The 128925-nt window shown below is 33.4% G+C and overlaps 1 long non-coding RNA gene across 1 annotated transcript; it reads left to right on the top strand.

Annotated features, from left to right (window-relative positions):
* Nucleotides 1-31188: 31188 nt before the first annotated feature.
* Nucleotides 31189-112904, top strand: LOC129218569 (uncharacterized). Its single transcript, XR_008580339.1, has 4 exons — nt 31189-31328; nt 93761-93829; nt 103549-103657; nt 112621-112904. It is a non-coding gene; the product is annotated as an uncharacterized LOC129218569 (long non-coding RNA).
* The last annotated feature ends 16021 nt before the right edge of the window (nt 112905-128925 follow it).

The raw sequence follows: 128925 nt of genomic DNA, 5'->3' as shown, positions 1-128925 counted from the left end.
GAAAATTCATTCTAATTATATAAAAACAGCAGGTCTCTGCTTAATGTGATCAAGGTTAATGTTATCTGTCACTTATTGTTATATCAAAATCATTCTGTCCAGATTTTCCAAATTAATTTGCTTGTTAAATTTAATGCTTTATGTGATCATTACACTGCTTATTGTTATCAGCATTCGAATGAAGAATTTTTGATGGAGATTATAAGCAATATGTAGTTAGTTATATACTAGCTACGTATTGCTTATAAACTTTTAAAATTTGAAATACGCTATTAGAAAACATTGTTCAGCTGCGTTCAAAATTAGGGTTATACACAGAGCTGCTAACTTTAGAAAATCTAAGTGCGTAGAATAGTTTTGCACGGAGGGAGGAAGGGGGACGACAACACTTTTAAATAACAAATTTAATAGATACAATGAATAAGTTATGTTTGTGAAATCCCGAAAGTCCCCCTATTTTCAAGACCAAACTGATCAATTGAAAGGAGGGGGGGGAGTCAATCAAGATTTTTGGAACATTGTTGTTATGTAATTTCTAAGTTTTGCGACAATTTTTAAACAAGTGTTTTTCTAAATGTCTTCAAGTCGGAGATTGCACATTTGCACTAGCACCTAGACAAGGTAGAAGGAATAAATCCCTGAAACTGGCAAATTGCTTTTTTTTTCTTTTTTAAATGTATGACATTGTTTTTTTAGAAAAGGGAACCTGCTCATTGAGGGGAAACGCTAAAATTCTAAAAACATTCATTCTGATAAGCAGAGCTGAAAATGTTTGGTTTAAGGAGTAGCAAATGAAGAAATTAGAAAAAAATACGAAGACATCTTACTTTTTGTTAAAAGGGGAACAGGGAGGCATATAATCAATAGAAGTGTTACTTTCTGGATTTCTATTGGGGCAACTAACAGTTTATGTTGAAAAAATGTTTATTTTCTTATTATTTTATCACTTTAGCATGAAAAATTCATTTTTAAAAAATTTTTAAACAAAAAATTGGAACATTAAGTCACAAATGCATTATTATCTAAATGATTAATAACATGGACAATATCTGTAGTGATTGAAATACTTTTAGGGTTACAAAAAAAGAAGAAAATGATAATTTTTGGACTCCTTTTCGTAGCGTCTTAGTTTAAAGCTGTAGTTTGTAGAAACTACGTTTTTTTTTTTTTGTAGCAGTTGGCAGCTCTGGTTATAGAGCACAGAACTCAACAAAGAACTAAAGAAGGAATGGATGAAGAAATTTTCTGCCCACACTCCCAACAGAATATTTTATTTCTGCATTTTGGCTGTTTTAGTTTTGCTACAATGAAAGCATCTCTTCCTCTATTTGCAGCTTCCATGCTATTTTAGTAGTATTTCTTTCAAATTCACAGCTGGCGTAGGACTTCTAAAGCAGCCTAGATTCTAAAATTGTTTCAGATACTATGTTTATTTCAGTTTTTTTTTTTTTTAGTGATTCCAGGCTTGCTGATAGTGGACAAGAACCAAATCGAACAGATTGCAGTATTCCGCAAATTTTGGAACTTTAAAGTCTCAAATTTATTGATCTTCTTTCAGTAATGGCATATTTTTTGAAGTATTATTCATAACAATGTTTGGATATCTTGGTTTTTGTCAGTTGCCATTGCTGTGGTTGTGTTGTTTTGAATTCGCAGAATGGCCATATTATTTACTGGTCTCAATCCCTTTGTATACCTTGGTCGCTTCTTTAGGCTAATCATACAGGCAAATGTTAAATCAATTCCTATTACGAACAGTGCTCGCCATTGTAAGATTTCTTTAGGTTTCAAGGTACTAAGGTGCAAGCAAAGAGTTTTGTAGGCAACTGTGAGCCATCTGGACTAAGTAATAGGCTCTGGTTGGCTGTTTTGGAATTCTGAAAAGCACAGTCCTGTTAAAACAGTTGTACAACTATGACATCAAGTATGAGTTTTTTTTGTCTATTCTCACTTTTTCTGTACCCCTCCCCCCCCCCCCCCCAAGAGCAAGAGAGTACCCCTTTGCCAAATCCTCAAAGGTTCCCAAAACAGAAAAATACCTTTCAAAACACCCTTCCTAAAAATTCTAATGGTGCAGTCTGTGCTATGACACCCCTGATACAGCTGTGCCTTTGTTTGACTCGACTTGGCGATAGCACTGGCATGCCTCCAGATAAAATTGGAGGTCTGATATAAATACAAGCAAACAAATATTCACACTTAAATAAAATATTATGGATTTGGTGCATTGTGAGTATAATAAATTAAAAATATCAATAAAAAATGAAATGCTTCATGCAGATTAAAAAAATTAAATTCAGTAGAAGGACCATTATAAAGCATACCTTGAGACCAGAGCTTTTGCATTGCATAGATCATTTCCCAAATTTTGAAACTATTATTCAGAATCTATTTATATATTTGCACCTCAGAATAAGTTTTAACTGCAGTTAGTATAAAAGCATTAATTATACAATATTGTCATTCACAAATAAATGTTACAGTATTAAAAAAGAGGGACTTAATTATCCTGCAGTTCTGCTAACTTCATGGGGTGCATAACATCTGCATCTTCTTTTTTTTTTTTTTTTTTTTAATATTTTTTTACTGTGAATACTAATTTTTCTTTAAAAGCTTTGAATTAAGATGAAAAGCTGTTTCAAAATTTAACTTGCTCCACAATTTTTATCTTTGCAAAGCAGAATAGAAGGCTTTTTTTTTTAACTTAAAAATTTGTCATTTCATTCTGAAGAGTTGTGCAGTTTGTAAAGAATTGGGTTACATAGGTCTCCATTATGAAGGTATTCTACTGTAAAACAAAAATTATGTAAGTTTTATAAATCCAGGAAAATCTTCAAAGCAATATAAAACAAGAAAATATTAGTGAAGAATATTACAAAAACAGGTGAAATTTTTGCTAAAAGGAAAACATCTGTTTGGTTTTTTCAGTTACTTTAGCTTTCAAAGGACTATAAACATAAGGAAATTTTTCCAGTTATTCACATCAGGCTTGAATATCAGAATAAGTTTATATCAGAAGTAAAAAATATCCTGTTTTATAATTAAAAATATTATTTTATCTATAAATATCAGCTGAAAAAGTCACTCAAATACTGATCAAATGTTCACCACTAATGTTATCATCAAATGCTGGTTGGGAAAAACATGCTTTGTCCGATTGAATTGTTTTTCTCAATAGCTTCTTGTTTTAAGGCCTTGAATGTCTCAAGACTAGCAAAATTTCCTGGAAAAAGGTTTATACCAATAAAAGCTGAATTTTGTTTTTCTTTGTGCAAATAAAAGCTCAACAAACATCTAATCAAAATTATTGGATTGTATCTCAATCACAAGTTTTAAAAAATTAGAAAATAGCGTCCCCTGTTATAGTTCTTTTTTATTTCCCAGTTACAAGTTAAGGAAAGATAAATTTAGTGCAGTGTTTTTATTTTTACATTATGTCTCCCCCCACTTATTAAATTTTTAACATGACTGTACCTTCGCTTTTTATTTTATTAACTTATTCCTGTTTCCATAAGTGCTCCCCTCCCCTCATTCAATATTTTGTACCAGGATTAACTCACTGCTTGAGTGCCATTCGTTTAAATTCTTCAAGATTCAACTGAGAAACAGTGAAAAGCTTTGACAGACAGGACACATATAGGACTAAAGTCATGGCCTGATTACTGAATAGGCCGGCCAAGCCCCCCCCCCCCCCTCAATGGCTGAAATTATTTTAGTCTATGGCTAAAATTGTTTCAGTCAATGTCTAAAGCTGTAAAATTTGAATACATAGGGCCCCTAAAAAAGTATTTGGCCTAGAACCCCTTGATATCTTAATCAGGCCCTGACTAAAGTGACAATCGAGACAAATTTTGAGAATCAAAATTATTTTGAACCAACTTCTTCAAAAGATCTGACCAGAAACTGCTGCCAACTACATTAGCTGAATCAGAAAACTGGATGAACAAGAAATGTTTGAGAAATGCTATCGAAAAAAAAAAAAACAGAATAAATGCTGTATTCAAGATATTTTATTGTTAATGAAATATCAAAATCATTTCCTGCACATTATGACCATTTTATAAAAATACAATATCAACAGAGCGATCTTGAAAGCGAAACATGAAATTTATTTATTCAAACAATTTTTGTTACGTTTGATGCAGTAATGTATAAGTTTATATAGTATCTTTAGCAATACTTTTTCCGTGATTCCAAAATCTAACACACAAGTAATCAGACTTGGTAGTTGCTTTGAAAAAAAAAAACAAGGACACTTTCCATATTTTTTATTGGGTAAAAATAAACTATTTACATAAATATTGGATTTCCTATAAACTCCATGTATCATCACAGTGAAAGGTACATCATTTGATGTTGCAATCAAGTTTAGGGGTTTTTCTTTTTCAGGGATGAGAGTGGTCAGAGAGCAAAAAGGAAGAAATCTAAAAAAAATCGTAAAAGGGATGATATCCAAAAAAAATTTCGTGAAAGGGACGATATCCAAAACTGCATCAAAATAGAATCTGGAAGCCATGATATTCAAAAATTCAACAAAAAATGGCTAATTTACCAGTTTTAAAGGTAATACGTATTTAATTAAGTATAAGTAATAATTTTATACAATTTGCTGCATTGCACCATTTTTTGCAAGAGTATTTAATACTAAATAAATCTAAATTTTGTAAAAGAGGCAACAATTTCCAACCCCTGAGTCCTTGAACAAAGGGTTGGGGGAGTTGGAGATCAATCTTGGCTGCATCACACAATAGTGTCAACTTTTTATATTTAAAAAAATAAAATTTCATTAAAAACATATGAGTTTATAGTTTTAAACGGGTGAGAACACAGATTTTAAAATTACATCTGTTATTAAAGTAAAAATTTACAACAGAGAGAAAAATCTAAAATTTCTTTATGTGGTAGAAGTAAGAATTGAAAATAAATAAGTATATATGTATATAAACAACTGGTTATCTTTTTCCTTGCATTGGAACCCAAAATTTGTTTTTAAAACTACCTAATACGATTTCGGAATCAAAAGAACAACTTGCAGCTCCCTCATGAAATCACAACACTTTTAACAGAATGTAAAGCCTAAACCGTTTGAGATTCACAATAAATATTTTTTACACTTTCTTAAATACACAAAAAAAGTAACCATGCCAAGTTTCAATAAAATTCGAGGCTGTGGATGTTAAGCCACATTTTTTGATTAACTTTTGCATTTTTCTAAAATAAATTAAAGTAATAAAAACATTATTAAAAATGATGAATAAAATAAGCAGATAAAAGGTATCATATAGCAAAAAACCACTCAACATTAAAAATAATTGAAATACTTGCAGGATGCAAAAAGATTGAAATCTCAAACGAGGCATGCAACTTTCGGCGCAGTACGTGTCTGACGTTGTTGGCATGATTCCAAAACATACGTTTTTGGCAGATATCGCAGAGAATGAAGATTCGAGGGGAAAAAACAGAAATATTAAGAAATCGGGGACCGAAAATGTTTTTAAAAAACATATTTTTTTCCAATTTTTGAGAAAAATAAGGCTTGAAAGAAGCAAAAAAAGGGGGGAAAGATTTAAAACGCCAACAGAAAAAGCCGGAAAAATCTCATCCCTGCTTTTTTTTTACTGGAAGCTTTGACATAAAAAAGACCAGTTGCAAAGTGATCCATTACTGCTGATCATCAGTAGATTTTAGGGGAGCCCCCCAAAGGGCCAGCCCCTCCCCCCACCTAAAGGATAAAGGTTGTTTACTATTTCATTAATCTTCTCTATAACATTGAGAAACTTGCTTAGTTTTCTTTTGAAAACAAGGCATATTTGAATAAAAGCCTTTTTGTTTGTTTAAGAAGGTTTTGAATTCAAGAGAACGTAATATCTCAATTCTTCCATTAATTCTTCTTTGGTAAAATCAATAATTAACATATTTTAAAAAATGTGTATCTAGAACAGGCATTTTGATCCAGGAAGAAATTTGAAATAATAGATTTCTTTTTCAACTTGTGAAAAATTCAAAATGAAAGAAATCATTTAGTAGTTTCTTGGCAAAATCATAATATTAATCAAAACTGCATATAGTATCAAAATACTATCGCAACCAGTGGCGCACACAGGAATTTTGTAAGGGGAAGGTCCAAGATCGAAAGCATCATTCTCATATCATACCCCAATACGACGTCAAACATATTGACTTGATTTTATCCATTTTCGAGAACGAAAAACAGTAAAAAACAAACTATTGAATAAATAATTAGCATTTAAATAAATTACCAGAAAGCAAAATAATATATGCATTAACTGTCCTCATACTTAAAAAATAGATTCAGCAAAGCAAATTCATCGTTGCAGAAGCATCATATGATCATAGATGTTCATAGAATGTCATTTAATGCAATCTGTAATTACAAAAGTAAAAACATGGTTATTACAGTGTATTCATTTATAATCACCATTCTGCTTGTTATTGGTGATTTGTTATAGGAAAAGTGCTCAATTTTTTTTAAAATCTTTTAACACGAGGATTTTATTTTTTCACTTATTAGAACTGATATTGTTTCCTTTTGTTAGAGATTATTTTATGTACAAAATACACATAGAATCTTAATTAATCGGGGGGAAAAGCAAGACCAATGGGAGGGGTGCGGCCCCCTGAACGCTCCCTTGTGTGCACCACTGATCTCAACTGTATTATGGTTTTAAGAACAAATCAGCAACTGCTTTGTAATGCACAAAGGAATAGTTTCTGCATTCTGCAAACAAACATACGTTATGAAGCTATGACTGTCTTTTAAAAGATAAATTAATTAATAAAAACTCAATAGAGGTATGGGTTTATTAAAAACTTTGTCCTTGTGTTAAAAAAATATGACAATGTTTTATAATATGATAAAATTTTTAAATTCGGCGAAAATAATTCCAATTTGGCAAACAGAAAATTCTCCGAAATTCATAGAAGAGAAATATTTCCCTTATCCTCAAAAGATTATCAAAAATTAAGTTATACTTCATGATTAAATTTTTCTCTCTGATTAAATAACTTCTCTGATTAAATATTTCTAACTAACTTCTCTGATTAAATATTTCTACAGACAAAAATACATTAAAATCAGTTAGTCTGGCTAAGACTTTTGAAATTAGGCTAACATTTTTAAAACTTGGCTAATTTACTGGCTAACAATTCGAAACCCTTAGCGCGGCCCCTGATATTAGTGCATAATACTTATGCACTTAAAAGTAGATAATTAGCTTTCAGGGATCCCCCCAAAAAAATTAATCATGAAAGCTTCTTTATGAAACATTGTATGGGGGGGGGATGCTTTTTAATACCCGGGCCCCTTGCTGCCGATTAATCAGTGCATCTTTGATTTTAATCTTTTCGAGGTCCTTTTTTCCCCAGGGACAAACTGTTGAAAGTCCTGAAATTGATTTTTTTTTTCTTTTAATTTAGGAACATCAGGATAAAAAGTCAAAAATCGGGGGAAGATGTTTTTTATCAGGAATATCAGGACAACTACAAAGTCTGCATAACATACTAAACTAAAACATACATGCTTGATCTTTCCAATGTTACTATCTATAGGTACATGAAGATGTGTTTGAGCAAGTGTTTCCCAAAGAGTATTTTCAAATTTGAATCCAAGAACTGTCTGCTTCTACTTCGTCTTTGTGTGGTGCATTTGTCCGATTGGGTACGCCAATTGCTGAGCTTCAGAAAAATCAAACAGAAGGACATCATGAAAAGGTTGCAGAAGAAATTGATTTTCCGATTTAAGATAAGAAATGAAGATATTAGAAGAGAATTAAAGGCTTGTAGAAAACTGTGGTTGGACCAAGAAGCCAGGACAGGCTTCTTGGCCCTAGTTCATAATGATGATCAAAACAGAGAAATTGAGCATTATTTTTTGTTCTACTACAATGGTAGTACACAGTCTTCTCTGTACAATTTCGGTGGGGAGAAGCTTACAATGAATTTGAAAGCTACCAATGCCATTACCGTGATTCTAATATCTAGCACATTTTTAAAAATATAGTTCTAACAGAAGGCACTTCATTGTTGACTAGTATTCACAATGATGTAGGAAGTGAAATGGGGTTTCAATCTGAGCATGAAGCTGGTGATGTAAGACTTCGTTAAATATAAATGTATAAAAATATTTCAAGTTTTTCTCATTTAACATTTTTCTTCTGTCAATGGATATAAACTGAAATTTTTGCAGTCATTCCACCAGCAGGTGGTACGTAATTCGCGAACCAGTTCATATTTAAAAGACATTTCAGGTGACCACTGGCAAGTCTGGATATTGTAGTTAGCGGGGCGCACGTACCGCCACTACCATCTGGGGTTTCTGCTTATTTAATATAGCAAGCATCACATATTCACAGCCAGACACACAAGCACCACGATCAGTTATTCTTGACATTTTAAATGAGAATTTCCCAAACGCGCGAACACAAAACCAACGGGTTGCACCTTGCACGGTTGGTGGGCCGAGACTCCGCTGCCTGCTGGAACGGCTGGATGCGGTCACTTCTTCTTCTTTCGACGCCTAGGCGCAATACTTAGATGATAGCCTGGATGCCAGAGTCCCTACTCTCCAATACGTATATTTGGTCCAGATATTGTGAGACGTATGTCACACTTTGCATATTAAAAAGGTTATCTTGTTGGATGGACAAATTCAATGGAAACACATATAACATAAGAAAATAAAAAGGAAAGAAAAGACATCACACGAAGAAGAACGAAACTCAGGCAGAAAACAAGTGAAACGAAAAGAAATCAAAACGAAACAAGAGTGGCAAACGCCACGAGCCGCCGCCCATAATGAGGGTTTTGAAGTAAAACATTGTTGCAATACTCGTGTATTGGATTTGCGCAGATATTTAGGAAAGGGGTAATGGAATCTCGTTGCAATTTGTGCTTAGGGCAGTTGAAAAGGAGGTGAACAAAGTTTTCTTCGGTGTTACATAGGTCACAGTTTGGATTATCCGCTCTCTTCATTTTGTACAGCTTATCTTTCGTCATCAGCGAATTGGAGATAATCCGATTTATTGTTGTTTCGGAATGTCTATTAGGCAGCCAAGGTATTTGTTTATCAATGGGAAGAATTCTGAATTTAAATTTGTTGTGGTGGAGTTCTGCCATATTATATTTTGTTCCTTTTCAATTTCCGATTTTAAATAATTCCTTATGTCTTTAAAAGAACATATAGGAATAATGGGAGTTGACGTGCTATTCTCAGCACTTTTAGCTAGTGCGTCTGCCATCTCATTGTCGTGTATTCCTACATGAGCAGGAACCCAGTGTAACTCAATGCTGTTGATCTTTCCGAAATGTTGTAAATGAAGACGAGTTGAGGTAATTAAGGGATTTTGTTTGTGTTTAGGATTGTTCAATGCCGTGAGTGCGCTAAGACTATCTGATAAAAGTATTGCTGGTTGACTTTTGTTTGGTAAAAATTTTGCTGTATACCAAATTGCCGTCATTTCAGCGGTGAACACAGAGCTAATTGGGAGAACTTTGAGTTTTCTTTCCGCTTTAGAGGAACTATTGTATAGTCCAATTGCAACGTTTTTTCTCTTCGACCCATCCGTTGCCCAGATTTGGAAATTTTTCTTGCTGTCTTTAAAAATTTGAAAATATGATATAAAGGCAGTATTTACTTTGGAAACTTGGAACCCTTCTTTTTCAGCTATAATTTTAAACTTTTTGCTGTTGAAACTCACAGATAGATTTTCTTTCAGAATTGGATTGTCTTTTAGTCGGCTCATTTCTACTATTTGCTCATAACGGGTTCGGATAGATTTTTCGATTTCATTTTCTTTATCCAGTTTCTGATGGTACATCTGTAGTTCTTATTTTTCTTGAAGAGTTGTTTGCATGGAAATTGAATTGATTTCCAATGAATTCTGCGTTGAGTCGTATCTATTTTTGTTTGGAATCTGATGAAATCATTAGGAGCGAAGCTATTGATGCCTAATGCTGTTCGGATTGCCATGTTTAAAATCGTATCTGCTTTTTTGAAATTCTGTTTAGTGTCTCTCGTCCGGATAATATTCCTAAAATCAAGTTGGGGGACCAAGACTTGTTTGATTATTTTGATTAAGCATTTATTATTTAATCCCGTTTTCCGATTACTAAAGCCACTTCAAAGCGTTTAATGTTTTTCCTGTTTTATATTCTAGATATTCACTATGTTTTTTCCACTTTAGGTTGTTTTGCCATATAATTCCCAGTATTTTGTGATTTGCACTCCAAGAAATTATTTCGTTGTTGATGAAGAAATTTTTACTATTTTTCTCTTTTTTTGGTGAGAAATCTATTAGACATGATTTTTGATTAGATATTGTCATATCATTGTCTTCAGTCCATGCTTGTAGCTGTCCTAGGCACTTGTTCAACGAGTTTTCCGCTGCTTCCTTGTCGTCGTTACAGATAAAAAAGATGACGTCATCCGCATAAGTGAAGATTTTAGCATTTGTGACACATTTCCCTAAGTCAGAAAGATATAGGTTAAACAATAAAGGTGACAATATGGAGCCTTGTGGTAGTCCACTGTTAACCTTCATAGCTTTTGAAATCACACCTCTCCACTGAACTTTGATTTCTCTCCAAGTTAAAAACTCCTTGATCCAATTCGCTAGTTTTCTGTCCAATTTTAGTTTGATTAATTTATTTATTAGTGTTGTAATATTAACATGGTCATAAGCACCTTTTAAATCAATACTAACTGCATAGATAAAGTTCTTTTTCCTTCTACATATTTCAATTTATTTAATTAAGTCATATAAATAATCATTGGTTCCTCTTTCCGGGGTGAAACCGTAGATGTACTGAGGTAAAATATTATATTTTAAAAGCCATGGGTTAATTCGATTAAGAATAATTTTTTCCATAACCTTAGCTATGGCTTGGGTAAGAGCTATGGGCCTATAATTCTCTACTAGTTTTGCGTTTTTAGAGCCTTTTTTTATTGGGATAAGCTTAGCTGATTTCCACGTGTCAGGGATATCTCCAGATTCTAAACTTCTGTTAAAAATTCCTCTTAAAAGTTGTTTGCCATTGTCTGGTAGAAATTTTATTGCTTTAACTGTAATCCCGTCCGAACCAGGGCTTTTGTTTTTCATGCAATTTATTGCTTTATTGAGTTCATCTAGGGAGATTTCAGATGATAAATTGTCTCCAGTATCTATAACTTGAAAAGTGGGGGGAGGGTTGTCCTTGCTTTTATCGGCAAAGTATTCAACAAGGCAGAGCATTTTTTAAGGAATTTTTACTAGGCGACACAAGTTCATCATAAGAGTAAAAATTATTGAGAAGGTTACAGCCTTTTTCTCAACAAATGTATGCATAATCGTCGCCTCAAAGTGGAATTTCTGTAAGTACTGTTTGTTCTGTGGCGGCTGTATAGATCTTCTGATTTAAAAGGAAGCCGATATGAACCAAACCTTAAGAATAGTATTAACTCCGAAGTAAAGGGGGTCCGGGGGTTTCTCCCCTGGAAATTTTTCGAAATTTTTAGTCTTGAAAACGCATTTTAGACGATCTTTGGTAATGTTAGGATTGAAGAGGTTCGGTGTCACTCACCTGTCAATTTTTCGAACTTCTAGCTCTAAGAATGCAGTTTTAGACGATCTTTTTGATGATGTTAGAGTGAGGGGAGATTTGAGGGCCCATATCAAAGGAAAATTTTCTTTATTTGTAATTCTAACTGACTTTCGTAATATCATGCGCTCCGGTGCGACTCCCTCCCCACGCCCGTTTTTTTTGAAATTGAAACGTTCAAAACGCAAACATTATGTCCAATAATGTTCAGAAGAGGGTGGTTCGCAGGCGCGGATACACGGGAGGGGAACTGGGGGAACGTTCCCCCTCCAAAATCCCAAGTGTACCTAAAAATTTTCAAAAGAGAGTACAGGAAAATAATTCCGTTTTTCAAAATTTGAACTATAAGAAAGGCGCCAGAAAAAGTAAGGAGAGAATTTCAAAAGCGGATCTAAAAAGAGGAACTGCTGGAATGTCCCCCCCCCCACACACACTTTAGAACGTGAACTAAGGCACCAGGAAAAGCAATTAGGACACAACAGAAACGGACCCATGGAGGGAACTGGGGGAACCTTCTCCTCCCCTCAAAACCCCCATATATACCTAAAAATTTTCACAATAGAGTGTAGAAAAAAAATTCTGTTTTATAGAACTTAAACTCGAGGAAAAGCTCCAGAAAATTCGATCAAACAATAGCAGAGGCGGATCCCTGGAAGGGAACTGGGGGAACGTTCCCCTTCCTCTAAATTCTCATGTGTACTTAAAAATTTTCACAACGTATTACAGCGAAGTTCTCCAGTTATATAGAACTTTAGCTCGAAGAAAGGCGCAAGAAAAAGATAGGAATGAATTGCAAAAGCGGATCTAAAGAGGAGAACTGGGCAATGTTCCCCTCTTCCCTGCATAAAAATAAATAAATAAATAAAGACAAACCTGTTTAAACTGTTTTTTGCATTTATTTGGTGAAGGATTGATCATTATATTTAAAGCTACTGCAATTCAGTGGCGCTATTAGAGGTGGAGGCTGGAGGGGGGGGGGGACACAGGGCGACAGGATCCGTGATCCCCCAGAAGGCCGAGTAGAATGTTTTTGTAGAACATTTCCTATAATTAAAGAGAACAATAGAACGTACCTTGGAAACAGTCGCCTTTTTTAGTCGGTCTAAAAATAAGCAAGTCTTCATAATGTCGGAAGTCCGCTTCCTCTGCCAATACCTTTAAAGCGCGTCTCAAATCTTGTTTTCAGGACTTCAATTTTGAAAATTTTAAAGGGGAGAACTACCTAACACCTCGCATTCTAATAACATCGAGAATCGTTTAAAATTGCTTTTTTGGAGCTTCAATTTTGAAAAATTGCCAAACCCCTGACGTTACCAAATATGGTCTACAGTCATTTTTTTAAGATGTCGATAACGAAAAATTTCCGGACAATTGTCCGAATGCTCCTGTAGAAAATCTGAACATTAAAAAATTAAGATTTTGAAAAATTTAATGAGGAAAGCATTTAAATCCTTTATCACCGAATATCGCTCAAAAACTTTGTTTTCTATGACTTCAATTTCGAAACATTTTTTGGGAAAAGCCCCAGAACCGTACTGTTCGAAGTATTGTCAAAGTTAGTCTGTAACTGCGTTTTTGGAAATTCAATTTCAGAAAATTTAGCGGAGGGATTTTCGATTTAAATCTATTTTACAAAAAAACGGAGGCAGCCCCCCCCCCCCCAAAAAAAAATCCCATCTCTGACCCTACCGTTAATAAATATCGCCTATAGTTGCGTTTTTAAAACTTTAATTTCCGCAGGCGGCCCCCAAACCTTTCTTTTTCGTAACATCACCAGAGGCCGTCTAAAACTGCGTCCTTAAGACTAAAATTTCAACATTTTTTTTCAACAACCGCCCTATCAGATGGTGAAAATTTTAAAAGTGCACCCTCTATAAAACTTTTGTGGTTGAACCACTGGTGCAAATATTATTTCCTTTAAGCACATACAAATAGAAAAATGAACAAACTTTTTAAACTAATTATTTAAGAATTGTACTTTTAGAATTTGTAATGAATACATTTTTTTCATAAGAGGCATTAAGAAGCAGTAGTAAAACTCAATATTTATGGTTATTTTTTAATGAGTAATTTCATATAACTCCCCCACCCCATAAACATACTTGCTAGAAAAGTTCCCCTCCCAAATCCATAGTCTGGATCCGCCCCTGGTGGTTCGGGGTTGTCAGGCGGATTTCTTTCTGCAATTGTAGTGCTAAAAACGGAGTTCAATACGTTCTTTTTGTGATATGACGTGGAGGAGTAATTCAAGGGCCCGCCACAAGAAATTTTTCTAATTTGCATTCTTAAAGATGCATTCTACTTGTCTTTGATAATGGTAGGGGTGAAGAGGTTTGGAGCACTCCCTCGGAAATTGTAGCTCTAAAAAATAAAAGATGAAAAAACTAGAGTCCCTATATGAAAACGTAGTTTTCAGAGTTGCGACAACGCGGTATCATTTTCCTATTGGTCGAAGACCGCCTGAGGCAAGGTTTCTTCTTCTCCCGTAGGATTAACATGGAGCGTTTGACAGTGCTGTGGAAAAACCCAGAATCTGAAAAATTAAAGGTGAGTCCAGGATTTTGATGCTCATATTACTGTTCTACAATGTTCAAATTATACGTGTGTAGCTTTACTTGAGTGAGTCCATTCCGATTTCTTTAACTATCGCGTAATTATATCAAGAACATGTGTTCCGGTGTGCTAAAATTTCATCCTGACACTTTATTTGGGCCTTTTATAGTTATTTTTTCTGTTAAATCTATGATTCCAATCACAACGTTATTGAAAAATAACACTTTAAGACAAGGCAAATGTTTAAATTGTGTAAATTAAATTTTTTTTAACGATAGATCTCTGTATTCGGTTTGGCGCGATCAATTTCGTGCTTGGCGACGAGTGGAAGTAAACAAAACATACACTTGTGATGTGAAGAGATCTTAACTTGTGATTTGTATTATAAATGCTTTATGCTGCGGAAATTTTTATTTTAAATGAATGTGACTTGATATTAAAACCCATTTTCACTTATTTTTTAAAGTTAAGGTTTTTATTTTTCCTGATCATTTCTTAGACAAAAATTGACTAATTTATCGTTTTTCATGTTCCTTCAAGTAATCTTCACTTTATGCAACGTAAGTATTTACAGTGTCAAATTTTTGTTTTTTGAAAGGAGATGCATAGGAAATAAAATGCTTATAAATTATAGGACTTTCAGTGCTTGCTGGCAGTATCTTTTTAATAACATTTTGATTTATGGAAACGTTTTGTTATGATATTCTGCTAAATCTTTATTAGTTAAAATTTGTTAAAAAAAATGTCAATTCGATTATGAAATTAATGTCACCACATGAATTTGCCAAAGCGTTTGAGGTGAATATGAAGTAGAACACTTTCTTGACACACGGCAGTTTTTATCGATTCTTTAGGTTGAGCGAGCCAATTTAAAATGTACTATTTTATTAAAATTTTAATGAATTGTAGGCAGTTTTGGTTATTTTGGTAATTTACTCTTTTTTATTCAACAAGCATGTCACTCGCTGTGTGTTCCATCATAAACAGAAAACTGAGATGTTCTAAGTTCGTTTCAAGTAGTGTGTTGGTACTTTTTATTATGTTCTAATTAGGGTTTACTAATTTTTAGGTTGCCTAGTTATTTCCTTTTCATGCTACTCTTTCTTTATCACCTGAAGAATAAAGTGCATGCTATCACCCCGCTTCAGGTTAGTAAAAATTTCGTATTTTTATTGAGAAAATGATTTTTAAAAAATTATGGCCATGATTGATACAAAATTAAGTTTTAACAAGTGTTGAATTACCTTTGAGATCAGGACCGTTATCATGGGTTTTTGAGATTGTAAAAGTCCTCCCAGCCACAGCTCTTGTTTGTCAGAAATTAGGTACATTTAAAGTTTTGCGGGTTGAAATATCAATACTTTTATGATAAAATGCTGAATCAAAGATTTTTTAAGTGAAACTTTTTATGCAAGGGCTGTTAGAGTTATGATCCAACCTTTTTGTGTGATGAAAAGTGGTGGGGATAAGCAATGTCGGTTAGAAGGAAAGCAGTGGCTTGCATGCCTTCAGGTATTGGAGAAAAGTGAGACATTACACTCTTCTTGCTTCCTTTCTCATTTTGTATGGTTGCATGTACTGCGTTCAGGCAGCGCGGAGATCAATATGTACATTTGTAATTACTTACTTTAGTTATCGTAAACAGATCCAATCTCTTCTTAAGAAGGAAGAAGATGACCATTATCAATGGACACATGTATATCATTTTATGTAAAAATATGAATAAGAAACACAATCTGTTCAAAAGTGTTTGATGAATAGTTAAAATGTTTCATGTCTATCGTGTGTCATTATGATGCAACCTGTTTCTTGGAATCAAACTTTAGAAGAATTCTACTCTTCTAGATCAGCAGAAAAATAAAGTACATGAAGCTCTCACCCCACATCAAGTTTGTAAAAATTTCGATATTTGGTGGAAAAATGATTTTTAAATAATCCTATCTCGATTAATGTGGAGTTAAATTTTAACTAGTGTGGAATTGCATTTTAAAATAAAGGCTGTCATCGTGGGGTTTTGAGATTATCTGTAAAGATCAGGGTTCGAAAATATCCAATATTTTGATATACAATCGAGTCCCGACTTACGCAAGGGATGCGTTCCAAGACCCCTCGCGTATGTCGAAATTTCACGTTGTGGAAAAAGGTATGTGTAAAAACTTTTATAAACATAACCAATCATTTTAGACATGTGTAAACACAACCTTAAACAGTTAAAAATCTTTTCTTAACCATACATTACTGTTTCTTACATAAAGAATTGAATTTTCATTTGTATTTAAAAAAAAGCCATTTTATTCAACATAAAATACTGCTATGATGCACAAAAACAATGATCAATGGGAAAGAAAGACATAAACCAGTACTGTACGTACGGCATGTAGTAAGGAGAACAAATGCCCTATAGTTGTACTGTACAGTTGATTCAGTAATGATATTTGTAACTTAAAAAAAGTGAAAATAATGATTTATGCTGCTGTTATTCTAATATATTTTTAAATACAGTTGCTTCATTGGTTCTTTTATAAAGTTTCCATCTATGGCATTAACCCTCTTCCTGGTTTCTTTAATTTACAATAAAAAACAGCTTCCATTTTCATAATTTTTGCATTTTGCGTGGATACTATTACTGGGTGAACTTTTATGGGTTTCCGTTTCTTGACTTTTAATTGTACATATGGAAGATTCACTCATACCGTCATACCTAATTGTTGTGCTACCCTTCGAAGCATTTTTTGGTTCAGCTTAAGCTTTTAAAGAAGCTTTACCTTTTCTTTAATTGTCAGAAACGTTCTCTTTTTCTTTCTATCTTCACCAACTTTAGATAAAGCAGCGCTCCTAGGTGTCGTTATATTTTGTTAACGTTCGCATTTAGAATGAAAAAAAATAATGGAAAATGAGAAGTAGTTGTTTATATAAGCGATAAAAGACTAGTACAGTGTGGGTACTTCTGCTCTCAGTGATTCTAAAGGGATGATGGTCCGTTCATGAAAACAACTTACTCGCCGTGGTTCCTTTCTGAAAATTTTCATTTTGCGGGCGAGGAATTCATGCTAGCTCAAAAATTCTTTACTGTTGAAAAAATCGTGTTATAGCCATTGCGCGTAAGTCGGATCGCTTTGTAGCGGGAGTCGACTGTATATTGGATATTTTGATATTTATCCGATGTTTTCAACCAATGCAAAATAAAGTGTTTAGTAACTGCTTCCTTAAATCAGAGTTATTTATTTTCTTATATTATTATTATAATGCATCAACTTTAAAAGTAATTTTTCTTTCATTATTTATATTCATTTATTACATGTTCGTGATTTTGCCTCACCCACTCAAAAAGTAATTCAATTGCATCCGAGTTCATTTCAACCACTCATAAAAATAAATACATAAATAAATAAATATTCAATTTATCAGAGCTTATCTTAATTTGTTGAAGTCTTTAGAAAATCAATACTTTTGTCAGGAAATAGAACATTGAAATAAAGGGGAATTCAAATGCTCTAAAACAGTGGTGCCCAACATACGGCTTTCAAAACTGATTCATGTGGCCAGCTGAAATGTCAGGTATAGATAAATGAATTTACTAAAAAATGTGGCTTTATTTTAAAGAATTTAAATTCAACCATCAGTATATTGCAGTCTCTATATTTTTACTTCACTTAAATTTATGTATTAAAAACAAACAAAAACAATTTATAATTAATTTCTTTAGTATGCACTCACATTTTTTCAATCACAATCACAAGTAAGTGCTTTGATGAGGTAGTAGCATTTACGTAAAAGTTTAAGACAGGAGTTCAATTTTTTTCCCACAATCTTGACTAAAACCATTAAAAAAATTAATTCATAGTTTTCTGAAAAGTACTCAGGACTGCTGAAATAACACTTTCTGGAATAAAATTTGTTCAATATAACTGTACCATGTGATTTCATTATAGGATTTGTAGGACCATAGGAGTTATTTGTTGGTCAAAAAATAAAATAAAAAATATTAATATTATTCAAATAATTGGAACCCGTACAACATCCCCCACTGTCCAACGTGCTCCACCTCCCCCTACAACTTTGTTGTGGATATTCCTAAGTGAGGTGCAGAAATAACAAGCAAGTTTTCTCACGGTTCCTAAAAAATTTAGAATCACGAACGTTCATTACTTATTTTAGTCATCATAAACTGATGATTTCTCTTCTTAAGAGCAAAGATGATGCACAGTAACAAATATGTACATAATTAAATGAAAAACAATCTATGCTAGTCAAAAGAGATTGATAAATTAGGTAAAATATTCCCCTGTAATATGTGTTTTACTTTTTCAAGTGTTTTTAAAACACACCCTATTATTTGAAATTAAATTTTACAACACACTTAATGCAAAGTAGTTGAAATACAGCTCTATTTCGATTAAAGTGTGTTTATTTATTTTCCATTTATAATTTTATGAACTAGTTTAAAAAAACATTCCTGCCAATTGTGTTCAGCTGTATTGATGATTTAGCACATTTGAAGAGTTTTACTTCTGCTTTTAAATTTATTTGCCCTTAATGTTTTTTAAGTTTCTTCCAGATATTCTGCAACTTGAAGAAAGCTCAACTACTAGCTGAATTTATAGCCCTGATGCAGATGTTCTAGAAAACTCATGATAGTATTGTACTGTTCGCTTAAAGAATTGTATAATAGAATGATCTCCAATATTTAGTTTACAAGGATGTCCAGAAATCATTTTCCAAGTTTTCTTAGCTTGACAGCTTTATCAAAACTAATGAAGTTGTTTAAAAAAATAATAGACTTCCATACATAATATGCCATTCATGTTTCTTATGCTTCTTATTATGCTGATGACTTCAGGAAATTTGTTGCCGAAATGGTCTTTGGACTTTCAACAATGACATACAAACCAACAAAAATTCTGTGTTTAAATGCTAAATAGTGTAATTAAATGAAATTTTGATCTTTTTCATACAAACAGTGCTGTATTTCTGATTTGTCACGCTTAGTATCATATTTATTATCATTCATTTGTATAATAATATTGAAATGTAAAGAGGTAAAACAAACAATAATTTTGCAACAGAAATTGAGAAATAGCTGGAATTCTGTTTTGATTCTCTAAATTTAGAGTTTTGAATTTGTTTTGTAAAACAAATGCTTGTAAGGTTTATGCTTGTTTGTCATGTAAAAATATTGTTTTCAATTTAGATTTTTAATAAATTTTTCGGTATTCAATGCAAGGCTAAATAATTTAGGTATACATAAAATTATGAAAGATATATTTAGGTTTGTTTATTTCAGCATTAAATGAACAGTTCATTGATGCTTATTCTCTTTGTGTAGTTATCCAGAAATCCCCCCCCCCCCTTTCAAGAAGAGATTTTTCTCCCCACTTAAACTACAGGATTTGAATAACTGCAAATAACTCCAATTTTGGAAGGGATAGGTAGCAACTGTTATCTTAGTCCACTTCCGACTGTCAATGCACCTTCTCTGTTTCTGACTAAATTCTGGAAGCATTTTTCAGGATGTTGGAATATAGGTCATGTTCATCCATCCATGATACAGGGTAATGAATGGAATTGCAATCTATATGAAAATATCTGAACAAAAAATTCAATTTATTGCAATCAAGGTTTTTTTTTTTTTTTCACAAACATTCACTTCACAAATAGTATAAAAGAAAATAAATTACAAGCATCAGTATATTTTGCCCTGTCTAATCGAAACTCCCTAATTGTGTAGATGGGAGCAAAGCCTATAACAAAATTTATTTTCTTTATGCTTATTAGTGACTGAAATTTTTGATTAAACTTGTGTTTTGTCCATAGTTATTATTTTTAGGAAATGATACTTTGGAGTAAAGAATTTTTAAAAATTTGATAATAATAACCACATTTTGAACATGTGAATATTTTAAAGTTACGTTGCATTTCAGAAAACACAAAGATTAATCTTTACTTATTTTGTTACTTAAGCAGTTATTGACAATAATAGTTTGCCCCAAAATCTATAAAAACAACAAATTCTGTTTTGGTACCCTGAATTTGATTTTAATTGCCTCATTGAGAAAAATGTCTTTGTTTTCTCTCTCTCTTTTTTTTTTTTTTTTTTTTTGTGTGTAAAAATGTTAGAAATTCTATATTTGAAATAAAGTTTACAGATGTAACAACACCAAAAAATAAATTGAACATTAGAGACTTTTGTTGTAATCTTTATGTGGTAATGACCTGAACTGTTAGTATGGAATGAATAAGTTTTCTTCATGCTAAGTTGTATTTAAAATCTCTGTCAAAATTAAATGTAAACATTGTTTTTCCACGAACATTGAAAATAAGTACAAGTCCACTACTGGTGCTGGGAATGATTTTTTTCTTTGTTTCATTAAGAAAGTGTCTACTTTCTTTTCTTTATAATATTGTTTTGATTTGAAAATATTGTTCAAAATGTAAGTAATAGATGCATGATGTGATGCAGAGAAATAAATAAATAACAATAGATACATTTGTTTCTTATTCAAATGAGTTGAAAATAAGTAATGTTTCAAATTACACCCCCTCAACTCCTCAATTTATTCCTGTATATTTCTATCTACATCAAATTAAAGTAATAATTTTCAACTTTATTCAAATTAATATTTTAACCAAGAGTCCCTACTGAACCACTAAAATATTTAGAGGTTCTTGGTATTCTTTCTTTCTTTTTTTTTGGGGGGGGGGGGCGCGTTATTTCGTTTTGACCATCTACCTATTTCTAGTATTGAACTTTCAAATTTTCCTTTGCATATTTATCTTTCAAATTTTTAATTTAATCTTTAACTTAATCACATTTAAATCAGAAAATTGTACAGGGTAAACTTAAACATGCAATTTTAATTAGCATTTTTTTTAAATAGAAAACCATTTTAATTAGTGATATTGCTTTTTAGATGGTTACAGGAAATATTTTTAGATTTAAAACTCTTTACAACGTTTGTCTTTCCGTTCATTTATTTATTTTCTTACCTTTTTTTAATCTCTTTCTTTATTTTGAATCAATTAAATTCTAACACATGGAGGTGAGAATTCACATGCTGCGAACCAAAAAAAAGAGAAAAATTTATTACAAAAAAAAAAAAAACTGTCGGCAGATTTAAATGGATATATTTTTGCTGAAATTAAAAAATAATAAATTATTCCTTAGTTTTAACTGTAAAAGGCATGTGACAGCAAAGTTGCACTTTTTGAAGATTAGCCCATTAGTGACTGAAGTTTTTAATTAAACCAATGTTTTCTTTTTCGGATAAAAATGCTTAAAATTTTGTGTTTTAAATAAAGTTTATAGATACAATAACACCAAAAAGTAAATTGAACAACAGAGATATATGTTGTTTACAACAACAACAAGATTACAACAATAAGATCATGCTATTGATCTGAAAACTTAGCATGAAATAAATGAGTTTTCCTCATGCTAAATTGTTTTCAATTTTTAGTTTTTGCTTTGTCATAAAAATTCAAAATAAGTACAAGTCCTTTTTTGGTGCTCTGAATTGTTTTAATTTCGTTTCATTAAAAAAATGTCTACCATCTAACTACCTTTCATTCTAGCATTGTTTTGGTATAAAAATGTTGAAAATTTTAAATAATAGATAGTGTACTTTCAAGAAATAAATGTAAAATAATAGAGACATCTGTTTCTTATGCATATAAGAATGTTGAAAAAATATAATGTGTCAAAATACACCCCCCCCCCTCCTTAACTTCCCAATTTATTTCTGAATATTTCTATCTGCATCTAGTTTCAAATAAAAATGACCTCTGATTAATATAATTTCAGTTTTCAACTTTATACAAATTAATCTATTAACTAGGTGTACCCGCTAAACCATTAAAATATTCAGAGGTTCTTAATCTTTTTTTTTTTTTGGAGTGGGTTGGGGCGAGATAGGATACTCGCAGTGCGGGGTACCCCACGTCTTAAGGGGTTCAATGGCCTCTGAAATTAAAAAAAAATTTTGAAAAAACCTAGCACTAAGACTTATTTAACGTTACAAATATACACTGATGGCCTCTGGGGAGGAGCTATACAGATTTTGTTGCAGGAGGCCTAAAATGTATAGATCCTGGCCTGGATAGGATACCTTGTTTTAAGCTTCTACATATTTCTAGTATTACTCTTTCAAACTTTCCTTTGCATATACATGGGTGCCACACCCCTAACCGCACCCTCCCCCCCCCCGTATTTTAGGCTTCTACATATTTCTAGTATTACTCTTTCAAACTTTCTTTGCATATACATGGGTGCCACACCCCCCCCCCCCGTATTTTAAGCTTCTACATATTTCTAGTATTACTCTTTCAAACTCTCCTTTGCATATACATGGGTGCCACCCCCCCCCCCCCCCCGTATGTGGGCATCCCAGGCATATATTTCCTTTGGGAATTTTTACGCTAATGCTAAACATTGTTCCATTTAAATCAGAAAATTGTATATTTTTCCTTTAATAGAAAAAAAATAAGTAATGCTTTTGATATCAATCAAAGAAATATTTCTATGTTCAAAAATCTTTATAAAACTTAATTTAATGTAGCAAAAACAAGCAATTTTTTATGTTCGTTATTTGTTGCTTATTTATTTATTTTAATTTTCTTAATCAGTCTTTATTCTTTCATTCATTTTGAATCAATTAAAATTATTATATAATTTTCGTTGTCTCGGAATCTTTTGATTACTTTAAAATTGATCGTATTAAAGAGAATAAGATTTAAGAAAAGAAAATCTGCTCTTAATTCTGCTAACACAGGGCCATTTTGTCTTTTTTTAATGTTTGAATCAAAATCGAGCGTTTCACTTATTGAACAGCATGCATTTTCGAATCCGCGTGCTTACATCCTTCAGAACCCGTTTCAGCCACTCTTTCCGCTCCCGTTTGCGACTATTTTTTTTAATTAAACGCGAAAGCGAACAAGGAGCCAATCTTGCAGCTCGGCGGCAACCCTATTTTCCCCTTGTAACCGGTAGCGCTTCCCGAGCGTAGCTGTTGTCGCAACTCTGAAAACTACGTTTTCATATAGGGACTCTAGAAAAAACTAAAACCCGAATACGGCAAAAAAAAAAAAAAAAAAAACCCTAAAAGATAAGAAACAAGGTAGGTGCTGTTTAATATCATCGTCCTATTGAGTAAAACCAGTAATTTGATAGGTTAGATACTCCTGTTTATTTAGTTCTATTGAAATCCTCTGTCACTTTCGCATTAATAACATTATAATTCAATTCAAATGCCGTTGTCGTGCGTTCTCAACTACAGTTCTACTATACCGCACGACTACGGTATTTGAATTGAATTATGTTATTAATGCGAAAGTGGCAGAGGATTTCAATAGAACTAAATAAACAGGAATATCTAACCTATCAAATTACTGGTTTTACTCAATAGGACGATGGTATTAAACAGCACCTACCTTGTTTCTTATCTTTTAGGGTTTTTTTTTTTTTTTTGAGCAATCACGATTGCTTATTGTTCTTACTTGACTGTTTTTGACGTTCCTTTGATTTTTCCCCCCCCCCCCCGCCACCCTCCGCACCATCACCGTCGACGGGCTCCTCACGATGCTGCTCCTATAGCGAAAGCCGTCTCCAGGTTGCATCCATGTCCTACACACACGCGCATACATACACATCTACACACACACACGCACACACACACACACCTACACACACATACACAAACACATACACAAACGCATGCATACAGACACCCACACATATACACACAAAAACATACACACACATACACACAACTACCCACACATTCATGCCTGCACACAGACACAAACACATATGCCTACATACACATACACATATCCCCTCCCACACACACACATTCATACACACAACTACCCACACACTTATGCCAGCACACAGACACAAACACACATGCCTACACACACATACACATAACCCGTACACACAAACACATACCCCCACACACAAACACACACGCACATACACACACTCGTGATTGCGAAAAACATAATTTGAATTCAAGATGTCAAAATTCAAATTAGTTTTTTTTATTTATTTATTTATTTATTTATTTTTGCCGTAGTCGGTTTTCAGTTTTTATTCTTTTATTTTATTTAAATATTTTCCGTTTTAATCTAAGATGGACAAAAAATAATAGCGTGAGTAATTTACGGTAAGCATTTTAGTTTGATATACAAGAATATCATTAACTTAAAACTTAAAAGGTAAACTTAATTTATTGCTATTACATGAAGCTGATAGAAAATTTAAACAATAAAAGATTGATTTAACTTAATAAGACTATAATAGTAATCAACACCAAACTTGTTTCTTACCCTTTGTTCCCTTAGTCGGGTTATTAATAAATTTATTTAAAACCCACTCTAAAAAAATCATTTAAATTCGAGTTTTGCAAGGTAAAATCAACTCCTCCTATTGTTGAAGTCGATTGATAGCGTACGTTACTTGAGCCATAATAACGAATCAATTGACACTTATTCATGAAAGTCGGATAAATCGTTTAGGTGCTACAATGGAACATACGCAAATACAAAGACTGCTATTTTTTTTAAAAAAGCAAATTATTAATGATTTTTTTTTTTTTTGCTCTATATTTGTCTTTTCCCCTGAGACATAAAGTTATGCTCTTTTCTTTCTTCCTTTCTTTTCTTTTTTTTTTTTTTGTGCGTGTGTTTTTTCAATGTGTATTTCTCTGCCTTTTTGGATTTCCCTTAAGAAGGGGAATAGCATTGAGAGAATGATGCAGGGATCCCAATTTAGGGGTCCCGGGGGTTCCCCCAGAGGGAATTATGAAAAAAAATCTAGTAAAATTCTGCAGTTTGAAGCCATATAAAGGAAGATTGGAATCGAAAATATTCGGGGAAAAATAGGCAAACAAAACTTTTTTTTAAATTATGTACTCTTGCAAGTTGAGATAGTACACAGTAACATTTTTTTAGGGGTCGACACATCAATGAGGCAGTCGACAGAGAGATAGAGCGAGGGAGAAGAAAGTATAATGCATTGTTACTTGCTCTCATGGACTTTCGATACAGTTAGTTTTTAATCACCTCTGCAACCCATCTACAAAGTGCTTTAAAAGAAATAGGGTACACACTTAGAAAATAGGTAGCAAGAGAGTAACATAGTGCCCATTTGAACAATTCATAATTTATACGCTTAGTAAGAAATAAAATTGAAGTATACTTCTTTTTATGAATATACTTTAATCCAATGTTAAAGCAACCCCCCCCCCCTCGCGCGCGCACACACACACACAAGGGAATAGAGTTTGATGGAATAATGAACGATGCTAAGAATAAGAGTATAATTTCCATGAAACCTATTGTTCAGTGGCAAATCATGTAATTAATTGAGAAGTTCAAGAAATAAACTGCTAAAACTGGAGGTTATGTCCTAGCTGGGTCCAAAAATGTGAAAGTTCTGTCTTTGGACCTATTGTCCGTCGGACATTGTGTCCGTTGGACGTTATGTCCGCTGGACGTTATGTCCGTCGGACGTTCTGTCCCACGGATGTTTTGGAACTGGACGTTATGTCCATGGACGTTTTGGATCTGGACCTTATGTGATGTCCGGCATTCCATTGAAGCACACACTGAATTTAACATATTTTGGCACTCCTCCTTATCAACTCCAATTTGTTAGAAATTTTAAAATTCAAGGCTTGTAGCCAAATTTTTGTAAAATTTCAAGCATTTGAAAATGAAATTGATTTTTTTTTTCAAGTATTTTCATTTTTTTAGGAACGACAACTCACACAACTTTTCGTGATAAGCAATAGGTAAGCATAACTAAATATTAAGCGTGATAAGCATAACTAAAATGTAAATCCGGGCCCTGGAAATGATAGTATAAATAACAAATGTCTCAAAAACATTTTTACAAATTAAAAGCGGTAATGGATAATTAAAGTAAAAGTTTTTGAAATAAGTAAATTTTCTTACGAACCAAACTTACATTTAAAAATCCTTTGTTTGAATCATCAAAATGAGTTTCAATTTCATTATGACTTTAAAAGGATTTTTAATTACAGCTAAAACGTGTTACAAATGACTCCATCATTCTTCAGTCCTGTTGCCTCGAAAGTTTAGAAAAAATAGATTGCCAGTGCCTACAAGTTTCAACGCGCGTATCCCTTTTATTCAAAAAGCCATAAAAAAGGAAGTGGTAGGTGTGGTATAATCCTCTGTTACCCTAAAGCAAAAATTACTGAAAAGAATTCCAGGAAGCAACCCCGACCCTTCAGCCTTCGGCTTTTCTTTCGAAAAAATACCTCTCTCTTTGCATCTTTGAATGAAAAACAGCTGTTTTCGTTCCGCAAACTGCTTTTATTGCCGTCCCGTCCCACCAAGTAGTGTCCCTGCAAGGTCCTGTCCTGTACCCTGTACACAGATAGACGTGAAATGGTTATCGGCTATCATCAATGAAAGAGCTAATGAGATGGGGTGCTAATCGATTGCTTAATCTGGCGCCGAGTGCGTGGTGGGCCGGTCCCCAAGGGTAGAAAAAGAAGGCTTTCGTCATGTACGAGTCGACGGTTTTTTTTTTTTTTTTTTGAAAGAAGGCAAGGGTCTTCCTAAGATTTTTACAAAGATTTGAAATCCGTTTACAAAAATGAGTGTACCAATTTTAGATTTTCCAGTGACGCCCAGTGGTTTGATTTCGCATCTTCTAGGCGACAGATTTTTTTCACTAGGCGACATTGGTGTCGCGCAGTTCGTATGTTAAAAAATGCTCTGCAACAAGGAGGTTTGCTTGTTTCTCCTTCTCAGTTACGTAACTCCCATTTTTTTCTAAAACTAGATTGCAATCATCCTCCTCATTTAACAGTACTTGCTTTATTTTTTTTGAGTGAGCTAAAGACTTCTTTTGAATTTTTAATATTAAAATTCTGTTTCTCCCAAAAGGATTTTTTTGCCCTTTTAACAGCCAGTTTGAAAATCGCTGTTGCTTTTTTTAGTTTAATCCACTCTTCTGTATTAGGATGTTTTTTTTAATTTTTCAACGATTCATTCCTTATTGCTTTCTTTTTGGCACATTCTCTATTGAACCACCTTAAGCCTGGGTTTTTGTCGCGGTATTTGATTGTTGTTGATTCAGCTAGTTCGGTTGCTTTCATTGTATCGATTAATTCATTCGTTTGTTGATTAATATCTGTATTAGGTACTTCTTTGAATTTTTGTTGTAGTGTTTTAGAGGTTTTTTCCCAATCGGTGTAAGTTTTAGATATTATTTTTGTTCTAACTGGGGAGTTCTTTCTGATAATACTTGGGAAATGGTCACTCTGTCCTCTTTCATCAAGTCTTACCCAATTGAATCCCATTACCAAATCCTTACTCACGGCGGTTAGATCTAAAATACCATCTTCCTTCCCTCTGTTCATTCTGGTTGGTGTCTTATCATTTATAACTATCAGGTTCGATTCTTTTATCCAATTTGCGACTTTAGTTCCGCAAGGTGTAGTGGTTCTGTCCCCAAATACTTTACAACGAGCATTAAAATCACCAGTAAAGATAACCTTATTTGCTTCAAGGTTTTTAAGAGCATTAATAATAGTGTCGTTAATGGGTTCTGGTGCTCTATAGCAGTTAATGATTGTATAAGTAACTTTCTTATAAGTAACAGAAACAGCTAATAATTCAAGTCCCGTGGAAGATAACTTATGCGTAATATGAGAAGAAATATCCTTACGGACGTAGGTACATAATCCACCTCCCTTGTGTGGAAATGATTTCTCAATCCCGTAACAAACAAAATTAGGTAAAGTAGGTAGCTTACCTGTAGGGAGCCACGTCTCTTGTACGCATATAACCAGAGGGGTAGTCCACGCAATAAAAAAATTTCAGATAGTCTAAGTTTGCCCGAAGGCCACGTATATTCCAGGAGAGTAAAAAAACCACACCGGGAAAAACAGGAGAAGGAAGGTTAGTATTCATCGTCAATGACAATATCAGGAGGAGGCTCCGTATTGGAAAAGTCAGGATTTTCAACAACAATAGGCAACGGGCTAATAGGGAAACCATACGAGTTGCCCTCTATGATGGCTACCTTAGTCTTTATTTGGCTTAGTTCGACTTCAACGTTCTTAAACCAGTTGCTGTTGAACTGTTCTTTTAGCAAATTCAGTTCCCCTAGCACCTTTTTCAGTGTTTCGGTCAGCTGCTCAATTTCTTTCCCAGTAAGCAAAATATCTTGCCTCAGTATTGCATAAAGGTTGACATGCAAGAAAAATCATCTTGCATTAATGCTGCCTCAATGTTGTTATGTTACTCCATTTATGCTGTCAGCAGGCTGCCACAATATTGACTGACAAGGTGTATGCAGCATAATATCAGGAAAATATCAAGGTAGGCTGCTTTTGTAATATTGCATACGTATTGATATGACAGGATAATATCAAGATGTTGTCATGACAGCATGAAATCAAGGTCTAGGCAAGATGATCTTGCTTTTGTAATCTTGCATACGTATTGATATGACAGGATAATATCAAGATGTTGTCATGACAGCATGAAATCAAGCTCTAGGCAAGATGATCTTGCTTTTGTAATATTGCATACGTATTGATATGACAGGAAAATGTCAGGATACATTGACATGACAGTATGAAATCAGCACGTTTGCAAGGTGTTTTATCTATTTATTTATTTGTATTATTTTCACTTTAAACTCGAGAATTAAATTTCATTCTTTAATTATTTCTGTTATTCTTCAAGATAGTTTTTTAGCCTAAGAATATTTTCTTAAAGCTGACATCTGATCGGAAATTCATATAAAGGTATTAATAGTACTCGCAATTCAATTTAAAAAATGAAAGTTTCTTCGTTTTGCGTAACACTTGACTTATTTTTTAAATTCATGCTTCTAATTGTATTATAAAGACATAAAATGCCTAGTTAGGAATAATTGCGGAAGTTTTTATAACACATTTAGGAGTAAAGAAAGAAAAATAATAAATAAGTAAATAAATACAATAAAGTACATTTCCAAATGGATGTCAGCATTGAAAATATCCCATTGACAAAACACATAAATTTATCTTAAAGAATAACATAAATAACCATTGAATAAAATTAATCTTACTCATGAGATTGAAGTGATAATACGAAATTCTGGGCTTCATGTCCTTTGTTTCTAAGTCTAGGGACGAAAAACGTTATTTTCGGCCATTTCTAACATTGATCGCACATCGTCTGCGATATGACTTGTTTAGTACTATATTAATAAACAAATGCAGTTATCAGTCATTCATAAGTTATTCCTAAAACAATACTATTCCACACTAATAACTAAGCAACCAACTTAACGAAGCCTAAAGAACGCAACGCCAACGCCACGTGCAGCTCCTCTAAACCGACTGAATCGTAGGTCGAAAGAGGAAAATGTGCCAGCAATGCGGAGGGACGCTGGGTAGAAAGAACTGTGCGCATGCGCAAGTATCAACGAAGGTCCACCTGTTCTATTGTGTACTAATTACCTTGACGGCGACAGCATGAAATCAATATCATCTTGACGGCGTCAACATGTATGCAATGTTGTTATTGTAAGGTAATATCAGTATTGATATTTTAAGATGAATGCAGTGTTGCATACGTGTTGTTATTGTAATATTGCTTTTTAATCTTTATGCAAGCTTTATGAAGCATGAAACACGTCAATATTGACGCCGTCAGTATAATATCAAGATCTGTCAAGGTTGATGCAAGAAATTTTGCTAGTAGGGTTCTGGCTAAATCTTGATAGTGAGGACAGCTTTTGCTAGAGCTAATGTGTTCCCCTCCACAATGAATGCATTTAGGCACGGTTTCACAATCTTCATGGTTTTTCCCACATTTGGGGCAACGGTTTTCACTTTTACAATATCTTTTGATGTGTCCGTAACGCTGGCAATTATAGCAGATTTTTGGCTGCTCCTTTGTACACTTCTAGTCTATATCTGATGCGTCCAAAATATATATATTCTCTATCTGATTTTCCTAATTCTTTCAAGAGAACGGTCGTAGTCGGTTCTGCTGATCCGCGTTTTGTGAAACGAATTAGTTGAATAACTTTCATTTCTTCCTCTAATTTTTTGGCTAAATATTCCAGCGGAATATCTACACTCACTCCTTTTATGATGTATTTTGAAGTGATAGGTTCTTCAATTATACGTGCACTTACCTCTGTACCATTGAATTTTTTAAGTTGGATAAGCTTGTTTGCTGTCTTTAGACTTTTTGTTCCAATAACTAAATTTTGGCTTCTGGTAACCTGTACAGAGTCTTCTTTTTCGGTTAACTTTTCAATTTCCTCGTGGAATTTTCTTGTTCTTATCGAGGCAATCTGACTATCTACTCCAGAGATAACAATTTTGATTTCTTTGGCTCCATTTTGGAATGCTTGGTCAAGTTTGTCTTTAATTGAGATACTACTTTCCCAAACATTTTCATTTTTCTTTGGGTTTTTATCTTTTACATTGCTTAAAGTCTCCTCATTTTTCCGTTTGCTAGGCCCCATCCAGAAAAGTTGAAGAACTTCATCTGGAGGTTAAACGGGATAAAGAAATAGAATATGTACAACTTGTACAGACTGAAAAAAACAAGTGAAAAAAAGACCTGAACAGTTACAATAAAGACTAACAATAACCCTTTGATTACACCTCACGTCTACACACCACGCGTCCCCACAAAAACCATGCGGTCACTTCGGCACGCTTGTGGTGGAGATGGGGAGAGGCTTCTTCGAACAACAGCATTCAAATTGCTAATATAATTTCAACTTATATTTTAAAATTCTAAACACTACTCTTTGAGCTTTCCGTAATTTTAAAGTGTCTACGTATAACAGTGTTTGAATTAAAAGTTAACAAATATTAAACTATGGGTACCTTTGAATAGAGACCGGTTAACCGGTATTAATAAGATGACGTCAATTGAACACCTATTACTCTTGGAATGCATGCATCAGTTAAGGCCGGTTAACCGGTTGTTAACCCAGTAAACCAAATATTATGTATTAACTTCCACTTCAACTGAGTAAGCGGGAAAAGTTCTTGTTCTGATTCTGGTTTGTTGCAGTTCGGAGAATTGACGTTTAAAGCGGAGATTTTGTCTCGTAAAAGTTAATATTAGAATTCAGTTTTGTGCAATTTTATCATGGTTTCGAACAAAAGCAGATGCCTACACTAAAGGTAACGCATATTTGATTTATTTTAAATGATTTGTGTGCCATTATTATTGACTGACTGCTGTGAATATAAAAGCCTATCCGAAATAGATTTGGTGTATATTTAGATGATTATGTCTAAGGGTATTTTGGGGCAGCCATACGACAATCAACTGTTCCATTGCATTATTACTGATGTAATTGAAGATCATTACAGAAAACAATGCTTGAAGGAAACAAAAGTAAAAGGACCAGAAATTTGAAGCAGTTGACCAGTGTATTTGGGTACGAAAAGAGCAAAGTTATTGCTAATTCTGAAACTTCAAATTTAATGAACCCCCAGATTTTCCAGTTTTGTATACTTTATTTTCTACAATCCTATTCTTTTTTTCTTATGTCAACTAATAAATGTTAAAGGCCCTCAAGCAGAATACTTTGTGATGTTCTGCAACTTAAAATCATTTGATTAAAATTGTTCTGCAAGTACTTCAAGCATTGTACACATAGAAACATGACCTTTTCCAAGAACCGATCCCAAATCAAAACCAAATCAGGAGTATGATAGGGACACTTTATTTGTTCAGTACTCAGTTTTACTGTGGGAAAAAAGCATGTAATTAACATTTCAGGCACGCATTCTTGACAGAAAATGCAAAACCCTGCACTATGTCTCCATTCTCGGCACCTAAGAATGCTGCCTCGGTTCCTCCAAGCATCGAACAGTTCTGTGTGCTTTGACACCTGTTCCAAATATCTCATTATTTTCACTAGCAATAGTAATCCCCCCCAGAATAGCCAATAGCACTACCAAGAGATGGCTATGTTACACAAAGATGTTGAATAGAATATTTTACCTTATATAGCCAATGGTTTACGGATTGGTCTTCCAGGTACAGATGATGAAAGTCTAATGATTCATCGCAAAGCCCTGCAGAAAGATGATAAAATGCATCGAAAAAGCTTCCAGAAAGGATGATACTCAAAAAAGTGTCTGATTTACCAATTTTAAGGATGCAATGAAAACTTTCTTATGCTCATTCTCTTCAAATGTTTTGGAAGAACTTAAGATTGCATATATTAGGCTTGTTCACAACACACTTTTCTACCCTGTAAATCCCCGATCTGGCTCCGCAAAAAAACGATTGAAAAATTCCCGATTATATGTAATAAGAGGTTTCCCATTGTACCAGAGAAAGCAGTTTTTACTCAGCATCCTTAGCGACTATACCTAGCAAGTAGACGAACTTGTTTCACGTAATGCATTGTGGGTAAAAACTCCGCTTTCACTCCAGAAGGAAGAAGGAGGAGAAAAAGTCCACATATGCCCCCCAAATAAACCATATGTCCATGGAAATGACCCTAATGTTTGTTCTCAAAACATAGTACAGGGTTCCCAAGGTCCTTAAAAGTCCTTAGAAACTCCTTATTTTTCATTTTTAGAAATAAGGGCGCTTAAGAGTACTTATTTTTTGTTCGGGGTCCTTAAAATTTTTTCTAATTCCTTATTTTTCACTACTGCTTGATCTTGTCTTTGGTGATGTAAACACAGGGCCAGTATTCTTTCTAGAAAAAAATCCAAAACTAAAGCGATAAAAACGTTAATTCAAGCCATCTTATGGTGAATTTAGTGGAAGGAGTTTGGAGGGGCTCTCTCTCAAAAATGTTTTGAAGCTGTATTATTAAGAATTCTGCTGCGATGGAATGGGGTCCCGCTTGGCGATTCAGAACTCGCTTCAGTTTCATGAATTGTTTAAAGATGCCAAAGATTGGCATGCAGCCAATTGTGGTAATCGCGCAAGTATTAGAATAGGGTACGTAATCAGGGTCGGTATCCAAATTAAATGCAGCCTTGTTTATTTATGTTTAATGTTATTGGGGTTCGTGTATAAGATGTGATCGTGAGGGTATAGATACAGATCGAGAGTGATGTTAGGGGGGTCGCGTTGTTGCTCAGTTGCTCCTCCTCCCCTCCCCCCATTCGGACGCTTTTTGGGGGCCGTTTATGCATTCAAATTAAAATAAATTTTTTAAATTTATTTAAAGCCTTTAAAATAGAGGCAGTGGTGTATCCACGGAAGCGTATATCCCCCAAACTGTTTTTCTGCCTCCGCCACTGGGGGGTTTATGGGGGGGGGGAGATGGACGTGTGTAATTTTGTGCTTTTCTTCAATTATATTTAATGCATTGTTGGAAGATTGTATCGTTGCAACATTTTAACTGTTTTTCTGCCGCCGCCACTGGGGGGGGGGGGAGGGATTAATGCGTTTAAAGTCATGTTATGGGTTTCTTTGTTTTGTTTTTTTTTAAATATATTTGATGTATTTTTGGGGGACTGTTTTGTGGTAATATTTCATAATTGAGGGTAGGGTGTTTCAAAGAAAGGGGGGTACTCACCCCCCCCCCCCTTTAAACCTTATTATCTTCTACCTTAAACGTTAGAAAGGGATTAAAACTAACCATATCCCTCTCCCTAGAAAAATTAAAACACTTCTTCTCCACAATTTGTTTTTCTGGCACCATCATAGATTGTGTGTGGGGGGGGGGGGGGGGCGTGTACATGTTAAAACTTTGGGCAGGGGTTGTATCTTTAAATTTTAATGGGCCCTTTCAGTCATTATATATCACGGAAGATTGTTTCGCGGAACATTGCATAATTGAGGTTGGGGGGGAGGGGGGAAGACGTGTAGAAATTTAAATTTTGGGCGGTGAGGATTGTATTTTTTAATTTTAATGCATTTGAGTCATCATTCCACGGAAGATTGTTTCGTGGTGACATTTCATAGTTAAGGTTGTGTAGCGGGAGACGTATATATATTACAACTTGGGGGTGGTGGGGGGTTGTATTTTTAAATTTTAATGCATTTGAGTCGTTATTCCACAGGAGATTGTTTCATGGTAACATTTCATAGTTGGGGGCAGGGGTATAACCAGAAGAAAGGTAAGTAAGCCATTCATTAGTTGTGTAAGGGTCCCGAGGAGGAGGGAAGGTTTAGAAAAATCTCCATATTTCCTTAGTTTTCTTTTTTTTTTTTGGGGGGGGGGGCACATTTTTACTTGATATTTTCCAAGTCCATGTATTTTGTATTGGAAATCAAGTGGTTTGGCAGGGAATAGAATGAATAGTTTATAAGAAAAAGAATCGCATTGTGTATGGCAAGTAGTGATGTGGATCGGGTAAATACCCAGTGGGTAGGTAAATATTTTTTGGGTATTTACCCAAGGCCATGGTAAATACCCAAAAACTGGGTATTTTACAAGAAAAAAAAATACAAAAAGGGAGTTGGAATTTTTTTAAAAAAATCTAAATATGAAATAATTGGTAAAACTGATACATACATATGTATTATACAGTTTATAACATTTTTTATTGGAAGACTTGATGAAATTATGAAAGAAACATATCATGAACCAAAGAGTCTTTCTTTTCAATGTCATAATTGGACAAGTATAAGCAATTCAATGATAGACTTCAGGATTTCAAAATCATAATCTAGGTTAGTCATATCCAAAATGAAAAAAAAAAAAAGGTAAGCATGAGGGATGCTTGGAAGAATTTACTGAGAAGTTATTAAGACTATGATGTTATTCATTTATTTATATTATTGCTGTTTAAGTGATAACGTGGCAAATACAGAAACAGTTTTCACATTAATAAGCAAAAATCAAAATCAAAATATTGTTTTCTGTTGCCTTGCTCATTTGCATTTGCTCCCCGGTACTTCATGATGAAAATTTATTCGAACTATTTTTAATACACCCAATTAGTGATGTAGGGTGGGAAGGCAAATATTTTTTTGGGTATTTCCCCTCAATAATTGCGCATTTTGCCAAAAAAAAAATTAAGTGGTATCAAAAGGTGATAATTTTCTTTTTAAAACAGTAAAAACTGTTAAAACTCTCTTTTTAAAACTTAAAACTGTTTTTACAACTGTAAAATGAAAGATTAAAAATATAAAAATTTATATATTATAATTTTTTTTAATTAAAGGTGTAATGAAATCTTATCAAAAAAACTGTCAGAATTTAGAATGAACTATTCTAAAACTTAAATAGGATGGCAGGATAATGCAATTTTTTAAGGGGTAAAAGCAAAGGGATTTAAGTTTACATAGATGGCGCTAGCGCAATTTATCATCTTTGATTTTTCATAATATCATGCTACTAGTTAGTTTTGGCTTTGATTTGTGATAAGTTTGTCCAAAGCCTCCTAAATACTAAATGCCTATCACATTTGCTTTAAAAGTGATCATCCGCCGGTACACAAACAACGCTACCTGACAGCAATACATGGATGGTGTTGGTATGACGAAGGATCCAAACAATTCAAATCTAATCGATAATAATTGGTTAATTTTAAAATTTAGATTTAGAAGTTACCGAATTATTTTCTCCGCTTTTAATTTTTAATTCTTTCGACCTTCGATAGTTGGCAGTAGCCAGAAGACCGAAATTATGCTTACTGGGATCATTTTGCTCTGTGTTAGAAGGGAGAACGCGATAGGTATTTAGTATTTAGGAGGTGTTAGTTTGTCACTCACTTTGTATTTGTACGGGTAAAACTTTAAATTTTGCTTTGAAAAGTGAAAAACAAAAAAAGAAAGATGGGGACATTGATTAAGCATATCCAACACATTTAATGTGAATATCATATTAGATTGCTAAGTTGTTTCACACAATAATTCTTTAAATATGTGATCAAAATACAATTTTTGGGCAAAGGTTTATTGTTTTGTATGGTTGGTTACATATATACATAGTGGAATACAGACAGAAAAGTATTTTAGTTGAATATAAATTTTTGAAATAAATACCCGGGTAAATACCCATTTTGGGTATTTACCCGGGTATATACCCTGGGTATTTACCCCTAAAAATAAATACCCAGGTATTTTACATCACTAATGGCAAGTTTTATTTTTAATTAGTCATCAGAAACAAAAGAGAAAAAAATGTAGAAAACACATTTAGTCTAGGTTCTAACTTTTTCGTAAATATTTCTGTACACAAAAAGGTTTTTAAAAATAATTTTAAAACCTTAATTTAGTAACGATTCCAGTGATGTAAGATTTGCAGACGTATTTAAAGAACTGTATTGAGATGTTTGTTTATGTTGCGCGCAGTTAAAGCTCAAAACTCCCAGTCGCCAAATGCGACCAATTTTCAAATTTTGGCGACCATTATATTCACTTCAGTCGCCAATGTGGCTACCATTCGCCAATGCAACCTTCCCTGACCTATAGTCTTGACTTATGACCTTTCCCCTAATTCTTTTGTCCACTAAAAGTTCGGCTATCGGATCGCCGGGGATGAAGGGGGGGGGGTTTCCAAAATAAAAAGAATTGTAAAGAAATAATCTTGTACATTTGGTTTACATATGAATAAACAAAAATGGCGCCTTTGAGTCAAAATGCACCGAGACAAGGTTAAAACGATATCGCAAAAAAAAAAATTTTTTTTGCAAGATTTTTGATTTTTTGTTTTAATCATATTGTTTGTTTTTCCTTTTTTTTTCTTTTTAAAATATATAACCTACTGGAGGAGAGGACATATCCGTTTATTTACTTTATTTCCCCTTAAAAAAGTTGTTATTTTTAAGTTTCGCGGTAAATTTTCAAAATGGCGTCCCGCGTTTTCAAAATGGCGCCGCGTTGTTGATTGTCCATTTTCACCAGTTAGAAGAGGAAAATGTGTGTTCCAAAATAAATAAAGAGAAGTACAATCGTATTAATAAAACACATAAATAAAAAAAAAATGGCACCCTTGCGTCTAGAGAAGGTGGAAAGAATACGGCTGAAACCCTTTTTTTCTTCTGCTGGATCTTTTTTTGTTTGTTTTTTTCGTTTTGTTTTATATTGTTTACCTTTCTTTTATTTATTCATTTTTATAAAATTTTGCATGCATTTGTAAAAACAAAAAAATATTTTGTAGAATCGCAAAATATTTTTATTTATATCGGTTGAAAGCTGTGATGTTTCTAGAAGTTTTGAAAGCTGAAAAAAATTAATAATAATAACAATCTTTTTTATTTATTTATTTTTTTATTGTGATGTGTTTTGCTTAAAGATAAATTAATGTAGATTATAGTTTGCAAAAGATGTGTTAAGTAATATCTGGGTAATGGTGCCCGTTCCCCCCAAGTTCAATTCCCCCAAAATTTTTCCTCAACCCTCTTTTCCTTTTTAGCTCGCTTTTTATTTTATTTATTTTTTTTTAATATTTTTTATTTATTTATTTATTTTTAATTATTATTTTATAAGAAACGTTCTTTGCTACGCCAATGACATATACACACATACTAAATAAATAAACGGAATAAAATAAATTAAATAATTTAAATTAAAATAAAGTTTGGCTATCATTTTTTGAGATTTGGCTACCATTTTGTGAGTATCTGGTAGCCATTGGCTACCAATTCAAAATTTGAGTTTTGAGGTATACGCGCAGTGTATTTAAATACGCCGCGTGTAACAGTACTTGAATAACGCGAACGACGTCGTCAGTGGCATCTTTCAAATGAATTAAGAAACTAGTCGATCATTATTTTAAAAGTCTTATTTGTTCGCAGATTGTTTACAGTCTTCAGTAAAACAGTTAAGTTACCGGATCGAGTTCAGCCTTCTCACAATAAAGCCTTTCTCTGCATGTTAACCATTACCAAAACCAATTATCAAATTATCATTCCGTTGAGCGAGTTTGATTGTTGAAACACGCGCGTTACTTGATCATCGGCTATTATTTATATGAGGATATTGTTAATTGAAAGCAGTAAAATAATATAAGTGATGTGTAAAAAAGAAATTTTTGATTAAACGTCTAACTGGGAGTTTTAGTGGAATTCATCCTTATGTAACATTTTATTATTTTGAACAAATAAATGAAATCTTATGTTTGAATAGGGGGAGGATTTGAAAAATATTACATAATACGTGAAGTTTTTTTTTTTAATTTTTGCAACGTAGAAATTTTTTTGGACGTGATATCATGCGATAAAAGAAAAAAAAAATCAGCACAGTAAAATATCATTTCTTTATTAAACCTATAGAAGAACTAGAAAAAAAATAGGTAAATTAAAAAAAAAAGTACCGCAATAACGTGTCTATATAATTAGATCAATATATTAAAAAGCAGTAATCAGAATGCGTTTTACTTTTTAGTTTAATAAACCGCATATAAATTGACACAAAAAAATAATTGGGGAAAAAAACGGTAAGGGAAAATAATACGCTGGAATTTCTTGCTCACGTTCCAGTTTTCTAGACAGTCTAAACCTTAAAAGGCAGGAAATCCAGGATCAAAAAATATTAAGTTTGTGCGAAGCGAGCATTGGGTGGAGCCTCCTAGTCTATGTATTAGAAAGTGGTGTTTTTCAGTGTTTTTTGCGCAGCACATATGTTACATAATCAGATTCACAGAGACCATGAATATAATAGCCAATATCTATCCAGTATCATCAATGGTAATTTTGATAAAATTAAATTATCTCATTTTGCCAATTATTGTAAACTAGAAAGTCACCCATCATGGTATGACGGGTGAAAATTTGCTTCTATGTACATTTGAACCCAGCGATTGCCTGTTTGGTGATATTTTGGTAGTGTAAATTAAATTTGACAGTTTAGTCCTTACTCCAGTGGATTAAACATTAACTCCAATAGATAGCGGTCATTGTTGACCATTTTTACGTTTCTTTATTCTCATAAACTGGCAGTCTTACCAAAAAAAAAACAGTTAAGTCACTGCATCGTGTTCAGCCTTGTCACGATAAAGCATTTCCTAAACATTACCAAAACATATTATCAAAAGTTCATTTGTTGAAACACGCGGGTTACTTTATCATCGGCTATTATTTATATGAGGATATCATTCATAAAAAAAAGCATTTCGAGGGCATAAATATGTACATTAAATGCATTATACTTATATGTAAAGAATGAAAGAGCAGGGTTTCCAAGTTTTTGTCAGTTGGTTGTTTTATCCCCGGTTTTAACCGCAATTTTTACAAGCATGTAAAAACCCCCTCCTATTCCGCAAATTACTAATTTTTTAACTGAGTGATTGTTTCTTGTGACTGCTGAAATATTTTAATTCATTTGTTCAAATGTTTTGTTTTTAACATGATGTTCCAGGTTGTCTGCTTTGTAACTGCTTGAAATTTTTTACGAATTCATTTTTGCCTCATTAATTACAACTTTTATTTCATTTGTGTTAATGTTCCTCATTATAGATTTTCTTCTGTGGTGAACCAACTCACAGGATTTTCGTTCATCTGAATTGGTCAAAACATTTTTTCGGAAATGAACTTTAATACATGATAATAACATGAACTTTATCCTTTTATCATACCGAAAATCATTTCTGATTTGCAACAAATATCACAGCTAGGCGTGGGCGAAGCGGGCGACAGCCCACGGCCTTGCAATGAAACTTAGATTTACGTCATAAAATACCCAAAGATCTGAAGTTATCTAATCCTACTAAAAATTATAATATTCTGTAAAAAATGCAATATGATCCATTTTTGTAGCAAATGTGCTAACTATGAGAGATTACCAGTGTTAACATTATCCAATCAATTATTTGAACTCATCACCTCTTAATTTTTAACCCCCCACACACAAAGGAAGGAGGTTATAAGTTTCACGTGTCTGTGTATCTGTGTGTCTGTCTGTGGCATTCTAGCGCCTAAACGGATGGACCGATTTTGAAAAAAAAAAAGAATTTGTTCGAAAGGAGAGTTGATCGAGAGTGTTCTTAGCTAGGGGTTTCATCTGTGGATGACATTAATTAACCAAGATATTATTTAAAAACCTCTAAAAGGTTTTTTAGCAATTTTAGCAGTGAAAACATAGTTGAAAATCTTAAAATTTAATACCAAAATAAAGAGAATTTGTTTCCGCGTCTGATAGAATGTGTTTGGAACTTCCATGTTTCATATAATTCGAATTATAACATTTTTAAAGCAGATTTTAAATACGGCTAAGCCTTTATTCACGCGAGTGGTAACTGAATTCATTGTTGGCCGACAAGGAAATTAAACGCAATGATTTAAAATATTTATCTGTTGCCAGTTTCTATTTTAAAGCAAATAAAGTACTTGACTTAGATTTTTAATAATATAAGGCTTTAAAAGAATTTTCAAATTTCCCTCTCGATCTTACAGTTGCGACTCTATCGGGTGTTTTTTTTAATTTTTAATTTAATCGTTGCTTGTCTTCTGTAATATTCTTTTTCCCTTCCTTTTTAAAATTTACTCTCCTTTTAACTCATTAGTCCTTTTATTATTGTTTCATTACTAATATATAATATATCTTATGTTGTGTTTTTAATCTCCTTTTGACATATGCGGTAGGATGCAACGCACCATTCTTAAGTTGTAGTTTGTGAGAAAATCCTTAATTTTAAGCACGAGAAGACAATTTGTAAAACTATTATGTTGTGGTTGAACTCAGGGTTGTCGAGAGCCAAGGCGGATTACTAGTTAGTTTGGTCGCCAGGCCCCCTCCCTATATAAAACTTATAAAAATTAAACACAACTCTGATTCCGACCCGGGCCCTTGCAAGGGTCGGGCTCCTAGCTTCGGACTAGGCTGACATGCCCTCTCAATTGTCCCTGGCTGAATTATTATGTGATAAGTGGAGTACTATGTGGTATGGGGCCCCTTTTTTCTATTCATATTGACTAGACAAGATTATTGCGCGAAATTATTTAAACTTAAATGAAACCCTCCCGCATGCGGAGACGTTGAAATATATATGATATGAGTTTTACATCTATAGATCAAATAAAAAACGAAGCATGGAATTTCTATTCCCATTGTATTATAGAAATAAATCAGAGCTTAATTACCAATCAGACCAAGCTGTTTGGCCATGGGTCCCCGATTTTTAAGGGTCCCAAAGCGACTAAAATTGTAGTAGTCTACTATTTAAGAAAATTCAGGTACTCTTTATTTATTTACCTTTTTTTAGGAGAACAAGTGTGGGATGCTCTAACTTCCAACAACAAGTATTTTGCATGAATGGTTTAACACCTCAACAATCCTGAAACCATCACCCCCTAGTTTCCATTAATGCTTACGTTTGACTACTGCAGAGGACCCCCGGAAAATGTTTGTTTAGGGATTGTCACCCACTATGTTAATCGGGACCTGAAAATATTATACAGAAAGATCCAACTAGGAACACACCACGCGTAGTGCATATATCCAAAGCAAAAGATCACAGGTTGACCTTAATTCGTTCAAGTGTTGTTACGTAACCTGTCTGATATGCAGTGAATTTTACTGAACGTGAATTTTAAGTATTTGGACTGCAGACTGACAATAAGATAATTATGCTGAAAGCAATCCTTGTTTCAGAAGCCTATAATTGCTTTAGAAATGTTCAAAATGGAGTTAAAACTGCATATTTTGGGTATAACAGCAGCACTTATCTAAAAAAGTAGAGCTGCTAGCGAAGAACTAGTTTCCTATTTCGATTCAGAGCCCCCCAAACATATATAAAATTCCTTCTCAAACTCTGGGCACCAAAGAAAAAACCTTTTTTAAACCTGTGTTTTAGTTTCTTCTCTCCCACAACTAAGCATCTTTCCAAGGCAAATAATCAACAAATAAAATAACTTTTGAGCTCAGACGTCCAAGATTTTAATAATGTTTGGCTCGCAGTTAAATGTGAAAAGCGAAAATGTTTCTTTTTTTTTTTGTCCAGTTTTTCAGGCATTAGTATTTTTTTACATTATTTTATGAATGGCCATGATAAACCAAAATTCAAAATTTGTTCACTACCCCCCCCCCCTTCCACACCAACATCATCTTTTATAACTTTGTTAAAACTTGCATTAAAAATTTTACTTAGGTCTCATTTAGAGGAATGTACGTTCAACATGATGTTGAAAACCAATTGCTCCTAATAAAATATTTATGTAAAAACCTTATTTTAAAAAAACGCCATCTTCGACATTTTTCGAAAAATTATTTTTTTAGCTATCGAGTACAGCAGAGTCAAGATTGTAGAATGAATATTAAGAAATTAATGTTTGCGACAGAGCTTTTTTGAGAAACAGAGAGATGTCAATTATGGGTCAACATTTAAACCTTAAGTTCCTTTCAACTACTTACAAGCTTAAGAATTCAGCTACTAAAATATAAAAAAGGAATAAAAATATTGAAATATGTTTTTGAAGTCTCCCCCCCCCCCCTTTGGCTGATTGATTGACTTAATATGGATTTCCTGCAGCCTGCACCAGTAAATGCGATGTTAGTTTAAATTGCGTTAAATGTAATTTTTAGTTATAATCAAGGACCTCGCGAAATTCAGTTGCCCGCCCTCAGTTTTGATGTAGCTACGCCATTTTGAGAGCATCATTTTTTTTAAATTGCCTGTATTATCATATGCTTTAATCTTTGGCGAAATTTTTTTCCTGCCTGAAATAGAATCACATGTGCTACTATGTTGCTAAAATATTGCCTGATAGGTGGCACTAAAAGTAGAGTAAATATTTCACACTTTGCCCCACATTCCCCTACTTTGAATGTGATAGTATTAGTATGAAACTATTTGAATTTATTTTGTGTTCTGGATAAAACTCATTTATTGTATAAAATTAGTGCTTGTTTACCAATTGCCAAATAATAAAATTTGTCCACTATTCGGTTGTTGAATAGGCAGTATATACTGTGTAGCATCTGACTACTCATTGCATCTCTACGACTGACTGACCCATCTAAAATTAATTATGCCTCATTCAGAGAAAAGAAGAATTCACATCGCCAAAACTGCACATGAAGGAACTAATTGTTCAAAACACAAGACAAAATATAGAAATCACCAAAGGAAAAGCATGAAAACACGCAGAATACACAAAACGAGTTAGAAAAAAAAAAAGCATAGGATTTGTGCATCAAAAATTCTTTAGTTTGATATGAGTTTAAAAATAGCCAGTGTCATACACTCAATGAATATAAATCCGCCCCCACTCTCCTCTTTCCTGCCTGCACAGCTGGGAAAGTAAACAGTGTAATGCGTCAGTGGGTGGGGCAGATCAATTTGCACGACAAGGAGACAAGGGAAAGGGATTGACGTGTGTGGGCTTCATTGAAGGCTTCCCGTGAGGCGAAAGGGCATTATAAAAGGAAAACAGGGAAACGGTCGTAAAACTTCTTTCTTGTGATTAACGGCAACTACTACTGATAAAAAATTCTTTAAGTGGGCAGGGATATGAAAGAAAGACTTTATTAGTATCATATATTTTTACTGTCAAAAGCACTTCGGATTACCTCCTCCTCTCTATTTCTTGCTTTTACAAATAAATTAAGTAACAAAAGTGGGCAATTCCACGGGTAACTAACATTCACGAAGCAAAACAATAAGAATGTTGAAACATACAAACCCAAAATTCACTTTTTCTTAGAGATAGTTTCTCCTTGTTTTGTTGTCTTTTAATGCTAAATTTAATGGTGAAATTGAATTTTGAAATTAAATATTCGATTATTTTACATAAGTATAGTTAAAAACACGCAACTGTCTAATCCTATTACAATTGGATTGGAAGCAAATCATATATATATATATATATATATACACACACAGTAAAACCTGTGTAAGTTGACCACACCTGAGTAAGTTGCGGTGCAGTACTTTGGTGATCAACTTATAAAGGGGTAATGTTTTTTTTTTGTCATTTCTTGCACCACGTTTTTCATTTTTTGACTAATTGGCACTTACTCTTTCTGTTCAACTCACTTTCTTTGTTTAACATTACTTTGAAACAAAAATGTAAAATGTTATTCAAATATTTTTCGAGATAATTTTCCCAGAATGACGTATAATGTGTCATGCAATTTTAAAATTTCAGTAAATTGATCAAAAAAAAAAAAAATCTTATATCTTATTGTTTATGAAAAGTTACTTGTTAGGTATTAATAGTTCCTAAAAATTCATAGCTATTCAAAAATAATAAATTTTTCGCTTTATTTTTTTCTCATATATATTTATAACCATGATGATCTATTGTTCAACAAAATAATTCCTTATTGAAGTTTGGCGCATTTATTAGTCACTAGTTTTAGAATTTCCATATGTGGCAGCTAATTTTCTTTGGATTTCTCCCATTTCAATTAATTTTAATATTTCATACTTTTTATCAATCTCAAGTTCAACTAACTTTCTTTTTGAAGGCATTTTAAGTAAAACTTATAACACAAAGAACAACAAGATGAACTTTCATAGTTCAAAAAGGCAGTTGAAAATGAAAATGTCCTATCTCTTAATCCCTTGCACCAGAAATACTGCAATGCAAGAAACTTTACTCTTTAGCACAATTCCAGTGTTGCCATAAAATATTGCAACTGAAAAAAAAAAAAAAAAACTTTGTACTTTTCTACTGGCACACGTTTTCATTGAGCAGAGTACAAAAGGCAATCTCAAATAGAAGAAAAGAAAAACAAGTTTGGAGAATAAAAGTGTTCTTAGTAGTTTTCTCATGTTGTTAAACTCACAAGGAGGTTTAGTTATGCTGCTGTTTTATTTAGTTGGTAAAATGCTGCTCTGGCATCGAAAATATTCTTGGAAAGCTATAAAATAAATAATAATATAAAATAAAATAATTTGCTACTTTAAGTTTTAAAAAATAAACTATGTGGTCAACTTGCCAAAGAGATTTTTACAATACTCCAAACCAAATTTGGTGTACATCAGTGATCAAGATAGACAGGTGGTCAAGATAGAAAGGTGGTCAAGTTACAGAGGTTTTCCCTCATTATATGAGATAGGATAAATTCCGTTCCTGACAAAAGCGGTCAACATACAGGGTGGCGACAGATCAGGGAGATCAGGGAAAAGTCAGGGACTTTATCACTCAGGGAAATATCAGGGAATTTTGAAAAAATAACAAAAAATCAGGGAAAATTGATCAAATGAAGAAAAAAATTTTTTTTTTCCTTGCAAAATGAAATACTTTGGTTCCCTACGAATTTTTCGCCAATTATTTGTTTTAAGAAAGTAAAATTAATGAGGTACGATTATACATTGCTGAATATTTGTGCATCTTTTTTCCTCAAGGTCAAAGTATTCAATCTTAGGATGAGCTTTTTAAGATTGATTCTGTGTCTGTAAAGTTGTTTATTTTACTTAGCTTGAATTTTCCTTCACGCATTCCATGCTATGTAAAATAAACAACCCAACAGGCAAAGAGAAAGCCGTCATTAATGACTTTGCTCCCTTGCTTTTACTTATTATTGTCTTGAAGTAATTATCATACTAATATATCACGATTTCAAGAAAGGATTTTTATTTTTTAAATTAATGCTGAAAAAATCTTTAAAGTTATCACTTGGCATTTTTAATTTAATTGCTAAAATTAATTTTGACTTTTTTTTTTTTTGCCATGTTATTATTCCCTGTTACTTCAGATAATCAAATATCTTGAAAACTAATTTCTGCAGATACTGCCGTTTACCTGCACACAGTGCAGTATTTTTTACGTTAGTAAAACTACATTACTTCTATACATTAACTATCACTTGCTACTCTTGCAGTAACAATTATACTACTTGAAAGTTCAGTTCAAGATTATTTCCATTTAAATTTTTTAGTTTTATCATGATTAGATATGTCTTTAAGAGTGGTTTTAATAAGTTCTCTTAGAATTCTTATGTTAACTGGTTCCTGGAAGTGAAGTATTTGTTTTAGATTTCCTATAATATTTCTCGGTCGATAATTTAATAACTATTTTTACCAAAAAAAGGAGCATCTTTTCAAAAAATTATTTTAATTAACAGCTTAAACCGTTTTAAACGCTGCATTTTATTTAATATGCAATGCCTTTCAGTAGGGCAAAGAAAGGAAACCATTATCATTGGTATCGTAAATCAGGGAAATTTGGTGAACTTAATCAGGGAAATCAGGGAAAAGTCAGGGAACTTTTTTTTTCTGTTCCTGTCGCCACCCTGACATAGACAAGTGGTCAACTTACAAAGGTGGTCACCTTTACAGGTTTTACTGTATATATATTTGACCACGCACGACAACGGCGGGCGTTTGAATTGAATCATTATGTTATTAATGTGAAAGTGATAGAGGACTTCAATAGAACTTAATTAACAGGAATATCAAGCATATCAAATGGCAGGTTTTACTCAATAAAACGATGATATCAAACAGCGTTTATCTTGTTTCTTTACCTTCTAGTAGGTTTTTTTCCGTAGTCGAGTTTCAGTTTTTTAAACCTTTTTTTAAAAAAATATTTTCCGTTTTAACCTATGATGGACAACAAAATAATAGCGTGAGTAATATATATTTAACAAGTAAGCATTTTAGTTTGATAAGCAAGAATGATAAAATTAATTTACTGCTATTACCAGTGGTCGTAGTGGTGATTTCAAAAATTTTAGGACACAATTTTGATAAAATTTTACGATATTTTTAGGGCAACAAAAATAAAGTTGTTTTTTTAACTTAAATGTAATCCATAAGCCTGATTTTCGTAGTGAATGATAAAAAGTTTCAAATTCAATCTTGAACACTACAATCAAATGTATCTTTTGGAAGGACCCGGGAAATTGAATAGCCCCCCCCCCCCTAGGGTGGTCCAAAAATACATGTAAAAAAAAGTTTCTCCTAGTTACCGGGACACCCCTCTAAATTTTTAGACTTGTGGATAGCAATATACTGGGAAAATTTTAGCTTCCTATTTCAGCTGAAAGAGGGTGCTCAACCCCCTTCCCCTAAGCTTCTATAGTATGGGGAGGGGGGTTAAAAATACTTCGAACTGAAAAAAAAAAGCTACGTATTATAATATACACTAGAAATATGCATATACATTGCATTAAAAAAATATTAAAAAAAAAAAAAAGAAAAAAAGCAGGTGGGGAAATTAAATATTTCTCAATTTGTGACATTTTCTATGTGATACGGCAATGTTTAATAAAGGGGCATAGAGCACCGTCTTAAAAATTGAGTAAGAACAAGCTAAAACTTATACAGCATAATACTATTAGTAAATGTAAAAAAAATATTGGTGTCCTGGACTCTAGCTAAAAAAAAAGTTATTTTGAACCCCCCCCCCCCCCCCACCGGACAATGTTTCCATGAGTTTTATTTTTCATGTGTTTTTTTTTTTTTTTTTTTAGGATCCTTTCAGGCCAACAAATCTACTTTTAAGTACATAAATATGTGCACAAATGTACTTTGAAAGTGGACATAAAATATTTTAACGTTTCAAGCCAATTAAATACTAAACCCAATATGATACAGCGTTCTCACTCTTCCAGCAGTTAAAAAATAGGGCCTTTGTGTGACTTTTTCCGGCACATTTTTACCGATTCACACCAATGGTGCAACAAGGAATTTTTCATGATGGAAAGAGTTTCGCTTATAAATATACGTAAACAACATTATATAGGTCGGACCTCGTTATCAGTCACTCTTCGCGACTTAGCGAAAGTAAGCTAAAAGCGGGGTGTCCTTAAAACCAATTCATATGCATTTGTTAATAAATAAGCATATATATGAATAGAAAATTCTTTGTCAAATCTAATATGTTCCAAATTATCAGTTTATTAGGTTGTAGCTTTTTAGCAAATGTCTTTGCCAGTTTATTATAAGTCGAAGGGTTCGTAAAATCCTAAAAAATAGAACCTTTTTTTTCATGTTTAGGGCTTTTGACTACTAAATATCGATATTACGGGAGACCCTACACAGGGCCGTGCCAAGCCTGATCGGCGCCGTCGTGCAAATGTCTTTTGAGCGCCTTTATGCTCTGGCGTTCGAGGAAAATATAGTTAACACCTGCTGGGAGGTTTTATAGACAAATATAAAACGGAAAAAAAAAATAAGTTTGGAATTTAGTTTGTACAAAAAAAAAAAATGCGTGAATATTTATTTTTTCAATGTGGTGTACTTTTTTACTTCATATCTCGAAATTATTTTGAGTTCAGCAGCTCCTCCGATATGCTAATGCGTTTTGGAAGAAGAAAATATATTAATATCTAAGTTAAAGCCGCTTTGAATATCTATCTAATTTCTAAGTGATGAATAATTAATAAAACTTTTATGCCTGTCAAAACATGATAACAGGAGCAGTGACGCAACCAAACAAATAGGTTTAAGGGGCAAAAATTGAAAGAAAAACTCTTTTAATAAGAGGGGTCCGGGGATTCTCCCCGGAAAATTTTTGAAATATGTAGTTTAAAGACTGTCTAAAATTGCGTTTTTCAGTTGTGTTATGAGGAAAATAGGTACAAGGCGATCTGCGGAAATTTATAGAAGTTGAAGCTTTAAAACATGATTGTATAGTTCATATCTATAGACGTTAGAATAAGGAATGGAACTCTGAGATTCTACTCGATCGTTTTTTTCTTTGAAAAATAGATAGAAATCAATTCCCCTTTTCTCCCCACCAATTTTCCAAAATTGAACAAAACCACAATTAAAGACACTTTGAACATTTTTACAAGAAGGGAATTCTGGAGCTCCCCCCCCCCCCCGATTTTTTTTTTTTTTTCAAAATTAAAGTCCTAAAAACTTAAGCAGTATTCTATGATAATAGAGAAGTGGTTCAGAAGCTATTATTCTAACTTAGGTTTTTCAAAAGACTTATGAAAAGACTTTATGATATTTAAGAACGGAGGCCTTTGCTCGAACATTTTCTGAAAATGAAGTCTTGAAAACGTGATTGTAAGACCATATTTGGTGACATTACGGCCGGTTTTCTTTCGAAATTGAAGCTCTAAAAACGCAATTTAAGTGATTTCGAACGGAGTTTCAGGCGATGTTGTTTCGGATTCGCTCGAAATTTTGTGAGCTTTCTCGAAATTTTGTGAAATTGAAAATCTGGAAACGAAATTTGAGATGCTCCTTAATGCTTTTAGCGGGGGGGGGGGGGGGAGAGCGATTCGGCAGAGTAGCAATTTGAAAACTTTTTTATTTTCAGGTGAACTAGAAAAAAAAAAGAAATAGGACCGGATGGGAGTAGCTGACCAATTTATGGATATTTGTTGGATATATTTAGATGTTATAGAGTTAATAGCCTACAGCTAAGCTGAAAATTAGGCAACTCATTTCCAACTGAATTTTGAGGGAGTGGTCTGCCCGAAGAAAATAAAACATGAATCACTTTTTAACATTGAAAACATTTATTTAACATGTATTATAAAAAAAGTTACATTACAATAGTTTAGTCCTCCAAAAAATATTAAATTATGCTAAGTCAAAGGATCTTACAGTAAGTCCATGCAGATGTCAAAAGTTCTGTCGGCTTTCCACAGGGTCATTCCATGTCAGTTCAACCACACCCCAACACCCACCATCTCAGATTCCAATGAAACTTTGTATACTTCTACTTTTCATAGTCCTAAGTAACCTCCTAAAGTATTTCTTCTCTATTAAAAATAGTTTTTATTTTTTGGCCCTTCAAAGTTTTGCGATTTTGCGTTAGTTGTCATTTACAGTTCTCTAAAAATGAACAGCAGCTGTTTGCAAAAAAAATTATTTCTCAATAACTAAAGATAAAAAAATTTGGAAAATTTTTATATTATATATTAAGATTTCAAGTATTTCAGAAAAAAATGTGTCAAAAATCTAAATTTATATTGAGCAATTAAAAAAAATTAGCAAACTGAAAAATTTTAAATTTTTTCAGTAAAAAAGTGATAGTCAAAATTTTAAAATTTTGGCATGAGGGTCTAAATTAAAATAATTTATATATTTTTTTTAATGATCATTAACATGTGTGCTAACATATAAAATGAAAATCTTTAGGGGACTTTGAGGAATTCTACCCCCCTGCCCTGCCCCCTATTTTGATAAATGAAAAAAAGTTGATCACAATATTACAAACTAAGTTAATAATTGCATTAAAGAAAATTTAAATATTGAAATACATTGGTGTTTGAACTTGCATACTAAAAATTATTGTTAAACTTAGGGCAACATAGAAATTAAAACTTCTCATCTAATTCAAATTTATGCAAAGTATTAAAAATCCTATAAATACCAGCTCAGAGCTTTAAATTGATTCATTAATCTAATGCAATATGAAACTGAAACTTAGATTTGGTTTAACACAGCAATTTTGGGTATGAGTTTAAAATGGTTACCATTACCCAAAATGTTTATAATTAAGGCTTTGCAACAATCTCATTTGACCCTAAAAGTGTGTTTTGTTATCTTGAGTGTTTCTATGATCATAAATGGATTCTAATAACCTGGCATTTGTACAAATGACAGGTATTTTTATTTTACACTTCACTAGTAATTATTTTAGATGTTTTGTTTTCTTTTTAATATATTTGCCTGTCACCTCCCCAACTTTATGGTTGCTTTACTAGCTCCCAAAAAGGAACAGCTTGTATTAGATGACAGCTGATCAGCAAGCTGTATGGCTTACATTTATAGTTAGTTGTTTATATTATGACTGTGAGATTGGTAACTACTTTTTATTTAAAATACACTTTTTTTTTCAACTGCTGCATTAGTTTTATCAAAGGCAGTATGTTCTTTTAAGCCACTTTTCATTTTCTACAAATGATTTATAAACATTATATATATTCCAGTTTAAATACAGTGAAAATTCAGTAACTGGACACACTGATAATTCTGGTGACTGGACATTTATTTTTCTTAGTGTCTGCCCAATGCTAACTTCAATGCCCGAAAACCTTTCTAACTTGACACACATTTTGCTAGAGCCCATATAAGTCAACATCCAATTGCTATTCTAGTTCAATTCATTCTTTCATATTGACCTTTTCTCAAAATTTTAGAAAAGTTCTTTCAGAGAATTCTATCTTTTATCCAGGGGAGAGTAAGCAACCACTCTGTGCTGTTAGTGCAATTCTGATAGGGTAGGATAAAATGTACCCCGTGTAGAGAAAGAAGGCACCATTATTTGTTTTCTAAAAAAGTGTGAGCAGGACTTGTTTTTTTAACAGATCTGACGAACAAGAAGCTTTTATCTCTTTTCAAAAATTATATATTTATTCGTCACAAGATATTCAAATCTATTATTGATTTAATTATGTTTTTTCAAAGAAAGAAAACAAAAATAGAAAATTCATTTACTGGAATTAATTTTCATAATGTGAATGTTAAGCATTAAGTGATACAGACAGAAAATTTTTAGGAATTAAAATTTTGGATCCCCAGTAAGTTGAGGAAAAGTTGCGAGTTATGTCATTAAGCTGGGGGGGGGGGGGGGGGAATCTGGACAAAAAAAATTTCATGAAAATAATTTGTTTTCCAATTGTCATTAAAAAATATAAAAATCCATTGAATATGAAAGGTGCATAAATACTAATTCATTTCTTCATTTGCTATGAGGGGAGGGGGAAAGGTAATTTACTTTATTTAGAACATATTATTACTAAAGAATGAGGCCATTAATTTTTAAGGGGTGTTAAATGTCATTTCAAGAAATTAAAAGGATGAATTTATTGTTGTACAGTTGTAAAACTTAATGTAATGGAAAAACAGCTCCACGATAGCAATTTTTCTCAAACGTAATGGGGGGGGGGGGCGGATCCTGAAAGGTACTAGTAACTGCATGATTATGAATTGGTGTTAAGACTTTACTTTTGTTTTAACTTGTCTGGACTAAAATGCAGTAATCCGTATGCAGATAGTGTTGTCTGCAACTTTTGAATTTCATGATATCTTATTTTCAGAATGTCTATATTTTAAACAATTTTTAACTATTTCAAATAAAAAAAATATCTTTAATATTAAATTTGTATGTTTGAGTTCAATATTTAACACACTATATATTTAAATTTTTTAAATAACTGCTGGGAACTCTTGTTTCAAAGACATGGAAGAACTTTTCTCTATGATGCTTTCGTTGTTTCTAGGGGGGAGGGGACAGAATCCCTAAAAGACCCACAACTTTTTTCATAGGAAAAGTTAGGGCACATACGCATCATTTTTTCTTTAAATCATGATTTTTAAAACTGACCCTGATGTTAAAAATTTATATTTTCAACAATGGTTTTTTTGACCAAAAAAAAAAAAAATGTTTAACTTTGATTTTAAAAAAATTCTTTGTATAAACTAAGATTATTATAATATTTTTTATAAAAATATTCAAAGTCAACATTTTTTATGAAAATTTTCAAAAAGGTAATTATTAGTTGCTGAGAAACATTTTTTGCCCATTAACAACAGCTCATTTAGTGTCTTTCAAAATGTTAAAAAAATTCAAAATCAAAAAATTTCAGAAGTCTATAAAATTAAAATACATTGAGATTGAAACAAAAGAAACTAAGGGGTTGCTTTTAACCACAAAATAAGGGAGTATACCAAATTTCATCAAAATCTAGAAGGTAGGTGTTAAAATCCCATTTTTGTGGTTGATTTGACAAATTTTAAACTATTTCAAATAAAATAGAAGCTTAAATATTATTTTCTTTCTTTATATTGGGTTGTTCGGAAAGTAATTTCGTTTTTTCCCGTCAGAGGACTTGATTACGTTTTTTCGAAACCAACTTCACACTTAAGCCGCATAACCATTATGTGTCTTGAGAGCTGATATTGCGAGGCTTGTGTGTGAAAAAGTTCCATTAATTCTACGCAGTAGTTCTTGGTTGGTGCCCTTTTTAAATATGGAGAGCAATAAGCAGCATTTTCGTCATATTTTACTTTTTTACTTCAGAAAAGGTAAAAATGCTGTCCAAGCGAGAAAAAAATTGACGGATGTGTATGGAGAAGGCGTGTTAACAGTGCCAGAACTGGTTTGCAAAATTTCGATCCGGCAATTTTGATGTCGATTCGCTCCTCAAACGTCAAGAAAATGATCCATTTTTGAAGCGGATTATTACTGGGGACGAAAAATGGGTTGTATACAACAATGTTAAACGCAAGAGGTCATGGAGCAGAAAAGATGAACCGGCTCAAAGCGTGTCAAAAGCCAACGTTCACCAAAAAAAGGTGATGCTCTCCGTTTGGTGGGATGTCAAAGGAATCGTTTTTTTTTGAGCTTTTGCCGGACAATGCAACGATTAATTCAGAAGTCTATTGGACAAATTGAATGATTCACTTAAAGAGAAGAGGCCCGAATTAATCAACAGGAAGGGTGTAGTGTTCCACCAGGATAATGCGAGAGCTCACACAAGTTTGGTCACTCGCCAAAAACTTTTACAGCTTGAATGGGACGTACTGCAACATCCACCATATTCTCCAGATCTGGCGCCTTCCGACTACTATTTGTTCCGGTCCCTGCAAAATTTTTTGGATGGCAAAACCATTATCTCAAATGAAGATGTCAAAAACCACCTGAACCAGTTTTTTGCCAGCAAGGACCAAAACTTTTATGAGAGGGGAATTATGTTACTGCCAGAAAGATGGCAAAAGGTGTTGGACCAGAATAGCCAATATATAATTTAATAAAATATTTATTCATTATACGAAAACTGTCTTTCATGTTCCCAAAAAAAAAAAAACGAAATGACTTTCCGAACAACCCAATATTTGAGTGCCATATTCAACACACTGTATATTTGAATTTTTGCCATAATTGTTGACAATTCTGTTTTTAAGAATATGGAAGAGATTGTATGATGTTTTACACTTTTTTTCCAGAATGTGGGGAGGGGGGAAGGGGGCAGAATCCATTAAAGTCCCCTAATGTTTTTCATTGGATAAGTTAGAGTACATATTCATGTTCATTTTTTAAAAAAATCATGATTTTTAAAGCTGACCCTTTTGTTGAAATTCAGATTTTTGCCAACACCTTTTTTTGAAAAAAAAATTCAAAATTTTCAATTTTCTAATTTCTTAAAAAATTTTTGTGCAAACTAAGATTATTAAAATAATTTTTATCAATATGTTCAAAGTCTTTCTATTTTGTGTAAAAATTTTCAAAAAGATTATAGCATTAGTTACCAAGAGATAATTTTTTTCATAAACAACAATATCTCAGTTTGAATGTCTCGAAAATGACAAAAAATGTAAAATCGCCAAATTTCGAAAGGCTATAAAATCAAAACGCATTGATATTGAAAGAAAAAAATTTAGGGGGTTGCTTGTAACCATAAAGGGATGAAGTATACCAACTATGATCAAATTCCGAGATGTTGGGTGTTAAAATCCCATTTTTGTGGTTGATTTGACATGGAATGACCCCACAGTGAATTCCACACAGGCAGAAGGACGGCATCGCAATTTCCCCATAATTGCACGCAGGTCAGTTCATACCTCAGGCGTCAAATTCACCATATCCAGGAAAATATTGAAGATGGACTCGCTCCTTTTCTTTAGCATTGAAGACCAAACAACCCACTTAAGTCGGACTATAACTTTTCATTTTTATGAACATCATAACAGCACGCTCTTCCAAAAACTGGGGGCATCAATGACGAATCATTCAAAAAAAAATCCAACCTCCCCTGAGAGGCCAGTAGCAAAAACTTTATGAGGACATGGACGAACACATACACAAACAACACAAAACGAAAAGACCAGTGAGAGAGAGATCGAGCTACGGCCGGTCCGAGTATTTATCCGACCGTGCTCGTAACAATGTGACGTTACCTCATTTGCATCTTGCAAGAACAGCTCAACCCCGGAAAAACACAGCTTGCAGGTTGCACAATTCTTATCTAATTCGACATTCAGCACCCAACACCTCAACAGATTATCTTATGTGCTTTGTCGGAAGTTTACCGACTTCTGCCGGATGGCGGCAACCAATCATAGCGTGCCACAAATTTTCCGAATACTTCCGATTCAAACTGAAACATTTGAGTGTCAGTGGCAGGTGGATGGATTTCCCGTGCAAGGTTTTTCCCGGAATGGCAAAAGGTAAGTTACAATTTTTTTTTTTTAAACAATATTGGTGAAATCCTTCAAGAAACAAAAATAAAGGCATTTAGCCCAACAAGTTCCCCCCTCTTGAAGGAATTTCATCAAAAACCACATTATATACATTAAAAAACACTTAACTACATTCATATTATATTTACAAAAGATACATTTGAAAAATAGTTCAAAAATTTGATACGCCCCCCTCTTTTAAGTTAATCCCAATTAAATATAATTTTACAAAGCTTATTTAAACAATTCTTAGATAGGGGTTTAGTGAAAATGTCCGCGATGTTTACATTCGTCCTCACATATTTAATCAAAAAAAATCTTTTGCTCAATTAAATTTCTTAAAAAATGGTACCTTACATCAATGTGTTTTGTACGGGAATTCTCAATGGGAGACTTAGAAAAATCAATTGTTGCAGTGTTATCACAATAAATGACTGTATCCCTAAGCTGGAGGTTTTCAATATTTAATTCACTTATTTCTGCAATTATCCTCTTCAGAGCCAGACCATTTCTTTTGCAGTTTCACCAAGTGAAATATATTCTGCTTCCATTGTGGATAACGCAACACATTTATGTTTAAATGTCCTCCAATTAATTGGGACCCGATCAATACACAAAATTGATCCCCCCATTGAGACTCTATCTTCTCAATTAGCGGCGTAATCGGAGTCGGAAAATCCCCGTAGAACTACACTACTGATTGAGCTTAAATTTAGTTTGTATAATATTGTATACTTTAAATATCCTAGCAATCTTAATAGAAAAACCCAATGCTTCCTTCCGGGATTCGCTTGAAATTGGGAAAAAATGTTCACCGCATAAGAGATGTCAGGCCGGGTCTTTCCCGCTATGTATGCCATACAACCCAACAAATTTCTGTATGGGAGCTTTTCTGCTTCCCTTTTTTCTTCCTCAGTTTTCGGGCAGTCGTCTTTCGACAAAACTGTACCCTTTGAGATTGGGAGGGTTGAATTTGGCACATAGTAATCTGAGAATAACCCCAAGACCTTCGAAATGTAAGAGCTTTGGTGAATAAAAAGATTATTTTTATCTTCCACAAATTCAATCCCCAGTAGCTTTCTGGTTTTCCCCCATTTCTTTAATATCATACATACTTTTACTTTCATTAATTACCTTTTTAATTAAATTTTCATTTTTTGCTAGAATTATTATATCATCTACATAAATAAGAAGAAAAGTGTCTTTGTCTCTGTGATATACACAATTACATCTTTTTAATTTTTGAAAACCAAAACCACAAAGAACACTGTCTATTTCTAAAAACCAGTTTCTTCCGGACTGGTGTAGTCCATAGAGAGACTTCTTCAATTTACAGACAAAATTAGGGTGACTTTTACTGACAAAACCCTCTGGTTGTCTCATGTAGATTTGTTCCTCTAAGTCAGCATATAGGTAAGCATTTTTTACATCAATTTGTGAGTGACACCATTTTAAAAGACATATAAAAATAGAAAAGAAAACTCTCACAAGCAAAAACTCAATTACTGGGCTAAAAACTTCAGAATATGATTCAATTGACTGACGGTCCCCCCCTCACAACCAATCTGGCCTTGTATCTTACAATTTCACCCCTGTCATTTACCTTGAGGTCGTAGACCCACCTATTTCCCAAAATTGGTTTCCCCTCTGGTGGAGGTACAAGGTCCCACACCTCTCTTTGCTTAATGACATCTAATTCAGACTCCATGGCCAGTTTCCAGTTGTCCACCTCGGGGGTAGCGATACATTGCCTATACGAATTCGGTATAGAAATTTCCACTAAACTTGCTTCTTCACCTTCTCCCGAACTTTCACTCTCGTCACAGATTTCCCCTACTGTTGGATTTTTAGTTGAAAAGTCAAAAAGTTTTGGTTTATATTCTATTTTATTTTCACTACAATATTTTAAAACCTGTTTTAGTGAATTTAATCTTACTTTATTTTTACCGGCAATTGTATAATAAATATCAGTCCTATCCCCGGTCTTTCTCTTTTTGGCTTCTCTAACCCATTTAATTTTTTCACAGGGAGTCTCCTCAATGCTCTCCTGGATTTCCTGTTCAAGTTGAACTTCACTCATAGGCCTGATAAAGTTAAATTTTCTCTCATTTTTATTTTGGACTTTTAATTCCCCCATTTTTCATTTTCATTGAACTTTACGTTAATAGTCTCTGTGACTGTTCTGGTTTCAGGATCCCAGATTCTGTACCCTTTGGTACGTAAGGCGTATCCGACCATGATCCCCTTGGTAGCCCTCATATCTAACTTTTTCAGTTTAGACTTAGGCTGACCTACATAGGCAGTACACCCAAAAATACGTAGGTGTCTCACTGAAGGTTTACGTCCAGAAAACAGTTCAAAAGGGGTTTTGTCCATATTTCGTATTACTGTCCGATTCCTTACATAATTAAAACAAAGAGCGGCTTCAGCCCAAAACTCATCCCCCAATCCAGAATCATTGAGCATAGACCTCACACCATTCATGATGGTTAAATTGTATCTTTCTACAACCCCGTTCATTTGTGGGGTGTAGGAGTTGGTCCGCTCTATCTTTATTCCCTGATTGGTGAGATAGTTCTCAAAATCTTTGTTAACAAATTCTGTTCCGTTATCGGAACGGATAGCCAAAATTTTTGAGTTCAGGAATCTTTCAGTCCTTTTTTGAAAATTGACAAAAACATTAAATGCCTCACTTTTTGCTCTTAAAAAGAAAACATATGACTTTCTTGAGAAATCATCTATAATTATAAAAATATATTTCTTTCCCCCCAAGGACTCGGTCTGAAGGGGTCCCATCAGGTCCATGTAGAGCAATTGAAGTGCAGAGTTAGTACATCTTTCTGGCATAGATTTAAACGAGCACTTCCTCATTTTTCCCAATTGACAAGGGTCACAATTGGGTTTTTGCCCCTTCTTAATCTCTAGTCCCTGGACTGCACCAAGTTTACTCGTTTTGGTGATACTCTCCATATTTATATGGCAAAACCTCCTATGCCATTTTTCCATATCAACACTGACCATATTGGCCCCTTCGGACGGGTCCTTGGTCTTAAAAACTTTTGTATAATTAACATTTTCACAATCAATATAAAAATTTGGTTTAACATGATAAAGTTTATTTATTAAATTTGCTGTAAATAGTTTAACATTTTCTTGATTAAAAACACAGATCTTTCCGGGCAACCATTTAAGCTTATAGCCCTGTCTGTCTATACAAGAACCAGAAATTAGGTTGTGTCGCAGTGTTGGAGCATAGAAAACATTATTGAGGATGATGGTAACTTAATTTTCCATCTGATTCAATTTTAAAAATTACTTTCCCAATGCCCTCTACTTGGCTCTTCACGTTTCCTACGGCTACCTCCATTTGTGTGTTTTGTGCAGGCTCTAGTTCGGCAAACAATGACTTATCTCGACAAAAATGAGATGTACTGCCGCTATCCAATAGCCCTGTATCCTCACATTTTGTGTAGGTAGTGTTTGCAGAAATTTCGTTTTCATCTACGGAACAAAACATTCCTGCCTGAGGGTCTTCTTTGGTTTTGAATTTAAAATTCTTATCCTGTTTTACTTTGTTTCGGCTCCAACACCTCGACGCAATATGCCCTTTTTACAAATGTAACAAACTTTATTTTTAACAAGAAATTTACTCCTACCATTTGCCATTCCGGAGTTTCCGGGTTTTGAAAACATTGCCGAATTTTCTACATTAGGCTCTTCGGCCAAATACCTAATCCTGCCTTCCTCAGCCAGTAGTTCGTCTTTTACTTTAGAGAAAGTAAATCTCTCTTCTTCCCATCTGTAGATGGCTTGAACAATACTGCTGAAACTTGAAGGTAAATGCCATATCAATTGAAAAGTTCTGATTTTTTCTTCCATAATATATCCATTTTTGACTAATTGGTTAAAGATTCCCCCCAACCTTGCAGCGAATAATCCCACCATTTCACCTTCTTGCATTTTGCAAGAGAAGTAGGATTCCCACAGTACGGCTACTCTGGCCAAAGATGGGGGTTCAAAATTTGTCTTAAGGGCTTTCCAAGCTTCACTAGGATCTTCAAAATTATCAATTAACCTTTTTATGTCTTTTTCTAAGTTTAAATAGATGATGGCTAAAGCTTGGCCACATCTTTTTCTGTCAGCACTAGTTAATTCCCCTTCTTGTTTCTTTTGGGTAACCTCCCATAAATCCCTTTCTATGAGCACCATTTTTATGTCTTTGGACCAGGTAGCCCAATTATGGGAGCCCAACTTCTCGACATTTCTATAATCTTTCTCCATAATAAAAAATGATTCAATTTTCTCCGGGCAGGTCAACCACGCGACTCTGCTACCACCTGTTGGATATATTTAGATGTTATAGAGTTAATAGCCTACAGCTAAGCTGAAAATTAGGCAACTCATTTCCAACTGAATTTTGAGGGAGTGGTCTGCCCGAAGAAAATAAAACATGAATCACTTTTTAACATTGAAAACATTTATTTAACATGTATTATAAAATAGTTACATTACAATAGTTTAGTCTTCCAAAAAATATTAAATCATGCTTAGTCAAAGGATCTTACAGTAAGTCCATGCAGATGTCAAAAGTTCTGTCGGCTTTCCACAGTGAATTCCACACAGGCAGAAGGACGGCATCGCAATTTCCCCATAATTGCACGCAGGTCAGTTCATACCTCAGGCATCAAATTCACCATATCCAGGAAAATATTGAAGATGGACTCGCTCCTTTTCTTTAGCATTGAAGACCAAACAACCCACTTAAGTCGGACTATAACTTTTCATTTTTATGAACATCATAACAGCACGCGCTTCCAAAAACTGGGGGCATCAATAACGAATCATTCAAAAAAAATCCGACCTCCCCTGAGAGGCCAGTAGCAAAAACTTTATGAGGACATGGACGAACACATACACAAACAACACAAAACGAAAAGACCAGTGAGAGAGAGATCGCGCTACGACCGGTCCGAGTATTTATTGCCAGATCCGACCGTGCTCGTAACAATGTGACGTTACCTCATTTGCATCTTGCAAGAACAGCTCAACCCCGGAAAAACACAGCTTGCAGGTTGCACAATTCTTATCTAATTCGACATTCAGCACCCAACACCTCAACAGATTATCTTAATTGATTGACATGTGCTTTGTGGGAAGTTTACCGACTTCTGCCGAATGGCGGCAACCAATCATAGCGTGCCACAAATTTTCCGAATACTTCCGATTCAAACTCAAACATTTGAGTGTCAGTGGCAGGTGGATGGGATTTCCCGTGCAAGGTTTTTCCCGGAATGGCAAAAGGTAAGTTACAATTTTTTTTTAAACAATATTGGTGAAATCCTTCAAGAAACAAAAATAAAGGCATTTAGCCCAACAATATTAAAGTTTTAACCCAACACATCATTATTTTTTCCTTATGAAAATGACTTTGTTGGACGCGTTCACCTTCCCGTTCAGAAGTAAATATTTTTGAAAAACATTCAACTAAGCATTCTGGAGGGGAGGGGGGCACGGGGCTGTGCAACCAAAGGGGTGTCCTCTGGACAATCTGGTTGCGCCACGAAACAGGAGGTGACTGATTATAATTCTGAATTAAAGGATAATATTGCAGAGGATATTCCGTTTTAAAATCTGAAACTGAAACTTGTCTCTAAAAAGAATACTTCAAACTTACGAAGTCGTTGAAAAGGCATTGAATTTAATGTCTAAAACAAACACATTGTCCGAAGCTCTTTCTTTAATTTAATACACAAATAGTTGAAGAAAAAGGGGATGAAGGAATTGAATAATCATGGTTAAGTCGTTACTTTTCTGAACTAAAAGTTAATCTAAATTATTGTCTACAAAAAATGCATATTACGCACAAGTAAATAATATACTAACGTACTTACCGTATTTTTTAATGTATGATAATATGATGCAGTGGAATTACCAAAGACAGTAGTTAAAAATCACAAAAAGACATTTTGCACAAATTATAACATATTCACCACAAGAACAAAAATGGGGAATATTAAATTTCTTGCGCTACTTCGTATGCTCAACCTTGTGAAATTATAGACATACCGAAATAACATTCATGGCTCCACATATGAAGAAAAATGTCGATGTATGCATTAATTAGCATCACGTGTTTTCAGTGTAAAAGGTTGCGCTTCTGAATTGCATATTCAGACACAACAAGGCATTTTTCACCCTTATAGATAGGCAGCAATGAGGATTGTTTGTTTTAATGAGCAGTATAATTTCACAGGTACTTTAATAGAAAAATGAAACGTTCTATTTTATTTATTTATTTATTTATTATTATTATTTTTTTTTTTTTGCAGATTTTTTTCTCTCATTTGGAGCATTGATTCGTAGAGCTCGGCGCCTTTTTGGCTCTGGCACCGTCGTGCGCCGCACGACCTTGCACATAGGGGCGGCGCGCCCTTGCCCCTACAAACAATACTTGAAAATAGAGCCTATATTACTTTTAAGGGTCCGTGAGAACCCTGTAATATTACCGAGATGCTGTACAATGCGCAGTTTTAATTAGGAGCATTGTCATAATGATTATAACAAAAGGGCAAGGTTATTAAATGAACCCATACCTCATTTGAGTTAGTATAAATTAATTTATATTTTAACTGTAAAATATTAAATGATTCAGAAAATCATACCTTCACAACAATAAGTTTTATTGAAGAATTCAGAAACTATTTCTGCGTGAATTTCAAAGCAGTTGCCGATTTGTTCGTAAAGCCATGGTACAGTTAAGATAACATTTTGAAACCTTATGGCAAATGGATTAGTATCATGGTTTTGCCAAGAAACTACCGTATGATTTCTTTCGTTTTGCATTTTTCATAAACTGAAAAGGAATTGATTATCTCGCAAATAGCTTCTTGGATCAAAATGACTCTTTTAAGCACGCCTACTTATTTAAAAAAAAGTTAATTATTGGTTCTATCAAAGAAGAATTAATGGACGAATTGCGGTATTACGTTCCTTTGAATTCGAAACCAGTGCGTTAAATGTATTCTGCAGCTCTGGCCTCTGGCTCCAGTATTACTTCTGTAGCAAACAAAAATGCATTTTTTCAAAATATGCTGCTAATAAATATGCTAAACTTTTCAGAACAATTAATACTGGACTCTGAAAGGATTTGAATCAATAGTTAATCGCTAAGAAATTGTTAACTTTGGAAAAGAATTGTGCAAGAACTTCCGTTTCAAACTTCGCAAAAATAAATAAATTAATTAAAAAAAAAAAAAACACCAACAACAACATTATAATGCACTAAATCCGAATTAAATTGCAGACACATGTTTCGGAGCTATTAAGAGCTCCTTTTTCAATGTAAAAGAGTCAGTTTATGAATGAAAATTCATCCGTCTGAGGATGATCTTTATATTGGTAAGAGGTTCCTGGTTTGCCCAGCCCATCATTTAGACAAAAAATGGGGAGGGGGGACTACTCTTTCCTCCCACCGATATAAAAGAATTGCAAATTTGGCGATTTTAGAGCTGGTAAAATGCTAATGCAAAAAAAGTAAATGCTCAACACTTTTATGAAAATGTAGACGCAGCGGATTTCCGTGCACGAACATGTGAGAATGTTTAGACCTGGACGATGCAAAATACTGTTTTACTGGAAAGGGGATAACAGTTCCAAGGAATCTGACAGTGAAAACGAGCTTTAATTGGTGTTATTTATTAGTATTGGTTTGCTGACTAATTGTTCAAAATTCTTGATAGCAATAATATCCTTTTGAAACGGTTTAGCATGTGAAAAACGTATTTTGATGGTTAATTTAAATGTATATTTTCTTTCAAACATTGTTAACTAAGTGACTATGTTTCGATATCTGCAAATGTTAATTCCACATTCTTGTTTTTATTTCACTGTTTTGGTAGCACGTGGTTGTAACGGAAAATGTGTATTTTTTCTGGGTTTTTTTACTTAAAATTTATGCTGTTGATATAGTAAAAAAAGGTCACAGTCCCAATAAATGTTTTGTTTCGTTAAAAAAATACTTTTTATACTTGCACCCGAAAGAAACACCTCACCAGAAGAAAAAAAAGAACAATATTAAGCAGCCCATAAGCAGCTAATAGGTTCAATTTTCATTATATTATCATTTGGCTGAATACAGATTAAATCTATTTAGCTCATTTTCATAACTTAATAAAATATGGTACCATATTCCAGGCCAGTCACAACTGAAAGGCTTCAGGTTAAATATCAATGGTTTGTATTATTACAACACATTTGTAATTGCATATAAATATCCTTTAAGAGTTCTTTAAACTATGAAAAATTGTTGCGGGCGCATAAATTATGAAGAAATTGCTTGTTTAGAGAAACAAATAATCTTTCAATTGATTCTCCTCCACTCCCCCCTCCAATCGAAAAAGACAATGTACAAAAAAAAAAAAAAAAAAAAAAAAAAACAAATTTTCTGTGTCAGGGGGCAATTGACACCCCTCCTCCTGGCCCCCCAAATCACAGACCTGAGTTAAGGTTACATATTTGATACGGATGAGGAAATCTGTTAGGAAAACGATAAAATACACAAATGCGAATTTGAATTTTTTTTAATCGAAGGTAGTGCTCGACCGATGGCATTTTTTGGCCGATGGGCCGATGCCGATTGTTGGCCGATTGTTCGAAGATGGCCGACGGCCGATTGTTTTCCTCCAAATGGCCGATGGCCGATGCCGTTGGCCGATGGCAAAAAAAAAAAAAAATAAATAAATAAAATCAAACAGAAATGAATTGATAAGATTGTCAGGGGTTTAAAGGATCATTGACTCATTTCACTTTACTTCCTTTCTACGAATAAGGAATTGCAATCACAAAAAAAAAATCAGATTTCGACCTAAATTTCTATTTTACGATCATCTAATTTATACTAAACAAGTTTTTCCGGCACATCTGTACATGCGTATGTACCTAAGAACATATAGATGACCAAAATATCCATTTTGAACGCCTCCTCAGTAATTGGGGTCGTTTCCAAAATTTTAAATTATTTTTTTCTGAAAGAGCGTGCTTAAAAACAAAGGATCTGATCATTTTTTAAATAATTTGTTTGAGTTTTTTTTTTTTTTAATTTACTTAAATCAGTGCGCTTTCATTGTCTACGTTTCTGTCCGATGACATCAAAAATGATGAAATGCCATTCAGTGTTGCCATTCACAGCACAAAATATTTAATTCGCATCTTTACTCACGTGTATTGGCAACAATATGGTTGACAGTAAGCAATTTTAATTCGCTTCTTGATTATCATAACTTGGAAACATGGTAGAAAAATGTGCCAAAGAGCATCATTTGTGATGTCATCAAGACCACGCCGTGTTTGAAAAATCCAACATTTAAAAGAATTAATTAAAAAATAACTGTTGGGGAAAATGAAAGTATTTTCTGGGTCAATGATTTTTTTTTTTTTTTTGCTCATTCTATCAATTTCAGTGACAAAAAGTACTACTTTTGACTGAAGAAAACAACCCCATTATCGTAAATTCTCTTGTGATGTCTTCATGCGCGTAAACTTTCGTCACTCCAAAACGTTATGAAATAGTAAGTTGAAAACTCATACGTACGTAGTATGATCTAAAAGTTCGAGGACAAGTTGTATAAAACCTTACCCTGAATAGTTCACAATACCGAAGCACATCTATTTACAAAATAGTCACCTTGAACGATTATGCACACTGCCAACGTTCGTATAGCTTTTAAAAGCTCTCCTGGAAGACATTTTTCGCAACCTCCTGTAAACACCTCTTACGCTGAAGCTTTAACTTCATCGTGAGGAAGAAGGCGACTTTCATGTTGAAGACACACGGTTCGATTGGTCAATACTCTGATATGACAAACAGATAACATAACGTTTCGTCTGATTTAGCTCCGTGTGACTTTTTCCTGTTCCCAGCAAAAAAACTTTTGCATGGACGCCGCTTTCTTCCGTCAGGAGAAGATAAAGCTGCATCATAGAAGATAGCGAAAAATGGCTTCCAGTAGTGTTTCCAAAAGTTATATGAACACTTCCAAAAGTACATAGTCCCTCAAGATGATCTTTTGAAGGTGGATGTGCTTATGTAACGTGAACTATTCTGGGTAAGGTCCATTCTGGGTAAAGCTTGTCCGTGAACTTTTGGATCGTATTACGTACAATCTGTATAGGGTGTAGTTATGTTTCTCCTTTTTTGACTGCTGTATGATGAAAGAGAAAGAACAACAGCCCCCTCCCCCCCCCCCCCCCAAAAAAAAAAAAAAAGAGGAAGAAGGAAAAAACGAAGAAAATCTTAGAGACTGTTTAATAACCAATTGATTTTTTTTTTTAATTTGAACATATAACTAAGGTTTCAGTAATATTGTAATAATATATGGATTTAGATACACTAAACATGGTTAAAAAACATTAAATTATGTTGTTTAATCATTCAAAAAAAAAGAATAAAACAATGAAACGTATACAAATTATACAATTAAAGTGGAAATATTGCACATAGACATTTTTTAGTCATCAAATTAAACAAAAAAGGTAACAGATAATTACAACATTAAATCAAAGTAGGAATATTTTTATACTTATTTAAAATGTATGAATAGAAAAGTTTGCATTTCTCATAAAAGCTATAACAATGACATAACTTTTGCTGAAAAAAGAAATAAATAGCCATGAAAAGAGCGAGGTTCTTAAAACGCAGCTTTAATAAACAAACTCAATATTTACACCAAGTTAATAACTGAATACATATACTACTTCATCTGATGTTTGCACACATAATATTGAGCAATTTGATTGTTTTATCTCTTATGAAGCTTTACAAACAAGTTCAAATTAATTTTTTCAATTTAACAACAATTTTCTGAAATTTAAAAAATTGCATAATAGAAAATTCTTGAAACTTTCGTATAAAAAATGAAAATAACTGATTCATTGATTTTATATAAATACAGTCGACTCCCGCTACAGTGCGATCCGACTTACGCGAAATGGCTGTAATGCGAATTTTTCACGAATACCTAATTTTAGAGCTAACGCGAATTATTCGCCCACAACATGATTTTTTTAGAAGGAAGTATCAGCTTCGTTATTGACTACTAAATATTGATTTCATTTGAATGTTATTACATCCCTTTAAGCATCACTGACAGTCAAACTTCACACACCAAACTAGTTTAGTCATCGTTATGTTAGTGCATCAAATAACCACTCCGCATCTTTCATTTATTATTTTTTTTCATTCTCAATATTAAAGTTGATGAAATACAATGGTACCTTGATGGCACTTTTATCTAAAGTTTGTGATGATGGGAAAAAAAGAAAGTTTCTGATTAAAAAAAAGCTAAGATTCTCAATGACTAACTACAAAATGTCGACGGTAGCAGACAATAAGTATGAGTGAATCTCCCATGCGTACAATTAAAAGTCAAAACAAAAAGATATTCGTAAAAGTTCAGAACTTGAATTCAATATTGAAGCTTGCAGAGCAGTCTAGCAAAGTAAATATTATGAAAATGGAAGCTGTTCTTGTAATGTGTATTAATAAAGAGGTCAGGAAGAGGAGATGTTGCCACAAATTGAAACGTTATGAAAGAAAAGGCGAAGCAACCGTATTTAAAAAGGTACTAGATAGGAGTAACGATCTGATCATGGAGCATAAATCATTACCATCTTCATTTTTTAATTCTTAAATAGTGTTACTGTATCTTACTGCACAGTACTGTTATACTGCATCGTTTTAGTATTACTACATACTGCGCGTACCGTGTTGTTTTAACCTCCGTGTGTCTTTCTCTCCTATTGGTCATTCATTTTGTACATCTTAAAATATTTCATGTTGAATAAAACAATTTTTTATTTTTTAAATACAGTAAATGTTCAGTTCTGTATGCAAAAAAATGCAGTATATAGTTGAGGAATGCTTTAGAGCAGTTTAAGGGATGTTAATAAGTGTCTAAAAGAACTTGGTATGCTTTGAAAAATTTGTATGGATATATATATTTCTCCACAACGCGAAATTTCGACTTACGCGAGGAGTCTTGGAACGCATCCCTCGCGTAAGTTGGGACTCGACTGTACATAAAAATAGTTACTTACAACAGAAAAGAAATCAATCGCTATTAATGATGCAAAAAAGATGGCGCATTACGAAATATAGATGAAACAAGTATGAGAAATACGCAAAATGACATTTCTTAACCAAAATAAATAATCGCTAGATATTTAAGAAATGCTTGAAACAACGAGGGAGGGTTAGGAGAGGTCACCCTCTGATTTTGGAGTGACTCACACTTCGCGGTCTTAACCTCGGCCTCATTTTTTTTAGTACAGAACCGCTACCACCAACGCCTCGGAAAAGTTTCTGAATCTATTTCAGCACTTCCGAAGAAAAAATTCAAAAATCTCCTTGATTTCCGAATTATGTCATCATTCAAAACGTCTTTAATCAGTTTCTTTCATTAATGCTCTGAATTCTTTCTAAACAACAGATAAAGTTTGAAAAAAAAATCTCTAATTTTATGAATGGTGTTAGTTTTAAACAGCTCAGTAGTACAACTAGAGTTTGATTTCAGAAATTGAGGGAGTGGGAGGAGGGGCACGCAAGTGTTCTCGGAAATTCAAAAAATATTCGGAAAAATAGAGTTTAAAATAATCATAAACATTGAGCAGAAAAACCCTTTCAAAACCCTCACTCGAGTTTGTTTTGACATGCAGTGGCAGGTTTAAAATATAGCAAATGCTGCAATTGTGCGAGAGGCCCCATAACCTTAGGGGCACCGTAGGAGTTACAAAAATGCTTATGATAAATGTTTTACAACTTCTGTGATAGAAATAGGGCCCCAAAATGTATTTCGACGGGCCTCAAACTTGTAACTCCGCCGAAGCGATACAGAAAAGACTGCATTACTGTGATTCATATTACAAGTATCGAAAAATATAAAATTACCGTCGGTTGAACGGGAATCTAATAAAATGACACAAAACCCGGTTTCGCCATCTCAAATTTGTTTCCATGGTCTCAAATTTGGCAATATACGTACGCACACCCCACATGCAAAAATTTATCCGTCTACAGATTACCATTTTTGAGTTATGAATTATAAGAGATACATACGTACATCCTGCTGCAAGAAACAACGCAAAAATTAACTTGTTTGGTACCTGAATGCAGTATTGAAAACTCTTTCAGGGGTGATTAAAATAGAAATTCATACTGAAATTTAAGTAAACAATTTTATATGAGAACAATAACTCCCTTTTCTTAGTATTAAAAAGTAAAACAGCAAAGGTCCATTTTTTTTCGAAAACATCGGCCTATTCCATCGGCTTTTCGATGTTTTTTAAGGCCGATGGGCCGATGTTTTCTCCAAGTTAACATCGGCCGCCGATGCCGATGGCTAAATTGTTGAACCATCGGCGCCGATGCATCGGTCGAGTCCTAATCGAAGGGAGGAAGCCCACCTGCAACATCGTCTCCTGCTAATGTTGAAGTCAGTTCAAACGTCGTCTATGTAGCACTTTATACAATCGGAAATGTTACATTTTTTCGTTACCGGAACCTTTTTGTAATCACTGGCGCAGCGGGGGGGGGGGGGGACATCATTGTGTTAGATACTTTGGTTTTAACATTACTGTCAAACTTAATGCATTAGTTTATACATATGATTTTTGGACAGTTTTGTGCAAAAAAAACAAAAAAAAAAACAGATGGTAATTCCAGTTGCGCTATACTTGTAATGGATCTGATAGACTAAAATAAGGTTTGTTATTGCAATAACAAAAATTTTAAATTCACAACGCCGTGCCCAAGGGAAGATTTTACAGTTTAAACCCCTCCCATTGGAGGATGGGGGGATAGTAAAAAGTATGACAATTTGCTATACCTTTACCGGCAAAAATTATGTTTATTAAAATAACTGACAAGTCTGATAATATAAAGCACCCACAGAGGTAATAGTGTTTCATATAAAAAGCGTTATGATAAGACTGGCATTAATCACAAAAAAAAAAAAAGTGCCGTGACGAAAATGCATAGTAATCGTGTTTCGTAACATAATTTGCCTCTTCAATAGTTTCCTTTCTGCTTAGTTTATTAAGTATTATTTCGTAACATAAAACCTGACAGACGTTATATGTTAGAAAAAGTTATTTGACACCAGCTTTTAATATTTTCGCAGTATGCCATTCAATAAACTTGAAAAGGTTTAAAATGATTGAATATTGCCACTAGCGCAGCCAGAAATTACCTTACTGGGGAAAGCAGAGGGGGTGTTAAAACAGTCCTTCCACCTAATTAAAATCCTATCATAAGCAGTGGCGGATTGGTTGAAAAAATCGGCCCTGGCATTAGGAGATTTAGCGGCCCCATAGCTCTTATAGATATTAAATTTTACTTAATGATTGGGATATCACTTAAATATGAGGACTTAACTTTTTGGCTTCTGGGAGTCATTCAAGTACTAGCAGTATAAACGTAATGGAAAGATTAACATTGAATCTGAAATAGGGGGTCCGGGGCCTCTCCACCGGAAAATTTTCGAAATTTTAAACTTAAAAACTCAATTTTAGACAATATTTGGTGATGTTAGTTCAGGGTTTCTCTTGCTGCAATTTTTCGGAAGTGGAAATCCAAAAACAGAATTTTAAAATATCTTCGAGTATATGGTATGAAGAGCGGTTCCGGGGGCTCTCTTCAGAAATTTTTTAAAAAGTATTAGTTCTGAAAACGCAGTTTTAGAAGATCTTTGGTGATTTTGAGGGGTCACAGTACCTCAAAAATGATGAAACGATCAAAAAAAGATTATTGCTTATTTCAAAACTAAAAACTATTCCGAACACAGGGGAAAAGTTTCATTGCTTTAGTTCAAATATTTCAAAAGTTATGAGTGGTTTTAGGCCATGCTCGCTATGTGTTCTTATGCAAAAGAAAAACTTTAAATTGCTTTTTCTCGATGATGGTTTTTTTTGTGTTTTCATGTCATTATATCCCTAAGGATTTTTTTCTATTAAAGATACAGCTTTAAAGTAATACTTTTTGCAATTTAGATAACATATTTGAAAAAACTGTGCATTGGATAAGCATTTTATAAATTACTCAAAATTTTAGAGCATGTTAAATCTATAAAAACCAAATTTTTTTTAAAAAAAACTTTGATTTTTTACATAATTAATCACAGAAAATTTTCTAATAAATTCATAACCAAATGAATGCACAGATTTTTAGAGAGATGATTATAGTGATCGTTTAGCAAAAAACTTGTTTTAAATTAGTGCAAAAGTAAAAAAATCTTAGGAATTTTAAAAAATTTAAATTTTCCTCATTTTTTTGGATTTTTAAAAAAGTAGGCAATATTTTTAAATTTTGAAAATAAATTATTGATTACGAAATAAGTATGCATGTTATGGTTTCAAAGGAATATTAAACTTACTTAAATTTAAAAAAAAAATGTTTGAAAAGTACTGTGACCCCTTAAGTCGAGATAGATTCCGAGGCCATTCACCAGAAAATTTTCAAATTGAAGTCTTAAAAGCCTTTTTTGGTAAAGACTAAGGCACTGGCAGTTACTCGACAGTTAAGTTCCAAAAACGAAATTTTTGCTGACCTTCAGTGATGTTAGGGGAAGGAGTTTTCAGAAGGTTCACCCCGGAAAATTTTCGAAATTGAAGCACTAAAAACTAGATTTAAAACGTTCTTTATTGATGATGTCGAGAAAGAGGAGGGGACGGAGCAATTTCCCAAAAAATTTTTGATACTGTTAATTTGAAAACACAGTTTTAGACCATCTTTGTGAATGTTAAAAAAATGGGAGAGGTTCGAGTACTTTCCTCCAGCGAATTTTCGAAACTGGAATTCCATGTTATGGCGGGAGTGGATTCGGCTGTTCTCTTATGAAGTTATTCAAAATTGAAGCCCAAAAATTTAAATTTTGCACGATCTTTGATGATAGTAGGAAGTGTGTGTGTGTGGGGGGGGGGAGATTCTGGGGATCACGGAATTCTTCCGAAATTGGTTTTTATCAACTTATTTTCTTTTTAAACTGAGAGGCCCGAAACCGTGAGTTTGTACAGCGTACAGAATACTTTATGTTTCGTCAAAAAATGTTGAAACTTAGGCTACATTTCGGTGGCCTTTGGCCTTTGATTTGACAATCTTAATACTCTAGAGTCTTTCATACTGCTCAGTGGTATTTTAAGATTGCATTTTTTAAAATAATTTTACGGAAAAAAAAAATATTTTTTCACTTTTATTCCAATTGTTATAAACAGGGTCGCCCGAGCAGGGCCCCTATTCTCCAACTAAGCTGACATGATCTCACGTCGGCTGTTGTTGTAAGTTGCATTTTATAGCTATTGTGAATTGTCATTTTTAAATAAAAGCGTCAGAGACCAAAAGTATTTTAACTTTTTACGACCACTAAGGTTTCCCTGTTTTTTTTTTTTTTTTTTTAATAATTTATTCATTTGTTTTTTATTATACCACTAATAACATATTGGCAGCTCAAAGGCCCGACTAACTAAAAGTGAGGCCCTAGGCCCAAATTAATTTGGAGCCCCCCTGTGTATTTGATTTACATTTTTAAAGCACGGCACTTTTGGAGGCCTCTTTGTCTAATCACACAACTATGTATAAATCACTTATGTACATTTATGAATCCCCTTTGGGCCCCCTCATAATCGTGACCAAAAAAATTCGTTACAGGCAGAATGATTAAAAATTTCCCTTTAAAGAAGTTTTTTTCCAATTAATAAGTCATATTTTTTTTTTAAGTACATGTATTTTTCATATGGTTGAAATGCTATGCACAATTATTTGAAACATTTGGGGCCCCTTAAGAACATGGGTCCCCAGCCCTAGACCTAGTCAGCATGCGTGGCAATCAGGCCCGGGGCAGCCCCATTTCAGAAATTCCCCCCCCCCCCCCTCTTTCTGAGGTCCCTGCCTCCCTCCACCCGCAAGCTTTAGACCATGCCTAAAGAGGAGCTGAGGCTGCGTTTTGCGAATTTGCGTTATTCTAAACACATCCGCGCAATATTTACATTTTGCTGTTAGTAGACAGGCCCGAAGGACTTTGCTGTTAATTGATCGGCCCGAAGCATGACCGGCCCACCAGGCAAATGCCCGGCTGCCCGCCGGCTGTATCCGCCACTGATCATAAGATTAATCATATGGTTCAAAACAATGTGTTCCCATGCCATCATGCCTTCTTGATTGTAATCATTCAGCATCAATGAATTATTTGGTACATGGGTACTGTTTCCTTTTATTGTGCTAAAATTTTCTTGACTGCATTGCAAAAGACTCTGAAGAAATATGTATTAACTTTATTTCATTTCCCACCCCCCAGACATGTTTCTTTTCTGCATGCTAAGAGAGATGCCTATTCATTAAGTTCTATTGAAATGGTCTGACACTTTCACATTAATAACCTTATAAATCTGTTCAAATGCCGTAGTCGTGTGTTGATTTAAAAAAAAAACTCTAGTTGACAAAGCACGACAATGGCATTTGAATTGAATTATAATGTTATTAATGTGAAAGTGACAGAGCATTTCAATAGAGCTAAATGAATAGGAATATGTAACATATCAAATCACTGGTTTTAACGATGATATCAAACAGCATTTTTTTAAAAAATATTTTCCGTTTTAAACTATGATGGACAACAAAATAATAGCGTGGTAATACACACTTAAAAAGCAAGCATTTTAGTTTGATATGCAAGAATGGTAAACTTAATTTATTGCTATTATTCGCTTTTAAACTGATAGAAAATTTTAATTATACATGATTGATCTTACTTCATAAGACTATAATTAGTAATCAACACCACACCATTTTTTTTTCTTATTCGGATAATAATAAATTATCAAAAATCTGCGCTAAAAAAATGGATTAAAATCGAGATTTACCAGGTAAAATCCACTTCTATTGTTGAAGTCGGTTGAAATGTAGCTTTTGTTACTCGGGCTGTAATGACAAATCGATTAACACCTTATTCATAAAAATTGGATAAGAAGTTTAGGGGCTTAAAATGAAAATTATAATCTGTGAAAGATTAAAGTGATCATTTTCATATTGGTTTCCTGTTCCGGTAGCGAAAAAAATTTAAAATTTCCTATTATATCAAGTGCTACATAGACTACCTTTTATCCGACTTTAACAATAGCAAGAGACGATGCTTCGATTTTTTTTTTCATTTTAGCAATCTTTTTTTTTTGCATATGTTTAAAAATTTGTTGTGATACAACAGTAATATTAATAGTAATTAGGACGTGAATTTCAAATGAAGGCTTATCTGAAGTGAGCATAAAGTTTCTTCATTGTCATTGCTCTGTAGTGGGGGTAAACCTAACCTGCTACCAGGTGAGGCTTACCCCAATTATAGGGCTGAATATCACATAAACGTGCCTTTTGAAAATTTATTTTTTTCATTTTCAAAATCAATATTTCTTTTGAATTTTTGCACATAAATCTGTACATGCATCTTGAACAAAATCTGAGCTTGGCAGAGATTGATCATGATTGAAAAAAATTTTATTAACAAATTTCAATAAGATTTCATAATTTTAAATATCTTGTAAAATTACAATCATTATAAAGAAAGATTTTTTTTGCATTGGATTTATTAAAAAACATCATATTGATCATATCTAATCATTGTTTTTCAATTTTAAATTTTAAAAAAAATCAAAAAAGCATAATTTTAAAAAAAATTTAAATTTTAAATTTATTTTTGAAAAATGTACACTAAATCAATGTTAAATATCATTAATTACACATCTTACAACTATTTCCTGAAAATTATTAGGTTATTTGCATTAAATCTTTTATTATGGAATTTAAAAGACATCAAAGAAGGCGTCACTGAAATGACAAAAAGTGTTATAGGACTTCCTAATAACATAAGAACATATCAGAAAAACAGTCTAGATATTGTAAAGGGAATGTAAAAACAATATTGAGAATAGCAACAATTTTATTGCATTAAAATACATTTAATTTACTATATTTAAGCATTGAATGCTTCAAAAGCAGTTTGAACAATTTTAAATCCTTTTCCTGCAGTTTAAAGTATCGTGTTGATGCAGGTTCTGGAGAACTCATAATTTTACACAAGATATGAGGAACTTGAATTTCCTTACCCATCCATAATTGTTTTACCCATCCTAAAAATAACAAAGTGTGTGAGTAATTTATGCTTTTTCCTAAAATTCTAGTTTTGTTTCAAGTGATAAATGGAATTAAATTTTAATTTAAATTGTTCTTTTAATTGTTTAATTATTTCTGTTTATTATTCATCACTCATTTCATTAGGTGGCTCTACTATGCTATATATTCTGAGATTTACAGTGTGTGTGTGTTTATTTAATACCTCATAGAAATCACTCATATTTAAAAGCCACAATAGTAAGAATAAAACAACGGTGCTATTTAAATTATTAGAATAATCAAGTTCTTGAACAAAATAATTACTTTAAAAAAAATTTTCAAAAAAATCTGCTATCCTGAAAATGCAAAATGTAGCGATTTTTATTTATTTATTTTAATTTATTATGCCGAATTTTAGCGTTTGTGACAATTTCTAAAAATTTGAGAAAAGAAATTGCGCAAACGCGAACCCTGTGTCGAAAATTAGATTTAATTTTCAAAAAAAAAAAAAAATCTTTTTAATTTTGTGAAGAATAACATAACACTAGACTCCCCAATCCTAAAATAACAAAAATGTGGCAAATGTCATTTTCGCGACTACATGGTCATTCATGGTGATGGCAGCCATTATCGCGACGTCGCGAAAATGACAAATCCTCAAAAATTTGTTCCGTGAGGAAAAGCATGCTTGAATTAAGCCTTTTTGGTCAAGTTATGTTCTTCTAGTCTACATACTACATCAAAATAAAAATTCGTTCTAAGTTTTATATTAATCTTTTATGCTTTTACAGGCATCTCGAAAATGACAAGCAATAAACATACGCCTAACTTGTAAACAATAGAAATCAAGTTAACCCTTATCTGATATCAAATTTTCTTCGGAATTTCTCATGTCTCTTTCGCAATGTTGATTTACATCAAGAACAAGCAGTTGAAATGAACTCTGGAGCCATCTTTTGAGTATTTCTGAGGTTATTTTCATGTGTCGCGAAAATGACGTCGATGCTTGCATACGGACAATTTTATTGTTCATGCATGAAAATTACCGTAATTAAAAAGAAAAAAACCATTTATTTCTGAAAATAAATGTTAGTACTATAAGAATAAGCAATTTTTATTATTATTCTTTAATTTTTGCTAGAAGAAACCATACCTTACAAGTACTCATTTCAGCTTGGATACAATCACGAAAATTACGTTTTCGAGCTTTAAAATTTTTTTTTAAAATATTACCGTTGCTATAAAATTATATTTTGTGATTTATTTGTTTTTTAAACAGTATTTCTAGTTAATAAAAATAAATGTTTACAAATCACTTGCTTAATATCAGTAATAAAAGCCTGAAACACTAAAATGCACGTTTATATGATATCCAGCCATAGTAGTATTTTTGTTGTTATCATCTATGCAATAATAATAGCATATCGAGTAACCCACGTGTTTCAACAATGGAACTGGTGCGGTGCCACGGCATGATAATTTTATAATGTTTTTTGGTAATGTGTCTTTAACATGCAGGGAGAGGCTTTATTGTAACAAGGCTGAACTTGATTCGGTGAATTCTGTTTATCTGGTAAGACTGTCATTTTAGGAGAATGAAGAAACTTGAAGTTTCTTCAAGAAACTTGAAGTTTACTTGAAGTTTTAACCCTAACTGGCGTTAGGGTTAAAACTTCAAGTACCAAAATATCACCAAACAGGCAATTGTTGCGTTCAAATGTAGAAGCTAATTTTCACCCGTCATACCATGACGGGCGACTTTCTTGTCTGTGCAATATAATCGATAATCGGGTCTAAATAAGGAGATATAGAATTGCATCACAAGCAACTTGTATGATGTGAAATGTAAATTAGTTTGGGAAAACGTTAATATTTAAATGGTTACAATTAAAGTAGCACACAAATGGATCCCAGAGAGGAACTTTTTTAATGCCATTTGCTTAAAGTTTAATGTGTGTTCATAGGTTTTTTTTAGTATGGAGCATTTTTATGAAAACAATTAGGTGGGCAATTCTACGGTGTCGGACGTAAGAATTGCACGAAATTCACTTTAAAAAACAACACATTTATTGGTTAACAATTTTGAAACAGATCAAAATATTTTTTTAAATACTTACTAATGTAGGTAGAACTTTTTAGCATAAAAAGAATTTCTGATACAAAATTTTATTTTGCGAAAAAAAAAAATATCTTATGATGTCTGACGTATGAGCTGAATCTGAAAAATGAGAGTAGCAAAACTAAAATCTAAGATTCAGGTCAATGGCTTAATTTGCAACACTGAAACTACTTTTATGTCAAAGAGCAATGATGAAATATTAATAACTCATAAATATTTTTTTAATTTTAGAGGTATTAAGTGTCAAAATAGGGACTTCAGTATTGGTGTCGGACGTAACATGTACAAAATTACCATGGTGTCGGACGTAAACAAAAGTGTTTAAAACCTATTTAAATTACTTTTAATTTTGCTTTAAACCTTGAGTAATATGTTAATGACAATAAATGAAATGTTTAGATAATTACAACATTAAATATCAAATATTTTTCGTAAAGGTTGATTATAAGCCACTTCTAATTGGGATAGGTGGAAAAAAATTCTTAAAAATATTTTATTTTGTATAGAAGATTTTATCTTTCTCTTTTTGCCATTTAAAGTGCCCTTCTGTCCTATACATCACAGATATTTCAATCATTTCACCATTTAACAGAGGAATGCATCCTGGGTAATGTACAGACTCATAGTTAACCGCAACCCAGTTGTGTACTTTTAGTTGTACAAAATCTTCAAATTCATCCAATGCATCACTGTCATCATTCTTTAGAACAACCATCCTAAGTGTTTTTGAGGAAGAAGTGTCTGAGATAGTTTTTTATTCAATTAAATTGCTTTAACTTGAGTGCATGCAGTACTACAAGGGTTTTTCTCAAATATTGTTACAATGTTGCTGAATTATGCATGGTATCTTCTGATGATATGTGTACTTAAAGTTCACTGCCGATTAATGAAGAAGCCACAGATGCAGAATTCTTGTGGCATACTGCTCAAACACTATTCCAGCTTGTCTAGTACAATGAATGTTTGGTTGCAGTAGTGGTCTGATTTGGTTGAGAACCTCCCCCCCCCCCCCCCGGCCGCCGTCATTTTACTTCCAGCTTTTACATTATGCCACTTTTTTTTGTTATCTTACCAACTATGCTGTCTACAGCTCCTTCCCCCAGGAAACACTGCAAAGAAATTCCGGGTTAATTTTGTGTTGAATTTCAGCTCAAATAAATGTAAATTTTGTTAATAGGTAGCTTTGCTTAAATTGTAAGCTGGGTCTATCTGAGAAAACTAATATATTTTTAGTGCTTGAGTATTTAGTTTTAAGATATTCCAAAAGGTAACTTATAAATTAATGCACGGCGGGTTTAGTATGATCCAAAGTATTAAAAATTATTGCAAAATTTTGAAAGAATTCTTTGGAAATTCACGCATAGGATGTGAAGATCTTGGCTTGGGCATGGCATGTGCCCAGTTTGCCAGATTGGATTTTGTTCTGCTGTAAAACATTTTGATATGCCTTTAAATAAAGAAAAAAACTATTCCTTATAAGTTCAGTGCTTCTAGGGGAAAAAAATACGTAATAAATTAGACCAGTTGTGATCAATCAATAACCAGTTTAATAGTTTTAAAAAAAGAATGTTTTAAAGTAAGAGTACCTATTAATAAAGATATTTTAATGACTAAAGTATAAAGAAATGTTGTTATTGCTGTCCTCTATCCCTTCTATTTTAAATCAAAGAAATTCTGTAATCAGAACAAGGTAATAAATTTAATAACCTTGGTGTCGGACGTAATTAATTTTTTACGTCCGACACCACAAAATAACAAAAAACTATTTATTTGAATTTCGTTTGGATTGCACATTTTCAATAGTAACTGATGTTCTGATTTGCAGGTAAAATGTTTTGTAAAATATCCCATCCTATTTCATACAGCATAAACTTTTAGGCAATTTAGTGTCGGACGTAATTTTATCAAAGTGCCTGTTATAAATAAGCTTTTAAAGACAAAAATATTTTGTTTAGGTCTCATTTTTTGTGCTACATTTGTTCTAAAGTGTTGTGGCAGGAATCTGAATCAGTTGCAATTTGAAGAATATTGCAACTATAGTTTAAAATACCAATTCCAACAAGATATTAAAAAATTCATCATGGCATTCAAAATACCTTTGTTCGAAGGCTTGTAACTCTTACAAGCATAAACTTTTGTGATAATTTTATTTATTTTCATATAATTCAACTCATAAGCTTCAAAATGATACCTAATTTGTGAGAAAAAAAGGAATTTAAAAACTTGGTCATCAGTTCCCCATTTCCATGGAATTGCCCAGGTGAAGTTTCGTAATGGTAATTTCTTACTATTTCTGAAGTGCATTTACACTAAAAAGAATGAAATTATATAGGGCAACGACCCCCCCCCCCCCCCCCCCCAGTAATTGGTACTTTAAGAGTTTATTCTTAAATTCACCTCTGTTTTCATTACTTAGAAGAAAAATATTCACTTGCAAATATTTTTTATTAAAGAATGCACATCTCTGCATCTATTTAGTTCACTAAAATCAAAAATATTCGAAGTAATATTTTTATAAAAATATATGTATAAATAGTTACCAAAATCACCAGTAATTGGCACCTGATACCCCAGTGTATGACACCTTGTGATCCAGTAATTGGCACATGTTAATAAAACTGGAAAATCACTTTATTTTTCACTTTTAGATTACATACCAATTTCATCATCATAAGAAACGTAATTAATGTTAATTTAAAGTAGGTAATTTTACATAAATTAATGTTAAATCACACATCTTGACGTTGAAAAAGTATTTCATAGAGCTAAATAAATTTGGAGCGTTGCATTAGAAAAAACTATCAAGATTATTGCTGTTTCATTAGTCGGTATGCAGTTTCAATTTTACGAATTATAGCTGTTTCGACAGAAAAAGAAACTGTGACCCAATGATTCTAAGGGACCAACTTTTGGATAACAAATATTGCTCAAAACTTACGCCGCCCACCTTAAACACTAAACAAACTGTTTGCGTGAACCTCACTTGCAAAATCTCAGAACCATAAATGTGAACCATAAATTCCCCCATTGATTTATGAATACAGATGGTCCTATTGATTGTATTTAATATTAATTTGAGGGGGTGAAAATTAAAATAAAAAAAGTAAAGTGATTGTTTTTCCGAACACCACTTAAAATTACTTGCTGAGCACTGTTATGAAGGCACTCAAAAATCTTTTGTGAGATAGCTCAATTAATTTATCCTTTCGGACCTCCACTCATTTCTTCAACAAATATTTTGTTGTCCGCTTTAATGCAGGGTGGCGACAGATCAGGGAGATCAGGGAAAAGTCAGGGGAACTTTATTAATCAGGGAAAAGTCAGGGAAATATCAGGGAATTTTGAAAAAAATAACAAAAAATCAGGGAAAATTGATTTTATGAAGGAAAAATTTTTTTTTTTTGCTTTACAAAATTAAGTATTTTAATTCCCTACGCATTTTCCGCCAATTATCTGCTCAAAAAAAAAGTAAAATTAATGAGGTGTGATTATGCACTGCCGCATATTTGTGCATTTTTTTTTCTTCAACGTCAAAGTATTGAATCTTACTTATTCCTCACAGGATGAACTTCCTAAGATTGTTTCTGTGTCTGTTAGGTTGTTTATTTTACCTAGCTTAAAATTTCCTTTTACGCTTTCAATGCTACGTAAAATAAACAACCATACAGGCAAAGAGGAAGCCTTCATTAATGCCTTAGCTCCTTTGCCTTTATTCCATTGTCTAGAAGTAATTAGCATACTGTAATCAGAATTTCAAGAAAAAATCTTTGGTTTTTGAATTAATACTATAAAAGCTTAAAAATTATTACTTCTTCCTGTTTTTAATTTGATTGATAAAATTGAACTTTCAATAAAAAAAACTTTGTTTTTTGCCGTTATATTATTTGTTATCACCGCAGATTATAAAGGTTTTCTTTTCTTCGGACTTAAGTGATTCTTTTATTTTATAACCAAGTTGTATTCTTCTTTTATATATTTTGAAATTAACTAATTGCTTTTTTATTTCTTTTTTTCCCCCTTGCATTTCAAAGTTTGTTACAAAAGTGATGTAAGATTTTTTTTTCATTACATACTGAAATCATTTGAAATAGAGTTAACTAAGTAACTTAAGTAAATATCTTTATTTTTTATTGTTAAAATGCTGCATTCATTCATTAAAATCTATGTTCTTGATTAGTGAAAAGCTCCATATGAATGGATGTCAAATGGTTTCATCTGTTTTGCATAATTATGTTTTGCATAATTAGTTATATAAGAATAACTACATTACTTCTATTATTTCACTTTTGCTTGTTATTCTTGCAACAATTATTATACTGTTTGAAAATTTAGTTCAAAATAATTTCAATTACTTTTTAGTTCTATCATAAATACACATATGTTTTTAAGAGTGATTTTAATAGTTTCTTAAAATTCTTATGCTAAGTGGTTTCTGGAAGTAAAGTATTTTTTTTTTTTTTTTAATTCTCTATAATCTTTCCATTGTAGAAAAATTTAATATACTATTTTGTAGGGTTTTTTTCCCCCAAAAAAATGACTTGATATGTTTTTTTTAACCATTTTATTAAAAAAGTAGCATATTTTAAAAATATACCTTTAGTTCAACAACTTTACACAATTTAAAACGTTTAAAATACTGCATTTTATACAAACATACTATGGATTTCAAGTAGGGCAAAGAAAGAAAACCATTATCATTGGTAACGTAAATCAGGGAAATTTGGTGAACTTAATCAGGGAAAAGTCAGGGAACTTTTTTTCACAGTTCCTGTCGCCACCCTGTAATGTTTCAATTTTCCAAGATATTTTAACTGAGTGTGATAGGAATTATTGACATTACATTGTTTAAGAAAGAGTTCATGATGTTGATTTCGTTTCACTAAAATTTACTACCAGACCTAACTATATTTGTTTTTTTATTTAAGTAAACTAACATTACATTTATAAATTTCTCAGGAGCTTTAATTGAAATAAGTTCAGTGGCATTCGATCCGAAAATGAATTCATCTTTCGCTCAAAAAGACGTTTTGGTTTTTAAAAATTTACATTCCAAATCATTTCTCTTACATCTTACATCCTTCAAAAACTATCCCGTGTTTTGAAATCGAGCTTATTGATACGTAACACCCAGCTGACTAGCAAAGTTTGAAGGAAAAAGATGTATTATTTTGTAAGAAATTATGTTTTCGCAATTACTACAATAAAAATTAAACACTGTAAATAAAATTCTCACTCGCATTTTCGGCGAAGCACAAAAGAAGCGCGATAGTTTTTCATCGCACCCAAATAGTAAAGAAACTAAACATAGAAAATTAAGTGAAAATGTAGCAAACGCTCTCATATGCTCCATGTAATGTTTCTATCAAGTTCAATCGAACTTTCCAATCAAACGAAGAAAACTGAAGCATTGACATGCTTTCAACTAAATACATTGCGTTAATAAGTTAAACTTTTTCGGCAGGGGATCAATTCTATCATGCTCATTAGAAACGGTAAAAACCCGTCCCTTGTAATGACAGACTTGATTCTTTAAATTTACAAAATAGAATGTCAGCAAATGTTCTAACACTTATATCCAAAAAGCATCGAATGTGCAAGAGGCAAATGACTAAATGATGAACAAAAAACGCTTGAACTTGAGACTTCATCTCAAACAAACATGTTAAATTTCCGTTATTACAATATTATTTTGGCAAACTCCCTTTGTACCTAGAAATTTCCGAAAACATACATCATTTGAAAATTGAAAAAGTCCAAAATCCATAAATATAATGCTTGTTGTTCAGTCTTATTTCATTAATTTGAAATTTATTAACAAAACTAACTTTATATTGACTAGTAGTTTTCATTGTTTTTGGCAACAATTAAAAGACAACTACATTACTTCCGTCACCCAAAAAGGTTGAGGATCAGAAATTCAAAGCCATAGTATAAAAAGTTTCACTTCATAACAGAGAAAAAGATATCCCCCCCCCCCCGTTTGTGATACTCATTCGGTTATTCCATTCCCTATCCCCTTTCATCAACATCAGCTAAAAAAACAGCGTTGAAGTGAATGCATTTAAATAATCCACTTAATTGAGGTGCTTTCTCTACGTAAATCAGGCATAACACGAGATTTTTTTTAAATATTTTTGTTTTTAAGATTGCTATGAAATAGAACTAGCAACGCCTTTTTTGTTTTTTTCTGGGATGATTTTGAAACAGTTTTTATATTTTAAAACTTTAAATGACTATTTTCATATGTTTAAAATATGATATGGAAGAACTGAAAAAAGGAGACGGAAGATTGAACATAGTTTGTTTCTAAGGCAACTTGTTCGTTTTTATTATTTGCGTAGTAAAGCGTTGTTTACGGAAAATTGTGAAAAACTCCCGAAATCACGCCTTTTATCACACCCCACTTTGAAGGACCACTTTCTCTCTTCTCCCTCCACCTCAAGTGACAGGAATAAATTACTGGATCCCCTGCAACCTTTTAATGACCGCTGATCCTTTTTGTCGTTTTTCGGTTCTTTTTTGGAGGTCTACTGTCCAGTTGTGCTTGTTGCAATGTTGACTAAAATGTAAACACTCCTAAGAAATGCAAATTAAGATGAGACAATGCTTTGATTAGGGGGTCCGGAAAATAATGTCGTTTTATACAAGCCTTTTTTTTAAAGTTTTTATTAGCTTGAAGTCCTTTATGTAAAGACGAATTTCAGAAGAAAAAAAAACCTCGGTACTGAATTTGCATTTAATTTTTGATGAAAAAAAAAAAAGCAGATTTGCCACACACACTCCAAAGGACACCTAAAAAATCAACTTGAAACTGTAAAATAATAGTTAACTATTAAAAAAAACACGCTTTTGTAGCAAAATGAACTAAAAAGTAAAAAAAAAAATATCTTTGGATGAAAAGTATATAAAATACTTGACCAAACACTTAATTTTAATGTAATACAAAAAAAACCGTGGGGTTCTGTCTTTTTACATTTTTGCGTGGACAACAAATGGAAGAAATTCAAGACAACTGATAAGAAGCCCTTCATGCTTTTTTGTATTACATTAAGTGTTTGGTCAATTACTTTATATACTTATCATCAAAAGATTATTTTTTTACTTTTTAGTTCATTTTGCTATAAAAGCGTGTGTGGTTTTTTTTTTTTTAGTTTTTTAAACTTTTTTTTTTCTGTTTAGTTAACTTGTTTTACTAAAAAATACACATTTCAACATAACTCAAAATCTTTTATAAATTTGCCCAAAAATATGACTAAACATCTCGAACAGCATTACAAACTCGGTCTCTAGAACTCCAAAAAGAATAATTATACCCTTAAAGTGTAATAGCCGATTTCTAAAAACATTCAACTGCGTTGATAAATTGCCTGTCGAGTAATTGTCTAGTCCATCTCAGTCATCGATGTATGTGTGCGGAAATCACATTTATATTACTTTGAAAATGTTGAGTTACATTTTAATAAAAGTCTTGTTCAACAATGGCCTGATCAGCAATGAATTGCCAATTGAAGGCTCATCTAAATTTTCGCATGCATTCATAGTTAAAAACAATTATGATTCATGTTCTAATTACCTTGGAATTTTGGAACAAATTTTGTCTAATGCAGAAAAATCAAAGGTTTTTATAGATATCTTTAAATAATTTTTGCGAGCATTTTTAGCCTACTTTCCCAGTAAAAGTCAGAATAAGAAGAAAAAAGCATGTAAAAAAGCTTTAAAATATCGCGAAAAACAAAAAAAAAGTCAAAAGTAAATAAAATAATTAAATATCGAAAAATTAAAAATTGGAAAGTAGGATATTGAGATGGGGGAAAATGTCTGTCCCCCCCCTAATAACTTTTGAGTGAATAGTCCGATTCGAACAATTTTTTTTTAATTCGAAAGATCTCGGCTAGGACACCTCATTCCTGTATTTCATTTTTCGATTTGAACTATTTTTTGTGCAATTTTGAACAGTTCAAAAAAACTAAACATAAGCGCCTACGGGGAAATTCATTTTAATCAGCTTATTGATTTTAATTATTATTCTTTCGTTTGGAATGCTGTTAAAAAAAAAAAAAATTTTATCGAAAAAAGTGTATTAGCTTATTTGTTTAAAAGGTGCTGCTATTTTATTTGTTCGTTTTTTTTTTATTTTTTAACGCATTTATTTTTTTTAGATGAGTGAGGAATATTTTATTCCTAGAAATCAGCTTAAAATATTTAAAAAATATATTTGAAACAATTTGCGATTTCAGCTATTTATGAGAATATTGATCAGGTACTAGAAAGTAGTATGTGTATATGGGAAAGTAGGCTCGTTTAGTTCCAGACAGAACTTTATTCTATATTTCATTCTATATTTTTTAAATGTTTCTTCTTCACATTGTTAGATTTATGCCCAAATAATGATTAAAATTGGAATAAAACTAACCATTAATAGCTAAATAACACTGTGTGGAAAAAAAAAACCCTTCAAAATGCTTCTGACATTTCGTCGGCTGATTCTTATGTAAAATGACCCCCCTGAATCCGAATATGAACTCCGTTTTCTCGCTATACGTACCAATTTTTTTAAAGCCCCCCCCCCCAGTTTTTTTCAATTTTCCTTAGTTTTAGAGAAATTATTAATTTTTTTTGGAGGTGAAAGGAGCTTTTATTAACTGCTAACATAGTTTTGCTGCACGGGGGGGGGGGATGAAAAGATTTGTTATCATCTGTACAGCACCGATAACGCATTCCAGGACACCTCAAATTAAACTTGAAACAAAAATAACACCATCCAATCTTAATCAATGTTTATTTGGAGGGGTGGGGGAGGGGGCAGTGAAAGTAACAAAACAAAAGCAAATCCTCAAAACATTATATTTTTAAAAAACTTAAAATGTTCTTCGTTTGTACAAATGTGTCATAACGGGGGGGGGGGGGGGCATTGAAAGTAACAAAACGACATGGGGGGAGGGGGGTTGAAGAGACTTGTTATCATCTGTAGAGCACCGGTAACACATTCCAGGACACCTCAAAATAAACTTGAAACAAAAATAACACCATCCAATCTTAATCGATGTTTAATTGTTGGGGTGGGGGGTGGGGCAGTGAAAGTAACATAACAAAATCAAATCCTCAAAATATTTGTATTTTTCTAATTTAAAATACTACTTGTCTGAACAAATATGTCATCGGTATCTTTTTTATCGGGGGGGGGGGGATTAAAAGTAAGAAAATGAAATGAGGGGGGGGGGAATTACAAATACTTGTCATCAACTGTACAGCACCGGAAACACATTCCAGGATACCTCAAAATAAACTTGAAAGAAAAAAAAAATACCACCATCCGATCTTAATCGATATTTATTTTGACGGGGGGAGGGGGGTCACAATATGTAACATCAAATCCGCAAAATATTATTTTGAAATGCTATACATATCAGAACAAATGTGTCAACGTTTTTTTTTAGCGGTGGAGGGCATTGAAAGTAAAATAAAATGAATTGGGGGGAGGCAGGGGGGAACATGAAACAAAAATAACACCGTCCAAACTCAATCAATGTTTCTTTGGAGGGGTGGGGGAGGGGGGCACTGAAAGTAATTAAACAAAATCAAATCCTCAAAACATTATTTTTTTAAAAGACTTAAAATGCTCTTCGTTTGTACAAATGTGTCATCGGTATCTTTTTCTAGCGAGGGGGGGGGGGGGGCATTGAAAGTAACAAAACGACATGGGGGGAGGGGGATTGAAGAGACTAGTTATCATCTGTAGAGCATCGGTAACCCATTCCAGGACACCTCAAAATAATCTTGAAACAAAAATAACACCATCCAATCTTAATCGATGTTTAATTGTTGGGGTGGGGGGGTGGGGCAATGAAAGTAACATAACAAAATCAAATCCTCAAAATATCATATTTTTAATTTAAAATGCTACTTGTCTGAACAAATATGTCATCGGTATCTTTTTTATCGTGGAGGGGGGGGGGGAGTAATTAAAAGTAAGAAAATGAAATGAGGGGGGGGGGAATTACAAATACTTGTCATCAACTGTACAGCACCGGAAACACATTCCAGGACACCTCAAAATAAACTTGAAAGAAAAAAAAACACCACCATCCGATCTCAATCGATATTTATTTTGACGGGGGGAGGGGTCACAATACGTAACATCAAATCCGCAAAATATTATTTTGAAATGCTATACATATCAGAACAAATGTGTCACCTGTTTTTTTTTAGCGGCGGAGGGCATTGAAAGTATAATAAAATGAATTGGGGGGGGCAGGGGGTGAGTGGAAAAAACTTGTCACTGCACGAACCGGCAACACATTCCATGACACCGTAAAATAACTTGAAGCAAATTTACACCGTCCCCATAAACGATAATCGGACACGCAAAATACTTTTAACACTTACTACACCGTCCCTACTAACGATGATCAGAACCTTAAACTATCTTAAGCACTAACTACACCTTCCCCTAATGAGAGAACGGGTTGCCGTACAAAACAGGTTTGCTTATATCTCCTTGGCGATGAAGAAAACATCGCATGGATACCATATATGGCATTGTATCGCAATGAAAACATTGAACCTGGCGCGGGAACTGATCCTTTCGCCAACGGAAAATCGACGGGACCTTTATCGAACTGTATCCCTTTATTTGTTCAGTACTCAGTTTTACTGTGGGAAAAAAGCATGTAATTAACATTTCAGGCACGCATTCTTGACAGAAAATGCGAAACCCTGCACTATGTCTCCATTCTCGGCACCTAAGAGTGCTGCCTCGGTTCCTCCAAGCATCGAACAGTTCTGTGTGCTTTGACACCTGTTCCAAATATCTCATTATTTTCACTAGAAATAGTAATCCCCCCCCAGAATAGCCAATAGCACTACCAAGAGATGGCTATGTTACACAAAGATGTTGAATAGAATATTTTACCTTATATAGCCAATGGTTTACGGATTGGTCTTCCAGGTACAGATGATGAAAATCTAATGATTCATCGCAAAGCCCTGCAGAAAGATGATAAAATGCATCGAAAAAGCTTCCAGAAAGGATGATACTCAAAAAAATGTCTGATTTACCAATTTTAAGGATGCAATGAAAACTTTCTTATGCTCATTCTCTTCAAATGTTTTGGAAGAACTTAAGATTGCATATATTAGGCTCGTCCACAACACACTTTTCTACCCTGTAAATCCCCGATCTGGCTCCGCAAAAAAAGATTGAAAAATTCCCGATTATATGTAATAAGAGGTTTCCCATTGTACCAGAGAAAGCGGTTTTTACTCAGCATCCTTAGCGACTATACCCAGCAAGTAGACGAACTTGTTTCACGTAATGCATTGTGGGTAAAAACTCCGTTTTCACTCCAGAAGGAAGAAGGAGGAGAAAAAGTCCACATATGCCCCCCAAATAAACCATGTGTCCATGGAAATGGCCCTAATGTTTGTTCTCAAAACATAGTACAGGGTTCCCAAGGTCCTTAAAAGTCCTTAGAAACTCCTTATTTTTCATTTTTAGAAATAAGGGCGCTTTAGAGTACTTATTTTTTGTTCGGGGTCCTTAAAATTTTTTCAAATTCCTTATTTTTCACTATTGCTTGATCTTGTCTTTGGTGATGTAAACACAGGACCAGTATTCTTTCTAGAAAAAAATCCAAAACTAAAGCGATAAAAACGTTAATTCAAGCCATCTTATGGTGAATTTAGTGGAAGGAGTTTGGAGGGGCTCTCTCTCAAAAATGTTTTGAAGCTGTATTATTAAGAATTCTGCTTTTCACTATCTTTGTGTGACTCGAGGGTAAAGAAGTTTTAGAGCTCTCGGCCGAAAATTTTCGAAATTGAATTCTTTAAGCTTTTAGGTTGTATTTGGTACGATGTAAATATAGGAGGGGGGGGGGGGGGCACTATTAAGAAATAATTCTAAAACTGGAGTATTAAAACCCAATTTCAGGCCTTTGGTGAATGTAGGGGAAGAGAATTATTTGTTCTAGACCCTGGAAATATTTCAAAATTGATTATTTAAAGGCTCAATTTAAAGCTGCTATCTTTTGTAAAGGAGTTAGGGGGTTATCCACTGAAAAACTTCCTGAGTTGCAGTATGTGTAAAGAACACTACTTTAGGAATTCGTTGGGTGACTTGAGGAAGGAAGGATTGGGGAACTCTGCCAAAAATAATTTAAATTGAAAGTCTTAAAAGTTTTGGCTGTGTTTGGTGAGGTAAGAGTTAAGCCCTTTGTTAGAAAATTTTTGAAACTAGTGCGTTAAAAAGTGAATTTAAGTTATCTTATGCAAATTTCAGGGTAACTTTTGGAAGGGAGGGTGGAGGGGCTCTCTGGAGAATTATTGGTAGCCCAGGTGTTATATTTTAGACCATTCATAGATGGAGGGGATTCAAAACGCTCTTGTAAATATTTTTAAATCAAAGTCTTGAATTGAAAGTCCAATTTTAAGCTATATTTTGTGTTGTTGGAGAAAGGGGTAGCGATGAGGGATATTCTTCAAAAGTTTTTGAAAACTGAAGCCTAAAAACTTTTACGTTCTCTTTGGAGATAAAGGAGAGTAGTAAACTAATTTTAAATGGAAAAAGCTACTCCTTTTGTTCATGAAGTTTTTTAAGTGTTATTAAATAAATTAAACCAACTTTGTAACTTGAATGTTCCCTAACAAATCAACAGTCAACACATTTCATTTTATTGTTGTTCACTTTGCTATACTGATAATTAATGCCTGAAATAGTGTAAAAGGCTAGGTGCATTCAAATAGCAAGGGAAACTAGTAGAAGTATCGCCTTTAGAGGCTGAAAAACGGCCGTAAAAGAAATCTGGAAAATATTGATTTGGCTTGGAAAAATATTTTTTTCTTCCTGTGGCTACCCTGTTGATATCAAGGGCTAAAATTCAATTTCTTTAGTACATTCCATTGTGTGATTTTTATGGTTTTTAGTTATTAAAACTTAACTTCAAGCCTTTTTGCATAAGTGAAAAAATATTTCAGATTATAAAAAATATATATATATTTTTGTATATTTTTCAAATTTTATATAATTTGGTCCATGGCTTGTGTACCTTGAGACAGACCTCTTGTACTTGCTTAACTGACGTTGTATTCAAGTTTATTGGACCCACTTTCATTCAGTTTTCTTAAATGCCTAGTAATGGTTAATCTGCTCACTTTGAATACTTTTTCGGCCTCTCTAAAAGTCATTTTTTTGTGAGGATCATTACTTCTTACTGCTTCAATAGGATTTTGCAATGCCTCAACATCTACTGGATCCCTCTTGATCCCAGTTTTACTTCGAGGCATGATGAAATCCTACCTAAAAATTAAAAAAAAAAAAAAAAATCACTAGAACCTATTGTACCTTGATCCAGTGGTTCAAGGTACAAGATGGGGCTTGGTTTCAAGGTACACAAGGGTGCATGTTTATACAAAAGTGGCTACCCTAACCTAACAGCTACGTAAAAAGTAAGCACTAAATGTTGAATACACTTACCAAGAGATAGGCAATAGATATAATGGTAAATCAGCTGGGTAACACTAGTCTTTAAAAGTCTAATTTCATTTAAGTAACACTGGAATTATTTACTTTCGTTTGCGCAAATCACAAAACAATCACTGTCCACAAAAGCTGGAGTTTGTTTCAACCTTAGAGATGTAAAATTTCCGAAAATTTTGAAGTGGTGGGGAAAACCGGTTTTTTTCGGGAAAAATTGGAAAAAATGGAAAATTTGATTTCTTTATGAATAAAATTTGGGTTTCTTAATAGCTCTGTGCTTCTTGTAACATATAAAGTGTTAAGCATTAAAAAATATATGCTATCCACACATCTTTTTCTGCTTGACAGAAATACACATAAAGGTAAGATTAATTAGAAGAAAAACCTTTTCGTTTTATAACTGAGTAGAGGGCTTTCATGGTCAAACCCAGAAATAAGTCAAGTTGTCACTCAACCAATAATATTGGGTAATGTGTGTCTAATCATAACAATTATATTTTCTATTTTAGATTGCCTTTGAAACTTCTGAAATTTTTGACTTTCAAACATGATTGATATATATATTTTTTTTTTTGGAAGAAAAATAATACAATGCTACTGTCTGAAGATGAAAGCTATTGAGTTTTGATTTTTTCCAATCCAGTCTAAGTCCAAATAAAAACTAAATTGGTTTTTCTTAAGCTGAACCAAAATTAAACTGGAGTTTAAGTTTATTCATACGGCTGTGCTAAGCACAGTAGTAAAAGTAGTCATACCAGCCCTTTTGAACAAATTTAAACTATTATAACCAAGTTGTTTTCTTTTTTGTATTTTACTTAATAAGTAAAATGTTTTAGGGTCATTTGATCAAGAGCTATTGTTTTGAAAAGTTCTAAAAAAAAAAAAAGACATCTGAATCAAATATATGGAAGAGCCATACTTTAAAGTACAATATCTCAGCTTGAGCCCAACTGCAAAGTACCCTTTTTTTGCTTAGCACGGCAGTATACAGGGTGCGGTAAAAAAATATCGGGCAAAAATTGTATCATCGAATGGAAGAAAGGTGATTTCATTTTAATGAGTACCTAATTTATTTTTGTTTCTCACTTTATTAGGAAATACTTTACAGTATATAACATATAGTTTATGTATTGTTTTTCGGTTTTCTAACAATTTTAAGCGAAATACCTGCTATTTTAAGTTGTTTAACCAAGTAGAACGACAGTTCGTTTGCTTGTTGTGCCTCAACAAACAGTATTTGAAACGGCATGCCGTTTCAAGTGGCTTGGAAATGATAGTCGATGTGAACATTTCAGTTAATCGTCAGGTCATCCAAAAGGGAGTTCAATGAAATCCTCGGGTTTCCACTAGAGCAGTCATTTGTGGGAATTTGTGACCGATAAGTGCGACTAAGGTAAAAAAACTGCTCAAACAGAAGTTTTGCAAGTTCCAAAAATTCAGGCATTCGTATCACTCTAAAGATGCCATAAACGTTTGAGACGGGCTCGCAAATCCACGCTGGAAGAGATACCTTTCTCTGATTTACCGTGCAACCGGTTCATATCCCCCAGAACCATAGCATTTGGTCTGTAGCTCCCATATAGGGGGGAAAGTGGGGGGCTCAAGCGCCCCCTTTGGAAATGAGAACTTCCTTCCTTTTAATACTTTTTTCTTTTTAAAAATGTAAAAACATTTTTTCTTCAGCCATTTATGAATTAGTTATCAAAAATGTTAAATTTTATTAGCTAGCTCTAATCTGTACTCAAGTCAGTTACCATGGGGAAAATATCAGAGCCCCCCCCCCCCCCTTATAATTTTGCATATGGGCGCCCTTGGTAGACACTCCAAGCACCTTAGAAAGTGTTAGATATCGCCAAAATCCGAAAGGCTTGGTCTGAGTTGGAATCAGGATAAGCGACAAAACATCTCTAGTTTTTTGTGGATGAAGGCCGTAAAATGAATCAAAAAGTGAACCAGGACATTTTAGAAGTTATTGTACTTCTGTGGGCCTAAGAGCACTTCAGCAATGTAGACTGGACATTTTCCTTAAACTCTACACCGATTCATATATCCAAAAAGACGAGTGGTGTAAGGCGCATTGCTTTTGACAAGATATCATCTTTTGAGTTGACACTCTACTCGCTCGACCTCAATCCCATTTATTACACTGTATGGCCTATTTTAGAGTCAGAGGTCTACCCTAAACTACGCATAAAATTGAACTCTGTAAACCAATTGCTTTATAGGGAATAGGAATGATAAAAGGACTTGCTGCCCTTGAATGAAAATTTCAATAATCAATTGCATCTCTGTATTACTGCAAAAGGCTGCTAGTTTGAAACCAATTAAATGTAATGATTGCTAAAGGTCTTCTCATATTATTATTTTTTGTGTTTTGTTGGTTTACTTATTTTTAATAAAGTTTCTTGGAAAATTGCTTGCCCGGGTTTTTTTTGCTGCACCCTGTACATTTGGTTCGCAGTCAGCAGAACATAGTTTTGTGATAAAAATTATGCTTGTTTGTTTTTTGAAGAAGGAAAATAAATTCTTCACTAAGGTTATTGGTTTAAGCTTTTTTGTAAAAAGTATTATTAAACATTTTTTTATCTATGTGCAAATTATATTGTCATACAACAACTTGCATTAACGTTAGACAGTATCTTAACATAAAACAGGAGGGGGGAGGAAATTGCATCAGAATTTAAGCGTAAGAAATTTCTAATCACTGTTTGCTGAAAATTTCAATTAAAACCCTGAAAAGTTGAATTTTTTTTTTTTTTTTTTTTTTCAATTTTTCCGATTTGAAAATTTATTCCTTTGGAAAAAACAGTTTTTTTCCATTTTTTTCGGAAATTTTCCATTTTTTTCGACTGTTTTCATCTCTATTCAACCTACAACTCACTCTGGCAGGTGGAGAGACTGTCATAGCTGTGACATAGTACAATGATTCCTCACTAGGTAAAAGCGCTAGCTGATTAGAGTGCATGGCAGATGGTACACCATGTTCAAGGTACAACAGTCTCCCCTACATGAATATTATGCACTAATATACTTTTAATGTAGACGGAAAACATCTTTGACGTTTCAAGCAATTTAAATACTAAACCCAATGAAATGTCGCTGAGATGCGAGATAATGAGCTACTTTACTTAGGAACATTGTCTTAATGATTATAACACAAGGGCAAGGTTATTAAATAAACCCATACTTCACTTGAGTTCTTTTTTAAAATTAATTTATAAAGAAAATCATAGCTTCATAACATATAAGTTTCACTGCGGAATTCAGAAACTATTTCTATGTGAATTTTAATACAGTTGCTGATTTGTTCTTAAAGCCATGATACAGTTGAGATAACATATTGATACTACACGCTGTTTCCATTAAAGATCATGATTTTTTCCAAGAAACTACCATCATATAATTTCTTTCATTTTGCATTTTTTATAAGCTGAAAAAGAAATCTATTATTTCACAAATAGGTTCCTGGATCAAAATGACTCTTTTAGGTGCTCCTACACATTTAAAAAAAAAAGTTAATTATCGATTCCATCAAAGAATTAGTGGACGAATCGCAATAATAAGGTCCCTTGAATTCGAAACCAGTGAGTTAAATGTATTCTGTAACTCTGGGCCTCTGACTCCAGTGATACTTCTTTCGCAAACAAAAATGCAAAATAAAGGTCAATTAAAAAGTAATTAAAATAGTGAAATTAATTCATACTTGGGGGGGGGGGGGGGTATGGGCTTCCTGGGACCTCCCTAAAATCTGCTACTGTGTATCACCTTCCCAAAAATGTCTGGGGTAATCACTTCTTGTGTTTTAAAAATTATTGTTTTGCTTTTGAAATGTATTCCATGTTTTGACGTTCAAAGTTTTTTTTTCTTTTTTATTCTTCAACTGTGCTGATATTATTTTGTTCTTTCTTGTTACAGTATCTGTGAAAGCACAGAGAAAGACTTCTGCCTTAAAGGTTGAAAGTTCTCCTTCATCATCAAAAGCTGGTATATTATTTTATGATTATACGTTTAAAAGCATGATTACTATGCACTTATTTATGTATTGCTTTTGATAAACAAATTAATGCATGTTTAGGTTTATTTTTCTATATAGTCTAATATTTGCGACTCCTGGAGCTAGGGACCACTAAGCCAAGCCTAATGGTAAAATAAGGCCCTGAGCTTGTTATTTATTTACAGAGTTCAACAAAAATTATAAAATTTTAGGAGCCAGGAAAAAATTTTAGGTACCACTTATAACTAATTACTTCTCGCAGATGGTTCACCCATTATTTTTTTTTCAAAAGTTTTATTTAGTTCAAATGTGTTACTTCAAGTGGGTAAAAGTATATTTTTGTCCCTTTTTGAATTTTTGGAGTAATGATGGATGCCGTTTAGTGGTGCTTCAGTTTTGATAGTCCGCAGTAATTGGCACATGTGCCAATAGTCACTACTGTGTTGTGCAATGTGTCACTAGTTTGGTTTCTCATACTTTTGCAGCACTAATATTATATAGGTTGTACTATTGATTTGAATCTCACAGACTCATTCTACTGGAAGTTTTTTAAGACGAACAATAAAAGGCAGGGATGAAAATCTTCTGCAGATCAGCAATTTTCCTCTTTTTGTATTTTTCTTTTTATTTCCACGGTTTTAGGCATATATCAGTCGCGTCATCGGTGAGACAACATGAAACAATATAGGGACGATTGCGTTTATGATACAAAAAGCAGGAATTGTCATAATGCCGCGTACATATGATATCGTTTACTATGTCGGTACCAGGGATGAAAATCTTTGGCGGATTCGCGATTTTCCGCTTTTAGTATTTTTTCCATTTCCTGGCCAAGGGTTTTCAAGCGATCGATTGCGATCTTCCTGCCATGATTTTTGCTGACTCATGTGTTTTTTCTGAGGTAGAAAAAAGAGCTCCGAATGGGGAGAAGGAAATGCTTGAGAATGACGTAGCAATCGTCAGCTTCGAAATCCATTTTCGAAATCCAATTGCATCCACTTCCATAACACTAGCTCATTTCTGTCTACTATGCCATCCTACCACTTAGACCTTTATAACTTTTGTAGACTATTATTTTCAACCCTTCTTGTATTTTATTTTTTGTAGGACTCGACCGATGCATCGGCCTGGCCGATGCATCGGCGCCGATGGTTCAATAATTTAGCCATCGGCATCGGCGGCCGATGCTAACTTGCAGGAAACATCGGCCCATCGGCCTTAAAATACATCAAAAAGCCGATGGAATAGGCCGATGTTTTTTTTTTTAAAGGACCTTTGCTGTTTTTACTTTTTAATACAAAGTAAAGGGAGTTTTTGATTTTTGGGAGTTTAAAACTGTTTACTTAAATTTCAGTATGAATTTCTATTTTAGTCACCTCTGAAAGAGTTTTTAATACTACATTCAGGTACCAAACAAGTTAATTATTGCGTTGTTTCTCAGGGCCGTCGAGAAGGGGGGGCAAGCCTATGCATTGCATAGGGGCCCGTGAGAGATTGAGGGGCCCGCGAAGCGGGCCTAAAAAAAGAAAAAATCCTTCTCACCACTTTTTTCTTTCTTTTTTTTTTTAAAGCTTTTTAGTTTGAAGAAACTCTTTCTCCTAGAGATTACAAGTTTTCAATCTTGCAAGTTAGAAGTGAGAATTTCTTTTTTTTTTTTTTTTTGTCCTCATCTTCAGAGCCCTCTATCGACTGTATCAACCAAAAATAAATATGATTTCTTTTTGCGTAAATTTCAAAAAAAAAAAAAACTCTTATTTCTGAAAGATTACTAGAATTTTAGTGAAATGGACAAGGGGAAAAAAAAACAAAAAACGCTTGCATTTTTAGCGTTTGAAACTTAAAACATTGGCAAACGGCTCAGTTTGATGAAATATTTTAAAATATATATTGATTTGAGTTTTAAGTTTTAAGTTCAGTGATACAAATTGAAACAAATTCTAGCGTTGTTTCAAGAGTAAGAACGATTGCCTAATTTGGGAAAACATTTTGGACGAAACACTTCTCATCAAATGTCTAAAAGGGACACTGTTATGTCACTCAAGGGTGCTCACCTAGGGGGGTCAGGATATTAAATTTTTTTTGGGGAGGGGGTGCCCTTTCTCTTGGGGGGGGGAGGGAAGGGGTTCCCCTGTGTCACTGTATTAATTAGAATCAGTGTTGAATTTACGTGTAAGCTAAACAAGCTATAGCTTTAGGTGAACTTTCTGAATAGTTAGGGTGTTGCTTTCTCATTAATACCTGTTTTTAAAATATTTCCACCATTTATTTTAAAGAATTTTATGCATTGTTTGATCTAGATAATTTTTCAATTGATTCAGCGTTGTTTGTCGGTGGGTAGAAGGGATAATCAAAACTAACGAGTCGAAAAATAAAATATGTAACCGAAAGTCGATGTGAGCAAGTTTCTTCTCTCTCTCGCTCTTCCTCTCTGTCGATAAATATCAACGATTTGTTGAACCAAGGGCAATTTTTCTTTTGTATTGCCTTAATTTGCAAAAGAGTGCATTAGTTTAGAAAAAATCTGTATTTTGTTTTCCTATTTTTGCTGATGTTTTTGTAGTTCGAATTATCTCATATAAGACCTCAAAATGCAGAATTTTTTAATGCATTTTTCAAAAACATTTACGGGGGAGAAACCCCCGGACCCTCTCAAGTTTGAGGTATTCTACCCTCAACTCAAAGGAGGTCCTTGTATAATTCTTCTGCAAAACCCTCCTCGTCCAAGGTAAAAAAAAAAAAAAGACAGTATACCAAAACATTTTTTAAAAACACATTCATGGCTATACTGCTATATGTGCCAGAGGAAAAGACATAGTTGGGAAAAAAATTAAAAAAAAACCTGTTAATGTTGTCAGAGCTACAAAAAAGGTCCCCCATACTTAAAATAGCCTGAGGCTCCATTAAGTCGAAATCCGGCACTGTATACAAGAATCTCTTTTTAATAACATTACAAAGTTTGGATTAAGAAGAAGCACAGCAAAACAATTTTAATTGAGAGAAAAAAACTTTTAGTTAAAAAAAAAGAAAAAAAAACCTTTTTATCAGACCTAGACCCATTGACAATATTTAGGATATTTATGTAAAAGCAGAGCGAAGAAAGAGGAGATTCAAGTAAAAAGTTAGGGCTCTGAAGAAAGTTGCATAGGGGCCCATAAATCCTGTCGACGGCACTGTTGTTTCTTGCAGTTGGATGTACGTAAATATCTCTCATAAGTCATAACTCAAAGATGGTAAGCTGTAGAAGGTTAAGTTTTTGCATGTGGGGTGTGCGTACGTTCCAGTTGTGCGCTTCCCTTTCTGTCTTCGATTGGGTGTTCTGAAAAGCCGGTTTACTCCTTTTTTGTAGCTATTAATTACTTATTTCAATGTAAAACTAATATAGTGTCTCAGACTGACGATCATTTGGTGATACATTGCCGCATTGGAAACCATGGAAACAAATATGAGATGGCAAAACCGGTTTTTGTGTCATTTTGGTAGATTCCCGTTGAACCGACGGCAATTTTTAATTTTTCGATATTTTTATTATGAATCACATTAATGCAGTCTTTTCTGTATCGCTTCGGCGGAGCTACAAGTTTGGGGCCCATCGAAATACATTTTGGGGCCCCATTTCTCTATCACAGAAGTTGTAAAACATTTATCATAAGCATTTTTGTAACTCCTACGGTGTCCCTATAGTTATGGGGCCTTTCGTGCAGTTGCAACATTTGCTATATTTTAAATCCGCCACTGCACGTCAAAACAAACTCGGGTGCAAGTTTAAAAAGGATTTTTCAGCTCCATTTTTATGATTATTTTGAACTCGATTTTTTACGACTATTTTTTGAATTTCCGAGAACACTTGCGTGCCCCTCCTCCCACTACCTCAATTTCTGAAATTAAACTCTAGTTGTACTTCTGAGTTCTTTAAATTAACAATATTTAGATATTTTTTTATTCAAACTTTATCTATTGTTTAGAAAGAATTTAGAGCATTAATGTAAGAAATTGATTAAAGACGTTTTGAATGGTGACATAATTCGAAAATCCAAGGAACTTTTGAATTTTTTCTTCAGAAGTGCTGAAGTAGATTCAGAAACTCTTCCGAGGCGTTGGTGGTAGCGGTTCTGTACTAAGCAAATGAGGCCTAAGTTGGGGCCGAAGTGTGAGTTACTCCAAAATCAGAGGGTGACCCCCCCCCCCCAAACCATCCCTCGTCGTTTCAAGCATTCTTAAATATTTAGAGCGATTATTTATTTTGGTCAAGAAATGTCATTTTGCGTATTTCTCATACTTGTTTCACCTATATTTCATAATGCGACTTCTTTTTTGCATCATTAATAGCGATCGATTTTTTTTCTGTTGTGAGTAACGATTTTTATGTATTTATATAAAATCAATGAATCAGTTATTTTCGTTTTTTATAGAAAAGTTTCAAGGATTTTTTATTATGCATTTTATAAAAAAAATTTCAGAAAATTATTGTTAAAATTAAAAATTTAATTTGAACTTCTTTGTAAAGCTTCATAAAAGATTAAACAATCAAATTGTTCAATATTATGTGTGCAAACATCAGATCAAGTAGTATATTTATTTCGGTTATTAACTTGGTGTAAATATTGAGTTTTTTTTTTTTTTTTGTAGCTGCGTTTTAAGAACCTCGCTCTTTTCATGGCTATTTCGTTTTTCAGCAAAATGTATGTCACTATGATAGCTTTTATGAAAAATGCAAACTTTTCTATTCATAAATTTTAAATAAGTACAAAAATATTCCTATTATGATTTAATATTGTAATTTATCTGATACCTTTTTTGTTTAATTTGATGACTAAAAAATGTCTACGTGCAATCTTTCCACTTTAATTGCGTAATTTGTTGACGGTTTCATAGTTTTATTCTTATTTTTTTTTTTTTTAAATTGTTATTATTATTTTTTTGAATGATTAAATAACATAATTTAATGTTTTAAAACTATTTTTAGTGTACCTAAATCCATACATTATTACAATATTGCTGAAATCTTAGTTATATGTTCAATTAAAAAAAAAATCTATTGGTTATTAAACAGTCTCTTTGTTTTTCTTCCTTTTTTTTCATTCTTTTTTTTTTTTTTGGCTGTTGTTCTTTCTCTTTCATTACACAGCAGTCAAAAAAGGAGAAGCATAACTACACCCTATACAGATTGTACGTGATACGATCCCAAAAGTTCGGGAACAAGCTGTATAGAACCTTACTCAAAATAGTTCACATTGCCGAAGCACGTTCACCTTTAAAAGGTCACCTTGAGGGACTATGTACTTCTGCCAGTGTTCATGAAACTTCTGGAATCAGTCCTGGAAGCCGTTTTTCGCTACCTTCGATGATGCAGCTTTATCTTCTCCTGACGGAAAAAAGCGACGTCCATGCAAATGTTTTTTTTTTTTTTTTGGCTGGGAACAAGTAAAAGTCACTCGGAGCTAAGCCTCAACATGAAACTTGCCTTCTTCCCCACAATGAAGTTTAAGCAGCGCAAGAGGCCTTACAGGAGGTTGCGAAAAATGTCTTCCACAAGAGTGCTTCTAAAAGACGAACGTTGGCAGAAGTGCATAGTCGTCCAAGGTGACTATTTTGTTGATAGATGTGCTTCGGTAATTTGAACTATTCAGGGTAAGATTTTATACAACTTGTCCCTGAACTTTTAGATCATACTACGTACGTATGTGTTTTTAACATACTATTTCATAACGTTTTTGAGTGACGCAAGTTTACGCGAGAATTTGAGATAATTAACTGAGGAGGCGTTCAAAATGGATATTTCTGTCATCTATATGTTCTTAAGTACATATGCATGTACAAATGTGCCGGAAAAACTTTATGAAATTTAAATTGGGTGATCGTAAAATAGAAATTTAGGTCGAAATCTGTTTTTTTTTTTGTGATTATATCATTCCTTATTCGTAGAAAGGAAGTAAAGTGAAATTAATAAACGATCCTTTAAATCCCTGATAATCTTATTAATTTATTTCTGTTTGATTTTTTTTTTCCATCGGCCAACGGCATCGGCCATCGGCCATCGGCAATCGGCCATTTGGAGGAAAACAATCGGCCATCGGCCATCTTTGAACAATCGACCAACAATCGGCATCGGCCCATCGGCCAAAAAATGCCATTGGTCGAGCCCTAATTTTTTGCTGAAGACTTGTACGCTTATTGTTTTGCCATGCCCATTTCAGTCTCTTTCAAGCAATCGCACAAATACAGGGTGGCGACAGATCAGGGAAAAGTCAGGGAACTTTATCACTCAGGGAAACATCAGGAAATATTGAAAAAATAACAAAAATTCAGGGAAAATTGATCAAATGAAGAAAAAAAAATTTTCTTTGCAAAATGAAGTTCTTTAGTTCCCTACAAATTTTTCACCAATTATTTGTTGTATTAAAATTGAATTTTGACTGAAAATCAAATTTGTTTTTTGCCATGGTATTATTCGCTGTCACTTCAGATTACACGCAGGGTTTTTTTTTTTTTTTTTTCATTTCAATGTTGTTTGTTACTAAAGTGGTATATGATTTTTTTCCGACAACTAATGAAATCATTTGAAATTGAGTTGTGTAAATAAGTAAATATATTTTTATTATTTTTTAATAGTTAAAATGCTGTATCCATTCATTAAAATCTGTTAGGGAATAGCTCAATGTGACTAGTTGTTGGAAGATTTCAATTTGTTTTACATAAATATGTCTATTCTGCCCTGTGCAGGTAAAGGGTAATAACAGCAGTTTTTTTTTTTTTTTTTGCATTTTTGTCATTCTATGGTGCGTTATCTTTACTTCACATACTCACTTATTTGGTTTACTCTGAAAAATAGGCGCGAAAAAAAGTCTTAATTCCAACATTTTCCTATTGTTAGTACTGAAACCACCACACATTTCTTCAAATATCTCGAAAACTAATGTCTGCAGAATGCAGATACTACCGTTTACCTGCAGACGGCAGTATTATTTACGTAAGTCAAACTACATTACTTCTATACTTTAACTATCACTTGTTATTCTTGCAGCAACTATTATACTGCTTGAAAATTCAGTTCAAGATTATTTCCATTTAAATTTTTTAGTTTTATCATGATTAGATATGATATGTCTTTAAGAGTGGTTTTAATAATTTCTTACAATTCTTATTTCACTGGTTCCTGGAAGTAAAGTATTTGTTTTAGATTTCCTATAATATTTCTCTGTCGATAATTTAATCAACTATTTTTACCAAAAAAAAAGTGGGGGGGATTTTTTCATAATATATTTTTTATTAACAGCTTAAACCGTTTTAAACTGCATTTTATTTAATATGCAATGCTTTTCAGGTAGGGCAAAGAAAGGAAACCATTACTATAAGTAACGTAAATCAGGGAATTTCGGTGAACTTAATCAGGGAAAAGTCGGAACTTTTTTTTCCAGTTCCTGTCGCCACCCTGAAATACCCCCTCACCTCCCTTCTTTCCCCACCTTCCTATCAGGAGTTTTGCTAAGGCAATCTTTCTTTCGTGGGTAGAAAAAAGGAAGTAACTTGCTGTTTGGGGGGGGGGGATGCAGGAGAGTAACGGTGCAATCGTTTGATGTAGCTTTTGAAATCCGACTGCATCCGCTTCTTTAACACTCTCTCATTTTTATCTGCTATGCCATTCTACTGCTTAGACATTAATACCTTTTTGTAGTATATTATTTTCACACACACACACAACTCTTCTTGCATATATATTTTTCACCCGAAGACTGTCATGCCCATTCAAGCCAGCATCATTTTTCAGATTTTGTTTTAATGCTTACCACAGGTATAGCTCTTGAAGATTTTAATGAATTCTAATTTATTTTAATTATATTGTGCAATTTTATTATGATATGCATGTTAATATAGGAAATTAAAGATGCTTATACTCTCCAAGCATGATATTGTGTTTAAAGCTGTTTTATTAATTTTAAAGTAATTATTTTTATGAAAATGCTTAAAATGACCATCAAATCTCAGAAAGTTTTAGATTATTTATTGATTTGTATACAATATACCCAGCTGCTCTACAAAACTTCAAAATGCTTCTCAAAATCACCACAGGTGCTCCTCAAATAGTTTCTCCAAGGTTGGCAACAATGATATTGTCATTTTGTAACTATGGTGTCTAATGATTCAGCTTATATTGAGTGTTTAATTACATGGAATTTTTATAGCATTTGACGTCACATTATCAAGTTGTAATTTCACCAAATGTTTGGGCTTAAGAATGAAATAATTTTTTTCTATTAATATTTAAAAGACAGCATAGTATCAATATATATGTATAGTTTTGCGTAATACTAAAAAAAATCCAAATTTTTAACTCGTGCAATTTTTCCTCTTTTTTGACTTTGGGCTGTTTTCATCCCTGAAAAAGCCAATATGTTTGACCACCAGAGTCAAGTATTGCGAATGTAGAGAATTGTTTCATTTTTTATGGTCCCTTAGAACCATTGGGTAAAATTCCTTTTTCTGTGGAATCGGCTATAATTCGTAAAATCAAAACTGCGTACCAACTGATGAAACAGCAATAATCTGGATATTTTTCCCATGTTACACTCCAGATTTACTTTTATTTCTCTAAAATACTTTTTCAACATGAAGACGTGTAATTTAGCATTAATTTATGTAAGACTACTTAGTTTACATTAACATTAATTTTCTTTCTTATGATGATAAAACTTGCATGTAATGAAAAGGAAAAATAAAGTTATTTTCTAGTTCTATAAATACGTGCCAATCACTGGATCACAAAGTGCCATACACTGGTATCTGGTGCTAATTACTGGTGATTTTGGTAGCTTTTTATGCATATATTTTAATAAAAAATCTATTAAAATAGTTTTGCTTTTAGTGAACTAAATAGATGCACAGATGTGTATTCTTTGATACAAAAATATTTGCAAGTGAATATTATTTTTCTTAGTAATGAAAACAGAGGTAAGTTTAAGGACAAACTCTTAAAGTGCCAATTACTGGGGACGTTATCCTAATTATCATTATTGCTGTATGTTTGAAGCTTCAAGCTTCTTTTATTTAAATTATTTTGCAGCTAAAACTTTTTTTCAGTATTTTAAGTAATTGAAAAATGATTGTGTATCGCATCAGATTTTTCCGAGAAAAAGTAATAAATTTGTTTTCATGTAAATTCTTTCCTTTATAAAAATTTTGTATGATTTATCGGAATCCAAAAAATATTCCGAGAAATTTTAGATTCATAAATGCATGTCCTTGGTAGCAAAATAATTAAGTTGAAACTCTAATTATTTCATGTGTATCACTAGTCATTGTTGCATAAATTGTTTTTTAGTTATGATAGTAGTGGAGATAGTTACATTTCTCTCTTTAATTTAAATTTTTTTAAACATATGTCTATAGCATAGATGAGATGGTTACAATTAATTTTCACAAAACACAAATTTAGATACTCTTGTGAAAAATAATGTTTTTTCTGGAAAAATTGCATCCTGTGAGTCATGGAAAATTACGAGCAGAAATCATGGAAAGTCGGGGATTTTAAAACTTGAAATGTAGTAGATACCCTGCTTGTAGTTTATTTCTGCAGTAAAGTTGACGTTATTGCTGTATTGGTAATATGTTTGTCTTAATAAGCCTCCCAAATCCTGTAGGGAATTGTGATACATCCTGTATATATATTCATACAAAGTTCTAATGAAGTTGAAAAATTCCTTCTGTTATATAGGGAAGACCGATAGATATGCTGGAGGAAATCCTTATTGTCCTCGACCAACCCCATCCTGGCAGAAACCTATTACTAATTTTTTTTCTAAAGGAGAAGGTTCCAGTTTAAAGTAAGTTATTTTTCATTATCTAAGAATCTGAGTTTGCTTTTACTAGCTGTCAACTTTTTAAATCTGTGATTTTAATCAAATGATTTTTTTTTATTTTTAAGTTTTAGATTCCATTCCATCCTTTAAAGTACTCTTGGAAAATCTTTATGTTGACTTTGTAAAGTGTGTAATTTCTATTAGTAGTAGTTGTTTTTTCATTTTTACTGAAGGAAAATCTACATCTCAGCATACAAAAAAGAATCATTCTGCTATACAAAGAGACCTCATTAAGTCTGAATCTTTTAAGATAATAAAAAGGCTTTTTTTGCTGATATTGCAGGGATGAAAGTCGTCCTATATTTCCTATAAATCCTATATTTTCCAAAAAGGTCAAAAATCATCTTATATTTCTTATATTTCCAAAAGATTCCTATATTTTTGGTACCTCAGAGGAATTCTACACCTTATGCATAAAGAGATATGTGACCTTTCGTTGAAAGTTATGCAGAGCGCAAGTAATTAAAAGTAAGGCCCTTGGCCCAAAACAATTTGGAGGCCCCCTAAATATTCTATACTGGAATGCAGTGATTGATTTACAGGTTTGGGGACCATCAAAGTGCATATTTGAGGGCCTCTTTGTCTATTACAGAACTATGCATCAGGGTTGTTTGGTTTAAACCAAGTGGTTTTTTTTTTAAATGTTTTTTTTTTAAAACTTCATTGTTTCCCCCCCAAATGTTTTCATAAATTTTACATATTATTGCCAAGAGTAAAATCTTATTGATGCAAAGTAATTATCAAAACTTTATAGATAAGTAACAGATTTAATAAATTTAAAAACTTATATTTTTTAAGGTAATGCAAGTTTGCTAAATAGTTTTCCTTTGTTTTTTTCTTTTTTTTAATCAATGCAGCTTTCCTATTAGGTACATAAATATACAATTCGCATTTGAAAAGAGTCCAAATAGCATATATTACCCAAAACTTCATTTACTACCTAATTTGCTTGATTACTTAAGATTTATTGAGATTATGTACCATTGAAGCAATGCATAGTGTATATAAATTTTAACGCTAAAATATTAAAATGACAAGATTAAAAAAAAAAGAACTAAAGAAGTCCATGAACACTTAGAGTGGGCATAAAATTGTGCTCATACCTGCACACTTTTTGCATCCTCGATAGACGATGCAGTCAGAGAAAGAAAAGACAATATATAAAATTATGAAAATAGAAAATATCCTTGTAACTCAGTGCTCTTATTAAAAAAATTTAATGCTAAATTATCACCTTTCAAACAACTTTTTTTTATTCAAATATAATGAAAAATGTGTCATGTATGAATGGCGACGTTAATTTTTGTAAGTCTTCATTATTAAAATCTGTTAAAAGAGTATTTCCATACTGAAGCTCTTAATTTTTTTTTCTTTGATAAAAAAATTGTATTCCTAAATGCATTAAACCAGGAGAAATAATGTTTCTGTACCATGGAAAACATTATTTTCTTAAAAACTACTTGTCCTGTTTCTGTAATTGTTGTCACCCATACATTAGGTAAATAAATTACATGATTTGTAACTTTTTTTTTTAATCTTTAAACAAAATATGTGTTGATCTTTTGATTTTTAAAGTTCTGTAATTTTTATCAGACTTGTGATTCATTTGTAGGTACTGAAAAATGCTTTTCATGTTTAAGAATGCGTGATTTTAATTTTACTTTTTTGTTTATCGTAGATAGTTATGATTATGAGGAAATTAATTTACAAGAAATTATTCTTGGTTGTTTGTAATTAGTGTCTGAACTAGCACAGTAAATTATTTCTTTGATTATTTATACCAAGGCCTATTTAGGTATTGTATTTTTTATAGTAGTTAAAGATTTCCAGACAATATTCTCCTGCAGAAATCTCTACATATGAGGAAATGAAATTACAAGATTTTACTCTTAATTATTCAATTAGTTACAAAGAAATTAGGTACAAATATGAATGTTTAACGTTCCTTAAACAATTAATTGATAAAATCATCATGATTTTCCTAAAATAAAATTGTTTATCTTACAAAAAGTTGTTTGAACCAAATAAACCCGGTTTAAACCAAAAAAAAAAAAAAAAAAAATTTTTTTTTTTGGAAATCCTTTTTTTTTTACAAACCCCGCTAGCATAAATCATGTATTATGTGGCTTTATGGATCCCCTTTGGGGACTCTTAAAATTGTGACACTGTTAATTCATTAGTGGCAGAAAAAATAAAAAAAATTCTTTAAGGAAGATTCTTTCCAATTAACAAGTCATGTTTTTTTATTATTAATATTTTAAAAGTGTATGTATTTTTGATTGTTGTATTGCCTGATTCTTGAGGTAATTTGGGGTCCCTTAGGCAGATGGGGCCCCAGGCATAGGCCTAGTAGAAAAAGAAGCTCTTAGGGAAAACTGGTGAAAATTTACTTGAGTTAGATCAGAGAATCATTTTGAAATTTCATATTGATAAAATGTTGCCCCGATAGCCCCAAATGAACTACAAAAACATTGATTCAAGTTAAAAATATTAAAGTGTCTTGCACTTGGCCTAAAATTTATAATTTTCTTCAAAAGACTAATATTTTTCTATATATTTTTTTTAAAAACATTAGGTAAATTTTTAGCTGAATATATTTTTAAAGCTAAAAAATATAAAAAATAAGGTAGGTAATTAGCATTAAGTAGGAGATTTTGCTCTCATGCAATATTTAAGTGTCCCACATAGTACTCAAAAATATGGGTTTTTTCATGTTTCAGTTAAATCTTTCATTTTAAATACATTATTATTATTTATTATTATTATTATTCATTTGCAAATGTTGATTTTAAAAACATATTCGTTAATAATTTTTGAAGTTGATTTTTTAGTATACATTTATGTATAATTTTTTAAAACATAAGTAAAATAAATCAATCAACCATTGATATAGATACACTGTACAAGCAATTTTCAAAACAATACTTGAGAAAGATAATATTTTTATTGGCATTCACTTAACTAGCATAGCAGTAAGAAAATCGAAGATAAAGCTCCATGAGATTTTTTTGACACTGTTTTTACTCTACAAAAATGTTGATATCTGGATTGAAACTGGACAGTTTGTCTCAAATTACTCGCAACATCAATGCATTTCTGTATTATTTTTTTAAAAAACTGAAATGAAAAGTCTCATTCAAATAGGTAGGTTGTTGAAAAGCCCCTCAAGTGTTTCAATTCACTGATTAGTCATGCTAGTTCAACAGAGAAGGAGCATTTTTAACTTGAAGCTTATACTAGTTTCTTCTGCAATTTTCTTTAAAGGAGTTTATGTTTTATTAAATTTCATCTACTATTACGGAGGAAAGTTCCCAAGATATCTTTATCCTAAAGTTTCTTATTGGCTATGAGTCAGGGAGAGCTTTTGAGTGACTGTACATCTAATAAGTAAATTTTCGTAAATTTGGTTCCGATTCTCTAGAAGTATCCACGGCCCAGTAAGAAGCTGCTCACGGCCCACGGGTTGGGAACTGCTGGTTTATAGGATCAAAAAACAGTGTATCATACATTGTATAGCGCATAGTTTATCATCATTAGAAATCTCTTTGAGTTTTTTTCCCCTAATGCTTCATTTAAATATCTCTTAACTTTCATTGTATGAATATATTTATTGTGATATAAGGAAATTCTGTTTCTGCACAAAAATACATCCTTATTTATTGACAATCGAAACAGTCTTCTGAACATGCCCTGTTCTTGGCTTTACTAAAATGTTGTCATACTTTCTTTCGGGTTGTTTAGTCCCCCCCCCCCCCCAGTCTCTTCTTTTTTTCCAAGCAAATTTGCTTTGGTTTTTTTTGAGCAATCACGATTGTTTATTGTTCTCATTTGACTGTTTTGATGTCCTATCTTTTTATTTTCCCACCGCCACCCTCTGCACCCTGTCACCATCGACCGGCTCCTCACGATGCTGCTCCTATAGCGAAAGCCGTCTCCAGGTTGCATCCATGTCCTACACACACCGCGCATACATACGCAGCTACACACACACGCACACACACATACACACAACTACCCACACATTCATGCCTGCAACACTGACACAAACACATATGCCTACATACACATACCCCCCACACACACATACACACATTCATATACACAACTACCCACACACTTATACCAGCACACAGACAAACACACATGCCTACATACACATACCCCTACACACAAACACACATACCCCCCCACACACAAACACACACGCCTACATACACACACTTGTGGTATCGAAAAACATAATTTGAATTCAAGATGTCAAAATTCAAATTAATTTTTTTTTTTAATTTTTTTTTTTGAGCAATCACGATTGCTTATTGTTTTCATTTGACTGTTTTGGTGTCCTATCTTTTTATTTTCCCACCGCCACCCTCCGCACCCTGTCACCGTCGATCGGCTCCTCACGATGCTGCTCCTATAGCGAAAGCCGTCTCCAGGTTGCATCCATGTCCTACACACACGCGCATACATACGCAGCTACACACACGCACGCACACACATACACACAACTACCCACACATTCATGCCTGCACACTGACACAAACACATATGCCTACATACACATACACATACCTCCCCACACACACATACACACATTCATATACACAACTACCCACACACTTATGCCAGCACACAGACAAACACACATGCCTACACACACATACACATACCCCTACACACAAACACACATACCCCCACACACACAAACACACACTCGTGATTACGAAAAACATAATTTGAATTCAAGATGTCAAAATTCATTTTTTTTTTTTGAGCAATCACGATTGCTTATTGTTCTCATTTGACTGTTTTGATGTCCTATCTTTTTATTTTTCCACTGCCACCCTCCGCACCCTGTCACCGTCGACCGGCTCCTCACGATGCTGCTCCTATAGCGAAAGCCGTCTCCAGGTTGCATCCATGTCCTACACACACGCGCATACATATGCAGCTACACACACACACACACACACAGCTACCCACACATTCATGCCTGCACACTGACACAAACACATATGCCTACACACACATACCCCCCTCCCCCACACACACATACACACATTCATATACACAACTACCCACACACTTATGCCAGCACACAGACAAACACACATGCCTACACACACAAACACACACGCCTACGTACACACACTTGTGATTGCGAAAAATATAATTTGAATTCAAGATGTCAAAATTCAAATTAATTTTTTTTTTGAGCAATCAACAATTGCTTATTGCTTTCATTTGACTGTTTTTATGTCCTATGATTTTATTCCCCCCCCCCCCCCAATCCTCCCTCTAAAGCACCACCGTCGACCTGCCTCACGATGCTGCTCCTCTTGCAAAAACCGTCTCCAGGTTGTGTCCATATCCTACACTTACATGCATACATACTCGCACCCTACACACACACACACCTACACAAACACATAACCACACATACATACACCTACTCCCCCATACACAAACACATACACACACCTACACATACACACAGCTACCCACACACTCATGCCTGCACACAAACACAAGCACATATGCCTGCACACACTTACACATACCCCTCCCCCACACACAAACACTCATGCACACAACTACCCACACACACATGCCTACACACACATACACATACCCCTTACACACAAGTAGGCAATGGACACCACCGGAGTCAGGTCTGTACCTGGGTCCACGGTGTCTAGAGTCGTAAGTGATTGGATTTTGTTCCTGTAAGGGTTTAGGGGACCCCGGCCGAAAGGTCAGTACTCTGGAAGCCCTGGATGGCATAGCAGAGCGCGGTTCCCTTTTTGTGTACCCTCCCCCCCCACACACACAGAAACACACACGCCTACATACACACACACTCATGATTGCAAAAAACATAATTTGAATTCAAAATGTCAAAATTCGATTTTTTTTTTTATGATCAAAAAAATTTGTATTGCTTATTTCAAAACTGAAAACTATTCTGAACACAGGGAAAAAGTTTCATTGCTTTAGTTCAAATATTTAAAACGTTATGAGTGGTTTTAGGCCATGCTCGCTATGTGTTCTTATGCAAAAGAAAAACTTTAAACTGCTTTTTCTTGATGATGGTATTTTTGTGTTTTCACGTCATTAGAATCCCTAAGGATTTTTTTCTATCAAAGATACAACTTTAAAGTAATACTTTTTGCAATTGGGATAACATATTTGACAAAAATTACTCACAGGGGATTTAATATTTCAATCTCTGTTGAAGGGTTTTTTCTCCTTCCCATTGGGGGGGGGGATTGAAAAAATAAAGAAAGCCAGAGTCAAATGTTTCAAAATCCAGGAGTCAGCCATTTTCCTTCCGACTCTGCAGCCCTACTTCCATCACGAGATGCTATACACTAAAGCAATGCATAATAATGCAAAAAAATAAATTTTGTTCGAATATTTGTAAAAAATTTATACTATCATTCCCTGTGGCAGAATTTTTGTTTTACTTTCTGCAACAAATTTTCTGAATCTAATTCTTTCTGCAAGAATGCTCTGTGAAGTGAAAAATGAACTAATGGACAAACTTAAGAGCAGTTCATTTCGAAAGTGGAAAATTTATTTATTAACGAATTTCACACAACTTCTTGTTTAGGTAAATTCATTTATACAAAAACGAAAAGCATTAAAGCTCAGTATCAGGGTTTCCAACAGATTTTCAGTTTTCGCTAGGGGGAAAAAATCTAACTTTGAGCTAAGTCTATATGGCAAAAAATATTAACACCATGGTAACAGCAATTGTTAAGTGGAGGAAAAAAAAATCAAATCTAACCAAAAGCAATGTAAATTATTATGCTGATTTATGTAATGCTAGTGTAAATTATTATGTTATAGCAGGGGGTGATTGTTTTAAACAGAGATGCTACTCTCATATTTAAGTTTTCAGTCTTAATCTCTTAACATTTAGTTATCTGTAGTTTTTAATACCAGAAAACTAGATGCAACATCTATTCAATACTCAAAGAAATAAAATCTGAAGAAAAAATTTTTTTAAATTAAAATATTCATTTCAGTTTGTGCCCACCCCCCCCCAAAAAAAAAAAACTAAAACATGCATGTGATTTGAAAAAATAAAGAAGGATCACCCCTCCTCCTCCCATAAGAAAACTAAATTAAAATATGCATTTTACACAACTAAAACCAAGTATCCCCCTCCTCCCAAAAGGAAAATGTATTTAATTGAAATATGCATTACAGTTTGAAAAAAAAAAAAACTAAAACATGCATCTGATTTTGAAAAAAAAATGAAAAAATAAAGGGCACCCCTCCCATAAAAAAATTAATATGTGCAATACACCAAGATTATAAACAGTATCCCCCTCTTCCAAAAAAGAAAATAAATTTAATTAAAAAACGCATTTTAGTCGGAACAAATTGAAAATTCAACCCCCCCCCCCCCCGAAGAAAATAGGATTTTATTAAAATACTAAAGCAAAAAAAGAAATCCCATCCCAGGATTGCCCCTCCCCCTAAGGGCAAGGGCGTACCCCCTTCAATATCGCGGAGATCCCCTATGAAAAAAATACCCCTCAAAACACCCCCCCCCCTTACAAATTTTAATGTCTCAGTCTTTGCCAGGATCCCCCCCCCCCTGCCAGGTGGGCACCCTTGCCCTCTCCCTCATGTGAAAAAAATAATTTAAATCCAGTACTGGAGCAAACAAAAGTTCCCTTTCCATGCGAAGAAAAAAGAATTTTAAATAGAATATGCATTTAGAAAAAAAATCTATAACTCCTCCAAAGAGATTTTCATTCATGTAATCACCCCTATCTGAATAAAGATTGGTCAGCCCAAAATACAACACAATTTATCAAGTATTCCATCTGTTTTCTGTTGCTGCAACTTGCGACACCGCAAATAAGCAATTTTTTAAGGGCTTAAATTAATTTTTCAACAGAGGTGAAAAAAAGCAAGTCGGCACAAGTCTTTCACACAAACACAAACATGTGCGTTTCCAGCCACTCTTCTTTGATCAACACAGGGTTGCTTTAAAATCGCTCCACATGGTGAGAAGTTCTGGTTAGAACTGGTTTCTATCCATGCCATACCTACCGATCTCACCATATTGCAGACTACCACAGTCATCATATGATCGCTCGATTTGGCGCCTTGCCAAAGTTTTTTTTTTTTTTTTGTAAATTGTTGCAATTATTTTATTTTTTATAGGAAATCAGCCCTTTTCCTTAATTCATAGTCAAGTTAAATTTTTTACCGGTGAAACAGCTATCCTTTGGTATTGTTCTGCAGAATAATTTTATTGCTGACCTTTTTTTTTCCCCTATCCCTTTTTTTCCGTCCCTTAGTGCAAAATCTTTTTGCACAAACTCTCTCTCATTCTGGGACAATGTCGCCGTGTCGGCAGCTTTCTGCCACGGGGCTGTCATTTACCATTTAAAAACAAATGTCTTGTTTCCTGATTTTAGCAACAGAACTGTTGCTCAGAGCTGTGCAATGAGTTCTGGGATTCATGAAAGTTTAGATTAGAATCTTGCTGAAGAAAAGAAGTGATTAAAATGATATTTGTGGTCCTGTTGGGGGCTTAAACTCACAACCTTTGCATTATTAGCGTGACTCTCTAACAAAATGAATCAACGGGTCTCCCTTTCAGGATGCTATGCATTGAGGCAATCAATGCATAATAAAAATAAAGAATAAATATGTTGCCCCCCCCCCCCCCCTCCTCAACAAAACAACCAAATTGTAATTTATCTCTTCATTTTTTGCTAAAAGTAGTGAAAAAAAAAATCTTTAAAATAAAGACTTATTAATTTTTAAAGTTTGATAAAGTATTGAAAAAGTTATGGCGTTCCCATGAAAACCTTTGAAAAATGGGTATATATGATTTAAAGTTCAATTAAAGCACCCTCCCTTGATAAATAATTAATAATATTATATATATATATTTTTAGTGATGAAAATGGAGAGTCTGTTCCAGGGTTGTAGCAAGGACTCTGATTGTACCCCATTAAATCTAGATGTAAGTGGGAATATAGAGCCATGCTGCAGTGAAGACACCCAAAGCAATTTGGAAATCGAAAATGCCGAAAACGTAGATCCTTCTGAAAATGAAATGAAAGAAACAAACAATGATGAGAAAGAATAATATTCTTCATGTTGCAAATCTTGTAAACTTTCATACTTCATCTTGTAAAATGTTTCTGTGTATATTTTTTTATGTTTGAAGTTCCTTTAATAAAATAAAATTTAAATTTCTGTGTTAAAATTGTATTTTGAAATGTATTACAAAATCCTTATATGTTATTTCTGTAGCCTGTTTTTTGTTTCTATGCGAGATCTTCCTCAATTCTTGAACAATTTCTTTGATTTACACCTGTTTTTAAAGCTTATCGTGCAGGCTACTGACGAAAAATAGACCCACAGTCTAAAAATTGTTTTTTTTCTGTCAAAAAAACCTGTTTTAAAGAACCAGAATGAGGTTTTCGGTTAAATTTATAACTTTAACTTGCACAGTGACCGACAGAGCTGAATAGCTCGATGGCAGAGCATTCGACTGGTAACCAAGGAGAATGAGTGTTCTGGGCCCATGTCCGGACAATCTGCATCAAAAAATTAGAAAAATATTGCAATACATGGACACTTAATAACAATGAATAACGAATATGAGGGAATAGAATAAATGAGATGGAAATGCTCCTTGCTGTTATGAGAACTTTATGCAACATGTAGCTAAGTTAATTCTTAACTGTAAAGCTTTTTCTTTTTTTTTTTTTTATTTAAAGCTTTATCTCCAGTAAGAAAATTAAAGCATAATGTAAGCGAAAATATAAGTATCAGGTTTAAGATTTCAGACTACAATGGAATTGTTTTTTGTTCAGAAAAAAATAATAAATCGTATAGTAAAATACAGATTCTTCTAATGAGTTTTTTGACTCATTACATTTTGTACAAATAAAAAAAATTACTACCTCATTTTAAAGGGTAAAATATATATTTTTTCTTCTTTTTGCAAAAAAAAAAAACAAACAAATAGCCTGTCACATTTTTACTACATTCCAAAGATACGCTTAAAAAAGAACTTAGTTCAAATTATTTTGTATTTTAACCATGCTGTTAAATGATGAACACATGCCACCATCTAAGTCATAAGGGTTCAAGCAGCCTGCGATAACAAATTGTAAAAATTTTCAAAAATAAAAACACTTCTCTTCAATATCTTATCTTATATATTATTTCTGTGGATTATTTTTCTGTCAGTATGCGAGATCTTATCTCTTGAAGAAATTCCCCCTCATTTTAAAACTTATCAGGCCGGCTAATGATCAAAAATAGACTTACGGTCTAAAAATCAAGTTTTCAGAAACTCCCCTTGCTGTTTCAAAACCTTGATGCAGCCTGTAGTTCTTATGAAGATTCTTTTTTTAAGCAAAATTCTAATAAAGTCGAGTCCCAGCTTACGCGAGGGATGCGTTCCAAGACCATTCGCGTAAGTTGAAATTTCGCGTTGTGGAAAGGGGTATGTGTAAAAACTTTTACAAACATACCCAAATATTTTAGACACTTGTAAACATCACCTCAAATTGTTAAAAACCATTTCTTAACTATACATTACTGTTCCTTACAGAAAAAACCGAGTTTTTATTTGTATTTTTTAAAAAGTAACTTTTTTTTTCCACAGAAAATACTGCTACGATGCTCAAAATCAATGATTAATGGGAAAGAAATACATAAAATAAGCCACTACGGTACGTACAGTATGTAGTAAGAGAAACAAATGCACTATACTGCCGTGCTAAGCACAGATGTGGTATCTGCACATTTTATCAAAATTGAGTTATTGACACCAGGTGGTCGTTAGTAATTTAATTTACCTAAATCTCAAGTTTTTTGGCGATTTGTGAATGCGAAATATTAAAAAAAGCTTTAAGAAAAAAGTCGTAACTGCAAATTTGCTTAGTTTGCTAAGGCAATTTGAACGTAAGTGACAAATACTAAGCCTTTAAAGTGGTATCTGCGCAGTTACCACTTTTTTTCTTAGTAATTTGTAGATGGGTCATTCCATATCAAGTGATCCAAAGTTTTTTCCCTCACCCTTTTGTATTTCTTTGAAATTTGGCTCATCGGTTGCACCCTTTGAGGTAATCAAGAGTCCAAATTTTTAGATTTTTATCTCTATTATTTTTTTATTTATGACACTTTGATTTTTCGAAAAACCCTCTTTTTTTCATGGATGCTTGAACATAAAATGGACGATAACTCAGCACCAAATATAGATAGAAAGATTTGGTAAAAAGCCTTTTAAAGTACATTAGTTGCTGTTTAATAGGATATGCAACATGACTAATTTCAAAAAAAATTTAATTTTTAAAAAATGAAATTTAAATTTAAATTTCTCAGAAAAGGTATAATGTATTTTTTTTAAAAAATTCTCAAAAATTTGTGTGTATTTTATCTTCATTTGTGCAAATTTTCAAGTTGGGATCTCAATGGGATCATATTTTTGTGAATTTTTAAATAAAATTTGACATATGAAATAATGACATTTTTCAGGTTCTAACTAGTTAAATATGGGGTTCTCTTACTGGGGATGGTCTAGTAAGTAGTAATTGATCATGACTATGCTTGAAATGAGCTGACATGAATTTGTGGATTAGTAACACCCCCCCCCCCCCCCCCCCTCCGCCACACAACCACATTTTATCTTTTTTTTTTTCAAAACAGTATTCAAAAAAAAAAAAAAAGCTGGCACGTAAGAGTTATAACCATAATAAACTGGGACGCACGCTGCTAAACATCAGTAGTGACTAAAGCTTATAAATGGGGGGGGGTCATAAAAACTAAAAGTCATAAAAACTTGAACAGACAAATAGAACCACTCATTTACAGCTTTTTTTCTTTCGGAAACTGGGACGGTAGGGGGGAGGAGGAGGGTGGAGGCAATCTGGAATGAAACTTAACAGCATGAAAGGTCATGCTCAAACTAGCAAAATTTGTTTGATCTATAACTGCTTTTAATTTATGTATAAATAGATCTCGCTGCATTGCTCTCTTTTACGACTGAAATTAAAACAAAGCTAGCATTAAAGAAAAGAAAAAAACAGCTGCACTCCGAATGTTGTAGAAAGACATTTAGTTTTATGTGACAGACATATGATCTGACACTTAGATTTATTTTTAGTTTAGTGTGAAAAGAATGAAACAACACGGGGGGAACACTCCTATTTTGCTATGATCTTGTGGCAAACTATATCTTTCCTCCCTCCAATATTGAAAGTTGGTGCAGGGGTAAGGGATGAAATGAATCATAACTTTCCTTATCAGATAGTGAATTAATAAAGTACACTTTGTGAAGTTCGAATTGAAAAAGAAACACTTGGTCTGAAAAAAAAAAAACCCATCAGGTGAGGCGTGATACTTGTATAGTGTTAATCGTATGTGTGGATGAGTGGGGGGGGGGGGGTAGTGTACTTCGTCTTGCTTTAAAGAAGAACATTTGCTAGCTTTTAATATGTTTTCTATTCATTTTGTTTTATTTTATTCATTTATTTATTTTTTACATTTTGAAAATAGTTTTGAAAAAAAAAATAATAAAAGTGGTGGTCCGGGAGGGAGGGGGGCTTTTCTTATTTTAAAGAAGAACATTTACCAATTTTTAATAAGTTTACTATTTATTTTGGTTATTTATTTATTTATTTATTTTTACATTACGAAAAGTTTTGAGAAAAAAAAGGACAAAAAGTGATTGTGTGGCGGAGGGGGGGGGGGGGGTACTAATCTACAAATTCATGTCAGCTCATTTCAAGCATAGTTATGATCAATTATTACTTACTAGACCATCCCCAGTAAGAGAACCCCATATTTAACTAGTTAGAATCTGAAAAATGTCATTATTTCATAAGTCAAATTTTATTTAAAAATTCATAAAAATATGATCCCATTGAGATCCCAACTTGAAAATTTGCGCAAATAAAGATAAAATACACACAAATTTTTGAGAATTTTTTTTAAAAAATTCATTATACCTTTTCTGAGAAATTTAAATTTTAAAATTAAATTTTATTTTTTAAAAATTAAAATTATTCTGAAAATAGTCATATTGCATATCCTATTAAACAGCAACTAATGTACTTTAAAATGCTTTTTACCAAATCTTTCTATCTATATTTGGTGCTGAGTTATCGTCCATTTTATGTTCAAGCATCCATGAAAAAAAAGAGGGTTTTTCGAAAAATCAAAGTGTCATAAATAATGAAATAATAGAGATAAAAATCTAAAAATTTGGACTTTTGATTACCTCAAAGGGTACAACCGATGAGCCAAATTTCAAAGAAATACAAAAGGGTGAGGGAAAATATTTCCCAAATTTTGGATCACTTGACATGGAATGACCCAGATACGACTTTTATACCTTAGTAAAGCAGCATATTACAGGTTGATAATAAAAACTAATATAACTTTGCATAATTGTTAAAGTAAATATTCAGCTTTTTCTATTGAAATGTTTATTTAAAATGCAAATTCTAAAAATGAAATGCATGTAAAATATTCATATCTAATTCTTTCATGCAAAAAAAAAAAAAAAAAACTCATTTCATTCTACGGCCAGTAATATTTTTATTTGAGTATCGTCTGCTGTCAAAATTATCTTCATGCTCGGTAAAAATGAATCTAGAAAATAAAACATTATAAAAAGAAACACATTCTTTGAATATAAAAACAGAAAATTGTTATGGATTACAGTTTTAACTGTCTAGAGTTTTGAAAATGGTACCTTTCAGAAGGTAAATTCTGTTAGATTTGTATTAACAAAATAAAGCGAAACAGCTAAGTCCAAAGAAAGCAGATGTCTTCAGTATTATTTAATGATACATTGAGCACGTTTGACGAAGCTATTTTTGTCGTATCTGTGCAGATAACCCTAAAAATGCCTAGTAATTGTCACTTACGGTGAAAATAGCTTAGTATATGAAAAGGTTTTGAAAAGAAAATTTGTCGTAACTACATTTATTGATTTTTAATTAAGATTTTTACAAAAATACTCTCTTACCGTTTTTAGATAAGTTATTTACGAAAAAACTACTGCAAGTTGAGCATTTAATTAAGTCATAAATCAAAGAAACGAGTTGTAAAACTTTAATCATCAATTTCTCATTTTGAGCTCTACTGCAGATACCACATCTGTGCTTAGCACGGCAGTATAGTTGTAATGTACAGTAGATCCAGTAATGATAATTGTAGCTTAAGATGTATGCTGTGTGATCAAACGGTTATTCTTATATATTGTTAAATACACAATACAGTTGCTTCATTAGTTCTTTTATAACGTTTCCATCTATGACAAAATCCCTCTTAATGATTTCTTAAATTCATAATGTGAGAGTAGCTACCATTTTGATAATTTTTGCATTTTGCTTAGATACTACTCGGTAAACTTTTACAGATTTCCTGTTTTTGACTTTTAATAGTACAAATGGAAGATTCACTCTTGCCTAATTGTGCTGTCTTCGATGCATTTTATAACATTCAAGCATATAATCTTTAGCTTTTCTTCAATTGTCAGAAACTTTCTCTTTTTCTTTCTATCTTCAAACTTTAGATGAAACAGCGCTCTTAGGTGTCATTATATTTTATCAACTTTCACATTTAGAATGAAAAAAAAATAAATGGAAAATGAGGAGTAGTTATAAGCAATGTTGTGGGAAATTACGCTTTTAGTGATGCTAAAGGGTTGAGGGAAAAGAAAAATTTAGTAGCTAATAACAAAGCCGATACTTAACACACCACGATTCCTTTTCAAAAATGTTCAGGTTTTTCCAGGAATTCGCGTTAGGTCTAAAATTCTTTATTGGTGAAAAAATCCTGTTATAGCCATTTCTCTTAAGTCGGATCGCGATGTAGCGGGAGTCGACTGTACAATTTAACAAATTTTTTGTGTCCCTTCCGGCAAAAAAAATCCCAATAAAGATGTTTTATTGTGAAATAAAGCTTAAAAGCATTGGACTTAGTTGTTCGGTTAAATTAGTAAGTATTTTTCGGTAGAGCTTTCGGTTATAAACTAGCTGAATTTCGGGCCCACCAGGGCTGTCCGCCATTATAGCTTTTTAAATTAATATTACGCATCACACGTACTCATAACATACAACAGATAACACACATAATAAAATAAATGCAGTGGGAATGCTACTTGGTGTTTCTACTCCTTTATGCAGCCTACAGTTATTATTCAGATAAATTGAATGTTAATCGAAAGGTGTTCTTCCTTTTTTTTAAGCTTTGACTCCGTCCAGACCACTAAGCATAATGTAAGCATAAAAAAGTATTAGATTTACCTCAAGGGAATCTTTTTTGTGCAAAAAACATTTTCATTGTATGCTGAAATGTAGATTTTTCTAATAGCAGTGTTCTACCTTTTGTACAAATGAAAAAATACTACACCAAATTGAAACTACGATTTCCACCCAGTAAACCTTTAATTATTTATTTGAATACGATATAAAACATTAAAATTATTATCAATTTCATTAGTAAGAAATCATTTTCTACTCTGCTATCAGCTGAAAAAAAAACATTTTGTCTTTTGTCTACGTTCAAAAAATTACATTTAAAAAACGGACTCGGTACAACTGGTTTTGGTTTTGAATTTAAGTGTTAGATTAAAAGAAAAACATGTGCATGCATTTAAGCCGTAACGGTTAAAGCAGCCTGCTATGGGAAATTGTTCAATATTCAAAAATAAAAAAAAACTTATTTTCAATCTAATTTATTACTTCTCTGGAATGTTTGTTTCAATCGCTACGTGAGATCTTCCTCATTCTTTAATCAAATTCCATGTTTTATAAATATTTTTAAATCGTATCATGCTGGCTAATGACAAAACATAGACGCATGATCTTTTTTTTTTTTCAGCAAAAAGCTTTTTTGCTGTTTTCTATTACGCATTCCTCCAATGAATAGCATTCGAAAAGGAAGGTGCAATTTCTAGGTTTGTTGGAGTTGCTGTTTATCAAAATGGCGCCAGTTCGAATCCATGCCAATAAATATCTCTTTTCTGTCAGATGCTTACATGGGCAGGCCTGTATTTGCCACAACCTGTTTTTTCACATGCAAAATTACTGCTTTTTCACAAGTCACTCAGTCATACTTTTAATGATATTTATGTTTGCATTGAAAATACATACAACCAAAAGGTGAGCGATGGTCAAATTATCATAATGTTGTATTTAACGAGGTTTTGGTACTGATGTTTTCAAATTACATGCCTTCTCTTGTGCGCTTACTTTTTTCGGTTCTTCTTCATAATGCTCTTTGAAATAGCGAAATGCCTTATGAAACGATTCGAAGCACAGTGCGGAGTTCAGCACGGGTGGGCTAGTTTATTTTAAATGCAAAATCACCAAATTTATTTTTTAAAAAAGTTACATTAGGGCTAATCCATTTTTACGGTCCTGAGGTTCATAACTTCAGTTGCTAATTTTTTATTCAAAAATGCAGTTTCGGTTCTTATGAGAACAAAAAATGATAAAGCTCACACCCAACATAATTATCACCTAACATCAGTTTGAGATAATTAGTGGAAGTTAAAGAAAAATCTAGAAAATATGTGGTTAAGGTCGCAAAAAAAAATAATTAATAAAATAAAATAAATAAATAAATAAAAAAAAATAATAATAAAACAAAAGACATGGTTTTCTGGAGTTCATTGAAAAATGCAGCTTTTTTTGTTAATCATTTATGATCTTAGGGATTTTTTTCACAATTGCTTTATTGATCATACATGATTTTATAAAAAAAAAAAAAAAATTAGCGATAGGGCTGTGAAAAATGGAATTTTATGAATTTTTGATCATGGTTACGGTTGTGACATGTGTGCACCATTTTTCAATATATATGCTGATAATAAGACGTAAATGACTATTTTAATTAATTTTCAGTTATAACTCAAATTTTAATAATTAGAGCAGAAAAGTACTCAAATAAGTTCATTTGAAGATAAGATATCTCGAATTCATAATTGTAGGCAGTTAAATCTTTTAAATCACTTGATTTATGTTTTCCTATGAAACTTCTCCCGAAAATCCACAACTTACCGTGTCTCTTCAAATATAATAGTACCAAAAAATCCTCATCTGGGATTTGAGTTCTGTATTCCTCCTGTACTTTGCTTGGAAAAAATTCTACAAAGCGAACAATATTGTTAGTAATGGACACGTCAATGCTCTCACTACAAGTGCGTTTTGTTGAAAATAATAACGCATCATTAATTTTGGGTTTAGAAGGAATCAATAAAAAAGATCTGACCTGAATATTCATTTCTGGAACGTCTGTAGCGCAGAAACTTCTGCTCTTCGCTAAAAGTAACACACCGAAAAGTCGAAGTAACACATAATGTATGAATACTCACTTTTATTACAAGAAATTGAGGGAAACTGAGGATACTTAAACCCTCAGCCAAAAATGTACCCAAAATCATTAAGTAAAGCTTTGCAACCTGACAACAACGTTAAAGTTATACTTGTATATAAACACTGGCAACACTTTGCCTTTTACATCCATTTTATTTTAGCACAAGAAATGATTGTCTGAATGTGTCAAAGAAAACTTTTTTTAAAGAATGCATTCTGAAGTTTACATTATCTGTTATATACAACTTTGAAAAAACAGCGAAGTGTAATTTTTAAAGTACACTGCTCGACATTGAAAATGTCGAGCAGTGTACTTTAAAATGTTCATGTTATGTACTTTAAAATGTTTAAAATGTTCACACCAAGAAGGAGTGTTCAGAAATTTATGCAAATTTTAAAGTAGACGTACATTACTGAGTTATGTAAATGATGTGAAATACGCAGCTCTCCGACGCACGTGAAGTAAGATATAAGGGAAGGAACTTGCAGAATGGGCAATATTCGTGTCGTTATTTCTGACTGGAGAATTATCGAAGAAATTTTGTTTTTGTCTTGGAGGATACGCATAACACGAGAGAATGCCAGGCCGCCGTCAACGAAGGCACTTCCAGCAGATACACGATTTTACGAGGGGTATGGCGATTAGACTGAGAAGGGGAGGTTGGTTCATACATCAAATCGCAGCTGATACCCACATGGATGCGAGCACGGTGCATCGGCTGTGCCGAAGATGGTTGGAACAACGAAATGTGGCAAGATTGAGGGGTGCAGGGGCAGCCAAAGTGACGTCAGAACGCGTGGATCGACGCATCCACCGACAAGCTGTAGCAGACCCACAAGTCACTTGTTCCTCGATTCTGCAGCAGGTGCAAAAGATACCCTGAATGTTCCCTTGTCAACCAGAACCATTTCCCGTCATTTGGTTGAACGTAGTCTGCAATCACAGCGTCCGCTAAGAAGACTGCCATTGAACCCACAACATAGACAACAAGGTTTAGTATTTTGCCGGACTAGAGCGACGTGGATGATAGAACGGCGAAATGTCGCGTTCTCAGATGAATCCCGCTTCTGTTTATCCGGTGATAGTCGCCGCATACGTGTGTGGCGTCGACGTGGAGACAGATCTAATCCGGCAGTTACTGTGGAACGTCCCACCGCACGACAACGTGGCATAATGGTTTGGGGCGCAATTGCGTACAATTCCATATCACCTCTAGTTCGTATTCAGGGCACTATGACGGCCCAACGATGCTTGGATAATGTGCTGCGGCCGGTGGCAATCTCTTACCGTCAAGGGCTACCTAATGCAATTTTTCAGCAGGATTACGTCTGACCACACAGTGCTCGCATCTGCCAACATGCTCTCCAAGGCTCACAGATCTTTCCCTGGCCACCATACTCTCTTGACCTGTCACCAGTGGAACATGTGTTAGATCTGATTGGACGCCGCTTGCAGACTCTGTCCCTGCCTCGTTCAGAAGACGAACTGTGGCAAATGGTTTAAAGGGAATGGAGAACCATCCCTCTGGACACCATCCGCACCCTTATTGATTAGACATGTTTCTTCGTGTATCGCTGTCCGCGGTGGTCCTACAAGCCGACGCCGTTCTCGTTCTGCATGTATTCTGCCTATCATTTTGAAATTAAGATCATTTATTATTCCATGCTGTCTCGTTCTTTTTTCCAAATTTCATCACTTTCTGACTACTACTCCTTGGTGTTGCATTTTCAATGTCGAGCAGTGTATATGCAGTCGTTAATGTTTTAAGACAGATTTTTAGTAAACTGCCACTGATTGTTGATAACAGAAAAAGTATGCAAAAATCTCATATTAAGGATACTCGAGCCCTTTGGTTTCAGGGATACATCATCCCAGGGATCAAGTATCCCTATAACAATATAAACACAATGAAAACAACATAACTGTAGTTTACTTAGTTGACTTTAATTTAAAACATTCAAAACCATGTTAACATAATAAAATTTATCATAGTCTAATAAACAATCACTGCGTTAAATCTGCTAAATAACTGAAATATCATGAGCATGGTTGTGTTAATACGCAAGTAGCAAAATATTTTACAGCTTCAGAATAAGTGGGAATGGGGGGGGGGGCAAAATGAATTTCATGCCCAGTGTCTTCAAAAATCTTACTCGGGCCTTAGAGGGGCCCTGAAATCAGGGGCGGATCCAGACTATGGATTTGGGAGGGGAACTTTTCTAGCAAGTATGTTTATGGGGGTGGGGGAGTTATATGAAATTACTCATTAAAAAATAACCATAAATATTGAGTTTTACAACGTATCTACTGCTTCTTAATGCCTCTTATGAAAAAAATGTATTCATTACAAATTCTAAAAGTACAATTCTTAAATAATTAGTTTTAAAAGTTTGTTCATTTTTCTATTTGTATGTGCTTAAAGGAAATAATATTTGCACCAGTGGTTCAACCACAAAAGTTTTATAGAGGGTGCACTTTTAAAATTTTCACCATCTGATAGGGCGGTTGTTGAAAAAAAAAGTTGAAATTCTAGTCTTAAGGACGCAGTTTTAGACGGCCTCTGGTGATGTTACGAAAAAGAAAGGTTTGGGGGCCGCCTGCGGAAATTAAAGTTTTAAAAACACAATTATAGGCGATATTTATTGACAATAGGGTCAGAGATGGGATTTTTTTGGGGGGCTGCATCCGTTTTTTTGTAAAATAGATTTAAATCGAAAATCCCACCGCTAAATTTTCTGAAATTGAATTTCCAAAAACGCAGTTACAGACTAACTTTGACAATACTTCGAGCAGTACGGTTCTGGGGCTTTTCCCAAAAAATGTTTCGAAATTGAAGTCCTAGAAAAAAGAAGTTTTTGAGCAATATTCTGTGATAAAGGATTTAAACACTTTCCCCATTAAATTTTTCAAAACCTTAATTTTTTAATGTTCAGATTTTCTACAGGAGCATTCGGACCCTTGTCCGGAAATTTTTCGTTATCGACATCTTAAAAAAATGACTGTAGACCATATTTGGTAACGTCAGGGGTTTGGCAATTTTTAAAAATTGAAGCTCCAAAAAAGCAATTTTAAACGATTCTTGATGTTATTAGAATGCGAGGTGTTAGGTAGTTCTCCCCTTTAAAATTTTCAAAATTGAAGTCCTGAAAACAAGATTTGAGACGCGCTTTAAAAGTATTGGCAGAGGAAGCGGACTTCCGACATTATGAAGACTTTCTTATTTTTAGACCGACTAAAAAAGGCGACTGTTTCCAAGGTACGTTCTATTGTTCTCTTTAATTATAGGAAATGTTTTACAAAAACATTCTACTCGGCCTTCTGGGGGATCACGGATCCTGTCGCCCTGTGTCCCCCCCCCCCTCCACCTCTAATAGCGCCACTGAATTGCAGTAGCTTTAAATATAATGATCAATCCTTCACCAAATAAATGCAAAAAACAGTTTAAACAGGTTTGTCTTTATTTATTTATTTATTTTTATGCAGGGAAGAGGGGAACATTCCCCAGTTCTCCTCTTTAGATCTGCTTTTGCAATTCTCTCCTATCTTTTTCTTGCGCCTTTCTTCAAGCTAAAGTTCTATATAACTGGAGAACTTCGCTGTAATACGTTGTGAAAATTTTTAAGTACACATGAGAATTTAGAGAAAGGGGAACGTTCCCCCAGTTCCCTTCCAGGGATCCGCCTCTGCTATTGTTTGATCGAATTTTCTGGAGCTTTTCCTCGAGTTTAAGTTCTATAAAACAGAAGATTTTTTCTACTCTATTGTGAAATTTTTTAGGTATATATGGGGGTTTTGAGGGGAGGAGAAGGTTCCCCCAGTTCCCTCCATGGATCCGTTTCTGTTGTTGCCTAATTGCTTTTCCTGGTGCCTTAGTTCACGTTCTAAAGTGTGTGTGGGGGGGGGGGACATTCCAGCAGTTCCTCTTTTTTGATCCGCTTTTGAAATTCTCTCCTTACTTTTTCTGGCGCCTTTCTTATAGTTCAAGTTTTGAAAAACGGAATTATTTTCCCGTACTCTCTTTTGAAAATTTTTAGGTACACTTGGGATTTTGGAGGGGGAACGTTCCCCCAGTTCCCCTCCCGTGGATCCGCGCCTGCCTGAAATAGAACTGTGCCCCATGTCCAATATCAGAATGATCGGGCTCTGGCAACAAGTTCACATTTTTGTGGTGTTTGCTTCAAAATATTGAAGAATTTGATTTAAAAAATTAAATTATCATTCAATATTAATTCATGTAATTATGTTTAAGTTTGTCCCCAGCGGTTAGCGTCATTTCCTCACAACAGTGAATTTCCTTCCAACGAAATAATTTTTTTTAGCGAAATGTCTCGCAATTTGCAGTTGCAAACAGAGAAAAATTGCAGCATATTTGCGTCTTTGAGCTGTTGGAAAATTTGTCTTGGAATCTATATGAAAGCTGGAAGCGGATACAGAAATTACTTTTGGATGAGGCCCGGAAATTGAATCCCTCCCCCCTCCGCATACAATGTTTCATATCAAAGTTTTCATGGCTTTATTTTTAAATATACTTTTTAGGATCATTAAGGCCAATTAATCTACTTTTAGGTACATAAATATTATGCAATAATTTGCTTTGAATGTGGACGTAAAATATCTTTTAACATTTCAACCGAACTAAAAACTAAACGCAATATATCATCGAGATGCCATATAATGAATGGTTTTAATTAGGAACAGTGTCATAATGATTAAAACACGAGGTCAAGGTTATTAAATAAAACCACACCTGACTTGAGTTTTTATAAATTAATTCATATTTAACTATAAAATAATATATAATTAAGAAAATCATAGCTTCATAACACATAAGTTTTGTTGAAGAATTCAGATTCGGAAACTAAGTCTTTGCGAATTTCAAAGCAGTTAACTGATTTGTTCTGTAAGCCATGATACAGTTGGGGTGACATTTTAATACTACATGCCATTTTAGCGGCGTAGCGTAGGTTTCTGCCGCCCGGGGCAGAAACCAAATTTGCCGCCCCTCTTACATTGTATCTGCTATATGCCCCCCTCCCACGCACACACAACAAAAAATCGACATGCTTAATATTTTACAGAACGAAAACAAGAGTTTATTATCTAAAACATGTTTTACATTTTAATATAATCTTACTTCAACAGGAAATACTGTTGATCGAAAAAAATTCTAATAAATATTTTTCTAAAATTATTGCATAATGAGAGATAATATTTTCCCTAGATAAAAACATTTAAAACGTGATCTAAAACTGTATACTGGTAGTATTTCTTAATTTTTTTATTGAAAAGAAGAAGAAAAAACTATGATTATAAAGTTGTAAAGATCAATACATTTTTTTTATACTTGAAAAGTTTTTTTCTTCTTAACCTAAAATTTGAACTTTCTACTTTTCATCAACAGAAATTCTTTAACAACAGTACAACACTATCAATATTGATTGTATCAGTTGTTTCTGTAAAATGTTGTATAAAATGTGGCTTTTTAAAATGACTCCTGAATCCAAATATGCAGACCCCGCACTGTGGGGGGGGGGGGCGGGGGGGACACGGCCTTAATGGGCCGACGGCCCAAGAAACTGAAAAAAAAAGTATATATATATAGCACTAAGACTAACGTTGCAAATATACACTGCTGGCCTCTGGGGAGAGGCCTTGCAGATTCAATTGCAGGGGGGATCCAAAATTTATAGATCAACCTCTTCCCCCTCCCAATTTTTTCTAAGCCAATATTTTTATTTGGAGTGGGAGGGAGCATTATATTAATCGTTAACATTCTTCTGGGGGAATAGAGAAAAGAAAAGTTTAAAAAGATGAGCATTTGTAGCAAGGAGCAGGGACGTAACTAGAGGGGGGCAGACGGGGCTCGTGCCCCGGGCGCCAGATTTTGGGGGCGCTAAACTGACTAAATAAATGCTTAAATTTATTTTTTTAACAAGAAGTTCTGTCTAGAACTAAACGAGCCTACTTTCCCATATACCCATACTACTTTCTAGTACCTGAACAATATTCTCAAAACCAGCTAAAACCGCAAATTGTTTCAAAAATATTTTTTAAATATTTTAAACTGATTTCTAGGAATAAAATATTCCTCACTTATCTTTAAAAAAAACAGCACCTTTTAAACAAAGCAGCTAATACACTTTTTTCCATTAAAAAAATTCTTTAACAGCTTTCGAAACGAAAAAATAATAATTAAAATTAATGAGCTTAATAAAATAAATACATCATATTTAAAAAAAATCGTTTCTTTTTTCCCCAGTTGCCAAAAAAATTTTTTAAATGAATTAATGCAATTACCAAAATAAAAAAAAATAATAAAATGTCAACTTAAAGAAATAATTTTCATTGTCAAAAAAAAAAAAAAAAAAAAAATCGTCTGCTCATATCTTTATGTAGAAGCATAAATGATTTCGAGTTTATCCGCCGAAAACTGAATACCTAAATTAAAACTTTAGCGTGAAAATAAAAAACAAGTCATATCAACAATAATTATTTCACAGTCAAAACCATAGCTGCGGAGTCGGAGTCGGAGTCAATCTCATTTTGGGGTAAAGGAGTCGGAGTCGAATATCTAAGAATCGGAGGTCAGTCATTTGTCCTCCGTGTATAAATTTTTGCCAAAGCTACGAAGTCAGAGTCGAAGTCGGGGAGTCGGAGTCCGATTAATTATCGGGCACAGGAGTCGAGTCGGAGTCAGGTGCCCCCTAAATTGTCGGAGTCTGGAGTTTGTTGTCAAGAGATGTTTCCAACAAAATTTGTTTGAAGTAAATCCGCCTTCAAGTACGGAATCTACATTGACTTTCAGTTTCCCCGTAGGCGCTAATGTTAAGGGATTTGAACTGTTCAAAATTGAACGGAAAATTGTTCAAATCAAAACGATATTTTGTATATACAAGTTTTTCATCAAAAGTTTTTTTCCTACAAAGTTTGCTTGAAGCAAATTCGCCTCACAGTTCGGAATTGCCTTGAATTTCCCCGTAGGCGCTAATGTTAAGTCTTTTTGAATTGTTCAAAATTGAACAAAAAATAGTTCAAATCAAAAAGTGAAATATGGGAATGAGGTGTACTCGCCGAGATCTTTCGAACAAAAAAAAGTTTGTTCAACTCGGACTATTCATTCAAAAGTTATTAGGGGGGACAGACAGACAGATCGACAGACAGACAGACCGACAGACAGACAGACCAACAGACAGACAGACCGACAGACATTTTTCCCCATCTCAATACCCTACTTTCCAAGTTTTAATTTTTCAATCTTTATTTAATTATTTTACTTATTTTTGATTTTTTTTGTTTTTCGCGATATTTTTCAGATGCATTAACCCTTCTTTCATGCTTTTTTCTTCTTTTTCTGACTTTTTACTGGGAAAGTAGGCTAAAAAAGGACAAGTTATTAGAAGTCAAAGAACGCAAAAAAAAGAAAAAAAAAACACGCTGTGCAGGCGCTGGCAGAAACTTTGCATGGTTTAATGTGGATAAAGAGTGGGAAGGATAGGCAAAGAGAGTAGGAGGGTGCAGTAAAAAGCATGAATGTGTTCTCTCAGAGTGACCAGTACTTGTTATATCTTATCTAAGAATTTTCCTCTCGGAGGAGGAATATGGGAGCTAAGCTGAGGGAAGTACACGCGGAAATGCTCAAATGTCCTTTTTTTACAATTAAACGTCATAAAGCTGTCAACATGATGTCTTCCGATCAGCTTTTACAATGACGAGAACTTGTCTACCCCACCCCAAGGACCTAAGGGAAAATCGTTACAGCTTACACTGTTCCCTTGGCGGTAGTCCATGGCTTGCCACTATCTTCATCCAACAGAACCATTCTCTAAAGAGTATCTTCTCTAGCTCGTACCACG

The sequence above is a fragment of the Uloborus diversus genome, chromosome 3 (assembly GCF_026930045.1).
Source record: "Uloborus diversus isolate 005 chromosome 3, Udiv.v.3.1, whole genome shotgun sequence".
Lineage (NCBI taxonomy): Eukaryota > Metazoa > Arthropoda > Arachnida > Araneae > Uloboridae > Uloborus > Uloborus diversus.
Note: the sequence above shows the minus strand (reverse complement) of the source record. Positions and strands in the feature narration are given on the sequence as shown.